The sequence below is a fragment of the Geotrypetes seraphini genome, chromosome 1 (assembly GCF_902459505.1).
Source record: "Geotrypetes seraphini chromosome 1, aGeoSer1.1, whole genome shotgun sequence".
NCBI classification, from domain to species: Eukaryota; Metazoa; Chordata; class Amphibia; order Gymnophiona; family Dermophiidae; genus Geotrypetes; species Geotrypetes seraphini.
This window is the reverse complement of record NC_047084.1, coordinates 122,366,274-122,510,452: the sequence shown is the minus strand read 5'-3', so window position 1 is coordinate 122,510,452 and position 144,179 is coordinate 122,366,274. Positions and strand designations below refer to the sequence as shown.

The 144,179-nt window shown below is 44.3% G+C and overlaps 1 protein-coding gene across 1 annotated transcript; it reads right to left on the bottom strand.

The window, feature by feature from the left end:
- Window positions 1–34,596: 34,596 nt before the first annotated feature.
- LOC117357166 lies at window positions 34,597–138,970 on the bottom strand. Its single transcript, XM_033937538.1, has 6 exons — window positions 138,886–138,970; window positions 109,304–109,544; window positions 93,475–93,713; window positions 82,568–87,978; window positions 43,157–43,376; window positions 34,597–35,104 (listed from the first exon to the last, which is right to left on the bottom strand). Exons 1-6 carry the CDS (start codon window positions 138,958–138,960, stop codon window positions 34,943–34,945), a joined length of 6,348 nt encoding a protein of 2,115 aa, XP_033793429.1. The 5' UTR covers window positions 138,961–138,970; the 3' UTR covers window positions 34,597–34,942.
- Window positions 138,971–144,179: the final 5,209 nt, after the last annotated feature.

Genomic DNA, 144,179 nt, shown 5'->3' with positions numbered 1-144,179 from the left:
AGGAACTTCTTTGATGGCATTGAGAAGAAGGAGGGATTGAACTTCTTGAGCGAGAAGGAGGGACTGAGACTTGTTGGAAGCAGACTCTTTTGGCAGGCCTAACGGCGGAGGAGTCTGAAAATTGAGGGAGTAGCCGTGGGCGATGATAGAAAGCACCCATTGGTTGGTGGTGATTACTTCCCATCGAGTCAGAAAAATGTTTAGTCGACCTCCTATGGGCTGTGGAAGAGGACATGAGAGAGGAAGACTGGCAATGCCCTGGAGAAGCGAGTCAAAAGGGCTGAGTTGGTTTAGGCTGAGTAACGGGTTTAATGGCAGGCGGCTGTTGTTGGAGAGCCTGTTGTTGCTGTTGCCGTTGCCTCCGAGGCTGAGGAGGATGAGGTTGAATTGGCCGAGCAGAAAAACGCCTCTGATACGATGTCTGCTGTCTAAAAGGACGAGGAGGAGGGGGTTTCTTTTTGTTTTTCAATAAAGTATCCCACCTCGTCTCATGGGCAGAAAGCTTCTGAGTGGTGGTATCCAGAGAATCACCAAACAGCTCATCACCCAGGCAGGGAGCATTGGCAAGACGGTCCTGGTGGTTCACATCAAGGTCAGAGACGCGAAGCCATGCCAAACGTCTCATCGCTACAGACATGGCAGTAGCTCAGGAAGTTAGTTCAAAAGTGTCATAGATGGAACGGACCATAAACTTCCTGAGTTGCAAGAGACTGGCAGTGCATTGTTGAAAAGCAGAAAGCTTGCGGTCAGGAATATATTTTTGAAAAGTGGCCATCTGCTGGATAAGATGTTTCAGGTAAAAGGAGAAGTGGAACGCATAGTTACCTGAACGGTTGGCCAACATAGCATTTTGGTAAAGTCGTTTACCAAATTTGTCCATGGCTTTGCCCTCTCTGCCAGGAGGAATAGAGGCATACACACTAGAGCCTGCAGATTTTTTTAGGGTTGACTCCACCAATAAAGATTCATGTGGAAGCTGAGGTTTGTCAAACCCTGGAATAGGAATAACTTTATAAAGTGATTCCAATTTCCTTGGAGCTCCTGGGATGGTGAGAGGAGTTTCCAGATTTTTGTAAAAGGTTTCCCGTAAGATATCATGAAGGGGTAACTTTAAAAATTCTTTGGGAGGTTGGTCAAAGTCTAAGGCCTCCAGGAATGCTTTTGACTTTTTAGAATCAGACTCCAAGGGGAGAGAAAGGGTGTCTGACATCTCCCTCAGAAATTTAGTGAAGGAAGAGTGCTCTGGCTTACTAGCAGGATCCTGCACCAATGGGTCAGCCTCATCTGATGAGAAATCGTCCTCGGTACCGAGGGGATCATCGGAGTCATCCCATAAATCAGGGTCACGTACAGATGGGAGACGGCCCTGAGATAGAGGAGTAGAGGATTCGGTATGCCTGGTTTTGCGTACCGATTTGCCTGAACGCATCGACACCGTACTCGGTGACCTTAAGGCGGTACGGGTGTCAGAGGGCGGTACCGGATCAGAGGCCGAGTGAGCCGTACGTCGAAGAGACTTTGGCTCTGCCGATAAACAGGCATAGACATGGAAGAAAAACACGAGAAAAATACGCGAGCGGGAAGGCAAAAAAAGAGGATCCAACAGCCGTTGGAAACACGCGTCTTCTTAGCTCCGCGGAAACGAAGAAACTGGGGACCGCGCACCTCCGTCGGGCGGGAAGGCACTCGCGCACGCGCTGTGCGGCCTAGCTAGAACTGTCTAAGTTCTTAGAGTGCAATCACTCTAAAATTGTCCGTACTGGGGCTCCGTCGGTGCCGTCACCCATCAGTCAAGAATATCTGCCTGCTTGTCCTGGGATAAATGATATGTACGTGAACTTTTGAGACACAAACAGATTAAATTGTGAGGTAATTATTTTTTAAATAAATCATGAATGTCCTCTTTATGCCTATAATTACTAAAAGACTCAGTCTCTCGGGGGACTCCAGAGTCTCAGCACTCTGAGGTTGTGGGTTCAAAGCCCACACTGCTCCTTGTGACCCTGGGCAAGTCATTTAATCCTCCATTGCCCACCAGGACAGACAGGGAAAAATGCTTGAGTATCTGAATGTAAAACTATTTAAGACAATTAATAGGTGGTATATAAATAACTTACATAAATAAATAAGTATTTAAATATCTGTATCATATCTTCCCTGTCCTGTAGAGTATATATATTCAAGTCTTACAATCTATTCTTGTATGTCTTTTGGTGCGTAGAATGAATTTTTAAAATTAAGACAGAAAATAGGCAGATAATGATTAAAAAAGTATGGAAATCTAAAAATCTTGTAAATGACAATAGAGAAAGACCTACTGGGTCTGTCTAGGAAGGTTGTTGTGTTATGACTTTTGCACTTCTAAGAAATGATGGGGACAGTTTTCTGCACCGGGCAACAACTACAAGAACATAAGAATAGCCATACCGGGTCATGGATCAATGGTCCATCAAGCCCAGTATCCCGTCTTCACAGTGGCCAATCCATAAACTCAAAGTAACTGGCAAAAACTATTGTGCAAATTTTACTGAAAGGGTGGTAGATGCGTGGAACAGTCTCCCAGAAGAAGTGGTGAAGGCAGAGACTGTGGGGCTAATAATCAAAACTTAAACATGTCTAAAAGCCGGCCCAAATCGACACTTGGACGACCTAAAAGACAAGTCATCCAAATGTCAATAATCAAACCAATTTTCTGGATGTGTCGTAAGACTTTTTAGGCCTCTGAATCCCACTGTACGTCCAGAGCTAAAATGGGTGTATCTGAGGAGTGGTTAGGGCAGGATGGCAGCCAACCTAGACTTAGACGTCCTGCAGGGATAATTGAAGGTTTTACTAGACATCCTGGATTAAACTTAAACGTTATGAGTTAGACAATATAAAATCAAGTATAAGTGCTAAAAAGGTATCCAAAGTGATCAAATAACCACTGCAGATACAAAGTAAAGACCCACAAACACTCCCCCAGTGTTCACTGACCTCCTCTCACCACCACAAAAATCAGAATAACGCACGCATCTACCACCCTTTCTGTAAAAAAGTATTTCCTTAGATTACTCCTGAGCCTGTCGCCTCTTAACATCATCCTCTCATTCCAGAGCTTCCTTTCAAATGAAAGAGACTCAGCTCCTGTGCATTTCTATCACGTACGTATTTAAATGTCTTCCAAGAACACTATTGTAGTGACAAATAAATCAAAAATTCAAAAAATGTCACTCACCAGAAGTGGGTTACCACACTAAGATCTAACATTAAGATATAAAACAGGTGGAGAAAAAGCCTCAAAAACTTATATCACGCAGCAATCTTTGATGATTTTCAGCTGCCGTTCTTATTGTCATCAGCAAAAAACTCACACTCGTAAAACAATGTTAAAAGATGTAAAGAGGGAACAACCCACTACTATGCACAGTAATTAAAACATTTTTAAGTTTTCAAAACATTTTATACTTTTTTAACATTTTTATCATTTTAATAAATTGTTTTTATGGTTTTCATAAATAATTTTGTAAAAAGTTAGTAAATTATTAACTTCAAAGTATAACAAACAGTATTGAGGGTTTAGTTTGTTTGAGTGAACCAATGTCATATCCTGCTCTGATTGCATGACACATCTGATGCATAGTTGGTACCCTCAATACTGAGAATATATGACCTAATGATGCTTAAAAGTAAGGGACATGTTGCAGCATGGTGCAAAATGCTTTTGACTCTTAAGTTCAACTCTCAATTAGGGATTTGTGACGTCTGGGCTCATGATACTGGAGTTCAATTATGGACAAAGGTATGGTTGGAATCTTTCTCTACTCTTCATTCATCAACAATCACACAGACCGCATTCTTCCTGCTTCACCGGGTCTATTGGACTCCTTACAAACTGGCCAAATAACCTAATTCAGAAATTAATTGTTGCTGGTCTTGTAAAGCGGATATAGGTACTTTGGACCATATGATATTCAATTGTTCATCTATCCAAACATTTTGGTTACAAATTTGGAAAACCATCTCTGAGATCGTTTGCATAAAGGAGAGATTAACACTGGCCATTGTTATTTATAATAATAATAATAATAATTTTATTCTTATATACCGCCATACCCAGCGAGTTCTAGGCGGTTTACATTAAATTAGATTAGGATCCACATAGACTTGTGGATCCTAATCTAATTTAATGTAAACCGCCTAGAACTGTGGGTCTTTACTTTGTATCTGTATGGCAGATATGGTCTGAAATCTGTCATTAACGGTCCTTCTGCCAAATTACTGAAATGTTTTATTCTGATAGCCTTAAAACTTATCTTAACCAACTGGAAAAATGCTGACAACCTATCTGTTTGATCATGACCTATGAGAGATGTTTTGCTGAAAAACATGGAGGTGTTAATGCTCATGATGATATATGGAAACCACTAACCACATGTTGTGAAGTTCAAGTTCAAGTTTATTAGTATTTGATGAATCGCTTTTTCGGTTTGCTAAGCGATTTACAAAATTATTTAAAAAAGGTAAAATTACAGAAAAGACAAACCAAATGACAAAATTCTTGAAGACCAGACAAACTTGAATTGGGGGGAAAGGAGGGGAAAGTTACAACTCTTTTTAGAAGAAATAGACAAAAAAGGAATAGAACAATGGGGAACAGGAAAGTTAAAAAGCTGAGAATGTTTAACAAATCTAAAATTTAAATGTTAAATGCATCTTTAAAAAGGTAAGATTTTAAGGATTTTTTAAAGGTGGGATCTTTTTCATTTTTAATATATTGTGGCAATGAGTTCCACCATTAGGGGCCTATTACGGAGAACATGTCAGATCTTCTCGTGCCTACTATTTTCAGAGAGGGTATAGATAGGAGGTTTTGGAAGGATGATCTGAGTGGTCATATAGTATTATGGGGAATTAACATTCTAGCTATAAACTGAGGTTCATTAAAGGTTAAGATTTTAAATATTAACAGCATGACCTGGAAGAAAATGCGATGACTGATAGGGAGCCAGTGGGAGTCGATTAATAATGGCGTAACGTGGTCATATTTCTTGGCATTGTGGATTAATTTAATAGCTGTATTTTGGATAATTTGTAGTCTTCTTTTTTCTTTTTGGGAGATGTTAAGTAATAGTGAGTTACAGTAATCCATTTTAGCTATTATCAAAGAATGAACCAGAATATTAATCGAATTGGGCTCAAGAAATTTGGCGATTGATCGTATTAAATGCAATTTATGAAAACATGATTTGACTATATAAGTGATGTGTTCATGAAACAGTAGTTTGTCATCAATTATGACCCCAAGAATTTTTAAAGTGGAGACAGATTTTAGAGGGATGTTATTAAGGACAAATGGGGTCTTCAAGCCTATGTCCTTTTTCCAGGTAAAAATCATGGATTTTGTTTTTTTTTTATGTTTAGTGCTAATTTGTTTGAATTGAGCCAGTTTTGTATTGTTTCTAGTTTTTTATTTATTGACAAACTGATGTCTTGTGCTTAAATGATTTATTTATATCTACAATACTGTGGAATTCTTACATGCCTTTTCATTAGAACTCAGCAAATTATTGATATTGGTTTAGACTGTCATCTGGATGTTTTTGACTGTCATATACTCTGTTATAATGTTTGATTATATAAACAACTAGTATTTTAGCCCGTTACATTAACGAGTGCTAGAATATATGTCTGTCTGTCTTTCTTTCTGTGTCTCTCTCCCTCCCGCTGTCTTTCTTTCTGTCTGTCTCTCTCCCTGGCCCCCTTTGTCTGTCTGTCTTTCTGTGTCTTTCTCTGCCCCTGTGCCTTTCTTCTTTTCTTTCTGTCTCTCTTCCTCTTGCTGTCTGGCTTTCTTTCTATCTGTCTCTCCCCCCCCCCCCCCCACTTCCCTATGCAGCTGCCATAGCAGCATTCCCTCCCGCTCCATGTCCCTGTGCAGCAGCATTCCCTCCCCCTCTACTACTTCCCTGTACAGCAGCATTTAGATCCCCCCCTTCCCTGTGCAGCAGCCACAGCAGCAGCAGTATTCCCTCCCACCCCAAATCACTTCCCTGTGCAGCAGCAGCGTTTCACTTACCCCCCCCTTTCCCTTCCCTCGGTCTTGCCTGCTCCCTTTGTCCCTTGCCGTCCCCACCCTTCCCTTCCCGCGGTCTTACAAATCTGCTGATTCTAGCAGCGTGTGCAGCACTCTACACACGCTGCTACGGGGCCTTTTACTGCCCTGATTTACTCTGGCACGTCCCTGATGACATCATCAGAGATGCGGCAGAGCAAATCAGGGCAGTAAAAGGCCCCGAAGCAGCGTGTGTAGAGTGCTGCACACGCTGCTGGAATCAGCTGGTTTGGAGTCGGGACCGCGGCATCCCTTTGCAGCTGGAGTGTTTTGGGCTTCCCTTCCCGCCCCACAAGGTGTCGCCGCGGCTCCTCTTGATCCCGCCAGCGTCGGAAGCCTTCTCAGATGCTGGTGCAGCTAATGAGAGGAGCTGACACGGAGAGCAGGGAGTCCAGCGCTGGCATCCAGTCCTGCCAGCGAGTGGTAGGTGCTGGGAAGTAAGGCTGGGGACTCGCGCATGCGCACTCCTGCGACCACAGACCTACGGATCATGGAAGCACACAGATAGAAGTGTGCATGCGCGAGGTAGGGTTTTATTATATAAGATAAATATATTGAACTTAAAAAAAAAAAGTATAACAAACAAAGCAGAAAGCAGAAGCAAAACTGCTTAGCTCTGGCGCCAGCGAACTCTGCTAGAGGGCAGCTGCCGCTATTCAATCCTTTTCTTCTTTTCAACAGCAGTAGTCCACAGCCTCACGCAGAAAGCTCAAAAGCTTCATGACAGAGCTAAAAAAACTCCAAGCACCCGTTCCACCAACTTTCATTTGGTTTCTTCAGGGATTCCAAATCAGAGTTTGCTGGCGCCAGAGCTAAGCAGTGTTGCTTCTGCTTTGTTTGTTATACTTTGAAGTTGATAATTTACTAACTTTTCACAAAATTATTTATTAAAACGATAAAAACAATTTATTAAAATGATAAAAACGTTACAAAAGTATTGAAAGTTTTTGGCATTGGAGGAATCAATTTCATCATCTATTGTTATTTGAGACTTGGGAAGTTAGGTGTTCGGCTAGGAAAATTCGTATGTTTATGGAAATTTGGGATCTGTATATTCAGAATCTTTCAACTAAGGCAAGAAGTTTAATTCTTAATGATTTACATTGAAGCTATGATTATTTATCTAAAATTCCAGTTCTTTACTTTTATTATTCTTTATTTTTGTCAACTTTCATTGGGTTTGGGGGTTTTGGGGGGAGGATGGGGGGACAGGTCAATAGGGAAAAGGGAAGGGGTATTTTGGAAATATATTTTGAAGAAATGAAAGATATTTGATGGAAATTAATATGATGAATTTTAATTTAATGACTATTTTATTGTATTATATTATTGTATATTTACTGATTTCTTCAATAAAAAGGTTATAAATAAAAATTATATATAAAATAATGGGGGGAAAAGGGGGGAAGGAAAGGAAAGGTGGAAAGTAAAAGGGGGAATATATTGATAGTTGTAATAGTTAATTTTAAAAAATTTAATTTGAAGAAATGAATGATATGTGATGAAATGTTAATATGGTAAATTTATTATGTAATGATTATTTTATTGTATTATTGTATATTTATTGGATTTCTTCAATAAAATGTTGTAAACTAGAAAACAAAAAAAAAGTATGAAAATATTTTGAAAACTTAAAAATTTTTTAATTACTGTGCATAGTAGTGGGTTGTTCCCTCTTTACATCTTTTAACATTGTTTTACGAGTGTGAGTATTTTACCGATGACAATAAGAATGCCAGCTGAAAATCATCAAAGATTGCTGCGTTGTATAAGTTTTTGAGGCTTTTTCTCCACCTGTTTTATATCTTAATGTTAGATCTTAGTGTGGTAACCCACTTCTGGTGAGTGACATTTTTTTAATTTTTGATTTAAATGTCTCTATCATATTGCCCTCTTCTGCCTTTCCTCTAAATCAGGGGTGCACAACTCCGGTCCTTGAGGGCCAAATCCAGTCGGGTTTTCAGGATTTTCCCAGTAAATTTGCATGAGATCTATTTGCCTGCACTGCTTCCATTGTATGCATATTGATCTCATGCATATTCATTTGGGAAATCTTGATAACCTGGCCTGGCGAGGGTCAAAATTGTGCACCCCTGCTCTAAAGTATACATATTGAGATCATAAAAACATAAGAATAGCCTTACTGGGTCAGACCAATGGTCCGTCAAGCCCAGAAGTCCATTTTCATGGTGGCCAATCCCCAATCCAGGTCACTAGTACCTGGCCATAACCCAGAGTAGCAACATTCCATGCTACCCAGAGGCTTCTCCATGTCTTAATAAAAGACTATGAACTTTTCCTCCGGGAATTTACATTACATTACGTGATTTCTATTCCGCCATTACCTTGCGGTTCAAGGCGGATTATATAAGATTTACCAGGAGGTTACAAGAATTGTAACTTTACATAAGAATTGTCGGGAACTTGAGGTGATACATGTTGGATAATTAGAAACATTTTAGATTTGAAAGGGGTAGAGATTGTGGTAGTGGAGTTTGGGAAGGAACTGGTCGTATTAAATAGGTGTTATATATTTTTTTGAAGAGTAGGGTTTTAGTTTCTTTTTTGAAGGTTTTGTAGTTTGTGATTTGTCTGTCTAGTTTTGCTGCCTTTGTCCAAACTTTTTTAAAACCAGCTATGTCCAAACCTTTCTTACAATCAGCTATGCTATCCGCTTTTACCACAATCTCTGGCAACACGGTCCAGAGCTTAACTATTCTCTGAGTGAAAAAATATTTCCTCCTATTGGCTTTAAAATTATTTCCTTGCAATTTCATCAAGTGTTCCCTAGTCTTGGTAATTTATGACGGAGTGAAAAACCGATCCACTTGTGCCCGTTCTACTTCACTCAGGATTTTGTAGACTTCAATCCTATATCCCCGCCCTCAGCCTTCTCTTTTCCAAGCTGAAGAACCCTAACCTTTTTAGTCCTTCCTCATACGAGAGGAGTTCCATCCCCTTTACCATCTTGGTCGCTCTTCTTTGAACCTTTTCTAGCGCTGCTATATCTTTCTTGAGATAAGACCAGAATTGAACACAATACTCCAGGCGAGGTTGCACCATGGAGAGATACAGAGGTATTATAATATCCTTAGTCTTGTTAATCATCCCTTTTTATAAATAATTCCTAGAATCGTGTTTGCTTTTTTGGCCGCCGCTGCACATTGGGCATCAGATTTAATCATATTGTCTATGATGACACCCAAATCCCTTTCTTGGATGCTAACCCCCAAGGTGGACCCTAGCAACCGGTAACTGTGAATTGGGTTATTCTTCCCAATGTGCATCACTTTGCATTTGTCCACATTAAATTTCATCTGCCACTTGGAGCTCTTTAAGTCTGTCCCCATATGCCTTATGACAAAGACCATGCACCATTTTAGTAGCCTTCCTCTGGATCGACTCCATCCTTTTTTTTTTGAAGGTCTCCAGAATTGTACACAATATTCCAAATGAGGTCTCACCAAAGTCTTATACAGGGGCATTGAAAATGTCAGTCAGCGGAGCCACCAGATCTTTCCTAAGTTCCTTCAGCACCCTCGGATGTACATCATCCAGCCCCCATCGCTTTGCCTACCTTTATTTTAGCTAGCTCCTCACAAACACAACCCTCTGAAAATTGATCAAGGTCTACCACTCCTCCATCCCTAATCAGGTTTGTCTTCTGCAGTTCTGCTCTCGACGCTTCAGCCGTGAACACAAAACAGAAATATTTGTTAAGCAATTCAGCCTTTTTTTATCAGCTTCTACATATTTCTCCCCTTTATCTTTGAGTTTCACAATGCCACTTTTGCACTTCTTCCTATCACTAATATATCTAAAAAATGCCTTGTCTCCCTGTTTTACCGTGTCAGCTATTATTTCTTCCAGTTGCATCTTTGCTTTCCTGACTACTCAACCAGCCTCTTTTAACTTTTCCAGATATTTTTCACTGTCTTCCTCTTTCTGCAATCTTTTGTAATTTATGAAAGCTAACCTCTGATTCCCTTACCTTCTCAGCTACTACTTTTAAGAACCATAGCGGTCTTCTTTTCCTCTTACTTCTACTTACTTGCCTCACAAAAAGGTTTGTCGCCCTTACAATTGCTCCTTTCAGTTTTGCCCACTGCATTTAACATAGTAACATAGTAACATAGTAGATAATGGCAGATAAAGACCTGAATGGTCCATCTAATCTGCCCAACCTGATTCAATCTAAAAATTTGTTGGGGGTTTTTTTTTCTTCTTCTCCTTAGCTATTTCTGGGTAAGAATCTAAAGCTGTGCCCAGTACTGTTCTTAGGTTCCAACTACTGAAGTCTCCATCAAAGCTCACTCCTGTCCATCTACACAGGTGGTCTCAAACCCTTTGTGGGGCCACATTTTGGATTTGTAGGTACTTGGAGAGCTGCAGAAAAAATAGTTAACTGTTAAAGGAAAGATATATAAACTATAAAGAGTTTTACCTTATGCAAAATTGTCATTTCTTTTATAAACAAGAGAAAAATCCAACAGGAACTACAGCAAGGATGTGCTGAGACTGGAGTCGGTGCAAAGAATGGCCACCCGGATGGTCTCGGGACTCAAGGATCTACCATACAAAAAACGGCTTGACAAATTACAGCTATATTCGCTTGAGGAGCGCAGAGAGAGGGGGGACATGATTGAGACGTTCAAGTATCTTACGGGCCGCATCGAGGCGGAGGAAGATATCTTCTTTTTCAAGGGTCCCACGACAACAAGAGGGCATCCGTTGAAAATCAGAGGTGGGAAACTACGAGGTGACACCAGGAAATTCTTTTTCACTGAAAGAGTGGTTGATCGCTGGAATAGTCTTCCACTACAGGTGATTGAGGCCAGCAGCGTGCCTGATTTTAAGGCCAAATGGGATCGGCACATGGGATCTATTCACAGGGCAAAGGTAGGGGAGGGACATTAAGGTGGGCAGACTAGATGGGCCGTGGGCCCTTATCTGCCGTCTATTTCTATGTTTCTATGGTTCTATGTAAACCAAGCGAAAAGCAAAACCCAAAAACAACTGCAGACTATGTACAAGATGCAGGCACTGTTTATTTCAAATTCTAATGGTATATACAACCTTATTACCAACCGAGGGACCCGACACGGTCCGTGTTTCGGACAACAAACCTAAATAAGGTTTTGCAACAAACAGCATTAAAGGAAAAAACAAGTGCCCAAAACGAGTGTAGTGCTGGATTGTAAAAAGCATTGCAATCTCAATGGAAAAAAACTTAATATTAAATTTTTCTGCTTTCTTTTCAAAATCTACCTTCCCTTCCTATCTCTCTCTTCTTCCGTCCTATTTGCATGGTCTGACATCTCTTTCCTTCCTTTCTCTCCCTCCCTCCTTCCTTTCCCCTGGTCTGGCATTTGTCTCCTTCCCTCCCCTCATGCCCTGGCATCTATCCCACCCCCTCCATGGTCTGGTATCTCCTTTCCCTCCCTCCCATGGACTTGGCATCTCATGTTCCTCTCCTTTCCCTTGTCTTCCTTCTCTCACTTTTTCCAAATGGGTGCAGCAGCAACAGCAGCAGCAGCAGCATTTCCCTTCCCCATTTCCTGTGCAGCAGAAGCATTTCTCTTCTCCCTTCCCTCCCCCTCCCTTTCCCTGTGCAGCAGCAGCAGCAGCAGCAGCAGCAGCAGTATTTCACTTCCCCCTTTCCTGTGCAGCAGAAGCATTTCTCTTTCCCCTCCCCTTCCTTTCCCTTCCTTGTGGAGCAGCAGCATGTATGGCCAGATCCCTTGCTCTGTCGATCATTCCGTTCAAAGCCGCAGGTAGTGGCTCCTCGCGTAAACCGCGCCTGCATCAGAAGCCTTCTCTCTGATGTCGTGAAAGCCATAACGCTCTCCACGACACCATCCATGTAGCCAAGCATTCATCTCCAGGATGCGAGCTTCTTTGCCCTGGCCTTTACCCTCGACAGGGAGGATGGACGAGAATATCACCTGCGCACCTGACTGCTTCACACTCTATCCCAGAGCCACAAAGTCACTTTTGACACGTTTGCAGGGGTATCTGGCAGTATCGTTAGTGCCAATGTGGATGAGCAGTATCAGATAATGGTCATCAGGCTTGATGAGTCTCAGCAAGCTCTCAGTAACATCTTGGATTTTGGCAGCAGGCAGGCAGCATACCTCTCGTGACATCATGGCTGGTCTGCAGATGGACACTTCTGTACCCCTCAGAAGGAAATCGCCAACTATCACTACCTTAAGCCTCTTAGTGGTTACGGATCAAATTCAATCTTGCAGTGTTCCGTAAACTGAGTCCAGTTGTCTTCCCTCAGCACAGCCTTTTCTTCCCCATTGCTGGAAATCTTTGATGCTTCATGAACCATTTCATCAATGTACCTCTCATTCTCACAGATGCTTCTCAGTCATAGAAACATAGAAATATGGTGGCAGATAATGCCAAATGGCCCATCTAGTCTGCAAATCCGCAGTAACCATTATCTCTTTCTCTCTCCGAGAGATCCCACATGCCTATCCTCCTCTCTCAGTTCCTTTTCTTCCTTCATGAGAGAGTCAAGCTGAAGACAGCTTGCACATGGAACCACTCCCTCTGCCTGGGTAACATTTTCTGTCTGCACAGAGACAGAAGCTGTAACCTGAGCAGCAGCTTTGGTGATACGATGTTTCTCAGCCATACTGTGGTGCAGAAGTACTTACACCTGGAAGAATAAAGAAAGGACAGAAAAACCCTACTAAAGTAATGCCCTGTTCCTGGTTGGCTGAAGAGCCTATAAATCAAAAAGCTCTGCCTTGGGGTGGACGGGAGGGAATTAAATTAACACTAGAGGCAAACAATAGTTCACAGGTTGTTGGAGATTGTTTTTTGTTAAGATCATCTGGGGAGTTGTGGAGGGTAATTTAAGAGTAGTACTAGAGTAATTTTGAGCCTCGGAATGGGCGGGTGGGCCCTCTCTCTTAGAACCAGGCTTAGAACCTCTCTCTTAGAACCAGGCTTACTGAGGGTTAGGTACTAGGCTAGCAATTCTCCCCTCAAGGGTCATCTGTGCATATGAGAGTGTGTAAATACTGTATACATAGTCAAAAAGACTAAATGCAGCACACTGAAACCAAAAGTGAGTACAGTATTGAAAATCATCACAGAAACACTCTAACTCTGTATTGCAACACCTTTGCAGAAGCTCAAGCATTGGAACACCTTACAAAAGCTCCCCAGTCATTAGTACTCTCTAAGGCAGCCAGTCAGGAAGGGGCAATTCCAGGGTGAGAGTCTTACCGATATGGTGTTTAATGAGCTCTTGTAGGAATAGCAGAACGTGAGATAATAGGGGGTTTCATTTATTATCGTAAGACTATTTCCCATTGTAGAGACAGACGTTCTCTGCTGGCTGACGAATCACAGAGATCTCTCAGCAACCTGTAGCAGATGAAAGAGAGAGAACAGGTCAGAGAGCTCACAGCATGCAGAAGGGTTTATGGTGTCAATATAGGGGCGAGAGTAACCCCAGAAGCACTGGATAAAAGAGAAGGACGTTGGTCTCATGAAATAATGGGGAAAAACAAGAAAACACCTCACTAGGTGCTCAAAGCAATCTGTTGCCTGAGAAGAGGTATGAGCTGGCAACTCCCTCCTGCCCCCAAAGTACCCAAAATGGAGAGGGGAGCATCCTCAGAGCTCCAGGAAGTTCCCTCAGTCAGAATAACAGACATATGATTGGCCCAAGAAAAAGGGAAAGCAACATACAAGCATTCCTAGGCTAAATCATAAACAGTGAAACAAAGTTTATTTTTAATTTCCAGCACAGACTATAGCAGTTTAATTAAGTAGCCTGAGACTCTCTGATATAAAACATACCAAATCCTCACCAAAAGTGGAATAAGTGACCATAAACTAACTGTAGAAATATGCAGACAAAAATTAAACTGAACCCCCAGGAAGTCAATTTGCTTCATTTATTTGCAGGTGTGAATAAACATGTGGCTAAAGATGAGCCAGCTGGTGTAACATAGTAACATACTGTAGTTGATGGCAGATAAAGACCCGAATTGTCCATCCAGTCTGCCCAACCTGATCCAATTTAAATTTTTTACATATTTTCTTCTTAGCTATTTCTAGGCAAGAATCCAAAGCTCTACCTGGTACTGTGCTTGGGTTCCCACTGCTGAAATCTCCGTCAAAACCTACTACAGCCCATCTACACCCTTCCAGCCATTGAAGCCCTCTCCAGCCCATCCTCCACCAAACGGCCATATACAGATACAGACCATGCAAGTCTGCCCAGTACTGGCCTTAGTTCAATATTTAATATTATATTCTAATTCTAGATCCTCTGCGTTCATCCCATGCTTCTTTGAACTCAGTCACCGTTTTCCTCTCCGCCACCTCTCTCGAGAGCCCACCCTCTCCGTAAAGTAGAATTTCCTAACATTGCTCTTGAATCTACCACCCCTCAACCTGACATAGTGTAGTGATCTTCATTGTAAGGCCTGTGAGCCAATGGAAGCCTTCTGAGCCTCTATGGTAGCCCTATGAGCCTCTGAGTCTCTTTGGTAGCCCATGGAACCTGTGCAGAATATCATCTACCCCAACTTTTTGTTTCCAGTGCTGTAGTCCTGCACTCTTTGGACCGCAGGCAGGGTGAATGAAGTAAACATGCTGCCTTTGGAGGCCCTGGAAGCTTTCCCCCTGCTTCCAGGGCCTCCAAAGGCAGCATGTTTACTTCATTCATGCTGTCTGCGGCAAGAAGAGTGCAGGATTGCAGCACTGGAAACAAAAAGTGCCAGATCCTGACGGGGTGGGAGGGAATTGGGAAGAAGATACCAGACCTCTACGGGAAGAAAGATGGGGAGGAAAGGGGAAGGGCAGAGAAGAGAGACAGAAGAGATGCTGTGCCTGAATGGAGAGGAGGAGAAGACTTGGGAAAGTAGAGAGACTGAGAAGGAAGCAGAAAAATGGAAGAAAGTTGAATGTTTAAAGTTAATGCCAAAGATGGAGGTAGGACAGAGAGTGAAGAAGACAAGAAAACCAGACAATGGATAAGAAGGTCCTAGAAACAGACAGAAGGAAGTGAAAGCAAAGACTGGGAAAAGATGAGTAGAAAAATAAAATCACCAGACAATAAAGATAAGAAAAGTGATTTTATTTCAATTTAGTGATTGAAATGTGTCCGTTTTCAGGATTTATATCTGCTGTCTATATTTTCCACTATTCTCTTTCTCTGGCATAGGGTTTATCTGTGCTCTACACATGTGACCAAGGCCAGGTTTTCTGGTAGGAATGGATGTGAAGAAGCGCTATTGACATCATGGCCCCAAGTAGGAAGATACTTGTCAGCCCTTTTGGACCCAACAGAAAGCTTTTGACAAAATTACTCACAAGAACATAAGACTAGCCTTACTGGGTCAGACCAATGGTCCAGCAAGCCCAGTAGCCCATTCTCACAGTAGCCAATCCAGGTCACTAGTTCCTGACCAAAACCCAAGGACTAGTAATATTCCATGCTACAGATCAAGGGCAAGCAGTAGCCCATGTCTTTCTCAATAACAGACTATGGACTTTTCCTCCAGGAACTTGTACGAACCTTTCATAAAAACCAGCTACACTATCTGCTCTTACTACAACTTCTGGCAACACATTCCAGAGCTTAACTATTCTCTGAGTGAAAAAAAAAATTTCCTCCTATTGGTTTTTAACCTTTCATTTTTAGCATTGTAAATTGACCAGGTGCACGTCGATGGTCCGTATTAAAATTAATTAAACCTGAAACTTAAAAGTATTTCCCTGTAAATTCTATTGCATTGCTTTAAGCTGGTTTGGGGATTGGCCCCTACCTATCTTTTGTCTCATTTCGTGCTATACAGCCCTAAGAGGATAACCAGAAATTGTAATTTATTTGCCTATCCAAAAATTACTGGCTATAGATACAGGTCTTTTCTGAATAGGACTTTTATGTTTCAAGCAAGTAAACAGCAGTCCTGGTTGGGTAATTAGTTGGGTAATTAGTTTTAGAACTTAGCTTTATCATATCGTTGGATGGGACGGAACGGGATGTGACGGGAGCGATATGATAAAGCTTTCTAAAACGAATTTATTTCAAAATATTTATAAACTTTGATGAATTATATTTCAATTAATCAAGCAAACTAAGACTTTTTCAACAATAGGATGGGGTTGGGATATGACCAATGAGGAGGCTAGCTACGTTTGAACTCTGTACTTTGACAGATTTTATTCTGTACAGATGTAGCCACTGAGGTCTATCCCATTTCACTAAAGAAGGAAAAAGATGGGTGCTGAGGCAACTGCTCTAACCACCAGGCCACTCCTCCACCTGTAGATAAAGTCACTCCTTACAGTCACAAGCTCTCTTTCTCTTGGCCTGCCCCTAAAGGTCACCCCCTCCACCAGGCAACCCAATCACCTTGGATCTTCCTGGAACTCCCACTCTTTGCTTCAATAGTTTACACTGGGTACCACTTGGCCTTGACTTCCCAAGTCATACTGTCTATTGGGTGATAAGACAAACTTGTCCCACCTGAAATCGCTTATGCAGTAGCCCTCTCTGCGAAAGCTACTCCTCTTCCCCAGGCTTTTTCCAGGCACTGGACTCCTCTGCACTAGGGGCCTTCCTGACCTAGTTAGCCTCACGGCATTTAACTCCAGCCTGGTCTGAGCCCCATCCTTCTGACTCACCCTCAGGAGACTAGCGCCCCTGCTGTAAGGTGGTTGTACTGCACCATCAGTGAGGAAGTCTTCTTCACTATACTATCCACTTCCTCACACTCCCCCTCCCCCTCCCCCCAGTTCAACACTCTTCCTCTAAACTTACTGGGTAATACTATTGTACCTGTGAATTCTTTCCATTATCTCGACACCCATCTCATCTTTTCTCAGCAGATTTTCACTCTCTGCAAATTGTGTTCATTAGAAGACACTTTTGATCACGATACATTCCACTTCCTTATTCTCTCTCTTAGGACTAGATTCACTAAGCAAACCAATCATGTACCGATCGGTTTACGACCCCTTTGCGACCTGATTTTACTCCGGCCCGATTCACTTACCTTTCTGCTGATCCGATTCCGATCCACGCATGCAAATGAAGGGAACGGCATGCAAAGTAGGCAGGGACACAATTCACTAAAGAAGTCTTGCAAACTAACTGGGCTGGCCGTTCAACAAAAGAAGCGACTGCTGGGGACCAGTCGCAAACGTCCTTTCCGACTCTCCAGCTCCATTGCCGCCCTACTGTCTGCTGCCTGACAAAAATATTTATCTCTCTGCCCCATGTTGTTCTGCTCTCGTCTGCCCTGATCTCCTGCTCCTGTCTGCCCCAATCTGCTGCTCTGGCTGCCCTGCTCTTGCCCCAAATCTCTCCTGCCTTCCGCCCTGACTTGCTGCCCTATTCTCTTCCGAATTTCTCCCGCTGCCCCAACTCTCCTGCCCTTCCCTGCACTGCAAGCCCATGGTTAAAACCACGGGCTCGCTGGGCTAGTAAAAGTTTTTTTTTAAAAAAGTTGCAGCTCTTATATGCATGCGCAGACCATCTACAGATGCGTCGGGATCGCGTTTCTCCGATCGCCCTCATTTTAATTTTTTTCTGGTCAGGCCTGCACGGATCGGCACAGAAACGAGGTTAGTGAATCTAGCCCTTAGTCACTAGATCATTACAACATTGTTTACATGACTACACTTGCTCAAATTTTAAGAATTTCCAGTTTCTTCAGAATACAGCAATAAAATTATTATGCCATGCACATCGATCTGACCATGTTACACTTCTGCTCTACAAACACCACTGGTTACCAGTAAATAGATGGATTGTCTTTAAGACACGGACACTCACTTTTAAAGCCTTCAGAATGGATCTTCCTCTTTATCTAAATCACCAGTTAGATTACTTTAGTTCATTAAAGATAACCGTCTACTTCTCCCCAGTCCCAGACAAGCTCAACTAAAATCTACAAGACATTATGCATTTGGTTTCATGGCTCCTTTTCGTCTCTTCAAATTCATGCTGAATTATCCTTCGAGAACTTCAAATCCTCCTTGAAAATCTGGCTCTTTCAAAATGCTTTTGATTCCACTTGAGATCACTCCTTTTTCTGCCTCTCCAACCCCTGTTCTGACCAATTGCTCTCAGAGATCCCACGTGCATATTCCAGGCTCTCTTGAATTCAAACACAGTCTCTGTCTCCACCATCTCTTGCGGGAGACTGTTTCACGCATCTACTACCCTTTCTGTAAAAAAGTATTTCCTCAGATTACTCCGGAGCCTATCACCCCTACTCGACTCATGCGCATTTACATTACGTAGGTATTTAAATGTCTCTATCATATCTCCCCTCTCCCCCCTTTCCTCAAAAGTATTGAGATTGAGATCTTTAAGTCTGTCCCCATACGCCTTATAATGAATACCACACACCATTTTAGTAGCCTTCCTCTGGACTGACTCCATCCTTTTTATATCTTTTTGAAGGTGCGACCTCCAGAATTGTACACAATTTTCAAAATGAAGTCTCACCAAAGTCATATTCAGGGGCATCATTACCTCCTTTTTCTTACTGGCCATGCTTCTCCCTATGCAACCTAGCATCCTGCTAGCTTTCGCCATCACCTTTTCAACCTGTTTGGCCATCTTAAGATCATCCAATTGTGGAGGGTGGGGTAAATTTTCCCAACTTTTATAGGTACCATCAGGCCTATATATTGCATCAGGGCATGTATTGGATCCTCCCCGAGCTCATGGAAAATCTTTCAGATTGGTTATGGTTGGAATGGCAGCTCCTGTCTCCACTGAGATTATGTCACGTTTTAAGTATCAAGCTACCTAGGTTGTATAAGGACAATAGAATTTTATTTGACACGTGGCAAGCTTTACAATATATCAACAATTTGACATCTATTCCAATACATAAATCCACGTGTCAGTCCCTCTGGCTGAACTCCAAGATTCAAATTGGCGGGTTTAAGGTCATTTGGAAGCATTGGATGAAAGCAGGTATACGCACTTTGGATGATGTAATATCAGATGGTAAGCTGCTTGACTTTTAACGATTGCAACATACATTTGGTCTGGCTAAATCGCAAAATTACAGACGGTTGCAATTGAAGCAGGCCATTCAGGAAGGGTTCCCTGAGTGGAAAAATCTTAAAAATCAATATAGCTTGCCGGTCCTGTGTTTTCAAGTGGACTACCTGGGGCACCAGGCTGCTCAGTGGTATATATTACTATCAGGATTTTTGAATAAGAAACCAAAGACTGGTCTTTATGACATTTGGAGCATTGAGATAAAGCATCAGATTACTGCGTCTCAATGGCAACGAATTTGGACTTGGAGGACGAGATGTACGGTGTCTGCATCTATGAGACAAACATGGTTTTTCTTATTACATAGAGCATTTTGGACCCCAGTTCATTTGCATAAATTAGATAGTTAAAAGTCGATTAGATACTGGCATTGTCATCTTGAAGCTGGGACTTTGGATCATTTATTATACTGTTGTCTCTTGGAAATCTATTTGGGATCAAGTAAACAATATATTGGCATTGACGTACGTTCATGAGGGCTAAAAGCCAGATATCTTCTTGTAACAACAAACTTCTCTTTATAATGACAGGGGTTGCCATAGAACTCATTTTGAGGAACTGGAAGAACTGCGATAGGTTAAATGACACATTTTGGTGGGAATCTCTTTGTTATACATTTAAAATGGAACGTATGATGGCTATTCAGCAGGGAAGTTACAAGAAATTTATGGATGTATTGTAAGGATTGATAAATGACTCTTTTAAACATACACATCCGGGATCGGAGGGTGGGGAGGGGAGGTCTGCTTTCGAATTGATTTAGGGATTTTGTTTAGAGAGTACTTGAAGGTATCTAATTTATTGAGTACTAGGTGGGAGGGTGGGGGAAAATACTTTTTAATTAATACATGTAAAGTTTAATGTTGTTTACTTTTCATTTCATATGTACATGTATTTATTGAAGTTTGAAAACTGAATAAAGATTTAAAAAAAAAAAAAAAAGATCACATTCAATCTCACCCAAGTCCCGCTCTTCTGTCGTGCCGATAAGTTCTTCACCCCTAAACTGTACCGTTCCCTCAGGTTTTTGCAGCCCAAATGCATGACCTTGCATTTCTTAGCATTAAATTTGAGCTGCCAAATTTCAGACCATTCTTCAAGCTTCACCAGGTCTTTCTTCATGTTATTCACACCATCCGGCGTGTCTACTCTATTGCAGATTTTGGTATCATCCACAAAGAGGCAAATCTTACCCGACAACCCTTCAGCAATATTGTTTATAAAAATGGTAAACAGAACAGGAAACATGACCAATCACAGAAGCTTACATCAACTCACACTGGCTACCAATCCAAGAAAGAATACTATTTAAATTCTACTGCATGTTATTTAAAAAACTGTAAACGGAGATAGCCCATCCTACCTGAACAACTGCCTCATCCAAGCATCCTCAACCAGACATAGAAAAACGCACTCCCCCCGATCAAAGATGTAAAACGGACAAAATTATACGATGGCCTCCTAGCCACTCAAGCCGCAAAACTAGATAACCAGATCTCCAACCTTCTGATAACCACTCCAAACTATAAGATATTCAGAACAGAAATAAAGACTATACTCTTCAAGAAATTCCTGAAACAACCCTAACTTCACTTACTCCGCCACTCCCCCTCCTACACTGAAACTACCTGACCCTCTCTGTACAACCTGAGAAAAGACAAATGATCTTCCTTTGTTACCCTCCAGTCATATCTATCTACCTACTCTACACCTCTTTTTACCACTTGACAATTGACCTTATTGCTTACAACTCTAGAAATAACAAATGATAGAAACATAGAAAAATGACGGCAGAAAAGGGCTACAGCCCATCAAGTCTGCCCACTCTACTGACCCGCCCCATTAAGTCTGGGTGCTGATGACTTAGTTCCTTAGCTCGACCCTCGTAGTGATCCCACGTGGATGTCCCATTTATTCTTAAAGTCGAGCACGCTGGTGGCCTTGATCACCTGCACCGGAAGTTTGTTCCAGTGATCCACCACCCTTTCTGTGAAGAAGTACTTCCTGGTGTCACCATTAAAGTTCCCTCCTCTGAGTTTGAGCGCGTGCCCCCTTGTGACCGAGGGTCCTTTGGGAAGGAAGATGTCGTCTTCCACCTCGACACGTCCTGTGACATATTTAAATGTCTAAATCATGTCCCCCCTTTCCCTGCGCTCCTCTAGAGTATAGAGCTGCAATTTGCCCAGTCTTTCTTCGTATGAGAGACCCTTGAGTCCGGAGACCATTCTAGTGGCCATCCGCTGGACCGACTCGGCTTGAAGCACATCTTTACGGTAATGTGGCCTCCAGAATTGCACACAGTACTCCAGATGAGGTCTCACCATGGTTCATTATGACTTCAGACTTGCGGCTGACGAAGCTTCTCTTGATACATCCCATCATTTGCCTTGCCTTGGATGAGGCCTTCTCTACTTGTTTGGCAGCCTTCATGTCTGCACTGATGATTACTCCCAAGTCCCGTTCTTCTGAAGTCCTAGCTAGTGCTTCTCCATTCAAGGTGTATGTTCTGCATGGATTTCTGCTGCCGAGATGCATGACCTTACACTTCTTAGCATTGAAGCCCAGCTGCCATGTTGAGGACCAGTTTTCCAACATGATCAGATCCTGCGTCATACTACCCTTGAGACTGCTTTCACTTACTATATTACACAGTTTGGCGTCGTCGGCGAACAGTGCTACTTTACCCTGAAGCCCCCGGGTTAAATCCCTTATGAATATGTTGAAAAGAGATGGTCCCAGGACTGATCCTTGCGGCACTCCGCTAGTCACCTCCGATGTCTCAGAGAGGGTGCCATTGACCACCACCCTCTGAAGTCTTCCACTCAGCCAATCATTGACCCATGCAGTTAGTTTCTCACCTAACCCCATCGATTTCATCTTGTTTAATAGTCTACGGTGCGGGACACTGTCAAAAGCTTTACTGAATTCCAAGTACACCACGTCCAGAGACTCTCCCGAGTCTAGCTTTCCTGTCACCCAGTCAAAGAAGCTGATAAGATTGGATTGGCATGACCTGCCCCTAGTGAATCCATGTTGACAGGGATCCCTCAGATTTCCCTCATCCAATATCGTGTCCAATTTACCGTTAAGTAAAGTTTCCATGAGTTTACACACTATTGATGTGAGACTCACTGGTCTGTAATTCGCAGCCTCTGCTCTGCAACCCTTTTTGTGCAGAGGAACAACGTTGGCTGTTTTCCAGTCCAGGGGGACTCTCCCCGTACTTAGAGAGAGATTGAAGAGCATGGCTAACGGTTTTGCCAGAACATCGCATAGCTCTCTGAGCACTCTTGGGTGCAAATTGTCCGGTCCCATGGCTTTGTTCACCTTGAGTTTTGACAGTTCTCTGTAAACATCAGCTGGTGTGAACTCAAAATTCTGAAATGGGTCTTCCATGCTTTGCTTTGCTTCCAGACGTGGCCCGTGCCCTGGTGCCTCGCATGTAAAGACTGAACAGAAGTAATCATTTAGTAGTTTGGCCTTATCGGAATCTGTTTCCACATAGTTCCCTTCTGCCGTTCTAAGGCGTACTATCCCGTTTGCGTTCTTTTTCCTGTCGCTAATGTATCTGAAGAAGGATTTGTCCCCTTTCTTAATGTTCTTCGCTAGAGTTTCTTCCATTTGAAGTTTGGCCTCCCTGACTGCTGTTTTGACCGCTGCAGACTTTGTCCTGTATTCAATGTTTGCTTCTTTTTCCCCCGTGCGTTTGTATGAGAGAAATGCTCTTTTCTTCTCTTTGACGAGGTACGAGATCTCATCAGTGAACCATTGGGGTTTCTTTTTTCTTTGCTGTTTGGTTACCGATTTAATGTAGCGTTTAGTTGCCTCATGAAGGGTTGATTTCAAGGTTGACCACATAGCTTCCACATTATCAGTTACTTCTTGAACCTGGAGCGTCTGATGGACGAAATTTCCCATGCTTGCGAAGTCGGTGCCCCGGAAATTGAGTACCTTTGTTTTTGTATGTGACCTAGGGAAGCCTTTCTTAAGGTTAAACCATACCATGTTATGGTCACTGGTGGCTAGCGTTTCTCCCACCGAGACCCCTGAGACGCTTTCCCCGTTCGTAAGTACCAGGTCCAGGATGGCCTGGGCCCTAGTGGGTTCTAGTACCATTTGTTTGAGCCGTACTCCCTTCATGGACGTTAATATCCTCCTGCTATCACAAGTTGTCGCTGAGAGTGTGTTCCAGTCTACATCAGGCATGTTGAAGTCTCCTAACAGAACAACGTCCCCCCGTAAGGTGATATTCTCAATGTCTTCAATTAATTCTGCATCCTTGTCCTCCGATTGTCTTGGAGGTCTGTATACCACACCAAGGTACAGGCATTTTTCTCCGCTTCTGGCCAGGTTTACCCAGATGGATTCCCCAGTATACTTGACATCCGTGATCCTGGTTGTCTTGATGTTCTCTTTGATATAGAGTTCTACCCCTCCTCCTAACTTACCCTCTCTGTCTTGTCGAAGCAGGTTGTATCCTGGTATAGTTATATCCCACCCATGAGAGTCTGTGAACCATGTTTCGGATATTGCTACTACGTCTAGGTCTGCATTAACTATTTCTGTTTCTAGTTCTAGAAATTTATTCCCTAGGCTGTGTGCGTTAACATACATAGCTCTCCACTCTTTCTGTTTACTAATCTCCTGTAGTGAGCTACCCATTTGAATTAAAGTGTCACCTAGCGAATCTTTTGCAATAAGGGTACTTACCTCAGACTTAGAAGTGGAGTTTTGATTCGCCCCATCAGGATTGTTACTTACTGCTCTGGTGTAAAAGTGGGTACTCACCCCGACTTACCTAGTTTAAAGCCCTTCGAAGTAGGTGGGCTAGTCTGCGTCCAAAGACATTCTTACCTCTGTTGGTCAGGTGGAGTCCGTCTGGTCCCTGTAGTCCCTGTAGTGCCTCTCCGTGATTCAGGAATCCGAAGTTCATTTCCAGGCACCATCGTTGTAGACACTCATTCGTCTTCAGGATACGTTCGTCCCTGTCCCTTCCTCTGCCCCTAACAGGAAGAATTGTCTGCTTCAGCCTCCTTCCCAGAGCTCCGAAATCTCTAGCTATGTCCTCCAGGTTGTTCTTGGCAGTGTCGTTCGTCCCGACGTGGATGAGCAGCATGGGGAAGTGGTCCTGGGGTCTGAGAAGTCTATCAAGACAGGTGGTCACATCTCGTATCCTGGCTCCAGGTAGACAGCAGACCTCCCTTGACTGCATATCCGGTCTGCATATTGGTCCCTCGGTGCCCCACAACATGGAATCCCCAATGACTATCACTCTACGCTTCTTTTGGGGGTGTCGATCCATCGTCCCCGGAGATGGAGAAGTGTGTTGATCCTGGTCCACGTCGGTAGTCTTTTCCTGCAAGACCTGGAATCTGTTCTTCAGGCTCAGCTGTGGAGTCGATGTGGAGCTGCCCTGGTGAGAGAAAGAGTGAGAAGGTGAGGAGATTGTAAATGGGGGGGGGGGGGGTCTCCTACGTTTACCTGTGGAGGAGGTCACTAACTGCCAGGAGTCAGTGTCTCCATCCATCTCCTGAACTGCAATAGTTGGTTTCTTTGTCAGCGGCCCTGGAGTCATCATGGGTGAACCGTCACGGGCCCGCTCTGTGATTTGGGATAGTTCCTGCACTATCCCATCGATGTAGGCCTCATCCTCTCTAATGCCTCTCAGACGTTTCACCTCCTCCCTAAGGCTTCTAAGTTCCTGCATGATGTTTTCATTCCACTGACCGACCTCCTCCGTCTGTGTAGAGACCGTGATGTACTGCTGTGGGATGGCCTCGGTCTGCGCGGAGACGTCCTTTCCCGGGGCTGTGTTTTCCTCCGTCTGTGTGTAGGCCGAATTCATCACTTCAGTGCAGGGGATGTCAACCTTGCTTGTAGTTTTCACACTCCTCGTCCGCCCTGCCATAACAAAAGGGAGAGAGTAAATGAGAGAGAGTAAATGTATGAGTATAAGAGATAGTAAGAGTATGAGAGAGATTATGAGAGAAGAATAATTTTTATTTTTTTTTTTTTATACAGTTAAAGTTAGAAAATTAGGTATGCTGCTGGGATGCCTGGTCTCCTTCTCAAGGCTCCTTCGCAAAGGCGCTCTCGCTAAGGCGAGCGCCTTTGCCGCGCGCCGAACGGCTGGGCGCCGTTGGCTCCCTTCCTCTTAAATGGGAGCCCGGGCCGATGTGACCTGTGACGCGGTGGGGGGTGGGCGGAGCTATCTCTCGCCGCGACCCCGGTTTGCCTGCCTGCCTCTTCCTCTTCCCTTCTGCGTCCCCGGCTTACCTCTCCTCCGCCTCCCTGCCTGGAAACTAACAAAAAAGAAAAAGAAAGAAAGCTAAAAAGAAGAAGCGCCGCCGCAGATCACAGTTGTGATCTTCTCTTCACAACTCTAGAAATGACAATTGTTCTTCCATTGTAACCCCCGTTAATAAATCTTTTGTAATCCACCTTGAACCGCAAGGTAATGGCGGAATAGAAATCTCTAATGTAATGTAACAGGCCCAAGAACAGAATACCCCTGAGCATTGAACAGAGAGAGCAGAAAAAGACTGACAGCTGAGGTGACGTGTAGACAGATTACAGAGGGGCACCTTCGCCAAGGACAGCTTCAGAAGATTCAGACTTTGTTCCTGGTGTTTCTATGCTGTAAATCGGGGCACACTGATATGAAATTCAAATCTAAGTGCAAAACATAGCCTGGGAATGCCTCTACATGCACATTTTCAGCAGAAGAGAGAGTTAACAGTAATCCTTAAAATCCAGCTACAGCCATATTCCCTCCCCTTTCTCAGAATAAAAGAAAAGAGATCTATTATTTCTATCACACTTCAGCCAGAGATTGCTTTTGTACTGTACCTGCCGTCACGTCCAGATATACAGATGAATGAAGTGTGCAACAGATCTTCTGAGGTGCAGATTAGAGAAGCAAGTGTGCTTATATAATTACATTACATTACATTAGTGATTTATATTCCGCTTGTACCTTGCGGTTCAAAGCGGATTACAGTGGAAGAGAGCTGGACATTTCCAGGAGGATGCATTACATTGGAAAATTGCTGGTACAGGTTACATTACATAGGAAATTATTTCTGGTTACGTTACATAGAGGATTATCTGGTTTCCTTACAATGTTAGGTAGATGGTTTTAGTAGGAGATGTTAGGTATCAGGTTGATTACTTGGGTTTCCGGTTACTTTTTTGGGACGTTGAGGAGATGGTACCAGGGAGTGGGCTATATTTGGGAAAGTTATAGAGGGGATAGGAGGAGGGGGAGATTATTTCTAAGTACCTATTCTTTATTTATTTATTTATCTTATTTTTATTTTATCCTTTAATGTATATTTTTCTGTAAACCTATATTACTTATAATTTTAATGTACCCTATTGTCTATTTTTTTCTGTAAACCACTTAGAATCCTAACGGAGTTTAGCGGTATATAAGAAATAAATTACATTACAATTACATTACATTAAGTAGATTGAATATACTTTTTGAATAGGAGAGTTTTGATTTCTTTACGGAATGCTTTGAGGTCAGATGTTGTGGTTAACAATTTGGAGATGGAGGGTTCGAGTTTTGCTGCTTGCATTGCTAGGAGGTTATCATATAGCTTTTTGCGCTGAGTGCCTTTGAGTGATGGGTAGGAGAATGGGGTCTGTGTTTATGTTTATTGCTCCTGATCTTTGCTCTCCACTTACTTTCAGGACAGCTATGTTTCAGATTACAATAACCACAATGTCACTGTGGTACAGTAAAGCTACTCATATGAAAACCAAAAGCAGCTCTTGTTTCCCTGAATTTGCAGAGAAAAATGAAGAAAGACATGGGGGAAGCCACTGCTTGCCCTGGATCGGTAGCATGGAATGTTGCTACTCTTTGAGATTCTTTGGGGTTCTGGAATCTTTTGTTACTCTTTGGGATTCTGCCTGGAATCTTGATGCTCTTTGGGGTTCTAGAATATTTTGTTACTCTTTGAGATTCTGGAATGTTGCTACTCTTTGAGATTCTAGAATCTTGTTACTCTTTGGGGTTTCGGAATCTTTTGTTACTCTTTGGGATTCTGCCTGGAATCTTGATACTCTTTGGGGTTCTAGAATATTTTGTTACTCTTTGAGATTCTGGAATGTTGCTACTCTTTGAGATTCTAGAATCTTGTTACTGTTTGGGATTCTGCCTAGAATCTTGATACTCTTTGGGGGTTCTAGAATCTTTTGCTACTCTTTGAGATTCTAGAATCATGTTACTCTTTGGGGTTCTTGAATCTTTTGTTACTCTTTGAGATTCTGGTATGTTGCTACTGTAGCAGCCGCGAGGAGAGGAGCAGAAGCAGCGGAGGCAGGGGAGAAACAGCCGGTGAGAGAAGCCGGAAGAGTTTTTCTTTTCTTTTTTTTTTTGTAGGAGGCAGCAGAGAGGAGCGGGTAGCGGCGAGAGGAAGCTCCGCCCACCCCCTACACATCAGCAGCGTCATCGCCCCGACTCCCCCTTAACAGGAAGGGAGCCAGGGCGCGAAGACCACTGTAGCAGCCGCGAGGAGAGGAGCAGAAGCAGCGGAGGCAGGGGAGAAACAGCCGGTGAGAGAAGCCGGAAGAGTTTTTCTTTTCTTTTTTTTTTGTAGGAGGCAGCAGAGAGGAGCGGGTAGCGGCGAGAGGAAGCTCCGCCCACCCCCTACACGTCAGCAGCGTCATCACCCCGACTCCCCCTTAACAGGAAGGGAGCCAGGGCGCGAAGACCACTGTAGCAGCCGCGAGGAGAGGAGCAGAAGCAGCGGAGGCAGGGGAGAAACAGCCGGTGAGAGAAGCCGGAAGAGTTTTTCTTTTCTTTTTTTTTTTGTAGGAGGCAGCAGAGAGGAGCGGGTAGCGGCGAGAGGAAGCTCCGCCCACCCCCTACACGTCAGCAGCGTCATCGCCCCGACTCCCCCTTAACAGGAAGGGAGCCAACGGCGCGCGGCCGTTCGGCGCGCGGCGAAGGCGAGCGGCAAAGGCGCTCGCCTTAGCGAGAGCGCCTTTGCGAAGGGCCTTGAGAAGGGTCGAGAAAAGACAGACAAGGACTTCAGAACACCAGGTAAGGAAGAAGCGAGCACGCAAGTAGGGAGAGCACACGCACAAGAAGAAAACACACAAGACAGCAAAGGATAAAGAAGCAGGCTTCGGGGACAAGAAAGAGGCCCAAGGGAGGCTAACAGACCCACCAATACAAAAAGAGGCAGAAGAAGTAGACAGGAAAGAGCCAAACACAGGAGAGAGCACAGAGCCCGCACACATAAGAACATAAGACAAGGGAGAGGACATCTAGTGGACTCCGAAGAAAGAGAAATGGAAGCAGCAGGAACCCGGAGGAGCTTCCCAGTGTACTGCACAGAGTGTCATATGTATGACTACCTTCCCTCGGGAAGGCAGGCATACATATGCAGTCGGTGTCAGGAACTGGAAAGCCTGAAGAAGGAAGTTGGTAGACTGCAGTGCAGGGTTCAAGAGCTGGAGGGACTCCACATCTCAGAAGCACCTTTCAAGACAACTGAGGACCCCGCAGGAGAAAGCCACATCGAGGAGCAAGTAAGGGAGCTTGAAAGATTCATCGAGGAGGCCTACAGGCAGGCAAAAGAGCAGGATCATCAGCAGCACTGGAGCGAGGAAGCTACAGCTACACAAGATGGAGGACATGGGCCAACAGATGGAAGACAGGGGCCAACAGACGCCGAGGATGAAGGATCGCATGGAAGAGTCGTGCAAGCAGAGACGACGAAGACTGGCGGGTGCCCCGAAAGAGAAGAGCTAAACCACACCGAGGATACAGACTTGAGACCTGTGAGGAAGCTGAAGAAGGGGAAATCTGCAGTCGTCGTGGGAGACTCAATCATGAGAGAAGTGGACAGTCACGTAGCAGGAGGGAGAGAGGATCGGCTAGTGACCTGTCTCCCAGGAGCAAGAACGAAGGACATCACCGACAGAGTCGAGAGGATCCTAGACGGAGCAGAAACAGAAGAGACAGCAGTGATAATCCACGCGGGAACAAATGATGTCAACAGGAGAAATTACAGCAGGACTACGATAATTGAACAGTTCAAGATCCTGGGAAGGAAACTGAAGCTGAGGACACAGAAGATAGCATTCTCAGAGATTTTGCCAGTACCGAGGGCAGACGTGAAGAGGCAGTCCGAGCTACAAGCAATAAACGCATGGTTGAGGAGATGGTGCGAAGAAGAAGGATTCCTTTTTATAAGAAACTGGACAACTTTTTTGGGGAAGAACAAGCTCTTCAGGAGGGACGGACTACACCTGAGCAAGGCAGGAACGAGACTGCTAGCAAACAACGTCAAGAGAGGAATTGAGCAGGCTTTAAACTGAGAAAAAGGGGAAAGCCGATAGTTGACCTGACGTCGACGGTTCGGACAAGAGTATCCAAAGAAGATACTGAGAGGGAAAAATGCTGGGAACAGGCAAGAGACGAACAATAGAAGCTGTTGACCAACAAAAAGGACAATCAGATAAAATTAGAGGAACAGGAGAGATCAGGAAATCAGGATGCAGACGAAAAAGATACACCAAAAAATAAGGAACAAAGGAACAGAAAAGATACACCAAAAAATAAGGAAGAAGGGAACAGAAATGAGGGACCGACAGCCCAAATAGGGGATGGTATGGGGAGCAAAACACATGTAAAACCAGCAGAGAAAAGAAAAGACCAGGACTTAAATTGCTTGTACGCTAATGCAAGGAGCCTAAAGTCCAAAATGGGAGAATTAGAAGCCATAGCCATAAAAGAAAACCTAGACATCATTGGAATCACGGAAACATGTAGTGCTGCCAGGGTACAAACTCTATAGAAGAGACAGGACCAACAAGAAGGGTGGAGGAATAGCACTATACATAAAAGACACCATTCCCTCGTCCGGAGTGGATATAGAACCAAAGGCGGAAGGACTGGAGTCATTATGGGTCAAATTACCAGGAAAAGGTGGCCTTGACATAAGATTGGGTCTATACTATCGTCCACCTGGACAAACGGAAGCAAACGACAAAGATCTGGCGGCAGAATTGAGGCGGGAAGGCAACAACAGGAATGTGACAGTAATGGGAGATTTCAACTACCCCAGGATAAACTGGAGTATTGGAAACTCAAACTGTGCGAGGGAAACAGAATTCTTAGAGGCTGTGAGCGACTGCTTTATGGATCAGCTTGTCAAGGAACCAACAAGAGGAGATGCCACTCTTGACCTAATCCTCAACGGATTAGGGGGACCTGCAAAAGAAGTGGAAGTAGTAGGGCCAATAGGAAACAGTGATCACAACATGATCCAGTACAAATTAGGAGTAAGTACAACAAAAGGGAAAAGAACCACAGTGACAACGCTCAACTTCAAGAAAGGGAACTATGATGCTATGAGAGCAATGGTAAGAAAAAAACTTAGAAACAGCTCAAGGAAAACAGAAACTGTAGAGCAAGCCTGGTCTCTATTCAAGGGCACAGTGCAAGAAGCACAACATATGTACATCCCCATATTTAGAAAAGGGTGCAAAAAAAAAACGAACAAAAGACCCTGCATGGATAAACAATGAGGTGAAGAAAGCGATAGGAGACAAAAAAAAATCATTCCGGAAATGGAAAACGGACCAGACTGGGGAAAACTGGGATGAACACAGGAAAGGCCAAAGAGAATGTCACCAAGTGGTTAGGAGAGCGAAAAGAGAATACGAAGAGAGACTGGCCAGGGAGGCAAAAAACTTCAAATCATTCTTCAGATATGTTAAGGGGAAGAAACCAGCGAGGGAGGAAGTAGGACCGTTGGATGATGGAGATAAAAAGGGAGTGATAAAGGAGCAAAAAGAGGTAGCTGACAGGTTAAACAAATTCTTCTCATCAGTCTTCACAAGCGAGGACACATCCAATATACCGGAACCCGACGTGATCTTCCATGGTGATCAAGAAGAAAAACTGTCAGCAATAGAGGTGAGCCATGAGGATGTCCTCCAACAGATAGATAGATTGAAAAGCGACAAATCACCAGGCCCAGACGGAATCCACCCTAGGGTACTAAAAGAACTAAGAAATGAGATAGCGGAAATACTCCAACGAGTTTGCAACCTATCCTTGAAAACTGGAGAGATACCGGAGGACTGGAAGATAGCAAATGTTACACCTATCTTTAAAAAGGGGTCAAGAGGAGACCCGGGAAACTATAGGCCGGTAAGTTTGACATCGGTTCCAGGCAAGATGGTAGAAGCACTGATAAAGGACAGCATCTGTGAGCACATCGAAAAAAATGGGCTGATGAAAGCGAGCCAACATGGCTTCTGCAAGGGAAGATCGTGCCAAACAAACTTACTGCACTTCTTCGAGGGGGTAAACAGCCATTTGGACAAAGGGGAACCTGTAGACATCATCTACCTTGACTTCCAAAAGGCCTTTGACAAGGTACCCCATGACCGGTTACTTAGGAAGCTGTGGAACCACGGGGTGGAAGGGGACATACACAGATGGGTCAAACACTGGTTGGCAGGCAGGAGACAGAGGGTTGGAGTGAAGGGTCACTACTCGGGCTGGAGAAAAGTCACGAGTGGAGTTCCGCAGGGGTCTGTACTTGGACCACTGCTGTTCAATGTATTTATTAATGACCTGGAAACGGGGACGAAATGTGAAGTTATAAAATTTGCGGATGACACTAAACTCTGTAGAAGGGTCAGAACTACGGAAGAGTGTGAGGCCCTACAAAGAGACCTAAGCAAACTGTAGGAGTGGGCAAATAAATGGCAGATGAAATTCAATGTAGGGAAATGCAAGGTCATGCATATAGGGAGAAAGAACCCGATGTTCAGCTACCAAATGGGGGGATTAGTATTAGAGGGAAGTAACCTTGAAAGAGATTTGGGTGTACTGGTGGATACAACAATGAAGTCAACGGCGCAATGCGCAGCAGCCGCGAAGAAGGCGAACAGAATGTTGGGTATTATTAAAAATGGTATTACGACCAGAACGAAAGAAGTCATCCTGCCGTTGTATCGGGCAATGGTGCGCCCGCACCTGGAGTACTGTGTTCAGTATTGGTCACCGCATCTTAAGAAGGATATGGCAATACTTGAGAGGGTCCAGAGGAGAGCGACACGAATGATAAAGGGCATGGAAAACCTTTCATACACTGAAAGATTGGAGAAGCTGGAGCTCTTCTCCCTGGAAAAGCGGAGACTCAGAGGAGACATGATAGAGACCTACAAGATCATGAAGGGCATAGAGAAAGTGGAGAGAGACAGATTCTTCAAACTTTCAAAACATAAAAGAACAAGAGGGCATTCGGAAAAATTAGAAGGGGATAGATTCAAAACAAATGCTAGGAAGTTTTTCTTTACTCAGCGGGTGGTGGACACCTGGAATGCGCTTCCAGAGGATGTAATAGGGCAGAGTACAGTACTGGGGTTTAAGAAAGGATTGGACAATTTCCTGTTGGAAAAGGGAATAGAGGGGTATAGATAGAGGATTATTACGCAGGTTCTGGACCTGTTGGGCCGCCGCGTGAGCGGACTGCTGGGCACGATGGACCTCAGGTCTGACCCGGCAGAGGCATTGCTTATGTGCTTATGTACTCTTTAGGTTTTGGCCAGATACTAGGGACCTGAATTGTCCACCGTGAGAACGGCTACTGAGCTTGAGGGACCATTGGTCTGACCCAGGAAGTCTATTATGTTCTTATGTAAAACAACTTCTCAGATATTTCCTGTCATCATTGGGCAAAAAAAGATTGGCCTCCGAGGGAAAATATGGTGGTTGGAGGACAGAATGTAATCAATGAACCTTTGGTATCACGAGAAAGAATCACTACATATAAAGCTAGGCCTGATGAATCAATTTGTAAAGACATTGAATGCCGTGAATAACATGGAAAAACTAAAGGCAGGAATTTTCGATGGTCTACAGATCAGACAACTTATAAATGACCCACATTTCATAGCATCAATGAATGAAATCGAATCATGTGCCTGGTTTTCGTTTGTTCCTGTTGTGAAAAACTTTCTTGGCAACAAGGCAGCAGACAACTACACACAATTAGAAGGGGATCATGCTGCTGTATCGGGCCATGGTGCGCCCTTACCTGGAGTACTACATTCAGCACTGTTCATCATACATGAAGAAGGACACGGTACTACTCGAAAGGGTCCAGAGAAGAGCGACTAAAATGGTTAAAGGGCTGGAGGAGTGAGAGATTGGAGAAACTGGGCCTCTTCTCCCTTGAAAAGAGGAGACTGAGAGGGGACACAATCAAAACATTCAAGATACTGAAGGGAATAGACTTAGTAGATAAAGACAGATTGTTCACCCTCTCCAAGATAGGGAGAATGAGAGGGCACTCTCTAAAGTTGAAAGGAGATAGATTCTGTACAAACATAAGGAAGTTCTTCTTCACCCAGTGAGTGGTAGAGAACTAGAATGCTTTTCCAGTGTCTGTTATAGGTGAAAACACCCTCCAGGGCTTGAAGACAAAGTTGGACAAGTTCCTGCTAAACTGGAACTTACGCAGGTGAGTCTGGACTCATTTAGAGCACTGGTCTTTGACCTAAGGGCTGCCGTGTGAGCGGACCACTGGTCTGACCCAGCAGCGGCAATTCTTATGTTATTATCTGCACAGTCGCTTAGATCACTTTCCAGAGAACATTGGTGACTTAAGCGAAGAGCAAGGTGAAAAATTTCACCAAGACATAAAAACAATGGAAGCCAGATACCAAGGAAGTTGGGATGCACACGTGATGGCAGACTATTGTTGGAATCTTTGCAGGATCGTCCTAGCAGATCCCACTCTTGGAAGTCTTACAAAAGGAGCTTCTTGTGCTTTTGGTATGAAATAAGGAAGCTTTCATGTTGTACACTTTTCTTTTAATTTTATGTATGACAATTTTTATTGAAAGAATCAAATAATCAGTACAATGGAATAATACAAAAATAATTCAATACAATAAGAATTACAATAATATTTCATACAAATTTAAATCATTCTTTCAAATTTAATTTCCATATGAATTAATTCAATCTTATCTACACCCCCCTTAATTCCATCTCCTACCCACTATCTTCCCCTAAATGAAATCCCTCACCCTGGATGAAAGTTCACAAAAATAAAGAAAATCTAATTTTCATAATAAATCATTGATAACCAAACTTCATATTTTTGGTGAAAGATTCTGAATATAATCCCAAACCTCCATAAAAAGACGAACCTCGAACCTCCCAACTCTCAAATAAAAATAAGCGATGTAATTGATTCCTCCAATGCCAAAAACTTGGAGATTCTTTCTGCAAGCAAAATTGCATAATACATTTATGCCCAATCATACAGGCTTTCTGAAATAAAAGACATTTTAGTTGGCCAAAAACCCCACAAGCTGATGCTTTACCAAAAATTATTCCCCGAGGACAACCCACTATCGAATTACCCAATAAAGAACCCAAAAATAATAGGATGGCAGACCAAAATGAGTTGATCAAGGGACACAACCAAAAAGCATGAGATTTTTTTTAAATTTTTAATATGTTTCCTTCATGCTTAAAAGATATTAATTTAAACACTACATTAAAATATCCTGATTTTTAATGGGTGAGTAGAGTGAAGAGTGGTTTATGGCACATGTTCTGTATCTCAAAACCTAGAGCCAATAGGAGAAAACTGGTGCCATTTTTGGTGTCAGCAGGTCAAATAGACCCAGAAACAGGCCAAACATTCGAGACACCAAAATGAGTGTTGGCCAATGTAATCAGAGCAGTTTGTGTAATTGATTTGATTTGATGGAGATCATGAGAAGGAGGGTGAGTGCAATTAACTTTCATTTGGGCTGGAGATGTTCCGAAGCATTGCGTCTGCATGGTCCTCTCCTGAACTCTGCTCCTGGATGATGTATTTTGCAGGTGTCTTAAGCATCTTCTCAAAATTCATCTGCCACTTGATGAGCTCTTGGTACTGTCTGGTGTTCTGTGATAACTGCAAAGAGAGGAAAAAGTGCTGACATTTTCTTTTGCAACAACAATTCCCAAATCCACATTAGGTTTTCATTTTAGCCATATATACCAGCATGCTTTGGGTCTAAAAATCTAATTGAATGATAATAAAAGTAAAACCAGGACTGGCTGAGTCTGACTCTGATGATCTAGTCATCCTATTCCACTATTTCAAAACCTTAGCGTAACCAGTCGGGTTTTCATGAATACTTCCATGAATATCAATTAGATGGACTGCGTGCGATAGGACCTCAATACCTTCAACTCTGCCTCATGTATATTCATCATAATTCTGAAAACACAAACCCAACAGGCTAGATATGTCTTCAGGAGAGGGTTGAGAAGCATTATACTATCCCTCATAGACACGGAAAAGAGAGAGGGAGAGGGAGGAGAGCATATGGGCCATGGCCTCACCAAAGTTTTTCAGTGAGCAGCTGCCTTCACCAACCCCTGCAGAGCGACACGAGATGAGCTATTCACACATATCACGGCACTTTCACCCTCCTTCCTGCCCCTATGGTCTGGCATCACTCTCTCTCTCTCTCTCTCTCCCATGGTCCAACTTTTCTCACTCTCTCTTCCTACCTCTATTCCCTCCCCCCCCCCTCCACCTCACACAACCATTTTAATCTGCTGTAGGAGACTGGCAGTGGTGAAGATAGACTTCCTCTCACTGGCCTTGGGGTCTTTTCTTTGCCACATTCCACCTTATATGATTCAACCTTCTGTCTTTAGTGGGCAGAAGGAGGCAGATGGAGGGTCCAAGGCTGGTCAGAGACAGCCTGCCTTCAGCACTGCAACTGATGTCTACTGTGGTACGCAGCCTATGCCTGCTAGGTGTGTCCCTAGTGCAGAGCCCTGTTTAAAGGCCAACCCTTCCCCCAGTGTTACTGATAAACCTTTTCTTGATTCTCCTGATGCTATTTCTCCCTTGCTCTCTAGAGGGAGTCAGAGAGCACGAGTGCAGAGCGCCCATCCCCCTCTCAGGCCCAGGGTTGCTGATAAGAAATACTTCCCACCTGAGGGTTGGGGGCGGGGCTGCAAACTAGTTGCCCAGAGAGGAAAGCTTCTGGGAAGTCAGTTAAAAGGAGGAGATGCACAGGACAAGCAGGAGAGCCCAGGGCTGGGAGATACTGATGGCAGTTCTCCACTGGAATCTATGGAGCTGATGGAAGCTGGAGAAGAATCTTCTTTGAAGGAGAATGAAGAACCTCAGGCCATGGAAATTGACCCGGATTCATCTGCTGCTCCAGTGAGTGAGATTCTGCCAATGGAAGTTTGCTTCATGGAAGGCAAGCCGCTCGGGGAATAAAAGTGAGTAGCTGTGACCTTATTATATGAAGGACTTCCATGGTTATGCATTGCCCTGTGGGAGCTTTAGTAATCAAGAGCTCCAGAAGATTTAAAAGACTCATGTGAAGGTGTTTTTTTTTTGGTTTTCTCTTTCATAAGAGAAGGACTGTTACCAGCCCAGGTAGTGGGGGTTCGCCTCACGTATTTTGTGGTGGGATTGTGGGCCTGTTTGGCAGTATATCACCACGTGAAGCGCACTGCCTGCCCAGTATTCAAGCTGCTGGGATAGTCACAGCAGTAGCTCTGACTAGTGCTGCAATAGTCAAGTTTAAAGACTGTTGGTGTTTGGAATATTTTGTTTTTCATTGCTGAGCAATAAGTATGGGCTGAAGCCAATAGCCTGAGTTTTGGAAAGGCTTGAACTTTTGAACATTTCCATTTTGGGGACAGTTTGCTGTTTTGTGTTTTTTTTTCTTTTTACTGTTTTGGGACTATCCTGACAAGGTTTATGTTTAATGCCAATGAAAGAATAAATCCTGAGTTTAATTTAAGCAACTACCCTTACCTGGTGTGGCTGTATTTTTCTTCCACTAATTTTCCTTGTGCAGCCCACTGCGGTTCACAAGAGCACAACTCCCGTGTCCCAGCCGCTCAGGGCCCATTGTCCTGAGCCGGTTGGTGACACTACAAAGGAAAATTTAAAGAGCCACCTGGGATGGAGAGAAAGAGATGCTGGGATAAGCAGGGGAAAGAAGAAGAGGGAGAGATGCTGGATTCCTGAGGAGGGGCAGGAAGAAAGGAAGAAAGATGGAGAGGTGCTGATCTGAGGAATGGGAGGCAGGGAAGACAGTAAAGAAGAGAGATGAAGGGAAGGCTCAGGAGGATAAACCAAAGATGGAGAAAGGGGGACAGTAGGGAAGGAAGAGAGATAGATGATAAATGAGGGACACAGAAATGAAGACAGAGCTGGAGAGATACTAACTTGGAGGAGGGTATTACAACCAGGACGAAAGAAGTTATCCTGCCGCTGTATCGGGCGATGGTGCGCCTGCATCTGGAATACTGCGTCCAATATTGGTCGCCGTACCTTAAGAAGGATATGGCGTTACTCGAGAGGGTTCAGAGGAGAACGACACGTCTGATAAAAGGGATGGAAAACCTTTCATACGCTGAGAGATTGGAGAAACTGGGTCTCTTTTCCCTGGAGAAGAGGAGACTTAGAGGGGATATGATAGAGACTTATAAGATCATGAGGGGCATAGAGAGAGTAGAGAGGGATAGATTCTTCAAACTTTCAAAAAAATATAAGAACAAGAGGGCATTCGGAAAAACTGAAAGGGGACAGATTCAAAACAAATGCTAGGAAGTTCTTCTTTACCCAGCGTGTGGTGGACACCTGGAATGCGCTTCCAGAGGACGTAATAGGGCAGAGTACGGTATTGGGGTTTAAGAAAGGATTGGACAATTTTCTGCTGGAAAGGGGGATAGAAGGGTATAAATAGAGGATCACTGCACAGGTCCTGGACCTGTTGGGGCCGCCGCGTGAGCGGGCTGCTGGGCACGATGGACCTCAGGTCTGACCCAGAAGAGGCATTGCTTATGTTCTTATGAGGGGGCGAGACATGAAGGAAGGAAGGAAGACAGATGGAGAGACACTGGCCCTAGGAGGGTGGAAGTGTAGGAGGAAAGAAAAATGAGGGGAGAAGCTGGACATGGGGAGGGATAGGGACTTAAAGGGGTGATGCTGGACATGTGGGAGGAATAGGAGCACAGAGGGCCAGTGCTGGACAGGGCAAGAGTAGGGACACAGAGAGAAGAGATATTCCAACATGGCAGAGGATAGGGGCAGTGACACAGAGGGAAGATGGATGGTGGATATGGAGAAAGAAGAAATGCCAAATGGACATGGAGACGCTGGTAAAACCAGAGTCTGAAACCAACACAATTTGTAATATCAAATATTCTAATCAATAAATAGAAAATAACTTTTTTTCCCCACCGTTGTCCTCTGGTCATGTCATTTTTTGGAAAATACATCTACCAGAGCTGCTGTTTGACATGGCTGGGGCTCAGTAGAAAAAATATACTTGCTGGCCTTTGATCTCATTCATTGTGGTGCTCAATGCAGAAGGTAAATGCATGTGTCTCATTTAATACTGTATTCACACATGCTGCGATGTCCACAAGGGTTGTGTTCTCCTGATGTCCTCATGATTGAATCATGTCTAAAGAACTGTGAGTGTACCAGACGCTGCTTCAAATTCTGTTGTTTAGAAAATGTGAATCTAGGTAAGTCTCGGAATTCCTGATGAAACTGCATAATACTCCAGTGTTGTTTGATGACGCGTTTGATCTGAAACGCTAATGTAGAATATGGAAGTACATAAACCAGTGCCTGTTTGTCTTGTTTGGAAGCAGGGTTCAATAATAAAGATCTGTTGGCATATAAGGCTCTTTTATAGGCTTTATGAATCACTGAGAGGGGATAGCCCCTCTCCTGAAATCTGAGTTTCATGTCACTGGCTTTTTCAATATACTCATGAACTGAAGTATACAATCTACGAAAGCGCAAAAACTGGCCAACTGGGATATTATTTCTTAAATGTCTAGGATGAAAGCTACTATATTGTAAAAGATTATTTCTGTCAGTGCTTTTCCGATACAAACTAGTTTTAAACTGTTCGTGATCTAATATGATATTAATATCTAGAAAAGGTACCTAGCACGTGTTGGTATACATTGTGAACTGCAAATTCTAATCACATGAGTTTACCCATTTAAGAAATAGGTCAAGATTTGCTTGGGTGCCTATCCATACTGCAAAAATATCATCTATATAGCGTTTCCAGATCAAAAAATCTTTCCAGAAATCAGAAATATACAAAAAAGTCTGTTCAAATTTAGATACATATAAACAAGCAATGGAGGGCGCCATCTTAGCTTCATTGCTGTGTCCTTGATTTGTTTGTAGTATTTCAAATCAAACTGGAAATAATTCATACTAAGGGCTATGTGTGCCAATTGTGTCAAAAGACAAATTCTGCTTTCTGATAGCTCTTGTGCCCGTAATTCTTCTGCTATGATGTCAACAGCTGCAGATTGAGGTACATTAGTATATAGGGCAGTGATATCCAAGGTAACAAGTATGGCATGAGAAGGTACATTTTGTAATTGAGCTAAGATATTAATCATGTTGGCAGAATCCAACACATACGAAGGGGCCAAGGGAACTCTGTCCTTAAGATGTGTATCTAAAAATGCTTAAAGTGGTTCCAATATAGACCCTATCCCTGAGACAATGGGTCTACCAGAAGGGTTTATTAGTGATTTATGGATTTTAGGGACAAAGTATATGACCGGTGTTCTCGGGTATTTACATGATAAAAATTTGAATTCCCTTTCTGTAATTACTCCTGATTCAAGTGCTTGTACTAAAAGATGAGAAATGACTTCTTGGATATGCTCCATCGGGTCTTCTTGCAATGGAATATAATAACTGTGAGTTAGATAGCTGACAAGTGGCTTCTGCTACATATTGTTGAACATCTTGCAGGACTATCCCTCCCCCTTTATCAGCTGGTCGAATGATTATACTTTTATCTGTGGTTAACGATTGTAATGCTACCTGCTGGCCCCAAGTCAAATTGAAATGTTTTACAGGGGGATTATTCTTCAAGCTGCTAATTGCTTTTAACACTAAATTTTCAAAAGTTTGAATATGTGGGTCTACGGTGCCTGGAGGGCACCAAATGGATTTGATCCGTAATGTGTCTGATTCTGCTGGTCCATCTATGGAATCCCCTTCTTTCTGAAAAAAATGTTTTAATTTGCATTTTCTAATGAATTTGAACATGGCAATCCGGGTATCCAATGGACCCTTGTTCAATAGCGACAATTCTACTGTTGTTAATGCTCTGTGTGAGAGGTTGAACACATTTGATGTTATGGTTGTGTCTTGGTAGATTTTAACCTAGTTGGTCTTTGGACATTTGGTTTGGGTCCCCCCTGAAAATGGACTGTTTGACCCTGATTGGAAGGTTTTGATTGTGTCTTATCATCGTCAGAGGTGTCTGAGGAAGTTTGTGTATATGTGGGGCGTTTAGTCTTCCTGTTACGTGATTTATCCATCCATGTATAAACAAAACCTTTTCTATAGTCCAATTCCTCCCGACGCAGTTTTTTAATTTTTGTTTTTCTTAGATATTCCTTGAAAGCTTCTATTTTAGTGTTAAATTCAAGTAATTTGGTGCTGTACTCATCTTTATTGCTGTTTCTTTCTAAAGTATCTTTTGCTTGTTGTAATTCACTATTATAATTCTGCAATTCCATTTTAGTAGTGTCTATAACTAAGAGCATTAAGTCTAGGGAACATTTGTTGAGTTGCATTCCATTTTTCAAGGAAATTTGCAATATCAAGAAAGAGTTTAGGCTCTGTTCTCATATGCAAGCCGCGTGGGATTCTTTTAAGATGACAGTATTCTGCCAAGGTGGCTGCATGTAAATCTGCTTGTACTATACGTTTTTGTAATGACTCTACATGGTCCCAATCAGTGGGTATGGTGGCAGTATCTTCTGACGTGAATAAGTGAAAAGATGATAGTAAGTCACTAGTCTGTTGATCATTGTAAGAATGCGCTTCCCAGCCCATGGATGCCATACTACTACCCTGAAAAATGGTTCAAATTCGTTTCCTTATGAGTAGATCAGGGCTATTGGTATAACAAAAAAGAAGCCAGAAAGGAGTCTAAATCCAACTTAACAATGAAATAGAATGGATCGCGTTTCTTTGACTGCGCTTTTGTTTCATTCATTAATTGTTTTTTTATTGGATAGAGCCTGAAATTGGCAGGGGGGCCCGCTGAAGGAGGGCAAACAGAAGACACCTATCCAATATTTTTTTTTCAGCAACAGCAATGCCCCTCCCCCCCCACCCCCGGCATTGACAGCAACGCATTCAGAACAAGTGACGTCGGTGGGAGGTGGACCGGCAGACACAGGGAGTTGCTGCAAGGTCCCGTGATGATTGCATCTGCCGGCTCTGCTTAAGAAGAAGTGGCATCGGAGGGGGATGGACCGGCAGATGCAATCATTGTGGGACCTTGCAACAACTCTCTGCATCTGCCGGTCCATCCCCTCAGACATCACTTACTTCCTGATCAGAGCCGGAGGCTGCAGTCATTGCAGGACCTTGCTGCTCCAAACTTTTGGAGGAAGAAAGGAGCATAGAAGAGTGGTGGAGGGAAAGAAAGGGAGCAGGGTGGTATGGAAGGGTGGTGGGGCAGGGTGGTGAAGGGAAAGAAAGGGAGCAGATGCTGATGGAATCGGTGTGCATGGAAAGGGGAGAGAGAGATAAGGGGGAAGGATACTGGATGGAATTGAGTTGGAGGGAAAGAAAGGGGGCAGATGCTGATGGAATTGGTGTGCAGGGAAAGAGGAGAGAGACATAAGGGAAGATACTGGAAGAAATTGGGTTGGAGGGAAAGAAAGGGGCAGATACTGATGGAATTGGTGTGCATGGAAAGGGGAGAGAGACATAAGGGGGAAGGATACTGGATGGAATTGGGTTGGAGGGAAAGAAAGGAGGCAGATGCTGATGGAATTGGTGTGCAGGGAAAGGGGAGAGAGACATAAGGGAAGATACTGGATGGAATTGGGTTGGAGGGAAAGAAAGGGGCAGATGCTGATGGAATTGGTGTGCAGGGAAAGGGGAGAGAAACATAAGGGAGAAGGATACTGGATGGAATTGGGTTGGAGGGAGAAAAAGGTGCAGATGCTGATGGAAGCGGGGGGAAGGGAGAGGAGGGAGATGCCAGACCTTTGGAAGAGGGAAGGGAAGAAGATAAAATGCCAGATCAATGGAGGTGAAAGGAGAGATGGAAGTGGGAGCCATACAGTTTTTGGAAGGGGCATAGGAGAGAAGATGCCATATAGAAGGGGCAGGAAGAGGGCAGACAGTGGATGAAAGGAAGAGAGTGACAAGTTGAGGAAAGCAGAAACCAGAGAAGACAAAGGTAGAAAAATGTTCTATTTATTTATTGCTTTAGGAGACATGTGTCACTGTTTCTGTGGTGTTGCATTGTATGCAGAGTCCAGTTTCTTGCTGGTTCAATTTAACCTTTGTCTATGTATTTCTATTTTATCCCCCCTTTTACAAAACTGTGGAGCGTTTTTTAGTGCCAGCCGGTGTGGTAGCAGCTCTGATGCTCAGAATTCTATGAGCGTCAGAGCTGTTACCACTGTGGCTAAAATCCACACTACAGTTTTGTAAAAGAGGGATAGGTTAGTTTGTGATGACATATTCCATACTAGGCGAAGGTGTTTTCTGTGTTCTGTGTGTTCGAAAGACATGGTTTTCTGTTAGGATTGACGGTGTAGGATTGATCTGTATTAGTCTGGCTTGTTTAGTTTTACAATGGGTGTATTGATATTGTACTTCTCACTGCATATGTAAGATGCTGCCTTTTCCTAGGTACTCATGTGTGATGTGTGGCTTGTTACTAAAAATCATGTTTTTCGTACAGATGGGGGGGGGGTGCCAAAAAATGATGGGCCCCGGGTATCACATATGCTAGATACGCCACTGCCTGGACATCCAGTTTCTGATACAACCTAACATACTACGTTATCCAAAAATGGCAACTCAACCTTCTTGTACACAAACTTTGGTTGCAAACAGTTTAGAGAGTGAAGCTTGTGAGCATGTGGTCTACACGTTCTGTAAAAATTGGAAGCTTGTTACCTCTTGATAAACTTTGCTTCTCAGCTCATCTGCCTGTTGCTGTATGTCTGCCTCCGACGTGGCCCCTCTAGCCACTGCCAGTGTGCTGTAGATGGAGGCTGGATCCTTTGAGTTTATGGAGACGAGGGTCCCATCTGACTTTACCAGACTGAAGTTGCCACTGTAGAGAGTTTTCTCTCCTTTGATATGGGCTTGGACGTTTTTCAAGAAAGACTTCTTTCTGAAAGATAATCGGAAGGTTTCAAAATTAGCTACAGTAGCAGTTTTCTGAGAGACCTTAAACAATCTGGCAGTGGCATACCAAAGGGGGAGAGGAGCAGGAGGGCTGGCCCGCCTCGGATGAAGACCATAACGGGGTGCTCCCAGGGTCAACATCATGGTCCAGGAACTTTACTGCTCTGTTGGCATCGGGCCTTCCTCTCTGCCAGGTCCTGTCTTTGCAAAAGCAGAAGGAAGGTCTGACGCCAACAGAGCAGCGAGTTAAGGCTGTCGACAATGAGAGAATGCTCTTTCATCTAGCCCACTGGGGCCTTCCCTATGCCATGTCACTAATGATGCAACAGAGAGAAGCCCTGGTGGATCAGACTGCAAAAAATCTCACCGGGGGGGGGGGGGGGGGAGTCAGTCGGGTCCGAAGGAGCTGCACAGGGGGAAGGGAGCAGGGCTGAAGTTAGGGCCCCATGGCTCTGGGGGAGGGCCCTGTGGGTTGGCATGCCTCTCCCTCTTTCGGCATCGGCTCACTGTCACCCTGTCTTCTCCGTCCCACTGACAAACTGAACGAACAGCTGCCCGCAGACTCCTCTGTGCTTTCTTTCTGCCACGGTCCAAGACTAAGAGGAAATAGGAAGTTGTGTCATTGGGGGCAGAGCATAGTGGAAGGAATGCTTAGAGGAGGCCGTTGGCAACGCATTGGTCAGTTTGTCAGCAGGATGGGAAAGACAGGGCGACGGCAAACTGTCGCTGAAAGAAGGGGAAAGGCAAGGCATGCCGGCCGAGGAAGTCCTCTGGACCAGCTAGCTTTTTTGTAGCAGAACAGGGGAGGGGGTTTAAAGAAGTTCCAGACCTTGGGGGGGGAGTGACATTAAAGTGGGGCCCAGAAACAGGAGATTTAGAAAGATGGTGGGCAAAGGTCTGGAGGGAGATAAGAAAAAAAGAGAGAAGTTTGACGCGGGGTAGTGTGGAAGGAGGGAGAAAGATCCACTTGAAGGTAGGACAGTTGGGAAGAGAAAGGGAGAGATGATGGACCTGGGGAAGGGAGGGAAAGATATAGGATGGTAGGGTAGGGTAGTTGAGAAGAGAAAGGAGGAGATGATAGACCAGGGAGAGATGGTAGGGTAGTTGGGAAGAGAAAGGGAGAGAAGTTGGGCCTTGGGATGGGATGGGAGGGTGGGTGAAATGTTAGGTCTGGGGGTGGAAGGGAGAGAGAGATGCAGAATCTCTTTTATTCCTCTCATCTTATTTAGCATTAAGGGATTAGGGAAGAAGAACAGAAAAGAGAAGGAAAAATGCTGAACCATGGAGGGGGGGAAAGAGAAGAAAAAGAGACGGATACATGGGAGGGCAGGAAGGAATAGAGGTGGGATAAGAAGATGCTAGGTGATGGGGAGAAAGGGACAGAGAGATATAGCCTGACAAGAGTAGAGAGAGGGAGGATTCTGGAAATGATAGAGCCAGGTGGAAGAGATCAAAATGGGGATGACAAGAAGATGAATGAAACAACAGTGAGAAGAGAAAATGGTAAAACTAGAGGGCATAATTTGAGGTTACAGGAAGGAAGACTTAGGAGCAATGTTAGGAAATACTTTTTCACAGAGAGGGTGGTAGATGCCTGGAATGCCCTCCTGAGTGAAGTGGTGGAGAGGAAAACAGTGATGGAATAAACACAGAGGATCTCTAATTAGAAAATAAAGGATGTAAATTAAAGAATTAAGGCTGGTACTGGACAGACTTGCACGGTCTGTGTCCCATATGTGGTGATTTGGTGTAAGATTGGGCTGGGGAGGGCATCAATGGGAACTCCACTAACTTGGAACATGAGGATGTTACTGACCAGATTTTGCGGTAGATATCCTGCAACAACAGAATGGTCGGATAGGCTGGAGTGAGCTTGGATGGCACCTTCAGCATTTGGAACCCAGGACAATACCAGGTGGACTTTACAGTCTATTTCCCAGAAATATCAAAGAGAGTTAATTTAATCATGAATTTTTAATGGGTATAACTAAAGGGCAGACAAGGATAGAGCATTCAGGTCTTTATCTGCCGTCATTTACTATGTTACTATACTGTATGTTAGCAGTAAGTACAGTGGTAGAAATGTGGTAATGGGGCAAAGATAGAAGGAAACAGGAGGCTGGGAAATGAGTGAGATGGGAAATGGGAGAGCTAGAGTATGAGAAATGGAGATGGAAAGATGGAAGGTAGCTGAAAAGTAAAAACAAGGGTGAAATTTGAGTGGATGGAGAGGCAGAAAAGAAAAAAGGGTGGGAAGAGCTAAAAAGGAAAGATCAATATATCAAAGATAGGTGTAGAGAGGGAATGAAACAAGACAGGAGAGAAGAGAAAAGGCATATGGACTAGGAAGAGATTATCAGAAGACAGAGGAAAGCAGAAGTCACAAAATGGGACCAACATGATGAAAAATAAACAAAGATGGAAAGGGTTTTATTTTAAATGTATTAACTGGAATATGTGAGCTTTGGGATATGCACATCACAGATCTTTGTTTTGTGTTTAGCAGACAGCTGATGGGAGAAGGGGGGGAGAGGGAGGGTGGGCAGTGGCTCTGAACCCAAAATGGATGACCACCAAATTTTCTCCCTGTCCTTCCCCATGTCCATTGTCTAAATGCAAAATATAAATGTAAATAACAAAGCCCTGGCAGCTGAAGACCTCTTCCTTCAGCCCATTAGCCAGAACTCTCCAAGCTCTGCAGCTGGTGGCTGCTTGAGGTCACTGCTGCTAGCTTGGAGATTTCTGGCTGCCAGACCAGAGGAGGTGGTCTTCAACTACCATGTTTCCCTGAAAATAAGACATAGAAACATAGAAGATGACAGCAGAAAAGGGCTACAGCCCATCAAGTCTGCCCACAGTGTCTTATATTAATTTTGAGTCCAAAAAACACGTTAGGGCTTATTTTTAGGGATGTCTTCTTTTTTAATGTACAACAATCATCTCTCCCTTCCCCTCCTACACCCCATTTCTTCCTCTTTCTTTCTTCCCCCCCCCCCCATATGCAGCATCTTTCCTCCCATCTCACCCATCCCCTTGTGCAGCATCTTTCTATCTCTCCCTCTCATCCCCCTATGTATTGACATACCTGCACTCCAAGACCTGCTAAAGCAGCAGGGGTGGGGGGTTGCTGAATAGAATCCAATTTTTCAGCAAATCAGGCAGCACTAGTGTCAGGGATGGAGTCAGGGAGTGTTGTGGACATTCGGAGGGGGGGGGCTTCAGGGTCGATATTAACTAGGGCTTATTTTCGGGATAGGTCTTATTTTCAGGGAAACAAGGTAGTAGCACTTTGGGACCCCCACCAGCAAGGGAGGTGGCTAATTTGACCCCTGTGTGTTCAGTACAAAAAGTACATATCTGTTTTTCTTTCTCTTGTTCAGTGTGGACCCCTTGTTGGAGTGGTATAGCTACCTCCAGATATAAGTTGATGCAAATGTCACGGTACCTAGAAGGGTTTCCAAATAACTCCACACAACCAAGGGAGTCAACAAGAAAAGAAGTATAAAGTTTATTGAGCAAAATTTTGTTAAGAGCACTAGGTAAGCTCTTCAAGGTAGGTACCAATTTAGAAGGCTGGATGGCCTTCAGCGATTGGTAAGCTTACAAAGGTAAACAGAATTTTGTAATTTACCATTTCAAGTTCACAGAAACTTAGGTTAAATGCTACAAGACACAAACTATATCACACATCTACCCCTAAACCTATATGACCCATATGACTACTGGAGACAGAGACTGTGTCTGAATTCAAGAGGGCCTAGGATAGGCACATGAGAGAGAGAAACAGATAAAGGCCAAATGGCCCATCTAGTCTGCCCATCCGCAGTAACCATTATCTGCCACCTGCCATGTTTTTATGAAACCCAGTGTTTCAACTGACCACATTTGGGGTTCTTATCCTCAGATAAGTTAAAGTCTCCCTACTCATGAGGTGGTCACCCCTACACGCTAGGGCAATGATCTACTATTTACAAATACCCCCAATCACCTCCCCCCTTACAAGTGTCCCTTAGGAGAGATAGACTACAATGCATATTATCGTTAACTTAAATACATGGATCTGAAGTGTGTCTTGCTAGGATGAATGTGGCCTAGCACAGAACATGTGTGTGCACACAGTGTTACCGGTCTAATAGAGTCTCTGAAAATGTTGCACAGTTTTGCGTTGGGTACCGTGATCCTTGGCATCTATGTTTCTTTTGGCCGCTAAAGTCAGCTCCTCAACTCAGGAACTGCAGAGCACCTACTACATTGACTATAACCAAATCAATAAAGGAAAACTCTGATCTAAAAAAACAAACAGGGGACTTGGCGGAGAGAGGGATGTCTAACTAAGTGCAATATTAAATTAACAGAAAGGGGGGATTCCTAATGAGATGGATGACAGGAGCCTATGGGAGACTTTTACAGGTTAGAAACATAGAAACATAGAAAAAAGCGGCAGAAAAGGGCTATAGCCCACCAAGTCTGCCCATTCCAAGTATCCCCCCCCCCCCCGAATTTACTCCCTTAAAGATCCCACGTGAGTATCCCATTTTCTCTTGAAATCCGTCACGCTGTTGGCCTTTATCACCTGGAGTGGGAGTCAGTGTTCCCTCTAAGCGGGCGGGTGTTGTGAGCAAACTTTTTTCACTGTGAGCTAAAAATATCGGGCGCCAGCAAGTTATGAGCCAAATAAATATGTTGTCAAAGTTGCTGATACATGAGGACGAGGTATTCAAAGGAATTTTAGGCCTACACGCTAAATTAAATAACGTTGTTCAGGGATGGGTGATACAACACACAGGCCACAGCTAAACCAAAGTAGGCTCCGAAAGCATGAATTGCCATTGATGCACCTATATCACTGACCTGAAAAAAAAAAAAAAAAAAACCCATACACTGCACATAAACATTTGCTTCTATTGCATACATAGAGGACCCTCTTTTCATGAGGATAAAATATCTCAAAAAGGATCACCATGCTTTAATTGAGGCATTAAGGCCCATGGTGCCTTAAGTTAGGCCAGTGTTTTTCAACCTTTTTTGGGCAAAGGCACACTTGTTTCATGAAAAAAATCACGAGGCACACCACCATTAGAAAATGTTAAAAAAATTTAACTCTCTGCCTATATTGACTATATATAAAGTAATTCTCTTGAATAGGAATCAAATAAACACAAAGAAAGTATTTTATAATTACTTTATTACGAAATAAAAATTATAAAATACTTTATTCAGTGCGAAACCTGGGCCTGTTTGGCTGAACACAAAGCTGATATTCTGGCTGGAATCGAAGAAAGACACACACTTAGCTCTTCGTCAACAGCTCTCAGTCTCTCTCTGTATTTGGTTTTTATAGCATACAAAAATAGACAAATATACCCTCCATCCTTTTTATTAAACCACAATAGCAGTTTTTAGCGCAGGGAGCTGCGCTGAATGTCCAGCGCTGCTCTTGACGCTCATAGGCTCCCTGCGCTAAAAACCACTATTGCGGTTTAGTAAAAGGTGACCATATTGTAAAATATAGATAGCAGATATAAATTCAGAACTGTGCATAGTAAGTGAAGGGAAGTTTTCATCTCTGGGAATTTACCCAGTTAACTATTAAGTTATTTGGGCAAATTCCTTTGAAAACTGTGGTAATACTGCCTCCACTTTGCTAAATTTAAAATAAAATCATTTTTCCTACCTTGTCTGGTGATTTCTGGTTGCACTTTCTTCTTCTGACTGTGCATCCAATCTTTCTTCCCTTCTATCAGCCTGTATGCTTTCTCTCCTCCACACCTCATTCCCTCCCCCAACTTTTTCTTCCTCTCTCCCTGACCTTTCTTTCTTTTTTTCTGTTTCTCTTCTTTCCTTCTGTTTCCCTGCCTGCCCCCTTTCTTTCTTTCTCCCTGCTGTTCCCCAAGCCACTGCCACTGCCGCTGCCATCGGGGAACAGGACCCACCAATGGATAACAGGCCCCAAAGCCGACGCCGACGCATGCTCTCCCTGACGTCAATTCTGCAATCGGAGAGGAAGTTCCGCCCAGCCAGGCAGCGATTGGTTGGCCCGAACTTCCTCTCCGACTAAAGAATTGACGTCGGGGAGAATTAGACTTATCTGCTCGATAGATTAGATCGCCAAGACAAAGTGAGTCCTGGGTGATAGACTCACTTTGCCTTGGCGAGCTACTGGCGCCCCTGCCTCGGGCCCCCTGTCAGCTCCGGGCCCGGCGGCCCTGTGGCACACCAGGCAGCATCTCGCGGCACACACGTGTGTGCGCTGTGACGAGAAACTTGTGCGCTGCGATGTAAAATTTTGTGCGCCAGCGCACGCCAGCGCAGCTTAGCGGGAACACTGGTGGGAGTCTGTTCCAATGATCCACCACTCTCTCGGTGAAGAAGTACTTCCTGGAGTCGCCATGAAACTTCCCTCCCCTGATCTTCAGCGGATGCCCTCTGGTGGTCGAGGGTCCCATGAGCCAGAAGATATCATCTTCTGACTCGATGCGTCCCGTGATGTACTTATACGTTTCAATCATATCTCCCCATTCTCTTCTTTCCTCAAGTGAGTACGGGCTTGTGCAAACTGGTTTCAGTTCAGATGCTGAGATGTTAATGTGTGGCATGTGAGTGTGTGGATTTCTTGCTGTGAAATCTCCCAAGAACACTAACCAGTGCTGAAAGGAAAATGCAAGTCAGCAAAAACATTCCATCCGGAAACCTAAGAACTGATAACGTGATGCTGTACCTGTGTGAAGATTGGAAGCTTCAAGAAGAAGAAAGTTCTAGAAGCAATGCCTGTCCAGGGCCCCCCCCCAAGGAAGAATGGAGGTGTGGACTAGGAGAGAGAGTTAGATAAGCATTTGGTTTATCCAATAGGATGGTACATAATAGCCAGGGGAAGAGATACTTTCTGAATAAAATTCCCATGCTCTAGCAGTCTCTTTAGAGAAACTGCGCCATGCTTACAGAAAGATGCTAGCATAGAGAAGGTAGACAGGGACAGATTGTTCAGACTGTGGGGAACCACAAGTACTAGGGGTCACTCAGAGAAACTGAAAGGGGACAAGTTTAAAACAAATGCTAGGAAGTTCTTTTTTACCCAGAGGGTGGTGGACACATGGAACGCGCTTGCGGAGGTTGTGATAGGCCAGAACACAGTAGAGGGGTTCAAGGAAAGTTCAGATAGGTTCCTAAAGGTTAAGGGGATAGAGGGGTACAGATAGAAGTAGTGGTAGATTATAAAAATGGTCAGGAACTACTTCACAGGTCATAGATCTGATGGGCCGCCGCGGGAGCGGACCACTGGGCGTGATGGACCTCTGGTCTGACCCACTGGAGGCAACTTCTTATGTTCTTATGATTTATTTCCGATTTGACAAATGCTGCTATAATACTAAATACTAGAATAAAAAGTTATTTGCTTTGGAATATACAATGTAATATTTTTGGGTTTTATTTTTATATTTGGGGGGGGGGGGGGTTCTCCATCACATCGGACACTCCCAGTGAAGAAAGGTTAGCAGCCTTTTACTTCACTAACTAACCTACCCAACAGCAGAATATGCTATGTCCCCCTCAGTTGGCTGTTCCCACCCATCCTGCACTGACTAAAACCACTGGCTAACTAGCACTAGCCCCAAAGGCAGACTCTAAAACAAGCTTTAAGCACAGATTTTGGGGTGGGGAGCAGGCTTAAGAAAAAGTGTCTCTCTGTCTGTTGTAGCCCCTGCTTCCAGCTGGGCTCTCTCTCTCTCCCCCCCCTGCAGGCCCTGTCATTTCAACTTCTCCAAAGGCTCACCTCCTCCACTAGCAGCTCCCTTTTTTAACCTGCAGATTTTCATCATTTCAGCCGGCTCTTCTTCTGTTTCCAGTTTAACTGCTTCTCTCCCACTTGCCTGGACTGGTCCTTCTCATTCCACGCTGCTTGCTGCCCTTTACTCTCTCTCTCTCTCTCGTCATATGGCTCTTCACTGCCCTGCTTCCTTCATCTTCCCAGTGTTCCTAGGGGTTCTTCTCCTCCCATTGGCCCCCTCTTCTGGCAGGCCCACCTTGTCCCCTGATTGTCCATCTCCCTCCTCAGCACTGCCTTTTTCTTTTGTTGGGTCCCTGATTGGCCCAGCACTCTCAGCCCTCCCCTGGGCTCCTGTGTTTCCTTATTTACACTCAGTTTAATTTCTTGGAGTTCCCAATTCTATATTTGGTAAAGTAACATAGTAATGCAGAGTAATGCATTTGGGGATTAATAATAGGAAGGAACCGTATATGCTGGGAGGAGAGAAGCTGATATGCACAGACGGGGAGAGGGACCTTGGGGTGATAGTGTCCGAAGATCTAAAGGCGAAAAAACAGTGTGACAAGGCAGTGGCTGCTGCCAGAAGGATGCTGGGCTGTATAAAGAGAGGCGTAGTCAGTAGAAGGAAGAAGGTGTTGATGCCCCTGTACAGGTCATTGGTAAGGCCCCACTTGGAGTATTGTGTTCAGTTTTGGAGACCGTATCTGGCAAAGGACGTAAGAAGACTTGAGGCGGTCCAGAGGAGGGCAACGAAAATGATAGGAGGCTTGCGCCAGAAGACGTATGAGGAGAGATTGGAAGCCCTGAATATGTATACCCTAGAGGAAAGGAGAGACAGGGGAGATATGATTCAGACGTTCAAATACTTAAAGGGTATTAACGTAGAACAAAATCTTTTCCAGAGAAAGGAAAATGGTAAAACCAGAGGACATAATTTGAGGTTGAGGGGTGGTAGATTCAGGGGCAATGTTAGGAAATTCTACTTTACGGAGAGGGTGGTGGATGCCTGGAATGCGCTCCCGAGAGAGGTGGTGGAGAGTAAAACTGTGACTGAGTTCAAAGAAGCGTGGGATGAACACAGAAGATTTAGAATCAGAAAATAATATTAAAGATTGAACTAGGCCAGTTACTGGACAGACTTGTACGGTCTGTGTCTGTGTATGGCCGTTTGGAGGAGGATGGGCAGGGGAGGGCTTCAATGGCTGGGAGGGTGTAGATGGGCTGGAGTAAGTCTTAACAGAGATTTCGGCAGTTGGAACCCAAGCACAGTACCGGGTAAAGCTTTGGATTCTCGCCCAGAAATAGCTAAGAAGGAAAAAAAAAATAATAATAATTTAAATTGAATCAGGTTGGGCAGACTGGATGGACCATTCGGGTCTTTATCTGCCGTCATCTACTATGTTACTATGTTTTTAATTTCTTGGAGTTCCCAATTCTATATTTGGTAAAGGTCTATGTTTTCTATGTGAAGTCATTTAAAGTTGTTTTATATGTGGTAATAATGGCAGAAGAAGAGATTAGAGGGAGGAGGCAAGGAGGAGAGAGAACATAAGAACTTAAGAATTGCTGCTGCTGGGTCAGACCAGCAGTCCACTCACACGGCGGCCCCCAGGCAAAGGCCAGTGCTCTAAATGAGTCCAGCCTCACCTGCTTACATTCCAGTTTAGCAGGAACTTGTCCAACTTTGTCTTGAATCCCTGGAGGGTGTTTTCCCCTATAACAGACTCCGGAAGAGCGTTCCAGTTTTCTACCACTCTCTGGGTGAAGAACTTCCTTACATTTGTACGGAATCTATCCCATTTCAACTTTAGAGAGTGCCCTTTCGTTCTCCCTACCTTGGAGAGGGTGAACAATCTGTCTTTATCTGCTAAGTCAGTATTTTGAATGTTTCGATCATGTCCCCTCTCAGTCTCCTCTTTTCAAGGAAGAAGAGGCCCAGTTTCTCCAATCTCTCACTGTACGGCAACTCCTCCAGCCCCTTAACCATTTTAGTCGCTCTTCTCTGGATCCTTTCAAGTAGTACCGTGTCCTTCTTCATGTATGGTGACCAGTGCTGGATGCAGTACTCCAGGTGAGGGCGCACCATGGCTTGGTACAGAAGCATGATAACCTTCTCCGATCTGTTCGTGATCCCCTTCTTTATCATTCCTAGCATTCTGTTTGTCCTTTTCGCTGCCGCCACGCATTGCACAGACGGCTTCATCGACTTGTCGATCAAAACTCCCAAGTCTCTTTCCTGAGAGGTCTCTCCAAGTACCGCCCTGGACATCCTGTATTTGTGCATGAGATTTTTGTTACCGACATACATCACTTTACACTTATAATAATAATAATAATAATTTTATTTTTATATACCGCCAAAGCCATAGTAGTTCGAAGCGGTTTACAACAAGAAGAGCTGGACAGTCAGCGAAGGAAAATAACAATGGAGATTTTGGATACAGCGAAGAAGAAAAATATAACAGTGAGGATTTTGGTTACATAAAGTCACAATGTGGGGGAAATAAGAAGATGTGAAAAGGAGTGCAGTAGAGGGTTTAAGGGTTCTTGGTTACAAATCGGTTGAACAGGTTTGTTTTAATTAGTTTTCTGAAGTTAAGGTAGGATGAGGAGAGTTTGATGAAGTTGCCTAGCCAGTTGTTTTGTTGACTTGCTTGGAAGACTAGTGTTCTGTTTAGGAATCTTTTGTATTGGCAGGTTTTTATTGAAGGGTGGCTGAACAAACATATTCTACGTGGAACAATTGAATTTAAAGTGGGAGACCAGGTATAGCGGGGCCATGCCAAGGACAGATTTGAAACAAAGGCAGGCAAATTTGAATAGCACTCTTGCTTCTAGTGGTAGCCAGTGGAGTTTTTGGTAGTAGGGGGTTATGCGGTCCCATTTTTTAATGCCGAAGATCAGTCGCACTGCAGAATTTTGTATGATTCGGAGTCTATGTAAGGTTTTCTTGAGGGACCCCAGATAGATGATATTACAGTAGTCGAGTAGGCTCAAGATGGAGGGTTGTACCAGTAGGCGAAAGGATGTTGCATCGAAATACTTTCTGATGGTTCTGAGTTTCCATAGTGTCGAGAAGCCTTTTTGATCAGTGACTCTGTGTGAATATCTAGAGTGAGGTAGCGATCTAGCGTCACACCCAGGATTTTTATGGAATCGACAATGGGTAAGGTTTGACCGTTCAGGGAAATTGAAGTGTCTTTAATTTTGTCATTTGGGCTCGCAAGGAAGAATTTGTTTTTTTCAGAGTTGAGTTTCAGTCTGAACTCAGTCATCCATGACTCAATATGATTCAATGTTGATGATAGTTGGTTCTTCAATTCTGGAGTCAGGTTTGTTAGAGGATGGATTATAGTGATGTCATCAGCATAGATGTAAAATTTGATTTTTAATTTTTGTAGTAGGGCCGCCAATGAGGCAAGGTAAATGTTGAAAAGGGTGGGGGATAGGAGGGAGCCCTGAAGGACTCCGCATGGGTTTGCTCAGCAGGGGGATATGGACTTGGTAGGACCGTTTAGTCAGGAAACCTTGGAACCATTTCAGTACATTGCCGGAGAGTCCAATTGATTCTAAGCAGTCAGTTAGGATGGCATGATCGACTAAGTCGAAGGCACTACTCAAGTCTAGCTGAAGGATCAGTGCACGTTGAACCTCATTTGCCATGTCGATGCCCATTTCTCGAGCTTGATTATGTCACGTTGCAGATCTTCACAATCCTCCTGTGTCTTCACTACTCTGAATAACTTAGTATCATCCGCAAATGTAATCACCTCACTCGTCTAACCAATATCCAGATCATTTATAAAGATGTTGAAGAGCACAGGTCCAAGCACCGAGCCCTGCGGCACCCCACTGATCCGAGTATTGTCCATTTACCCCCACTCTCTGTTTCCTATGCTCCAGTCAGTTTTTAATCCATGTGAGTATTTCACCCTCAATTTCATGGCTCGCAATTTTCCGAAGTAGTTATTGATGCGGAACCTTGTCGAACGCCTTCTAAAAATCCAGATATACAATGTCGACCGGGTCGCCCTTGTCTATCTGCCTGTTTACTCCCTCAAAGAAGTGCAGCAAGTTCGTCAAACAAGACCTGCCTTTGCTGAAATCGTGCTAGCAGGTTCTCATCAGACCGTGTCCATCAAGGTGATCAATGATGCGGTCCTTTATCAGCGCCTCTACCATCTTTCCCAGTACCAAGGTCAGACTATAGTTTACCAGATCTCCCCTTGAACCTTTTTTGAAGATCGGTGTAACATTCGCCACCTTCCAGTCTTCTGGAATCTTTCCCGATTTGATTGAGAGATTGACTATTAGTTGAAGCAATTCAGCTATAGCCCCTTTCAGTTCCTTGATGACCCTCAGATGGATGCCATCTGGTCCCAGGGATTTAACGCTCTTAAGCCTATCAATCTGCTTGCATACCTAGACTGACTGTCAACCCTGTCAGTTTCCCGTCTTCATTTCCAGCATATAGCTTGATGGGTTCCGGTATGCTGTTTATATCCTTTTCGGTACATACAGATGCAAAAAATGTGTTCAGTTTGTTGGCGATTGCTTTGTCCTCCTTTAGCACTCCCTTTATTCCATGGTCATCCAACGGTCCCACTGCTTCCTTCGTGGGTCATTTCCCCTTAATATATCGAAAGAACGGCTTGAAGTTTTTCGCCTCCTTGCCTATTTTTTCCTCGTAGTCTCTTTTGGCCCCTTTTACCGCCTTATGGCACCTGCGTTGATGTTTGTGCTTTTTCCAGTTTTCGCCTGTTCTTGACCTTTTCCATTCGAAGTTTTTTTGTCTCTGATCGCTTCCTTCACCTCTACAGTGAACCACGCCGGTTCCTTGTTCTTTTTCCTCTTGGATCCCTTGTCGATACGTGGTATATATAGATTTTGTGCCTCGGTGACTGTGCCCTTAAAAAGGGACCAAGCTTGCTCTAGCGTTTTTACAGGATCAAGAGTCCCTCCTTAATTTCTACCCTGGGCCCCAGCATGATGGGAGGGAGAAATAAAAACATGATGGCAGCCCATCTGCAGTAACCATTATCCCTTCCTCTCTCTTAAGAGATCCCACGTAACTATCCCAGGCTTTCTTGAATTCAGACACAGGCTCAGGAGTAATCTACGGAAATATTTTTTTACAGAAAGGGTGGTACATGTGTGGAACAGTCTTCTGGTAGAGGTGGTAGAGACAGAGCCTATCACCTGTTAATTCATCCTATGCCCTCTTTTTCCAGAGCTTTCTTTCAAATGAAAGAGACTCACCTCATGCACATTTACATCACGTATGTATTTAAACGTCTCTATCATATCTTCCCTCTCCTGCCTCTCCTCCAAACTATACAGATTGAGATCTTTGTCCCCCATACGCTTATAAGAACAAAAGAATAGCCTTACTGGGTCAGACCAATGGTCCATCAAACCCAGTAGCCCGTTCTCACGGTGGCCAATTCAGGTACCTGATACCTGGCCAAAATCCAACGAGTAGCAACATCCCATGCTACTGATCCAGGGCAAGCAGTGGCTTCCCCCATGTCTTTCTCAATAACAGACTATGGACTTTTCCTCCAGGAAATTGTCCAAACCTTTCTTAAAACCAGCTATGCTATCCAATCTTACCACATCTTTTGGCAACGCGTTCCAGAGCTTAACTATTGGCGTAACAATGGCCATCCTCCAATCTTCAAGTACTACAGACAATTATAGCGACAAGTTACAGATCACTAACAGCAGGTCAGCAATTCCATGTTTGAGTTCTTTTAGTACCCTGGGATATACAGTATACCATCCGGTCCTGGCGATTTATCACTTTTTAACTTATTGAATTGTTTCAGTACATCTTCCAGATTCACCGAGATTTCTTTCAGTTACTCTGCATCATCACCTTTGAAAACCATTTCCAGTTGAGGTAGATCTTACATTCATTCAATCTTTCCACTATGACCTTATTCTCCCTGAGTGCCCCTTTTGCTACTTGATCATCCAACGGTCCCACAGATTCCCTCACAGGTTTCCTGCTTCTGATGTACCTAAAAAAATTGCTATGAGTTTTTGCCTCTTGCAAGTTTCTCTTCATATTCTTTCTTAGTTGTCTTTATCAATGCTTTGCATCTAACTTATTAGTGCTTGTGTTTCTTGTTATTTTCTTCATTCAGATCCTTTTTCCCTTCTTTTTTTCTTTCTTTATTTAGCCCGTCCTCCCAAAGGAGTCCAGAACGGGTTACAAGAGTACATTCACAGTATAAGCAGGACAAACTTTGGTGCGAAAAACAAACTTGGTGTACATAGAGGTAAAAATTTCAGCTTTTACAGTATAGTGGTAACATACAGATTTGAAAATATAGACTTACTGGACATAAGGTGTTTTAAAATTGCAGCATTTTCTGAAAAGACATAGGCTATGGTGGTTTAAATTACATTATTTTTCATATGGACATAGCCTAACATAAGGTAAAATAGCTTTGTAGGTTTGTGCGTCATTGAAATATGGTGGGTTTTTGGTCCGGTGGACCGTCGTAAGGGTCAGTCAGGGATGCAGATATAAGCTAAGGAGCTGGGTTAAAGGATGTTTTTTGGCTCTAATAGCTTCTTTCACTTCACCTTTTAACCACGCCGGCTCTCATTTCCTCTTCTTTCCACCTTTGCTGATATGTGGAATACATCTGGTCTGGGCTTCCACGACGGTATTTTTAAATAACATTTACACCTGGTTTACAGGACCTTTGCAACTGATTCTCTTAGCTTCTTTTTAACTATTTTCCTCATTTTATCATAGTTGCCCTTTCGAAAATTAAATGCCCCTACAGTAGATTTCTTTTGTGACGTTACTCCCAGTATCAGCTCAAATTTGATCACGTTATGCTCACTGTTTCCCAGCGAACCCAACACAGTTAACTCCTGTACTATGTCTTGCATTCCACTAAGGACCAAATCTAAAATAGCACCCCCTCTTGTCAGTTCCCAGACCAGTTGCTCCAAGAAGCAGTCATTTATGAAATCAGTGGCATACCATGGGGAGGGGATGGGCCGCCCCGGGTGCATGCCCGAAGGGGGTGCACAGCCGACCACCCTCCCTATTCTGCCGCTGCTGCTTTCCTTAACCAGCAGCAGTGGCAGTAAACTGTTAACAGGGGTGTCCGGCGGTTGTTCAGCTTCTGGCCAGCTCCCCTGCTCACAGCCGCGGGCGTCGACTCCTCGTGCGATCCGCGGCTGCATCGGAAGCATTCCCTCATACATCATGACGTCAGAGAGAAGGCTTCCGACACAGCTGCAGATCACGTGAGGTGTAGACGCTCGCGGCTTTGAGCAGGGGAACCGACCAGAAATGCTGGGCAGGGAATAGAAATGTTTTTGCTGCACAGGGAAGGGGGAGGGTAGAAATGCTGCACAGGCAAGGGGGGAGGAGAAATGCTGCACAGGGAAGGGGGTAGAAATGCTGCACATGCAAGGGGGGGAAATGCTGCACATGCAAGGGGGGAGAAATGCTGCACAGGCAAGGGGGGTAGAAATGCTGCACAGGCAAGGGGAGAGAAATGCTGCACAGGCAAGAGGGAGAGAAATGCTGCTGTTGCAGCACCCAATTGGGGAGAGAGAGGGAAGGAGGGAGAAGGAAGACAAGGGAGAGGAACCAGAGATGCCAAGTCCATGGGAGGGAGGGAAAGGAAAAAAGGAAAGGAGATACCAGACCATGGAGGGGGAGGAAGAAATGCCATGGCATGGGGGGAGAGAAGGGAAGGATATAGAAATACCAGACCATGATGTGGAGTGGGAAGGAAGGAAAGAAAGGAGAAGAGAAGAGAAAGAGAGAGATGCCAAAGCATAGAGGAGGGGGGGTGGAGACAGAAAAATGGAGAGGGGGTGAAGCTGAAATGAACCATGTGCAAAGGAGAGAAGGGACTCAGGATATACAGTTTTTTGAAGGGACATAGAAATAGGGAAGATACCATATGAAAGAGAGAGACAGTGGATAGTAGATGGAAGGGGCAGAGAGAAAGGGCAGTAAATGGAAGGGGTAGAGAGAAAGGGCAGAAGCTGGGTAGAAGAGGCAAAGAGAGGGCAGATGTTGCATGGAAGGGAGAGAGGACAAACGCTGTATAGAAAAAAGAGAGCAAAGAGAAGATGATTAAAGCAGAAATGACAAAAGGTAGAAAGATTTTTTTGTTGCTTTACTTAGAATCAAGTAGTATTGTAACTGTATTGATACAAGTTTATAAATAGGAAATGGAAATAAGGCAATTTTTTGGACTAAACTCTTTTCCTCAGGTCAAGACAGGATATCATAACAATAGAGTGGGCAGACTTGATGGGCCATGGTCCTTTTCTGCCGTCATCTTCTATGTTTCTATTCTAGGGAGGTAATGTCAAGGGGGATGGGTCATTAGAGTGGGCAGACTTGATGGGCCATGGCCCTTTTCTGCCATCATCTTCTATGTTTTTATGTTACTGTTCTGAAGAAAGCTAATTGAAAAATGGATTATCCAATAAAATGGTATTTTCTTATTTCTCATTATTTGTTTTATTTTTATTTATTAATTTGTAAAGTGGTAATTGTTATGTATCAGTTTTTTCAAATTTACATCTACTGTATTAGGGGACATGTGTCACTGTTTTTGTGGTGTTGTGGTGTTGCATTGTATGCAGAGTCTGGTTTCTTGGCGGTTCATTTTAACTTTTGTCTACATATTTCTATTTTTAGTTTGTGATTATTCCATATTGGGCGAGGGTGTATCTCTGTTCTGTGTGTATGAAAAGGACATAGTTTTCAGTTGGCATTGACTGTGCGGGATCTGGCTTGTTTCGTTTTACAATTTATGTGTTGATGGTCTAGTGCTCATGTGGATTGTTACTAAAAATCATATTTTTCATATAGATGAGGGGGGGGTGTCAAAAAATGATGGGCCCCGGGTGTCACATATGCTAGGTACGCCACTGTATGGCATCTAGGAATTTTACCTCCCTAGCACTCCCTGATGTAACATTTAAGCAGTCAATGTTGGGGTATTGGTGTGTGTGAAGAAACGAGCAGGAGTGGGGTGCCTGAATGAAAATACAGATAAGTTTTTTCTGCTTAGTTTCAACAGTGCTTGGTGTTAATGCACTGGAACGTTTGCTCTTTGATCCTGTGGAGGAAACAATGTGATAGAATTGCAGAAAAGATTGCTGTGGAGTTTTTGTGAGCACATGAAGCATTAACTGAGGCTTTTTTTGGCTACATATTTCTGTCCTATGCTTAGCTGAATGCAATATACTGCGATTTTCTCTCACCCCTGTATTGTATTACATGGTGTTCAGTGGAGTGATCATTACTGGGTCAAGCATTATTTTTGCTTTTTCTTGGGTAATTGAAATCACCCATTATTATAGTGTTGCCCATTTCTCCAGCTTTCCTGATCTCTGAAAACATTTCTTCATCTGTCTGCTCATTTTGTCCCAGGGGATGGTAGTATAACCCTATCTCTATATTCCTTCCCTTCACAGATGGAATTTCTATCCACAAGGATTCCACACTGCTATCTATGTCATGCAGAATGTTTATTTGATTTGATTCAGTTCTCTCTTTAACATTTAGCGTACCCCCCGCCCCCCTCCAATTTGATCCACTCTATCCTTACGATATAATTTGTACCCAGGTAACATAGCGTCCCATTGATTGTCCACCTTCCGCCAGGTCTCCGAGATACCTATTATATCTATCTCATCATTCAGTGCTATATTCTCTAACTCTCCTAGTTTATTTTTTAGGCTTCTAGCATTTCTATACAGACACTTCAAATTGTGTTTTTTTCTTGTAATTACAGACTGCTGAGAAGACAGGGAAAATTTGAGTATTTTACTCTGCCTTCCTCTTAAACCCTCCTGGCTTTCTTTCACCATTATTGGAACCTCTCTACCGGGACTCTCTAAATATCCTGTTTCAACGGTATCCTCCAAGGATACCTCACACCGAACCATCTGCTCCCAGGTGACTGTCGGCTTTCCCACCACATTTCAGATTAAAAGCTTCTCTATCTCCTTTTTAAACGTTAGTGTCAGCAGCATGGTCCATCCCGGTTAAGGTGGAGTCTGTCCTTTTGGAACAAGCTTCTCTTTTCCGAGAAGGTTGCCCAGTTCCTAACAAATCTAAACCCCTCATCCCTGCACTATCGTCTCAACCATGCATTGAGACTTCGGAGCTTTACCTGCCTTTTGTGTCCTGTGCGTGGAACTGGGAGCATTTCTGAAAATGCAAGCCTGGAGGATCTGGATTTCAGCTTTCTACTTAAGAGCCTAAATTTGGCTTCCAGAACCTCCCTATCACATTTTCCTATGTCATTGGTACCTACATGCATTAGGTCAGCAGTCTCCTCCCCAGCACTATCAAAAATCTCTTCTATGTGACGCGTGAGGTCCGCCATCTTCGCACCAGGCAGGCAAGTGACCAGGTGATCCTCAAGCCCACCAGCCACCCAGCTATCTACTTTCCTAATAATCACATCACCAACTACAACCGCTGTCCTAACTTTTCCCTCCTGGACAGAAGCCCCTGGAGACACATCCTCGGTGCGAGAGGATATTGTATCCCCTGGTGGAAGGGTTCTAGCTACAGGATTATTTCCTACTTCACCAGGGTGATGCTCTCCTTCTAGGAGACCTCTCTCCTCCAAGGCAGCACAGGGGCTACCAGACTGGACGTGGGACTTCTCTACAACATCGTGTAAGTCTCCTCTATGTACTTCTCTGTCTCCCTCAGCTCCTCCAAGTCTGCTATTCTAGCCTCAAGGGAACACACTCGTTCTCTGAGAGCTAGGAGCTTTTTGCAGTGAGCACACGCATATAACTTCTCGCCAACCGGGAGAAAGTCATACATATGACACTCAATGCAAAAGACTGGATAGCAACCCTCTTACTGCTGGACTTCTGTCTGCATCTTGTTATTGAGCTAATTAACCTTTTTAAGCTACTAGGAATATATTAGACTAGTATAGAGAGCCTTAGGATTTTATTAAAAGTTTGTTCTTTTAAGATCTAAACTGTCTTTAAAAGGGATCTTATAATTGAGTTTTTCTCCCCAAACCTATCAAAGCTCAGAGCAAAATAATGTCTACTTACCCAAAGATATGTCTTCTACTTTTCTCCTCTCAGAAGGAGAATGTCCTTGTCCCTCCTTCTGTAACAGACTCTAAAGGCTACACAACTGCCTGACTTATTTTGCTGAGCTAAAAAGAGAACTACAAAAATATAACCCACCAAAACCCAAGCTTACCTTTCCCAAGTTTGAATACCACCAGACAAAATGTTCCAATGGATGTATTTTTTATTTTCTCAGCAGAGCAGATCCTCTCAGTACCTCTTCAGGTATGGGGAAAAGGATGAGTTTCCAGATCTGGTGAGAGGGCTTGAGGGTTAGGTGCTTCAGGTTGTGCAGATTGTTCTTGTTAAGATCATCAGGATAAATGTGAAGGGTAATTTAGAAGTAGTATAAGAAATACTCAATATAAATACTCCACTCTTTAAATTAGAGGGCCCACTCTCAACGGAAGAAAAAGCCTTAGGTTTTCTTTAGATGGGGCATAAATGTTCAAACCTCCTCCACCAACATCATCGGCAAAAAACTACCACATTCAACTCTTAATGCAGGACTAAATTAGCTATTGCTTCTAATTGTGAGGGAACAATTGATGTTTGAATGATAGCCAACGTTTCACAGTCAGAAACTGTTTCTTCAGGGCTTATTTACTTTCACTTTTCGAGCTGCTTGCTCTTTCTCGCCAGCGTCATTCTCTTCGGAAGTTTTTTGCTGATGATGTTGGTGGAGGAGGTTTGAGCTTTTATGCCCTACCTAAAGAAAACCTGAGGCTTTTTTTTCCGTTGAGAGTGGGCTCTCTAATTTAAAGAGTGGAGTATTTATTATTTATTACCCACTTTCACCAAATTTGGAAGTAGTATAAGAGTAATTTGAGCCTAGGGGTAGGTGGGCAGATAGTAATTCACAGGTTGCTATGAAAACTATTTTTAATGCAGATCCTCTACAACCTCCCTCCTAGAACCAGGTTTCCTAGGCCAGCATTCCTCCCCTCAAGGATCACCTGTGGAATCTGATTTCTTAAGAAAGTCCTCAGTACTCAGCAGAGATAAATTGATGGGAAGCTCAAGCTGGCAGCTTCTCTGCAAAAGCACGTGCCTCCTCTGCTGTGGTAAGTGTCACCGATTTGCCAGCATGTACAGTTTGGCAGGAAAGACCAAGGCAAACTGGACACCCCTGTTGTGGAGATCAGTGCAGAATAGTGTCATTAGCTTTCTGTGGGCCACCACCTGCACAGAGTAGTCGTCAAATACTAGCACTTTAGACCCCTCATACTCCAGAGCTCCCGACTTCTTAAAAGCTTTAAGGAAGGTATCTTTTTCTCTCCAGCTGGTATATCGGGCTATAGTTGTACGCACCCTTCTCTCATTTGAAGCTCTGGAGCCAATACGGTAGGCCCTCTCACATTCAAAGCATATACCTGAGCTGGACTGGCCTGGTTTTTCTGGTAGCTATTTGTTGAATATCTGATACAAATCACTGTCCTTAACCATCTCTGGGTTATTGCGCCTGCTTCTATTTTTGTACTCCTCCAGCTTATCTTGTAGCTCCTCGCATTATTTCCGCAGCGCTGATACTTGCGTCTCCAAGGTGTCTTCCTGGGCTGATTCAACTCGCTGCTCCACCTCTGTAAGCCACCGATTATGTGAATCAAACTTTTCATGCATTTCATTGACCGCCGATTAAAGCATATTGAGGTGTTCTACACCGATCATGTAATTTCTCAGATCCAGTCACCCGCTGGTATGGTAAACGCCGGCGGGCTCATTCGCCATCTTGGCTGGTGGCAACTGGTGCTTATCTCTTGACGGCTTCACTGCTTTTTTAGGTATGCCAAAAACTTCTCCGCGCCCCAAACTGCGCTTATTAGGTCCAGGGTTCATTCTGCTTCATGCAGAGATAAATACTGGGTAGAATACAGAGGAAAGCAAAGTTATTTCACTGATGTTACCGGGATGAGAGCAGAGCTCTCCTGACCCACGTCTATTCAGGCAGGCTGTATCATTTAACCCCCCTGTACACAATATTCTAAATGAGGTCTCACTAGAGTTTTGTAAAGGTGACGGTCAAAACTAAAAGGATGCTAGGGTGCATAGGGAAGGGTATGGCTAATGTGACCATTTATTTTTTTTCCTCAAAACAGGACATCTACTAATTTTCAGCCCCGCCCCCAATTTATTCCATTAATTTTTCATGTGCACACAATATCTTAATTCATAATGGTAACCATAAATTTTTTTTAAAAAACCCACAAAGCACACTGTAAGAAGAGAAAATGTTAATTATCATTTATATTTGGGGGGGTTTCAAAGATGTCAAGGCAGATGACTTTAAAATATGCAATGTCACCTCAGTAACAACTAAAGAGAAATCAACAAATATAGTGCAAAATATAAACAACAGATATAAATTCTCAAAACCAACACATTTTGATCACCTAAATTGAAAATAAAATCATTTTTCCTACCTTTGTTGTCTGGTGAGTCTCTGGTTGCACTTCCTTCTAACTATGCATCCTTTCTTTCTTTCTTTCATTCATTTTTTTTCTTTCTTTCTCTCTCGCTGCCCCCCTCCCCCACTCTTTCTTTCTTTCTGTCTGTCTTTCTTTCATTTGTGATTGATGCTGTCATCATTCGATATCCAGTGGAAGTTATTTCATACCAGCCAGGTTTCTGGGAAATGATTAAGTTTGTCTGGATTCAGCTCAGCATTCAACTTGTTTTCCTCTGTGTGTTTGAAAGAATAAAAATCTTTGTGTTTCAAAATCAGGTATTAACAACAATGCCAGTATCACCAGTTCCACTAGTGCCTTTGTACAAACAGCACCAGTGTTAAAGAAGCTTACAAAGATTTAGTAGTGACCCATACCAAAAAGAAGATGCCTTTTTGACTGTGTGTTTAGATTTTAATAAGGGGTTCTGACATTGTGGTTTTAGAGAAAATGCAGTGGGTTCTTATTTTCTTCTCTTATTGTCATTCTCTAGCTTGCTTGCTTTCTTTCTTCCTTTCTCCCTGCCTCCCCCCCCCCCCCCCCCCCATGCCACGCCGCAGATTTCATCCTGTTTCCCTGCTACTGTCACAGACACAGGAACAGGGCCAGGCCACCTTAAGATCATCACATTCAATCACACCCAAGTCCTACTCTTCTGTCATGCGCACTTTTCCTTCGAGTTTTGCAGCCCAAATGCATGACCTTGCATTTCATAGCATTAAATTTTAGCTGCCTTACTGGGTCATCTAGCCCAGAATCCCATCTTCACAGAGGCCAATCCAAGTCACATTTACCTGGCAAAAACCCAAATAATAGCAGCAGTCCATGCTACCGACTTATGTCTGTCTCAACAGCAAACTATGGACTTTTCCTCCAGAACCTTATCCAAACCTTTTTTAAAACCAGCTATATTAATCACTCGTACCACATCCTCTGGGAATGCATTCCAGAGCTTAACTATTCTGAGTGAAAAAATATTTCCTCCTTTTGGTTTTAAAAGTATTACTGTGTAACTTCATCGAGTGTCCCCTAGTCTTTGTAAGACTTGATGCAGTTAAAAAAAACAATCCACTTGAACCTGTTCTGCACCACTCAGGATTTTGTAGACTCCAATCGCATCTCTCCTCACTTGTCTCTTTTGCAAGCTGAAGATCCCTAACCTCTTTAGTCTATCCTCTTACGAGAGGAGTTCCATCCCCTTTATCATCTTGGTCACTTTTTGAACTTTTTCTAGTGCTGCTATATCATTTTTGAGATATGGAGACCACAACTGAACACTATACTCAAGGTGAAGTCCCACCATTGAATGATACAGAGGCATTATAACATTCTGTCTTGTTAATCATCCCTTTTCAAATAAACTAAACTAAACCTTAAATTTATAGACTGTGTCATCTTTATGAGAGTAAAGCTCAACTCGGTTTACAAAAATTAATGTAAAAGATAAAAAGGAAAAGCAGATTTACAATTTGGTGAATAACCAGGTTTTTAAATGTTTACGAAAGATTTGAAGAGTATCCGAATCTCTCAGCCACATAGGAATATTATTCCATAATTCAGTTAATTTGAATGAGAAGGACTTACCCAATTTGCTAGAAGAAACAATACCTTTCATAGACGGGAATGATAATTTAAGTTTATGCATAGATCTGACCAGTCCTTGTTTTCTGGTAATCCAAGATAAAGGAATCAGTAGAGGGCAAATGCCAAATAGGATTTTGAAAGTAAGACAAAGCACATTTAAAGTGTATTCTGATGCATACTGGAAGCCAGTGTAGTTTAGCAAACAGCGGGGATACATGTTCAAATCTGCCTTTGTCGAAGATCAGCTTGGCTGTACAGTGTTTTGAATTAGCTGGAGCCTATGTAGGCTGTTTTTGGTTAGGCTAAGATAGATAGAGTTACAATAATCCAATCGTGAAAGAATGATAGACTGACCAAGAACAGAAAAGTACTTCTGTTGGAAGCAAGGCCTGACTTTTCTAAGCATGTGAAGGTTGAAAAAGCATTTTTTATTAGAGAATTAATGTGCTCGCTGAATGAGAGTGAAGAGTCTAAAATAATACCTAAGATTCTGGAAGATAACTCGATTTGTAAAGACACCCCTGAAGGCAATAAAATAGAAGATGGAAGGCCATCTAGCCTAGGACCAAGCCAAAGCAATTTGGTTTTGCTTTCATTTAATTTCATTTGCACTGAAAAGGCACATGCTTGAAGTCTTTGTATGCACTGAATTATGTTAGACGATAAATTTGAGAGATTAGAGTCAACCTCAAGAAGAATGAAATTATCGTCAGTGTACTGTAGGTGTATAAAGATTCAAGAGAATATTAATCGAGAAATTTCAGAGTTGTCATGAAAATATTAAAAATAATAGGGGAGAGAGGAGACCCCTGAGGGACTCCACATGACGGATTCCAAGGAGAAGATTTTGTATCATTCATAATAACAGTATAAGATCGAGAACACAAAAATTTGGAGAACCAATTTAGGACTGTGAGATCAAGACCAATTTCAGAAAGCAAAAAAATCATAATATCATGGTAACAACATTGAAAGTGGCGGATAACCTCTTGTTTGCTTTCTTGGCCGCCGCCACACATTGAGTGGAAGGCTTCAGTATATTGTCTATGATGAAACCGAGATCTTCTTTTTGAGTGCTGACCCCCAAGATGGACCTTTTTTAAAACCAGTTACATTAACCGTTTAGCAGGTTGTGCACAGCCTGCTAAAACGTGTGGCTTCAGAAATATACTGCATGAAAGATAAATCACCGACAAGGGTATGGAAACGCTTGTCCTGAGGTCTAATAGGAGAATTCATATGTATATGAAAATTAAAATCACCACAAATTAGTTTAGAATAAAGAATGGGATGGGAAAGAAAATAATAAGTAGTAAATTAATGTTAGGATTTGCAGTGGCTCCTTCACGTGTCCTGCGCCTGAACCGGAAACCTTCTCTCTGATGTTGCTTCCAGATGAGGCACAGGACACACGAGGAGCCGCTGTCCGCACCTTTGTGCACTGCGTCAGTGAGGAAGAGGGAGCCAGCCCGAAGATTGTAACACCAGGGGCAGCATGAAAAGGCCAGGTGGGAGGAGGCCAGAAGGTAAGGCACACCATGGAGAGAGACATCAAAAGTAGGGGAAATGATTTTATTTTTGAATTTAGTGACTGAATTGTGTCAATTTTGAGAATTTACATCTACTGTCTGTATTTTGCACTGTTCAGGAAAAAATGCATTTGCTTCTTTTTCTCTGGGGTTGTACTGCAGGCAGAGCCTTGCATCTTAGGGTTTGTTTGTATATATTAGTATTTTCAGTTTGTGGTCCCATATTTGCATAGGGGTTATCTGTGTTCTGGTAGGACTGAATGTTTAGAAGCATACAGTGTGCTTTTAATTTTGTGGTTAACCATTATGTGTTGTTAATACAATTATATTTGTGTGTATATATGGAAAAAATAGTGTTACAATTAGTACTATTATGGGAGCGGGGTCTGTGGCGGAGATTGGACAAATATGGGCGGGATCTGGCCTATGACTTAGCCCAGTGTTCTTCAACCGCCGGTCCGCAGACCGGTGCCGGTCCACAAAAGAATGCTTTTATTTCTGCCGGTCCATAGGTGTAAAAAGGTTGAAGAACACTGGTCCAGAGCAGTGTTCTTCAACCAGCGGTCCATGGACCAGTGCCGGTCCACAGAAATTTCCTGCCGGTCCACAGGGCCAGCACGTGCATCAGGCCCAAAACAATGTTCTTCAACCGCCGGTCCATGGTGCGATCAATGCAGCGTTATCTTCAAGCCAGCTCCCTCTTCCTAACTGATTCAGTGCACAAAGCTACGGGCATCCTGCGCCTGAACCGGAAGCCTTCTCTCTGATGTTGCAACATCAGAGGGAAGGCTTCCAGATCAGGTTTTCAGGGTACCAATAAGGAATAGATATACCTGCGTGCTTTAACATAAGGACAGAGGAGTCACCATACTAGGCCAGACCAAGGGCCCTTCTAGCTCAGTATCGTGTTTCTAAAAAGTACCTGATGCCATCTCAGAAACTACTTAACTTGAGAGATAAGCAATGGGGTTAACATTTACCTTGATTTTTCCTCCAAAACATTTTCAAACCCAGCTATATTGCTTTTAACTCTTGCTCCAGAGCTTAACTACACATGAAGTGAAGAAATATTTCCACCTGTTTGTTTCAAATGTGCTCCTATTTAAGACTGTCTTCTAGACTAGTGTTCTTCAACCTTTTTACACCTATGGACCGGCAGAAATAAAAGAATTATTCTGTGGACCGGCAGTTGAAGAATACTGGGCTAAGTTGTAGGCCAGACCCCGCCCATCTCTACCCAATCTCTACCGCAGACCCGCCCCCATAATAGTACTAATTGCACTTTGCACGTCCCATATCTCAGTAACAACCATACAAAAATAGACAAATATACCCCCCTCCCTTTTTACTAAACCACGATAGCAGTTTTTAGCGCAGTGAGCTGCGCTGAATGCCCAGCTCTACTCTCGACGCTCATAGGCTCCCTGCGCTAAAAACCTCTATTGCGGTTTAGTAAAAGGGAACCTTAGTGTAAAATATAGACAGCAGATATAAATTCAGACACATTTTGATCACTAAATTTAAAATAAAATCATTTTTCCTACCTTGTCTGGTGATTTCATGAGTCTCTGGTTGCACTTTCTTCTTCTGACTGTGCATCCAATCTTTCTTCCCTTCTTTTAGCCTGTATGCTTCTTCTCCTCCAGACCTCATTCCCTCCCCCAACTTTTCCTTCCTCTCTCCCTGCCCTTTCTTTCTCTCTGCCTCCCTTTCTTTTTTTTCTGTTTCTCTTCTTTCCTTCTGTCTCCCTGCCTGCCCTTTTTCTTTCTTTCTCCCTGCCCTCCCCCAAGCCACTGCCACTGCCATTGGGGACCAGGACCCAAACTGCCATTGGGAACCAGGACCCAAACCACCACCAATAACAGGCCCGAAAACCGATGCCGCCCCAAGCTTTCCCTGCTTCAGCCAACCAACATCACGATCAACCTATTGGGGGGAAATGCTGCCGGGTCCTGCCTTCGCGGAAACAGAAAGTAGGCAGGACCCGGCAGCAAGAAGAGGAAATGCTTCACTAACCTGTCTCCCGCCTTAGCCCGTAGCGAACGCTTGCTTCAGGGCTCTCAACATGTGCGTGCCGGCTTCCCTTCTCCCCCCCCTGGACATAACTTCCGGTTTCGGAGAGAAGAAAAGAGAAGCCGGCACGCACACACGTTAGAACCCGGAGCATAAGTTCGCTACGGGCTGAAATCTCCAAGCCGGGTTTTTTTTTTAATGTTTAGCAGCGGCGGCAGCAGCAGATGACAGCTGGGTGGACCACCCAGCTAAAAGGCCCTCGGGAGAACACAGAGGAAGGCTGATCGGCCCGGTAGATCAGGACGGCAACACGAGTCTATCACGGAGCCCGGGATGGGCTCCGCGATCGACTCACGTTGCCTTCCTGAGCTACCAGTCGATCACGATCGACGTATTGGGCACCCCTGCTCTAGGGTATACATATTCAGGGCTTCCAGTCTTTCCTCATACGTCTTCTGGCGCAAGTCTCCTATCATTTTCGTCACCCTCCTCTGGACCGCCTCAAGTCTTCTTACGTCCTTCACCAGATATGGTCTCCAAAACTGACACAATACTCCAAGTGGGGCCTTATCAATGACCTGTACAGGGGCATCAACACCTTCTTCTTTCTACTGACTACACCTCTCTTTATACAGCCCAGCATCCTTCTGGCAGCAGCCACTGCCTTGTCACACTGTTTTTTCGCCTTTAGATCTTCGGACACTATCACCCCAAGGTCCCACTCCCCGTCCATGCATATCAGCTTCTCTTGGTCTTACCTTTCTGATTGATCTCTCTCTTTGGTTAGTTACAATGTGATGTTCACTGCTGAGCTGTCTCTTGATCTTACCTTCCTATTTGCTCTTTCTGCCTCTCTCTTTGGTTATCTAGAGTATGCTGAGCTGTCTCTTAGCATTTACTTACCATCTTCTCTCTCTCTCTCTCTCTGGTGAGCTGTAGTGTGATGGTCTGTTGAGCTGTCTCTTGGTCTTACATTCCTATTTGCTCTTTCTGCCTCTCTCTTTGGTTATCTAGAGCAGTGGTTCCCAACCCTGTCCTGGAGGACCACCAGGCCAATCGGGTTTTCAGGCTAGCCCTAATGAATATGCATGAAGCAGATTTGCATGCCTGTCACTTCCATTATATGCAAATCTCTCTCATGCATATTCATTAGGGCTAGCCTGAAAACCCGATTGGCCTGGTGGTCCTCCAGGACAGGGTTGGGAACCATTGATCTAGAGTATGCTGAGCTGTCTCAGATTTACTTACCATCTTCTCTCTTTCTCTCTTTCTGGTGAGCTGTAGTGTGATGGTCTTTTGAGCTGTCTCTTGGTCTTACTTTTTTGATTGATCTCTCTCTTTGGTTAGCTGCAATGTGACATTCACAGCTGAGCTGTCTCTTGATCTTACCTTAGAACATAAGAACATAAGAAATGCCGCTGCTGGGTCAGACCAGTGGTCCATCATGCCTAGCAGTCTGCTCACGTGGCAGCCATTTGGACAAAGACCAGCACCCTAACTGAGACTAGCCCTACCAGCATACGTCCTTGTTCAGTAGGAACTTGTCTAACTTTGTCTTGAATCCCTGGAGGGTGTTTTCCCAATAACAGCCTCCGGAAGAGCGTTCCAGTTTTTCATCACTCTCTGGGTGAAGAAGAACTTTCTTACATTCGTACGGAATCTATCCCCTTTCAATTTTAGAGAGTGCCCTCTCGTTCTCCCTACCTTGAAGAGGGTGAACAACCTGTTCTTATCTACTAAGTCTATCCCCTTCAGTACCTTGAATGTTTCGATCATGTCCTTTCTCAATCTCCTCTGTTCGAGGGAGAAGAGGTCCAGTTTCTCTAATCTTTCGCTGTACGGCAGCTCCTCCAACCCCTTAACCATCTTAATCACTCTTCTCTGGATCCTTTCAAGTAGTACTGTGTCCTTCTTCCTGTACGGCAACCAGTGCTGTACGCAGTACTCCAGGTGAGGACGCACCATGGCCCGATACAGCAGCATGATAACCTTCTCTGATCTGTTCGTGATCCCCTTCTTTATCATTCCTAGCATTCTGTTTGCCCTTTTCGCCGCCGCCACACATTGCGTAGACGGCTTCATCGACTTGTCGATCAGAACTCCCAAGTCCCTTTCCTGGGAAATCTCTCCAAGTACCACCCTAGACATCCTGTACTCGTGCATGAGATTTGTGTTACTGACATGCATCACTTTACACTAGAGAATGACATGGTGGCGGTTTACCCGCGGCCACCGCATTTTAGCCGCGGGTCACCCGCCGAAAACGGGGAAGAAAACTAGCAGTCGCTGCGGCGACGGGGACAAGGCCATTCACCGCCCGCGGGGCGGTGAATGGTCTTGTCCCCCGCAGTGAGGCATGAAGGATCGCGCGGTCCCCGCAGCTCACACCCGCCCGCCCAATCGATTCCAGTGTCCAGCCAGCTCTCTCCCCTCTCCTCACCCCAGTCCGCAGATCCTCCTCCTCGGCGACCCGCACGCTACCAGAGAGCCGCGCACACCCGCCGCTGCTCAGCCTCGATCTTCTGCTCTGACGCAACCGGAAACAGGAAGTTGCAGCAGAGCAGAAGATCGAACACTGAGCAGCCGCGCGTGTGCGGCTCCCTGGGAAAGCGCGCAGGTTGCCGAAAAAGAAAACCCACAAACCAAGGTGAGGAGAAGGGAGAGAGCCGGCCAAACACCAGGATCGACCGGGCAGGCAGGTAGTGGCCGCGGGGACCGTGCGATCGCTAGTGTTCCCGGCTCAAATTGGAAGGAGGGCGTGAAAGGAAAAAGGATTCTGGGCCAAGGGGATGAAGTCGGAAAGAAAAACCCACAGTAGGAAAGAAAGGGAAGGACTGGCAGGTGAGCCAGATGCTAGAAGCAGGGGGAGGGGGGGAAGAAAGAGGGAAAAAAGCTAGATGGGGTTGAAAAGAAGAGACACACTGGTATGGAAGAGGAAGATAGGGGAAATCTGGACACAGGAAGGTAACAGAAAGAGGGGAAATTATGTGCATGGGGCATAGGGACAGAGACATAAAGGGGACATGCCATGGGGATGGTATATGGACACAGGGGGGGCAATGACAGATACATAGGGGAGATATTAGAAATGGAGAAAATAGGAGCACAGAAGCGAGATGGTTTGTGGGGATGGGACAGGGACCGAGCTTGCAGGCTCCAGTGGCTTGCACAAATTACATTGTAACGTGCCATGAAAATAAGAGGAAGGAAGGTAGATAGGCCACGCGAGAGGAGCTGAAGGGTAGTAGAAAGGAACAGATGGTAAAGGAGGGAGGGAAGGGTGGTGGTGGAAAGGAATAGAACAGACATTGAAGGAGGGTGGAGAGGAACAGACCCCCAAGGGAAATGTGGAAGACAGAGTGGGAAGAAGACAGATGCCAGACTATGCGGGAGCGGAGGGAAGAAGATGGGTGCTAGACCAATTGGGGGGTGGTGAAGGGAGAGGCACAGTAACTGCAAATGGAAGACGTAGAGAGAAGACACACAGTGGATGGAAGGAATTGAATGAGGAGATGTGGAAAGCAGAAACCAGACAACAAAGGTAGAAAAAAAAAATTATATTTATTTATTTATTTTTTGCTTTAGGATAAAGTAATATATTAGTTGTGTTGATAAAAATTTATAAACAAAGCCCTGCCAGCTGAACATCTCTTTCTCTAGTTCAGCAGCAGGAACTTTGATTTATAAGAAAGGAATAAGCTAAATATTACAGTACTAAGGCTTATATGGATGCAGCGGGGACGGTGACGGGGCGGTGAATGGGATGGCAGTGGCGGTGACGGGGCGGTGAAAGGGATGGCGGTGACGGTGACGGGGCGGTGAAGGGATCGGCGGTGACGGGGCGGTGCAGAGGGTGGTGGGCCGGTGACGGGGCGGTGACGGGGACAGATTTTTTCCCCGTGTCATTCTCTACTTTACACTTATCCACGTTGAACCTCATCTGCCATGTCGATGCCCATTCCTCGAGCCTGATTATGTCACGTTGTAGATCTTCGCAATCCCCCTGCGTCTTCACTACTCTGAATAACTTTGTGTCGTCCGCAAATTTCATCACCTCGCTCATCGTACCTATGTCCAGATTGTTTATAAAGATGTTGAAGAGCACGGGACCAAGCACCGAGCCCTGTAACACCCCACTGGTGACGTTCTTCCAGTCCGAGTATTGCCCGTTTACCCCCACTATCTGTTTCCTACGCTTCAGCCAATTTTTGATCCACATGAGCAGGGCCGGATTTAGATGAAAAGAGGCCCTAGGCTATTCCCTTTCACCTCCCATTTTTAAGTTTGTAAATTACATGAGAGATAATAAAATACGTCATTACTGTGACGTTTTGCCTCTCTCCCCGCAGGGCTGGGCTTTGCCCAGCTGTTTTCGGACTGACGTCTTTCCCTCCCCGATCCTCCTCCCAGGGCGAGGAAAAGAAAGGGAGAAGCCAAGTCGGCGCCCCGTTGCGGCCTGAGCCGGTTCCGATCCTGAAGCGGAACCAAGGTAACCAGGGAGTGGCTAAAACCTGAACCGGAGGCAGGATCGGACCAGGGACCGGCGCACGCCCCCCACCCGGGGCTGAGACCAATTCCCCTCCGGAGCCGGGAAAGGGGTGGGGGGGAGAGAGGAGCAGCGGGATCCGATCCGGAGCTGGAGCACATGTGCAATTCAGATTCGTCACCCCCGGCTGAATTTTGATGAGTCGCTGGCGCAGGTGCCGTGAGGAGTGACACAGAAGCACACCTCATGCCACCAGGACTCACGATATTTCAACAGCGCATGCACGCTCTAGGATTTTATTATTTATGATATAATCATGAAAACATAAAATAAAGCACGGAATATACATTTTAAAATATGCAAATTAAGACATAAGTTAAGAATTACTTAGAATTCCGCGAAATGAAGATATTGTCACAAAAAATGTTTTCAATAGTCTATAAACACTTCACTAAAGTATTGAACCTACTGAACTCAAAAGGCGAGAATCAAATGATCGTGTGCGCAATCCTAAAATAAGAATCTTTTCTAATAACATTAACACGTGTTTCATATTATCGAAGTAACACGAATACAACCGAACGTGGGGATATCAATAGGTCTGTTCGTTTGTCTGTTCCAATCTACACCAATCTGCACTTTATTGATGCAAGAACAAACCAGAGCTTAGTAGCAAAAGGCACGTCAATATTTGCCATAGCAATCAGTGAACGTATGAACTATACTTTGGTGCAATCTGGAATATACAAACGAACAGACCCAATGAGTCGAACGCCTTGATCTTAACCAATACATTTTTATGTTTGTGTATTAGTCATATGCATAGAATTTCTCCTTATTTTCGGTTCAGTGTTTTAGTGTTCACTGTTTTTAGAATAGTGTAATTTTAATTTTGCTAACAATTTGAATGTAGGCCCCTCTTGATCTTGAGGCCCTAGGTTGAAGCCTAGTTAGCCTATAGGAAAATCCGGCCCTGCACATGAGAATTTCTCCCTCGATTCCATGGCTCGCAATTTTCCGAAATAGTCGTTCATGTGGATCTTTGTCGAATACCTTCTGAAAGTCCACCGGGTTGCCCTGGTCTATCTGCCTGTTTACTCCCTCGAAGAAGTGCAACAAGTTTGTCAAACAAGATCTGCCTTTGCTGAAACCGTGCTGGCTGATCCTCATCAGACTGTGTCCGTCAAGGTGATCAATGATGTGGTCCTTTATCAGCGCCTCTACCATCTTTCCTGCTACTTCCCCACCATACGTCTCATCCCTTCATAATTTCCTTTTCGGAAGTTTAGGGCCATGGCCGTCGTTCTGGACCGACGTTTCGCCCCTATTTCCAGGTTGAAGTGTATCATATTGTGATCGCTGTTTCCCAGCGTCCCTTCTACTTCTACATCCTGTGCCGGTCCTTGCAGCCCATTTAGAACTAAGTCCAGAATTGTGTTTCCTCTTGTGTTTTCCTTGACAAGTTGTTCTAGGAAGCAATTGCCTACAGCTTCCAGGAACTTGGTCTCTCTAGCGCAGCCGGAGGTGCCTAGGTTCCTTTCTATCCCTGGATAGTTAAAGTCGCCCATGATAACTGCTTGCTTTCCTTGCAACAATTACACTCTCGCAATAAGTTTGCAGTCCTATTACAATTCGATCTCTCTGCAGCTTTCGATGTCGTCCACCACGATATTCTAATTTATCAACTTTCTGAGATAGGCATCGACTCCACAGTCTTAGAATGGTTCTCGAACTTCTTACGTTCTCGCTCCTACACTGTCAACATAAATGGCATCATGTCCGCTCCTTGGAAACTGACCTGTGGAGTCCCACAGGGATCACCCCTATCCCCTATTCTCTTCAACATCTACATGTCTTCCCTGAAAATCTTCCATCAATCTTCCCTTAAAACAATCTACACTTATACTGATGACATCCTTGTCCTTCTCGAGACAGACTCAAACCTTACCAACCTCTCTGAGAACATAACAGCCTGTATAACTAAACTCCAATCCTGATCCCTCTCTGTTCAAATGAAACTGAACGAGTCCAAAATGAAACTTCTCTGAACGAGTCCAAAATTAGAACAGTTGCCCACCATCTTTGCACTGCCCTCTGGTGCCACGCTGCAGCTTGAGTTCTCAAGCAAAGTTCTAGGCATCATCATCGACTCTTCTCTTTCCTTCAACGAACACCTCAACTCCCTGGTAAAATCATGCTTTTTCAGCCTCCACATGCTGAGGAAAGTGAGATCCTGCTTCCGCCAACAACATTTTGCCGTCCTTGTTCAATCCATCATCCTTTCCAAACTAGATTACTGCAATTCCATCTACCTTAGTCTAACCAAAAAGAGTCTTCATAGACTTCAACTAATTCAGAACACTGCGGCCAAGTTGATCTTCGCAAAACGTAAATTTGACCATGTCTCTCCACTTTTGTCCAAACTCCACTGGCTCCCAATAATCGCCAGGGTTCATTTTAAATGTTCCTGCCTAGCTTTTAAAATCCTACACGGCATCCTCCCTCCTCTAATCCCTCTATCTTGGAACTCCCCGAGTCCTGACAATACCAGGCCCACCCAAAAACTTAAACTTTCCTTCCCCTCACTAAAAAGTATCCTCTATGCAGGAAAATTGGGAAAATCTCTCTTTTTCAAAATTACAGGGCTTTGTAATAACCTTACTACCTCACTGCGGACTCAGATCTCCTTCCAAGTATTCCGTAAGCATCTGAAAACCAGTCTTTTCACAAAAACGTAACGATCTCCCCCCCCCCCCCATATTCTCAATCCACCAAACTCAATGTGCTATTCTCTTCCTTTATTAAGTGCCGAGCTCTATATTCATTGAGAGAATGCGCTATATAATCTTAAGGTTTAATTTAGTTTAGTTTGAAGTTGCATTTAATCTCATCCGTCATTTCTCCATCAATTTCTTCGGACTGCCCTGGGGGTCGGTAATAGATGCCTATCCTTGTTTCTGGTCCATTTGTTCCTGGAATTTTGACCCATAGAGACTCTAACTTATCCGTCTGTTGTGGCATGTTCTCTCCAGTAGATTCAATTCCCTCTTTGACACATATGGCAATGCCTCCTCCTTTTTGAGCCACTCTGTCTTTGAAGTATAGTTTGTATCCTGGTATCACAGTAACATAGTAACATAGTAGATGACGGCAGATAAAGACCCGAATGGTCCATCCAGTCTGCCCAACCTGATTCAATTTAAATTTTTTTTTTTTTTTTTTTTTCTTCTTAGCTATTTCTGGGCAAGAATCCAAAGATTTACCCGGTACTATGCTTGGGTTCCAACTGCCGAAATCTCAGTTAAGACTTACTCCAGCCCATCTACACCCTCCCAGCCATTGAAGCCCTCCCCTGCTCATCCTCCACCAAACGGCCATACACAGACACAGACCGTGCAAGTCTGCCCAGTAACTGGCCTAGTTCAATATTTAATATTATTTTCTGATTCTAAATCTTCTGTGTTCATCCCATGCTTCTTTAAACTCAGTCACAGTTTTACTCTCCACCACCTCTCTCGGGAGCGCATTCCAGGCATCTACTACCCTCTCCGTAAAGTAGAATTTCCTAACATTGCCCCTGAATCTACCACCCCTCAACCTCAAATTATGTCCTCTCGTTTTACCATTTTCCTTTCTCTGGAAAAGATTTTGTTCTACATTAATACCCTTTAAGTATTTGAACGTCTGAATCATATCTCCACTGTCTCTCCTTTCCTCTAGGGTATACATATTCAGGGCTTCCAGTCTCTCCTCATACGTCTTCTGGCGCAAGCCTCCTATCATTTTCGTCGCCCTCCTCTGGACCGCCTCAAGTCTTCTTACGTCTTTCGCCAGATACGGTCTCCAAAACTGAACACAATACTCCAAGTGGGGCCTCACCAATGACCTGTACAGGGGCATCAACACCTTCTTCCTTCTACTGACTACGCCTCTCTTTATACAGCCCAGCATCCTTCTGGCAGCAGCCACTGCCTTGTCACACTGTTTTTTCGCCTTTAGATCTTCGGACACTATCACCCCAAGGTCCCTCTCCCCGTCCGTGCATATCAGCTTCTCTCCTCCCAGCATATACGGTTCCTTCCTATTATTAATCCCCAAATGCATTACTCTGCATTTCTTTGCATTGAATTTTAGTTGCCAGGCATTAGACCATTCCTCTAACTTTTGCAGATCCTTTTTCATATTTTCCACTCCCTCTTCGGTGTCTACTCTGTTACAAATCTTGGTATCATCTGCAAAAAGGCACACTTTTCCTTCTAACCCTTCAGCAATGTCACTTACATACATATTGAACAGGATTGGCCTCAGCACCGAACCCTGAGGGACTCCACTAGTCACCTTTCCTTCCTTCGAGCGACTTCCATTAACCACCACCCTCTGGCGTCTGTCCGACAGCCAGTTTCTGACCCAGTTGACCACTTTGGGTCCTAACTTCAGCCCTTCAAGTTTGTTCAACAGCCTCCTATGAGGAACTGTATCAAAGGCTTTGCTGAAATCCAAGTAAATTACATCTAGCATATGTCCTCGATCCAGCTCTCTGGTCACCCAATCAAAAAATTCAATCAGGTTCGTTTGGCACGATTTACCTTTTGTAAAGCCATGTTGCCTCGGATCCTGTAACCCATTAGATTCAAGGAAGTACACTATCCTTTCTTTTAGCAACACTTCCATTATTTTTCCAACAACTGAAGTGAGGCTCACCAGCCTGTAGTTTCCTGCTTCATCCCTGTGACCACTTTTATGAATAGGGACCACATCCGCTCTCCTCCAATCCGCAGGAATCACTCCTGTCTCCAGAGATTTGTTGAACAAGTCTTTAATAGGACTCGCCAGAACCTCTCTGAGCTCCCTTAGTATCCTGGGATGGATCCCGTCTGGTCCCATCGCTTTGTCCACCTTCAGTTTTTCAAGTTGCTCATAAACACCCTCCTCCGTGAATGGCGCAGAATCTACTCCATTTTCTTGTGTAACTTTGCCAGACAATCTCGGTCCTTCTCCAGGATTTTCTTCTGTGAACACAGAACAGAAGTATTTGTTTAGCACATTTGCTTTCTCCTCATCACTCTCCACATATTTGTTCCCAGCATCTTTTAGCCTAGCAATTCCATTTTTTATCTTCCTCCTTTCACTAATATATCTGAAAAAATTTTTATCTCCCTTTTTTACATTTTTAGCCATTTGTTCTTCCGCCTGTGCCTTCGCCAAACGTATCTCTCTCTTGGCTTCTTTCAGTTTCACCCTGTAGTCCTTTCTGCTCTCCTCTTCTTGGGTTTTTTTTATATTTCATAAACGCCAACTCTTTCGCCTTTATTTTCTCAGCCACTAGGTTGGAGAACCATATTGGCTTCCTTTTTCTCTTGTTTTTATTGATTTTCTTCACATAAAAGTCCGTAGCCATTTTTATCGCTCCTTTCAGCTTAGACCACTGTCTTTCCACTTCTCTTATGTCCTCCCATCCTAACAGCTCTTTCTTCAGGTACTTTCCCATTGCATTAAAGTCCATACGTTTGAAATCTAGGACTTTAAGTATCGTGCGGCCGCTCTCCACTTTAGCCGTTATATCAAACCAAACCGTTTGATGATCGCTACTACCCAGGTGAGCACCCACTCGAACATTAGAGATACTCTCTCCATTTGTGAGGACCAGATCCAATATCGCTTTTTCCCTTGTGGGTTCCGTTACCATTTGTCTGAGCAGAGCCTCTTGAAAGGCATCCACAATCTCCCTACTTCTTTCCGATTCCGCAGACGGAACATTCCAGTCCGCATCCGGCAGGTTGAAATCTCCCAACAGCAGAACCTCCTCTTTCCTTCCAAACTTTTGGATATCCACAATCAGATCCTTATCAATTTGCTGCGATTGAGTCGGAGGTCTGTAGACTACACCCACGTAGATAGAAGTTCCATCTTCTCTTTTCAGAGCAATCCATATCGCTTCTTCCTCTCCCCAGGTCCCTTGCATTTCGGTCGCTTGGATATTGATCTTTACATAGAGAGCTACTCCTCCACCTTTATGACCATCTCTGTCCTTCCTAAAAAGATTATATCCCGGTATGTTTGCATCCCATCCATGTGATTCACTGAACCATGTCTCTGTGATAGCAACAATATCTAGATCTGCCTCTAATATCAGGGCTTGCAGATCATGAACTTTGTTGCTTAGACTGCGAGCATTTGTGGTCATCGCTTTCCAGCTATTTTTCAGCGATAATCTCCTTTTTCGTATGAATTTTTGTGTCGTTTCACTTTCCGTTGCAATACTAAGAAATGAGTTGCTGATATTGCTTATGTTGCAGCCTTTACTACTATCACATCTTTTCTTTTGCCGGGGGTGGTCTCTATAATTGTCCTTCGTACATACACCACCCCCACCTTCTAGTTTAAATGCCTAGAAAAATATTGTCTAAATTTCTCTGCAAGGTTTCTTTTTCCTGCTGTAGTAATATGTAGCCCATCAGTGCAATATAGCTTCTTGTCCTTCCATGTATTTCCCCATCCTCCTATGTACCTGAAGCCTTCTTGATGACACCAGGCTCTGAGCCATCTATTAAAGTCCTCTGTGTTTTTCACTCTTTGCTCTCCTTTTCCATATGCAGGCAGTATTTCAGAAAAAGCTAAAGTCTTTACAAAAGGTTTCACGCCCTCACCAAGCTCCCGAAAAGCTTTCTGTGCTGCAAGTGTGGAGTTGTTGGCCAGGTCAATTGTTCCCAGATGGATAACAACATCAGTGTTAAAATCCTTAGTTTCTTCCTTAATTATAGTCAGTATTTGCCTGGAACTCCTGGTAGCTGAGGATCCTGGAAGACATTTCACTATTTTGGTCTCCTCGCCCTGTGTTCCAAGGTTAATGCCTCTGATGATAGAATCCCCCAACAGTAATAGTTTTCTGTTTTTGGCTTTTTTATTTGTACTTAGGGTGCGCTTGTTCTCTTGAGTTACCTTCATTGGTTCCAGTCCCACCTCCCTTCTGTTTTCCTGAGTATCGCAGTGCACTAGTGGAGCGAAGGAATTCTGTAGAGGTAATATTAGTGAAGGTGGATGTTTTTGTGTTACATGTCGCAGTCTTCCTGAGCCTACTGTGACCCATTTATTCCTGGGCTGTTTTATTCTTTGAGTGTCCCAGACCTTTTCCTCAGTCCACCATTTTTCCGTGATGCCGATGATGTGGACATCATCCTTTTGTGCCACAGCTTCTAATACACCCAGCTTATTTCTAAGGCTTCTTGCATTCCTGTATGCTCTTTCTGCCTCTCTCTTTGGTTATCTGGAGTATGCTGCACTGTCTCTTATGGTTTCCTTACCATCCTCTCTCTCTTTCTCTATCTCGGGTGAGCTGTGGTGTGATGGTCTGTTGAGCTGTCTCTTGGTCCTACCTTCCTGATTGATCTCTCTCTTTGGTTAGCTGCAATGTGACGTTCACTGCTGAGCGGTCTCTTGATCTTACCTTCCTGTATGCTCTTTCTGCCTCTCTCTTTGGTTATCTGGAGTATGCTGATCTGTCTTTTAGCCTTTCCTTACTCTCCTTTCTCTTTCTGTCTCTGTCTCAGGTGAGCTGTGGTGTGATGGTCTGTTGAGCTGTTTCTTGGTTTTACCTTTCTGGTTGATTTCTCTCTTTGGTTAGCTGCAATGTGATGTTCATTGCTAAGCTGTCTCTTGATCTTACCTTCCTATTTGCTCTTTCTGCCTCTCTCTTAGGTTATCTGGAGTATGCTGATCTGTCTTTTAGCCTTTCCTTACTCTCCTTTCTCTTTCTGTCTCTGTCTCAGGTGAGCTGTGGTGTGATGGTCTGTTGAGCTGTTTCTTGGTTTTACCTTTCTGGTTGATTTCTCTCTTTGGTTAGCTGCAATGTGATGTTCATTGCTAAGCTGTCTCTTGATCTTACCTTCCTATTTGCTCTTTCTGCCTCTCTCTTAGGTTATCTGGAGTATGCTGAGCTGTCTCTTAGCATTTCCTTACCATCTTCTCTCTCTCTGTTTATCTCAGATGAGCTGTAGTGTGTTTGTCTGTTGAGCTGTCTCTTGGTCTTACCTTTATGGTTGATCTCTCTCTTTGGTTAACTGCAATGTGACGTTCACTGCTGAGCTTTGTCTTGATCTTACCTTCCTATTTGCTCTTTCTGCCTCTCAGGTTATCTGGAGTATGCTGAACTGTCTCTAAGCCTTTCTTTACCATCTTTTCTCTCTCGCTCTCTCTCTCTCGCTCTCTGGTGGGCTGTAATGTGATGGTTCGTGCTGCGCTGTCTCTTGGTCTTACCTTCCTGGTTGCTCTTTCTCTTTGGTGAGCTGCAGTGTGATGGTCCCTGCTGAGCTGTCTTTTCCAGGATATGTCTCAGTGGTGAGTCTTTTCCCCTTTTCATCCACCATGATGACCCGGATTCCCTTCCCCTGTAGGTGGTCGCTCTTGGTGAGAATATTCAGATCCATTTCTGTGGCCGGACGCTTCTCATCCTGCAGCTTCTTCACGTATTCATCAAATTTCTTCTGCTGAGGTTCTGTTAATGGCCGCTTAACTCCCCCTAGCTGTATCTTTTTCATTTCTTGTCCATGGCTTTGATCAGCAAAGAATTGTGCTGTTTTTTTGCTTCCCACAATATTTCCCACAGTGTTTGTGATGTGCTCTCCAAATTGTTTTTTTGCAAATTTACTGATAATTTGTGTTAAACGTCTTGAGAAGAGTTCTATGAATTTCTCAGATAATTCCTCACATGCCATGTCCAACAACTCATCTCGTACTGCTTGCACATCAGGAATGTCACACCGGGCATCTTCCTTAAACTCAGCTGAAGATGGGCTTGAATCAATTTGACTAACTATGTATGGGACCACTCTCCCATCAATGATGGTTTTGGTAGGAATGGCGTTCACGATCTTGAGAACGTCAGCTGCATATTTTTCAACTTCGGCAATTAACTTAACACCTTTTACGATAGATCCTTTCATCTTGTTTAGTACTTTGGATTGTATGGTTTGCAGATGAGACATCACAGTATTGAATGTGTCATAATCATTCGTGACATCATAAACTGCTGATCTGCAAACACTCTGTACCATAAATGTCAGGTTTCTTTTCTGAGAAGATATAATTGTAAATTTACTCCCAGTCTTTAGGACATGCTCAGGTACTGAATTAATAACAATAAACTTTATTAGATTTTTCTTCACAGTGGTATTCTTTCTCAGTGCAGAACATATCATCTGCTTCAAGCTGCTTCTAATCATGGTCTGAAAGGTGGCTTGCAGGGCCTCCTCTACCCCAGCCTCTAAGGCCGTCATCACTCCTTCTTTGACAATTTCCTGCTCAGCATACTTTGCAGCCTGTATGAAGTTGTTCCTTACAGCCGAGCTTGTTGCGAGAGACTTTATTGATTGTTGCAGGGACTGTTTGCTGACAGAAGAAACTGCTGACGTTACAGTGCTTTTAAAGGACGTGAATATGTCTTTTCCTGATTTAATGATATCATCTGCCACAGATGCAAAGCTTATAGTTCCTGTTACCAAACCTTTTATTCTACATGTTCCTCTTACTGTTTTCTTAATTACACTAAAGCCGGCAGTCAGTAAGAACAAGCCAATGTTGATGCCTTTGGAGATGGCCCATTCAGCACAACTAAAGGAACCTTTAACCATACCAACTACCCCTTGTATTATATTTGAAACACCCTCAGAAATCAGTTCCATTCCAAACTGGGTGGCTGTTCCAAAGGAGAGAGCACATACCAGGATCCCAGCCAGAATCTGCAGAGCTCCAAGGATAGTACAGATAAGAGCGTCAATGCAGAACTTCGGCTTCTGCTCTACCTCAAAGACAAAAGACAGGCCCATGTCATACAGTGAGTTCAGCTCCGTTGTGGTTATACAGTCTTGACCATCAGTCAGTGTGAAAACGGCTGCATCTTTAGTGATTGCATCTTCCTTTTTCTTCTGAAGTTCTGATAACTTTGCTGTGGATTTGTCAATATAATCAAGCCAGGACTTGAACAAGCTCATTCGACATTGCATTTGCTTTGTGAAGTTTGATTCTTCCTTATAGTGAGGCTCAAACTGTGCAATACAGGACAACTGGCTGGCAACTGTGATGTTTGCCTGTTCAGATATATAGATATCAATTGCTATTTTTGTGTCATTCAATAAATCAATTGCTTTCTGTATGTAGCCATCTCCTCTCAGGTTAATTGTAATATATGCACGATTGTAGAATGAGACGGCACTGTACACTGGATCAGTCCTCTCTGCTTCTTCCCAGTATTCTAATGCTCCATAATCTCTCTTTTTATCTTCAGTGTGTAAGTACATACGATCCATAGCCAGCTTAATGAAGTCATAGAAGTTATTAGATTTTCCTTCCAGGACTTCTTGCATTCTGTTCTGAATTACTTGGCTGAGGTCATTCTTTAGTTGATCTAAATTTTCATGGTTATCAATGTCTTTCTCATGGAGAGTGAGCCATAGAGCCCAAGTCTCCTTTAATGCATTCAAAGCTGGCTTGAAATCCATTTTGCTTTTGAAAGACTCAAAAACAGTGCATCTAACATTTCGATCAGAGCATGTGAAAATATCCAACTTTTCAAGCTTGGTATAATTTGCATCAAACTCATTAAGAAGGTTGCAGAAAATGTTAAATAATTCCTGCCGCATACTGACCTCTAGTAGCTCATCACCCTCCATGTCAGCTATGCGTGTCTTCTCGTAATTTGCCCTCAGCTGTCTCATGATCTCTACTGGTTGGTCTTGGTAGGATGAAGCCAAGGTTTCATAATTTAATACTATCTGTGTCATACCTGGGTTTCCTTTCCTAGATGTTCGGCCAAATATCTGTTTCTCAATCCTCATGTTTTTGGGAAAATGAGTAAGAATCACACATAGACCTCCACTTTCATTAACATCTTTGTTAATTTTTAAGTCTGTGCCTCTTCCACCAAGATTAGTTGCAATAATTACATCTCCAGGTTTAAATGTTTTCCCTTCCACATTGTGCTTATCACTTCTTGTGTACATTGTTATTTTTTCTGAACTGGGGACAGCCTGATATTCTAATAATTTCTTCTGTAGTTCATCAGCTGTTCTGACATCCTCACAGACCACTAATACAGCTTGGCCTGTAAGCCAGTCCTTTTTACTTGATCTGTCCCCAACATGTTTGCAAATTTCTTTTATCCAGGAATCCTTTCCTCCTTCTACCTGAAGAGCTGGCAACTCAACTCTTTTTGTGTATTGATGTGTTGGGATTGGAAAACAAGAGGCTTTAAAATGTTTGCTAAGAAATTCAATCTCTGCCTCATCTCCTAAGGTCCCTGAGACTCCAAATATGCCTGAGCCTCCAGTGTAGCGCTGAAAAAAATGGAAATTGGACATAAAATTAGTTACATTTGTTAAAGGAGATATTGCCAACTGATGCTTCATCTCCAGAAATTGTTGGAGGCCATCTCCCCAGCGTTTGTTCTTCTCAAGTATGCCTGTTGCTGTGAAGTCAACTGGAATGATCGCATCATACTCATGTGTCTCTGAAACAGTTGTATCTTTCCCACAATTTAGAGTTGACCCTATCATGTATTCTCGATTTTTCACCATTAAAATAGCTTTCAAAGCATTTTCTACAAAGATTCTTATTCTGTTATTTGTATATTCCTTCAGATATCCAGGTAACACAAGGAAATTTTCTTCAGTTTTCTGTTCCCTCTCTGGGGGTTTGTAATCATTGGAGAATTTAAGCCTGGATTTTATTTGGTCAACTGTTGCTGCTATCAAGTCTTCTTCACTTATCATTGTACAGGCCAGGCCATGTTCCAGAAGAAGCATCCGGATCTTGTTATCATGTGAGGTTGTGGACTTTGTATCACATCTAGCAGCTCTACCATTCTCTACCTTATAACATTCAAACAGTACAGTATCTTCCAAAACTGCTTGGAATATAGCTAAAAGATCTCGTTGCTTTGAGGGTTCCAATTTATCCATGAATTCTTTAATTTCAGAATCTTGTGATTCCTTTTCTTTTGATTCATTTAACTTAGATTCAAGTTTATGAATATCCTCCTCAGTGAAAAACCCAAGCTCCAGCCCAGGCATCAGAATGTCCTGTGGGTTGAAATGTTCAGACGTTGTAGGTCCCATTACAGCTGTCACTGCAGCTTTGTGAAAATATTGAGCTCCTGTTGTCCAGAAACATTCCCCAGTCTGAGCATCTTCAATCTGCTGGCATGTGCAGACCTTGGCCCAAATAGCAGCAAGCACTGGTTCTAAATGTCTCATCCCAGTGGCTGCATGTGAGAGGTATGTAACTTGTACACCACTGTCTAAGGTCATGTAGTCAACCTCATCTACAATGGCCATATCAAAAGGTCGGTCTCCTCGGGTCTTCTTTTTCTCAAACTCTTGTCTAAGGATATCAGCTGCAAAGTTACTAACTGTCCCATAAAGAATATCAGATTTATATGCATCTCTTATGGCCTTTTCTCTAAGATGCAAATCAGTATATTCATGTAATTTTGATGGAGGTATTACATTGCAAGACACATCAAACATCTTAAATAGTTTCTCCCAGTCTTCTTTGTCACGACGAGCAAGTACTGGGTTACTTGTTATGACATCAACTTTCTTTCCACGGATAGCATGAATAAGGGCCAGCATAGCCACAATACTAGACTTTCCTTCACCAGTTGCAATCTCCAGAAGGCAGCCGCTGTTTTCTGACGTCTTGGAAAGAAGAAGAACCACGAGAGAAGCCAGCTGAGACAGTCTGGGGAAATAGCCTTCTATTTTCTCACCAGTATCTTTTACAATAGTGGTAGCATCCTGAACAGCAATTGATAAGCCATAAAGAACTTGAGTCAATATTTCTTGATCTGGATTTGTGAAATCCAAGGATCTTGTTAAAGCTATGCCTTCCCTTTTCAGATCATCAGAAAGCTCCATCTGTTTAATATTAGACCAGTATTGAGGAATCTTCATTTCCATCCTCTGAAGGACAGAGCCCAAAACAGCCAGTATTTTTTCTGGATATTTATTTGCTCTCATCTCATCCAGAATTGTCTGTGAATTTTTGTCAGTTTCCTTATTCACACAAATTTGAAGATAATTCAAGGGATCTTTTTCTGTAAGAGCAGTAATGCTAGAGTTGGCATCTATCTGATAAGTCTGAGCCTTCTGGAGAATTCTCTCTACTTTTCCTGGTGACTCGATGACTTGAGAAGCCTGAAGACTAAAGGCGACTGCCTGTGTGGGGGTCCATATTCCATTAAATAATATTTGGCCAAGGTATTCCTGGCTTATGCTGGAGAGTTCAGAGAATATAGTTCTTGAGAGTTTCCATGCTAAGGTCTTGTTTGTTTTGTACAGAATATGTATAATATGAATGATGCAGCTGGATTTATCATCAATTTCTGTTCCTGATGGCAATGATTGAATGATATCCAACTGTTCACGTCCCAAGTGGTTGACTGCTTGAAGGAGACTGAAGGCTTCTCTCAGGGACAGATTCAGGTTAGCCAAAGTTCTATTCAGACTGCTAAAACTCCAAAAGAACAAATTCTTCTCTGTAAAATACTGTAGGATACATTGATATTGAAGAGCTTCTATGCGTTCTCTGATATCACACAATGTCATACTTGAGTCTTCCTGGATCTGATTCTCATTTAGAAGAACTCTAAATTTCTCTTCAACTTCTTTAGCCTTAAATAGAAAAAAAAACAAGCAAAAGAAAGATAGCATTTTATTTATTTATTTAATAAAATTCTGTAAACCCTAATTAAGATAGTATACTTCACTAAAACAACAATAGTACAAGAATCCAGCAAAAAATTAGAAACAGCATCTTTCAATCAGTTGGAAAAAGAACACTTCAAGCCTTTCCAACAATTGAAGTAAAGTTTCTGCTCCTCCAAGATCTACCAATACCTTATTCCAGAGTTCAGCTGCAGCCACCCTGGATGCTTTTTTGCAGCAAATGATTAATCGGATGTCTTTAACAGTGGGAACTAGGAACAAGGTGACCTGAGTGAATCACAGCAATTTGACAGACATTTCCATTTGCAAGCATAGGCGCCAACCCTATGGATGTTGTGGGTACCTGAGCACCCCTAATATTTTTGGAACTTCACATGACCCTGTGTGATCCGGGCATCTCTTCCCCTTCTTCCAAAGTTACTCTATTCCTCTCACCTTCCCGCAATACTGTACCAAGGGCAGTCCACCGTGGGTGCAGCCCATAAGGGGGGTGCTCTGAGGGCCGGTGTCAGGAAATTCTTTCAGCAGCGGCAGCAGGGTTCACAATTCACTGCTCTTGTCTACTTCAGGCCTTCCTCTCTGCTGGATCCTGCCTACTTCCTGTTTCCATGAATCCAGGACCCAGCAGAGAACAAGGCCCGAAGCCAACAAGAGCAGTGAGTTGTGAACATTGCACTTCCAAATGAGTAGGAGGTGCCAAAGAGAAGGAGCAGAAGGGGAGAGAATTGCTGCACCTGACTGGGGAGAGGGAGAGAGAAGGAAGACCAGGAAAAGAAGAGAGGGAAAGAAAGGAAGGAAATGAGATGCCAGATCATGGAGGGGGAGGGAAAGATACCAAGGCATGGAGGGAAGGGAAAGAGACAGAGATATCAGACCAAAGGAAAAGGAAGGAAGGAGGGAAGGAGAGAAAGGAAGGATAGGAGATACCAGAGCATGGGGGGAGAAATGAAAGGAAAGGAGAGAGATGCCAGGGCATCAAGAGAGGGAAGGGAAGGAGACAGATGCCTGACCAAGGGGAAAGGAAGGAGAGGAGATGCCAGGCCATAGAGGGAAAGGGATAGATGGAAGGGAAGGAGAGGAGAAAGATGCCGGGGCATGGGGGGAGAGAAGGGAAGTAAATAAAGATGCCACACCAAGGGGTGAGGTGGGAAGAAAGGAAGGAAGGAAAAGAGAAGAGAGAGATGCCAGAGCATAGGGGAGGAGGTGGAGGCAGAGAGAGAAAAATGGAGAGGGAGTGAAACTGAAATGATATATCATGTATAAAACAGAGAAGGGGCACAGGACAGACAGTTTGATTCTCATGTGGAGAACATGAATCAGAGGAAAGGCTAGTATCTGATCGGAGGTAGAACTTAGCACCGGTTGGATCCCTGTGTAAGGACTTAAATCAGATGTGAGATCTTAGCATGTAATTGTTTCTTGTAGGGCTTAGAATAGAGGTGAATCTTGGCATCTGTTCAAGGGTAGAGTCATGTGACAACTCAATGAGAGGGAAGACTTAGCACCAAATTGTTTCTAGTAAGACGTAGCATATATTGTGTTGAGCAATGGTGCGTCCGCATCTGGAGTGCTACATCCAGTGTTGGTTGCCGTGCCTTAGGAGGGATGTGGCTATACTCGAGAGGGTTCAGAAGAGAGTGGCACGTTTGATGGAGGGTGTGGAGGGCCTTTCATGCGCTGGGAGAATGGAGAGGCTGGGGCTCTTTTCCCTGGAGAAGGGGAGAGTTAGGGGGGATATGATGGAGACTTGCATGATCGGGGGGGCGTAGAGAAAGTGAAGAGGGACAGATTCTTCAGGCTTTCGAAAGCTACAGGAACGAGAGGGAATTCGGAGGAGTTGAAAGGAGACAGATTCAGGAGCAGTGCTGGGAGATTTTTCTTCGCCTAACGGGTGGTGGACACCTGGAGTTCACTTCGGGGGGGGGGGGGCATGGTGGGACAGAGTGCGGTGTTGGGGATTGGCAGGGGATTGGATGATTTTCTGAGGGAGGGAAGGATGGAGGGGTATAGATGGAGGACTGCTGCACGGGTCCTGGACCTGTTGGGCCGCCATGCAGGCGGACTGCTGGGCACGATAGACCTCTGGTCTGACCAAGCAGAGGCACTTCTCATGTTCTTATGTTCTTATGGAAGGGACATAGAAAGAGGAAGATGCCATATGGAAGGGGGAAAGGGCAGACAGTGGGTGGAAGAGAGGGAGAGAAAGGGTGGACAGTGAATGGAAGAGGCAGAGAAAGAGGGCAGACAGTGGTTGGAAAAGGCAAAGAAAGAGGGCAGAGGCTGGATGAAAGGGACAGATGGTGCATGAAAGGGAGAGAGAGGACATACACTGGATAGAAAGAAGAGAGTGAAGAGGATATGATTAAAGGAGAAATGACTAAAGGTAGAAAAAAATATTAATTTTTTTTGCTTTAGAATAAAATAGTATTGTAGTTGGATTGATTAACGTTTATAAACAAAAAATGGAAATAAGATACTCTTTTTATTGGACTTATTTTAATATAGTTTTTACTAACTTTAGGAGTCCAAATCTCCTTCCTCAGGTCAAGACAGGATACCATAACAGAGGTATACTTTACTGACCTGAGGGCTCGGTGCTTGGGCCGCTGCTATTTAATATATTCATAAATGATCTAGAAACAGGGACGAAGTGTGTGCCTGATGGGCCGCCGCGGGAGCGGACCGCTGGGCAGGATGGACCTCTGGTCTGACTCAGCGGAGGCAACTTCTTATGTTCTTATAATAAATTTGCGGACGACACCAAACTATTTAGTGGAGCTCGGACTAAAGAGGACTGCGAAGAATTGCAAAGGGACTTGAACAAACTAGGGGAATGGGCGACAAGATGGCAGATGAAGTTCAATGTTGAAAAATGTAAAGTATTACATGTGGGAAGCAGAAACCCGAGGTACAACTATACGATGGGTGGGATGTTATTAAATGAGAGTACCCAAGAAAGGGACTTAGCAGTCTACTTTACTAACCTAAGGAAAGAGGGTTTGACCTCTGAAAGCTAATTTAAAAATGTATTAGTCTAATAAAATGGTATCTTATTTTCCATTTTTTTTTATTTTTAGTTGTTAATTTGTAAAGTGATTTGTTATTTCTCTTTTTTCAAATTTACATCTGCTATCTTTATATTTTGTACAGTATTAGGGAATATGTACCACTTTTTCTATGGTGTTGCATTGTATGCAGAGCCTGTCTTCTTTATGGTTCAGTTTTTGTATACTTATTTCTATGCTCCCCCTTTACAAAAGAACATAAAAAATATAGAAACATATTTATTTATTATTATTTATTCAAAAAAATATATACCGCATTAAAACTATGCGGTTTACAAAATTGTATGCCCATCCATTCTGCTCATCCACAGTAAACATGTTCTCTTCCTCTCATACGCTGAGAGATTGGAGAAACTGGGTCTCTTTTCCCTGGAGAAGAGGAGACTTAGAGGGGATATGATTGAGACTTATAAGATCATGAAGGGCATAGAGAGAGTAGAGAAGGACAGATTCTTCAAACTTTCGAAAAATAAAAGAACAAGAGGACACTTGGAAAAGTTGAAAGGGGACAGATTTAAAACGAATGCTAGGAAGTTCTTCTTTACCCAACGAGTGGTGGACACCTGGAATGCGCTTCCAGAGGGCGTAATAGGGCAGAGTACAGTACAGGGGTTTAAGAAAGGATTGGACAATTTCCTGCTGGAAAAGGGGATAGAAGGGTATAGATAGAGGATTACTCCACAGGTCCTGGACCTGTTGGGCCACCGCGTGTGTGGACTGCTGGGCACGATGGACCTCTGGTCTGACCCAGCAGAGGCATTGCTTATGTTCTTATGTTCTTATGTTCTCTATCCCACACTTTCTTGAATTCAGACATAGTCTCTGTCTCCACCACCTCTTTTGGGAGATGGTTCCATGCATCTACCACCCTTTCTGTAAAAAAGTAGCTGAGGGGGGGACAAGACCAGGACAAATGCCAGGAAGTTCTGCTTCACGCAGCGAGTAGTGGACACCTGGAATGCTCTCCCGGTGGAGGTTGCTGCGGAACTCACCATTGGTTTTAAGGGCAAGTTAGATGCACATCTCCTCGAAAGATGCATAGAAGGATACGGGTGACTAAATTTTTTCACCAGGTTACAGCTGGCTGGGCCTCCGCGTGAGCGGATCACCGGACTTGATGGACCTAAGGTCTGATCCAGAGATGGCAGTTCTTATGTTCTTAGATTACTCCGGAGCCTATCACCTCGTAACTTCATCCTATGCCCTCTCATTGCAGAGTTTCCTTTCAAATGAGATTTGACTCATGTGCATTTACATTACGTAGGTATTTAAATGTCTCTATCATATCTCCCCTCTCCTGCCTTTTCTCCAGAGTATACAGATTGAGATCTTTAAGTCTGTCCCCATACGCCTTATGACGAAGACCACACACCATTTTAGTAGCCTTCCTCTGGACCGACTCCATCCTTTTTATATCTTTTTGAAGGTGCGGCCTCCAGAATTGTACACGATATTCTAAATGACGTCTCATCAGAGTCTTATACAGGGGCATGAATACCTCCTTCTTCCTGGCCATTCCTCTCCTTATGCAACCTAGCATCCTTCTAGCTTTCGCCGTCACCTTTTCAACCTATTTGGCCACCTTAAGATCACATACAATCCCACCCAAGTCCCACTCTTCTGTCGTGCACATAAGTTCTTCACCCCCTATACTGTACCGTCCCATGGGTTTGTAGCACCAGCTGGCATGCTGAATGCTCTGCGCTGCTCCGATGGTCAGAGGTCCTATGAGCATCAAGAGCAGCATGGAGTATTTAGTGTGTTAGCCTTCGCTAAAAACTGCCACAAATTCCAATTTTCTAAAGTGAACTAATTAACATACTGGTATGCAAATGGGTGTGGGTGTATAAAATATTATTGTATTGGTTTCTCATTGTATGGTATTGTATATTTAACTTACCTCTGTTTAGTAGGAAGTGTGAAATCAAATGGAAATCCCACCTGATGATGAATGAAGGTTGCTGTACACTTTATATATGTATTGAAAGGGTTCAGAGTTTAAGTCCTGGGCAAGTGATTGGGAAGGGAATTAAGGGGGGATTTGTTCAGAAATGTTTGGGGGTTGCATAGAAGAAAAACTGTCCACTGGCACTGGTTGTTTTGAATTTTAAAATAAATCAAGTGGAAATAAAAAAATAAATAAGAAAATGGGGGTGGGGTGGGGAAGGGGCTGGGGCTGGGGCCCAGTGTATTTGGTGCCTAGGGACCCTCGAAGAATTAATCCTGCCCTGCTTGGAAACCCAACACATGCCCAATTGAACATGTCTATTTCTCATTTTCACTGCACTAGGCTCCTTCAAATGTCATCATCCATCACTAAGGACTTGCTATCTTGAATGTCCTCAGAAAATGGCTGATCATTATGAAGATACAGTACCTCATTTGACTCTATGTCAGCAGCAGCAATATCCTCTGAAGAATACAGAAACATTTCCAAGCGCTTCATCTGATTTTGCTCCAGAGCTTTACTCTCTCTTTCCAAGTTTTCCCGAATCCTTAATTCTTTCTCTAGCTGCTCTTGCATCCGCTTAGCTTCTTCCTGCTGTCTCCTTTCTTCTTCTGCCTCTCGTTGTCTCTGTTCCTCTTTTTCTCTTTCCCGCTCTTCATCAAGTTTTCCTTTTAAAAGATAAGATAAAAAGAGTGACAAACCATGAACCTTTTGCCCCCCTCTCAAACCAATTACAAGTACATCTTAACAGAAAATCTCTTTCCATATTAAATTAAAAGCCTCAGTGATAATATTCAGCTGGCCAGTTGGTGCTTAAAGATGTGGATGACTTGTCCACTTATCTTTATCCCAGATATTCAGAAGTCTTCTCCATCTAGGTAGATGTCAAACATGGTGCTTTAAAGTTAAACAGACAATTCCGTGCTCCTACTGAAACTGAACTTGACAGTCAGAAAATCTCTGTTAACCAGCTATGTGGAAGCCTCGTCCATTTTTCCTTTCCCAGATGGCTAACCTTTGGCTAGACATCAAGTTCTGGGTAACATTTATCATTTAGGTGAACCCAAATTTGAAAAAAATAAATAAAGCTAGCTACTGTATGTTGTTAATTAATATAGGAACATAGTAAATGACGACAGATAAAGACCCGAATGGTCCATCCAGTCTGCCCTGTAATCACATGCATTACAATTTCAAGATTAAATTAAACTTTTTTCTTAGTTATTTCTGGGCCACAACCTTAGAAGTCCGCCCAGAACCGTCCTTAGGTTCCTATTACTGGAGTTGCCTTTGAAGCTCACTCCAGCCTATCCAAACCGGCTCCTTTGCAGGATTCAAACTGTGGAAGTTTGCTCATTCATATTCTAGTTAAGAGACCCTCTGTGTTCATCCCACGCTTTTTTAGTTCAATCACAGTTAATCACATGAATCATATTGCATTGTAAGCCCTGGGCTTTTAGGGTCACTCTAGATCGTTACCTAGTATGTGCTCTGGAGCATGAGAGCTGACCAGGTATATAAGATTTTGTTTTAGGATTACAACAACAACAATTTATTATTTCTGTAGCGTTACCGGGCGCACGCAGGATTAGAAACATTTCCAGGAGGCTGAAAAAGGATGCTGTAGTTCACGTAGTCTGCTTCTCAAATAACTATGGTGGAATTTTATATATGGGCACCAGATGTTAGGTGTTACATCCATGCTGAATTTTTGATGCAGAAAAGCATTCTAACAGAAGCAAGGCACCAAAACTGGTCAGAAATGGCAGACCGCATGAAAACACCCTTACAAGCCCAGTTATACACTGATGCCTTAGGGCTAGATTCACTAAGCAAACCAATCATGTACCGATCACTTTGTGATCCCTTTGCGACCCAATTTCCCTCTGACCCGATTCACTAACCTCTCCTCCGATCCAGTTCCGATCCGTGCATGCAAATGAGGGGAAACAGCATGCACAGTAGGCAGGGACACGATTCACTAAACAAATCTGGGACAGCAACTGGGCTGGTCGATCAACAGAAGAAGTGACTGCTGGGGATCAGTCGCACATGTCCCTGCTGACTCTCCTGCTCCATTGCCGCCCTGAAATCTCCTGCGTTTGTTGGGGGGAGCATATTTTGACAGGTCTGCCAGTCTTTTCATATTTAATTCCATGGCACAGATATTTTACGTGTGTTACACATGCAAAATATCTGCCCCATAAAAAAAAAAAAAGACAGGCAGACCAGTCAAAAAACGGCTGAGGCATCCCCCTGACAAACATGATCCCCCCCCCGGTGACCCACAAATGACAGAAGGGATGCCCACCCAACGCTGCCCTCCCCGCCCATGCGACTATGGCAGGAGGGATGCCAATTCCCTCCTGCCACCAACCAACTCATCCCCTACCCGGCCCAACACCCCCGTACCTAAAAGTTGGGAGCAAGAGGGGTGCTCAGTCCCTCCTGCTCCTTAGGCCTCCAGTGCTGTCTTTGGGAGCAGGAGGAACCACAAAGTCCTCCTGCTCCTGCTCCTGCTCCTCCTCCCGACGCAATGCGATTGTGGATCTTAGGCCCTGCCCCAATGTATCACTGCCTTCTAGCCTTTGTCCCACCCCCTCCCCCGAAGCCAGCCTGCCTACCTGCCTTCCACAGCCTGTTGCTCTAACTACAAGACCACTCCTAATCCCTGTGCAATTTTCATAATTCATATTTACCTAAGTTATTAAGTATACAATTAGAGAATAACACGGTGACGGTTACCCACGGCTAGCCGCATTTAGCTGCGGGTAACCCGCCGAAATGGGGAAAGAAAAATAGCAGTCGCTGCGGGGACGGGGATAAGGCCATTCACCGCCCCGTGGAGCGGTGAATGATCTTGTCTCCGCAGTGAGGCATCAAGAATCGCGCGGTCCCCGCAGCCCCCACCCGCCCGCCTGATCGATCGTAGCGTTTAGCCAGCTCCCTCCCTCCACTTCACCTTAGTTTGCAGGCTTTCTTTTTTGGCGACCCACACGCTTTCAAAGAGCCGCACACGCGCGGCTGCTCAGTGTTCAATCTTCTGCTCTGATGCAACCGGAAACAGGAAGTTGCAGCAGAGCAGAAGATTGAACACTGAAAAGCCGCGCGGGTCACCGAAAAAGAAGCCTGCAAACTAAGGTGAGATGGAGGGAGGGAGCTGGCTAAACGCTGCTATCGGGTGGGTGGGGGCTGCTGGACCCAGCTCACACTGGAAGGAGGGAGTGAAAGGGAAAAGGATTCTGGGCCAAGGGGATGAAGAGGGAAAGAAAAACCCACAGCAGGAAAGAAAGGGGAGGACAAGCAGGTGAGCCAGATGCTGGAAGCAGGGGGTGGAAGAAAGAGGGAAAAAAGTTAGATGGGGTTGAAAAGAAGAGACACACTGGTATGGAAGAGGAAGATAGGGGAAATCTGGACATAGGAAGGTAACAGAAAGAGGGGAAATTATGTGCATGGGGCATAGGGCCAGAGACATAAAGGGGACATGCCATGGGGATGGTATATGGACCCGGGGGGGGTGGGGCAATGCCAGATACATAGAGGAGATATTAGAAATGGGGAAAATAGGAACACAGAAGCGAGATGGTTTGTGGGGATGGGACAGGGACCGAGCTCGCAGGCTCCAGCGGCTTGCACAAATTATATTGTAACATGCCATGAAAATAAGAGAGAGAGGTAGATAGATAGGCCACGTGAGAGGAGCTGAAGGGTGGAAGAAAGGAACAGATGGTAAAGGAGGGAAGGAAGGGTGGTGGTGGAAAGGAATAGAACAGACATTGAAAGAGGGTAGAGAGGAACAGACCCTGAAGGGAAATGTGGAAGACAGAGTGGGAAGAAGACAGATGCCAGACTATGCGGGAGCGGAGGGAAGAAGATGGGTGCTAGACCAATTGGGGGTGTGTGTGAAGGAAGAGGCACAGTAACAGCAAATGGAAGATGCAGAGAGTAGACATACAGTGGATGGAAGGAATTGAATGAGAAGATGTGGAAAGCAGAAACCAGACAACAAAGGTAGAAAAAAAAATTATATTTATTTATTTATTTTTTGCTTTAGGATAAAGTAGTATATTAGTTGTGTTGATAAAAATTTTTAAACAAAGCCTTGCCAGCTGGGCTGTTTATGGCGTCCAAACCGATCCGCAGGGAGCGGGAGCGTGGTAAGCTCCTGGAGCCTAAGATGGCATCTGTCGCTAGTCCTTCGGGGCCCTGCTGCTCACCCCGTGTGGACGGCTGACCTCGTGGCGGAAATAACAGCGGTGGTGGAGACTGCTATTGACAAAAAACTGCAGCAGTTCTTTGACTGGATTGATACAGCTCATGAGCGGTTAGACAACATGGGATTGGAGCTTAATGAGACACGGGCCCGGGTGAGTGCCATGGAAAATCAGCTTTCTCCCCTAGACTCCAGTGCCGCCCGTATGAAGAAGCAACTCGTCCAGCTGACTCAAAAGGTGGATGACCTGGAGAACAGAGCCCACCGTAATAATTTGAGGCTGGTGGGGCTGCCTGAATGTATTGCTGATGCGGAGCTGATTGGATTTCTGGAAGCATGGCTCCCCCAGTCTATTTCCCTGGATCCCTGTTTGGGGAAGCTGCGAGTTGTGACATTTCCGCTCCCAGAGACTATCATGTCAGGGTGAAACCCAATAGTAAATCCTTTGACCGAGACCAGAGACTGACTAAGAATGATCAGGCAGGAGATCCTGAAAGCAGAGCTGCCTATCCTGAGACATCTGAGCCTGAACAGGAGCTAGAATTCAGATTTGCTCCACATCCTAGTAAAAGACTCAGCTCCCTTAAGAGAGTTAATCAGGTTCCCAGTTGCATTCTGCCCAGCAACCTGGGGGGGGAGCCAGAGAGCACAAAAGTTAGGAACACAGACACCTAGAACAGGGAGTGGCACAAACACTCTTAAACATCTTTCACAGGCACTAAGAAAGGCAGCACATGAGGACCTAGCTGATAGGACTCTCCTGGCAAAGTAAAGGCAAGGACCTGCCCAGGAAATCATGGAGTGGGAAGGTTCTGCGGTCCAGGATTCTACAGAGCAAGCAGTCCCTGAGGAAAGCATGGACATTGTTGAATGTGGAATGCCTGAAGATGGAAGTATGGAACCTATGGACATGAGTCTGGCAGTTGCTTGCCAATAATTTGAATTTTCCTTTTTGGAATTTTTGTTGGGACACTCTTTGCAAAGAACTGTTTTGTTTGAGGAAGTTATTTTTGTGTTAAACAGCAGTGGGGGCTGGGATGAAGAGCAGTGCTGGGGCTGGGATGAAGAGCAGTGCTGGAGCTGTGCTCAGCACTGATTAAGCTGCTCTACCCCAGCTGTGATTAAGCCAGGAGAAAGATGGTGTAAGTAGCTGTTTGTGCCTTGCTGCTGCTACATGGAAACCCAGTGACTTTCAGAATTGGGGAGGGTTCCCCGAAGAGCTAGGGTTGGGTCTTTGTGGGTGCTTGCAAAAGCCATTATAAAAGGGGACCCAGCAATTCTGTGCACAGTCTTACAAGGCTGGAGAGTTGCTGCTACTGACGTAAGCAAGGTCTACAACATTGCATTTTTTCTAAAGTTTGATTGTGTGAACTGTTTTGCAAAGAGCCTGGTGAAGAACAGGACTATATTGGTAAAAGCCCAGGTCTGCAGGAAGACGTGGGAAAGTGGTTTTCTTTGTTTGTGTTTTTTCTTTCTGGTTTGAAGCTGTGTGAAGCTGCCAGAATAGTGACTGAGACTTATATTACTTACCTGGGACAAAACCTTAGTTTATTTACTAAACTGCAACTGGTTACTATAACTGCTTTTGAAAGGAGGAAAGCCAGTGCAGTAGTTTTTTGTTGTTGTTTTTTAATTTGATAAATTAAACCATTGATAAATGTCTGAGCAGGTGTTGGCTGTTTATTGTTTGTTGTGAAGCCAAGGTATCTGATCACCGTTTGGGCTCTCCCCCATTGGGAGCCGCGCCAGGGACATGCGCCAGGGTCGGCAGTCCTCCGCAGCGTTCTTGCGGAACCGTCAGGTGACAGAGTGGAACACGCTCTTCGGTTGGGGCCCAAGGGTCCCGAAGGATCCCAACCCCTCGTGGTAATCTTTAAAATATTGAACTTCGTTCACAAAACCGCGATTCTACAGGCGATCCGGGCAGGCACAGGACTCCGCCATGAAAATTGAAAAATTCTTTGCTTCCAAGATTATTCACCCTTGGTGGCGATGCGGAGGACTCACAAGTCCCTTTCCTGGGAGGTCTCTCTAAGTACTGCCATCTGTTCTTCGCTTTTTGATAACAAAGTGAAGTTTGCTCTCCTCTATCCCGCTCGCCTTCAGATCCAGCGGGAAGGCAAGGTGCAAACCTTTGATTCTCCCAGTGAGGCCCTCACTTTTGTATCCATGCTGGGTATTGCAGTGGCCTCCCAGGTGGACTATCATAGGCAGCCAGAGACAGTGTCTTCCTCTACAGGGGACTCTTGACTTATGGTTGGCTCACATTGTGGGTGATGGTTGGTATAATATGGTATGGCATGGTGAGCCACTGATGTTGCTGCTTGTCTGCTTGTTGGAGAGTAGGGTGGCTGGCTGCTGGTATGTGGATTTGCCTGCTTTGAGCGTGTGCTGGTTTGGGATGATAGAGTACAGGTTGATTATGGGGTGCTCTTGTAGTTTTGGGCAATTTGTTCAGTTTTTAAAGTGTGGGGGCTAGGTTGGGACGTTTGCTGTGAAGTTAGGTTTTCCAGGGTAACTTTTGGGATCGGAGTGGGTTGAGGGACCCCTTGTGGTGGGGCCTTGGGGGAGGGAGGGTTTGCACTCCAGTGTCAAGGTTTGGCTGCTTTGGGTGGACCTGCAGGGGTTTACTGTGGGTTTGTTGGTCAGGGGGTTCTCATGAGGGCTGGGCATTGGACCCCTTTGTATCTATTTTGGTATCTGCTTTCTGTTTTGTGGTGGTTTGATACTGGCTGATTCTGCACTGCGAGCCTGCTCGTGGAATGTGGCAGGTATCAACTCACCGGTGAAACGCTCCAAAATATTACAACTTTTAAACAAACAACACATGCACATTGCCTGTCTTCAGGAAACTCACTTATCTGATGGGAACATGAAAAATTGGATCAGTGTTAGGTTAAGGAGGTTTTTTATTCCAGGGGTACTACCCATAGTGCGGGAGTGGCAATCCTATTAAGCAAATATCTTCCTTATAATGTCCATAAGATTGTTACAGATTCAGGGGGAGGTACTTGTTTCTTTACATGGAAGTCCTGGGGCAATAATTGGTGATTGCTAATTTTTATGCCCCGAATGTCTTCAATATGGATTTTTTTCAACAGCTTATAGGTTTATGTGCTACCTTTCAAAATCTCCCTCTTCTGATGTTTGGTGATTTTAATGTGGTTTTGGACCCTGATATGGATCGTTTGGGGGGGGGGGAGGGGGGCATCTCCCTCTGATTTTCGGCCGCCGCAGGGTTTTGCCCCAGTTTTGTCAGGTGTTGGACTTGGTTGATGTTTGGCGGCTTTACCATCCAGTGGATAAAGATTTTACTCTTGGCTCGGGCTCATCCTACCATGTCTCGCATAGACTATGTTTTGGTATCTTCTTCCTTTCTTCCTCGGGTGACCCAAGCGGAGATTGGGACCCCTACTGTATCTGATCATGTTCCTGTGTGAGTGGAGGTTCAGGGTGTTCAATTTGGGACCTCGCCAGGTCATTGGAGATTTCCTCATTATCTCTATTGGGATACTGGTTACAGGGAGCATATTCTTAAATGTTGGGATCAATATCTGTTGGATAATGCTCCTTCAACATCGGATACCTTGCTTTTATGGGAAGCCGCCAAGGCAGTTCTCCAGGGGAAACGAGTACGATATTGGGGTTCAAGAAGGGATTAGACAATTTCCTGAAGGAAAAGGGGATAAAAGGGTATAGATAGAGGAGTACTATACAGGTCCTGGACCTGATGGGCCGCCGCGTGAGTGGACTGCTGGACATGATGGACCTCTGGTCTGACCCAGCAGAGGCACTGCTTATGTTCTTATGTTATGTGAACAAAGGAAACTTCAAGAAGAAGAAAGTTCCAGAAGCTATGCCTGTCCAGGGCCCCCCAGGGAAGAATGGAGGCGTGAACTAGGAGAGGGTTAGATAGGGTCTGCTCCAACAGGGCAATACATATTCACAGCCAGGGGAATGGTCTAAGACACAGACACTTTCTGTAAAAACCCTCATGCTTTGGTAGAGTTTCTTTAGAGAAGCTGCGCCATACTTACAGAAATATGCTGGCACTATTTGTATGAGGGATTTTTTTCTCTCCATTGTATATGTCCAAACTGATTTATTTCTTTTTTTTTAATTTTTATTTCTATTATTCAACAAAATTTTGCAAGAATACATCTTGTTACATTAAATACAGGAAAGAAAAAACAATACAGAAGTATTACAGATTCATACTTATAAAAATAATTTTTCCTTTCTTAGACCACCATAATAGGGGGATGGTCAATCGGAACTTTTTGAGAGAAATTTAACGAGGAACTTAATTAAACGATTAGGCTTTATGTTCTAAACACCAGCTATTAATTTCTATTTTCCCTCAGTCCTTGATGATTTTCTTTACATCCAAGAATTCCTTCAGATGATTAGGAGAAAAAAATGTGTATTTAACTCCCAAATACCTAACTAAGCATTTACAGGGGTATGCTAACAAGAAAGTTGCTCCCAATTTTATAGTATCTTGACGCATAGAGAGAAATTCTTTCCTCCGTTCTTGTGTAGTCTTTGCGACATCAGGATATATCCAAACTTTTTGCTCCCCAAATAATTTCTGTGAATTTTTAAAGAATAGTTTCATAATCATGTTCACGTCTTGCTCGAAAACAAATGATACTAAGAGCGTAGCTCTAACAGTATCAGTAGTAACTGTTTGTTCAAGAAGAGCAGTCACATTGGCAAATTCTATTTCATTATTTTCCCTCCTTATCTCTTTCTCAATCTCGTTTTCTCCTTCTTGTCTTCCGGGTATCTTCTTATTTGGTAAATAGTAGATTTTATTTATAGGGGGAATACAATTTGACGAAACCTTTAAATTTTCAATCAGGTATCTTTTTAATAAGTCCAAAGGCAATATACCCGGAATTTGAGGAAAATTTAAAATACGGAGGTTGAAACGCCTGTTGAAATTTTCAAATTGCTCCAATTTCTTATTTATAAGGAAACTATCTTTAATTGAAGCCACCTTGAATTGTTGTAAATGCAATATATCCTCCTGCATCTGCTTAGTTTGAGCACTAGAATCCCTTTTCATTATTTCCACAGTTTCAGTCAGCGAGTCCAATTTTTCCACTCTTTTTGTTACCTTTTCAGATGATTTTTCCATTTTTGACTCCATCCGCTGAAGCAAAGACCAGATGCTTTGAAGAGAGACCTCCGTCGGAGAGGACAAATCCCCCTCTCTCTTGTTGGCTTCCATCAGCAAACTGTCTCCAGACGCTGTGCCCTCGTCGGGAGACTCCGCACTTCCACTTCCGGGATCGGGTGTCTCTCGCCACATCGTTCCGGCAGTTGCTGAACACGGAGGAGTGTGGGAAACCGGAGGAGACAGCGATGTTTCTATGCCCGAAAGGGCAAGCGACTCCCTCTCTTCGCCGCCCAGCGCTGGGCTCTCCACTCCGGATATTACTGGTGCCGGAGGAGCCGAAAAGAAGCTTTCCATCTTTAGCTGCCGGGGGGTAGACGCCAGGGCCGGCGAGGAAGGTCCTCTGACCACCCCTTTTCTCTTCGGAGGCATAAAGAAAATGAGGTAAATAATTCAGGCAAAAGCTAAAGCTAAACGTGGAGAGATCTTAACGCGTCTCTCACAGCTCCTCACATCGCCGCCATCTTGACCTCCCCTGAACGACCCAAACTGATTTATTTCTGATTTGACAAATGCTGCTATAATACTTATTACTAGAATAAAAAGTTATTTGCTTTGGAATATACAATGTAATCTTGTGGGTTTTATTTTAATTTTTGGGGGTTTTTTCCCCTTCACGACGGATCCCCAGTAAGGTAAAGTAAGCAGCCTTTTACTTCAGTGAGAAAGGGGGTCATGGTGGTGGAGGGAGAGAAAGGGCATCAGGGTGTTATGGAAGGGTGGTGAAGGGTAAGAAAAGGGGTCATGGTGGTATGGAAAGGTGGTGAAGGGTGAGAAAGGGGGTCAGGGTGGTGGAGGGAGAGAAAGGATGTAGGGTGGTATGGAAGGATGGTGAAGGGTGGGAAAGGGGGGTCAGGGTGGTATGGAAGGGTGGTGGAGGGAGAGAAAGGGGGCAGATGCTGATGGAATTGGTATGCAGGAAAAGGGGAAAGAGACATAAGGGGAAGGATACTAGATGGAATTGGGTTGGAGGGAAAGAAAGGGGGCAGATGCTGATGGAAGTGGGGGGAAGGGAGAGGAGAGAGTGATATGCCAGACCATAAGGGTGTGGGAGAGGGAAGAAGAGGGAGGAGAGAGATGCCAGACCATTGAAGGAGGGAAGGGAAGAAGATGGATGCCAGACCAATCGGGGGTGAAGGGAGAGATGGAAGGGGGAGACATAAAGTTTCTGGAAGGGGAATAGAAGGAGAGAAGATGCCATATAGATATTCTAATTTACCAACTTTCTGAGATAGGCATTGATTCCACAATCTTAGACTGGTTCTCATAATTTTTACGATCCCGCTCTTACACTGTTAACATGAATAAAACCATGTCTTCTCCTTGGAGACCGCTATGTGGTGTTCCCTAGGGATCACCCCTGTCCCCTATTCTTTTCAACATTTATATGTCTTCTTTGAAATTCTTCCATCTATCTCCCTTTGAAACTATTTACATATGCAGATGACATCCTTGTCCTTCTCGAGATAGATTCGAACCTCACTAACCTCATTGAAAATATAACAGCTTGCATAACGAAACTCCAATCCTGGGCCCTCTCTGTACATATGAAGCTGAATGAGTCCAAAACAAAACTACTCTGGCTTGGCCCAAAATTAGATCAGTTACCCATGCTCATTCCACTACCTTCTGGTCCCCCACTGCAGATCGAATTCAAGCAAAGTTTTGGGCTACAAAGTTTTTGGGCTATAAAAAGCACACTGGTTACCAATTTCACACAGAATAATCTATAAAATTGCACTGATAACCTTCAAAATCCAACAAACCAACGCACCAATATTTCTAGATCGTTTTTAGATACCATATTCTCCAGCCAGGACATTTAGATCAACGGAACAGCATTTGCTGACTATCCCTTCTCTAAAAATAATAGGTACCAGAAGAGCTACAATTTTTTCAGTCATAGCACCCCAGGTTTGGAACAATTTACCAATCTATCTATGTGGAGAAACCTCATTAGAAAAATGTAAAAGCACATTAAAATGCTACCTGTACAAAGACGCATTTGAGTCATAGATAGGATAATTCATCTATCATTAATCCCAGGCTCAAATACCTAATTTTAACCAGATCCTATGGGGTTCATAATAAAAAAAAAACACGTCTAAAAAGTATCCTAAATGGCTACTTGGACGATCAAAAAGCCTGATCAGCCAAGTAGCCATAATCAAAGCTGGTTTTAGACATATCTAAAACCAGCTTAGGCCTTTCCCCTGCCACTAAACGCACAGAGAGAAAAGAGGAGAGGAAAGGGCGGGCGGTGGGCGGGAGGTGGGCCAACCTACACCTAGGCGTGCAGCAGGTATAACCAAAATCTTAGGCAGGTTGCCTAGTCGGCACTTATACGTTTTGACTTAGACAAAGTCAAAACAGGTCTAAGTGCCGAAAAAGGGGCCGCTGAGCTCATCGTGGCTGCTGCGATCAGCTCAGCAGCTCCAGCAACCTGCCTACCCCCTACTGCAATGATCGCGGCAGGAGAGATGCCTCATCTCCCCTACCGCAATGCCATCACTCCTCTACCCGAACTGCTGCGACCCGCGGCAAGAGAGATGCCCTATCTCTCCTGCTGCAGGTCGCGGCAGTTCGGGTAGAGGACTGATGTCATTGTGGTAGGGGAGATGAGGCATCTCTCCTGCTGCGATGCAACACCCCCTCCTGCTGCGATGCAACATCGGGGCAAGAGGGAGCCCAAGCCCTCATGCCCCGCGATCCCTAACCCCCCGATTATGTTCGGGCAGGAGGGAACCCAAGCCCTCCTGCCCCAGGCACCCGCGGCATCCCCGACAACATCGGGGCAGGAAGGAACCCAAGCCCTCCTGCCCCGGGCACCCACGGCACCCCCCGACAACATTCTGATTGGCCCAAGTGCCTTAGGCCCCACCTGTGGGTGGGGTTTCAGCCGCCTGGGCCAATCTGGCCTCATTCTGCAGCCAGCTGACCTGCCGGACGGGCGGGTTTGGCACCCATCCATCCGGCCAACATTTCAAAGGTATGGGGGTGGGGTCGTGGGGTCGGCAGGGGGTCATGGGTTGGCGGGGGGGCTGATCGTGGGTTCGGGGGGGGCAGTCATTGGGGGTGGGGGTTGTGTCGAGGGCAGGAGGGCCTGGGATCCCTCCTGCCCGTATTGTAGTGGGGGGTGGGGGGTAGGGGGTCTGCCTGGGCAGGAGGGGTTGGGCTCCCTCCTGCCCAATCGTGTACGGGGTGGGAGCGAGAGGCCAGGAGGGCTTGGGCTCCCTCCTGGCCTGAGCGTAATCGGGGGGTGCCCGGGGCAGGAGGGTTTGGTTTCCCTCCTGCTCCGATGTTGTCAGGGGGTGCCGCGGGTGCCCGGGGCAAGAGGGCTTGGGTTCCCTCCTGCCCAAACATAATCAGGGGGGGGTTAGGGATCGCGGGGCAGGAGGGCTTGGGTTCCCTCCTGCCCCGAATGTAATCGGGGGGGTTAGGGATCGCGGGACAGGAGGGCATGAGTTCCCTCCTGCCCGACCGTAATCAGGGGGAGGGGGTTGGGGATCGCGGGGCAGGAGGGCTTGGATTCCCTCCTGCCCCAATGTCATGGGGGGGGGGGTTGGTGTGGATTCTGTAACTGGTGTTGTTTTTGAAAGACACCAGTTACAGAATCCAGCTTTTAGGCAAAGGACTGGCTCCCCCTTCGCCTAAAAGCCCTTGTGTTGGATGTTTGGGGCTTAGGTGTTTTTTTGGTTCATTATGGGGTATAAGTGTAGACGTAGTGGTGGTCTGGGCGTTTAAACAACTGAATGTAGAGGCAGGCCATTATAAAAAAAAAACTCCATTTGGACGTTTTTTTTGATTATGGACATTTTCCCTGTTTCTACTTTCAACGTTTAAGGCCTTAGGCCAAAAGGGGACTTCGATGTTTTTTTTGATTATGCCTCTCCACCTATAGGTCACAACCTACCCTATCCCCTTTTTAGGCTTAGCCATATTTTTAAAACATTCATCATTACCCTCCTGATGTTGTTTTTTCCTTAAATGTATTTTTACTTTCCTTAAAAATTATAGTTCACCCCTCTTCCCTTCTGTATCACTAATTATTTGTGTACATACATTGTATGTTTATTTGTACAAATTGTTCTATTTTGTCTCCCAGTTTTAAATTGTCATACGCATTTAAGTATTTGATATTGCGTGTACAACAAACTTTTAATAAACTTGAAACTTGACTCGACACTTTCCTTTAATGATCATCTGGTAAAAAAATGTTTTTTTAGTCGTCACTTGTAGAGGAAAGTGAGATCCTGCTTCCGCCAACAACATTTTGCTGTCCTTGTTCAATCAATCATTCTTTCCAGACTGGACTATTGTAATTCCATCTATCTAACTCTAACCAAGAAAAATCTTCAAAGACTTCAGCAGATCCAGAACATTGCGGCTAGGTTGATCTTCGCAAAAAGCAAATTCGATCATGTTTCCCCGCTTCTGTCAAAACTTCACTGGCTTCCAGTGATTTCTAGGATTCACTTTAAATGTTCCTGCCTAACATTCAAGATCATACATGGCATTCTTCTCCCCTAATTCCACTATCCTGGAATTCTTCGAGACCTGACACTACCAGATCCACCCACATACTGAGCATAGGAATTTGACGCATAAGCTCAAAGGTGTGAAAAATAATAAAAAATGCAAAATTTCACTAATGTAAAGTTACCAGTAATTTTATTATGGTTATCTTCAATCATGACACCAAAAGAAATAAAGCATAATTGCATTAGCCGTTACATTAGTGGGAGATCGTTATAGTTGCCAAAATGCTGGCCTTCTGATGAGCTCAGCTTAATATCGCAAGTCACTCTTTTATATACTTTTGGCTCATTATGACATCATCAGTTTCTCAACCAATAAAAATCAACAAAGGAGGTGTTTAAAATTAGACAAAGAAAAAAGTTTCAGAAAAGTACATTTGTTTGCTTATATTCATTTCTGAATATAAATCATAATTTTCACAAAAGTATATTAAGAACATCATTCGTTAAAAAGGTGCTGAAATGTTCTAAGCCCTTCCATGCTGAAAGGTTGTCAGCCTTAGAGGAAAAAAAACTCTCCCTAAACTGACAGGTTCAAATTTCATGGCTTTAGCCCACAGAAGCCTTCCTAGAAAAGGAGGAGGAGGGGCTGTTCCCCCTGAACTGACAGCTTCACACACAGTGTCTGACTCTAATTTTTTCCAGATGTTGCTTTAGGATTTCTTTAGGTTGCAAATATAAATATTATGTTTTTTTCAAAACCCATTCTTCTACCAATTCTTTCACATTCACACATTCATATTTGCTTACTTGGGCCCAAGCATTCATAATTATCATTCATACCTCGGCCATTCATAACTCATATTTCATAAATGTTATATCTCAGTTTGGAATACTTTCTTCTAGCCAGCCTAAGGCACATGTGGTATCAATTAACACCACATGGCCTAGCAGCGGGAAAACTAAACAAAGAAAAAGCAGAGAGACAGAAGGTCACTGACTCAAAATGGATTCCAAAGCACAAAAGATATAGCAAAACAAAGAACCAAAATGGAGTCCATTTATCCTTTATGATTTCCTCCATGATCTAGCCCAACAGCAAAGTACATAAAAAGAATATTATTATACTTTCCCTTATATTAATCTGTAGTGTGTTTTTTCTGGCTTTAGCTTTATTCATTTTCAGATTTTTATTCACCAGTTTGTCGTACGCTTCTATTGGGCATGGCCTTAACTAACATATATGCTTGTATCTAACTAGAATTACCCAGAATCATACAAAAAATAGGCACTTAATACTGCACTATCATGTTCTGATATCCATTCCATTACCGTCCCATAAACATCACCCCCTACTGGCCACGAGCCACTATTCCTCAATACTCAAACTATCTTTCCTCTCGTTAAAAGGCATCATGTATGCAGGTAAATTAGGGAAATCCCACCGCTCTAAGGCCTTCCCGTTTGGTGCACTAGAGAGGGGAAGACCCAATATTTTCCACAGACCATGGTTCACTCCAGCTCCCAACATCTACCGGAGATACAGAGGAGGGGGTTTGGAGAGTGGGGGTGGTGTTCAGGGGAGCATTCAGTGGCAGGAGGGAGTGGGTATCCCTCCTGCCTTTTTTTTGGGGAAGAAGGAGGGAGGGAAGGGGATAGTTTGGGAGGGCCTCCGTTGGGAGGAGGGAATGGGTATCTCTCCTGCCAATTTTCTCTCGGGGGGGAGGGGGCGATTACTGGTGCGGTGTTCATTGGGGAGGGTGGGGACTTTTATTCAATTTTTTTTATGGGACAGATATATTGCATGTGTAACACACACAAAATATCTGTGTCATTGAAAAAACCCAGGCAGATCTCTCATTTGTTTCTGATCGCTAAAACCCCTTTTTAAAAAAAAAAAAATAGCCAAGCAATATTAGTGCATCAATTGCTTGGCTAATTTGCATGGCGTTTTAGCTAATTTGCATAGCTGGATCGTAAAATGGGCAACTGAGGTGAAAAACACGCAGTGGGCTGTTTTGTGAATCAGGTCAGTAATAGCGATCATCGCTAAAGCTGTGAAAACAGGTTTAGTGATGATCGCTGACTGTAGTGCATCAGCCCATTGTTCCTTGATGATAAATTGTTAGCCTTTGATAGTGTACCTAGGTCCCCCTATTATTCTGTTACCCTCCTGGGTTTTCTGTTAGCTCGTTCTCAGAATCTGTGTTTGTTCTTCTGTTACCACCCCCTCCCCCCCCCAAGGGGGGGTCCTTGAGCTTTCTGGAAGGGTGGGAAATAAATCAAAATAAATAAATATTAATTATTTGAAGGCTAGTATTGGTAAAGATGGAAAAATGCAGATGCACTCTTTCTATTAAGAAGAACCATAAAAGTGCAGCTTACCATAGTTGGGGCAGGTTTTGAACTCGCCTCCTCTGTCCGATCCCAATTGCAGGTGGGATCTATCTGCTCCAATCACACGAATGAAAAAGGTTGGGTTGTTTATCCCATTGTACCACTCATTCATATCAGATTTATAACAGCAGTCTGTGTTGTTATGCTGTCCATACTTCACATACACTGTAGTCGGAAGAGCTAATTGAGTATTTTGTATCATCCTCACTGGTTCAAGTACACCACCACCCTACAAGAGAAACAATTAATACACTTTAAAGGAAAAAGTCCATATATCCATAAAAACTATGCAAAAATGATGCTGTACATGAATTTTAAAGGACACAGAGACCCCATCCTTAGATGACTTTCACTATGTAAGAGTTTCAGTGCCAGTAAACTTGATTAGTTGAAGACACTATCTTGTTGGTCTATATGACACTAAGCCTCCTCTGTCTCTCTGTCATCCTAATATTCCTGTGAGCAGCAACTATCAGCAGTGTCACCCATTCAAGGGGCCACTGTCCCAAAGAAACAATTATGATGAGAAGTAGTATTGTTGTTTGAGACTTTGAGACATTGTGTGGAGTTCTTAAAATAGTCTTGGGGAAAGCCATTACTTAAGAACATAAGCAGTGCCTCTGCTGGGTCAGACCAGGGGTCCATCATGCCCAGCAGTCCGCTCACGTGGCGGCCCATCAGGTCCTGTATAGTAACCCTCTATCTATACCCTTCTATCCCCTTTTCCTGGAATTGGTAGCATGGAATCTTGCTGTTTGGGAGGATCTTATCAGGTACTGGCCATTGCTGGAAACAGGATACTGGGCTTGATGGATCTTGGTTTGACCCAATATGGCAACTCATTTGTTCTGTGCCAGGAAGAAAAACGTAATGTGGTTGCGATGTTAGTCTGCATCTAAGGAAGGAAGAAAGTATGCACTGGAGCCAGTGAAGAAGCACCAGGAAGTGGAGGGTAGAACTGGTGAGAATGGGAAAAGTCCTCAGGTCTCTGCTGCTCCATCGTCTGTTATTGAGAAAGACATGGGGGAAGTTACTGCTTGCCCTGGATCGGTAGCATGGAATGTTGCTACTATTTTGGGTTCCGGAATCGTGATACTCTTTTGGATTCTAGAATCTTTTGTTACTCTTTGGAATTGTTGAATGTTGCTACTCCTTGGGTTTTGGCAGGCACTAGGGACCTGGATTTGCCACCGTGAGAACGGGCTACTGGGCTTGATGGACCATTGGTCTGACCCAGTGGGGCTATTCTTATGGATAACTGATCAGATTGCCACAATTTCACCTGCCAGTGGCGAAGTTGTTGCTGTTCTGTGCAGATTCATTTGATTTCAGAGAAACAGATATTCTCTCTTCGATACTGAACTACCTCATGTTTGCATTCCCCTCCCCCACTGCATTCCCATTATTTCACTTTATTCATCTTTTTTCATCTTTGAGTTAGCATTGAGAATGCCTGATGCAGCCAAGGAATGATGAAGCAACACCCAGTGCCGCTCTCTTTAATCCATTCTCTAATAAGGATCTTATTACAAGGTGCTTTTTCCAGACAGCAGGAGACAGTCAACAATGGAACGCCGCAAGAACATTTGAATTATATTGAAAACTCTCTTTGTGCACAGCAGTGAGGCTGTGCTGAGGAAAGTCAGCTGGACTCAGATTACGGAGGTACTGTGACTCCCCCACCCTTGAACTGAAGAACCAGTATGCTTTGCTGGAAGTGGAGGAAATGAGAGCATCCCAAGGAGAGGAAGAGCCAAAGGTTGAAATCCCAAAAATTATTGGAACCATGACCACTAGGAGACGTAAGGTAGTGGTAGTTGGTGATTCCCTTCTGAGGAGTACAGTAAACTAACTAAACTAAACTAAACCTTAGGTTTGTATACCGCACCATCTCCATAGTCGTGGAGCTCGGAAACGGTTTACAGGAATTGGGATGAGAAAGAAACTCCAAGGAAAGGATGAAGATCGGAGGAAAGAAGAATGTTTAGAGGACTAGGAAACAGGAGGAGAGAGTGTTACATTTTTGAGAAAAGCCAGGTTTTCAGATGTTTACGGAAAAGTTGGAGAGAGCTCAGGTTCCAAAGAGGGGAGGTAAGATTGTTCCAGAGCTCTGTGAATCTGAAGGGGAGAGAAGTCCCCAGCTTTCCTGGATGGGAAATGCCTTTTAGTGAGGGGAAGGATAGTTTCAATTTTTGGATAGGTCTGGTGGTATTAAGATTTGAGGAGTTCCAAGAAAGTGGAATAAGATCCAAGATGGCCGCGGATGCAAGCTGCTGAATCAGTCGCCGAACTGACGCTAAAGTTTGGAAGCTTTTTGAGCTCCTTTGAGCTGAATTTTGCCTCAAACATGCCAAAAAGAAGGGGAAAGAGCACCGGTGGGGCCTCCCTGCGCTCCGGAACACCTACCTCCGGCAACATTGAAGCGCTGTTTCGGCGTTTTCAGGACACCATGGCGACGTCGGGATTTCAGTTAGAGACACCTCTTGGGAACGGAGCAGAGGTGTCTCACCGAAGTTTGGAGACCACCTTGAGCCCCGACGTAAGACCTCCTCCTCTGCACCCCCGTGCAACCAGCTCCCCAGGGGTAGAGAGCCAACCGGAAGTCGGCATGAGCTCTCCCCTAGAGGCTGCGCGGAGCTGTGTTGAAGAAGCCGTGTCAGGTTCACAGGCTATGCAGGAGAGCCTGAATACGGACGGGAGTGCTGTAACAACTAAAACTGGACCCACTCAAGCGGAGGGAACTGGAGGAGAGCTGTCGAATGGTGAGCATAAACTTTTGAATACACACTTACAAATTCCTATTATAGTTAAGCCCCAGGAAGTTACATTAGATGCCTTGTGGGACCTGGTTGCTAATATGGCGAAGACAATTAATGTTCAACAAGTGCAAGTGGAGGGGAAAATGAAAGACCAAGAAAAAGAAATTACTTTAATAAAGCAAGATATTGCTGACTCAAATAAATCATTGGACAGTATTAAAAATGAATTAAAATCTTCCAAACAACTTCAAGAGACCTTAATTAAGGACAATGTTAATTTAAGAAGGAAGATTGAAACATTTGAAAACTTTTCAAGAGGCAACAATATCAGAGTGATTAATTTTCCACGAATTACAACAATTACCCCGCGAGAAATGTTAAAACGATACCTGACGGAAATACTAGAAGTTCCTGAGGGTTCATTACCTCCATTTACACAGGTGTACTACCTTCCCAAGAAAAATCAAATTCAGCAACAGGAAGACAGCCAAGGTCCAATAGATGTATCGGCATTATTGGAATTATCAGACAAAGAGTTGGCTACTCCTGCAACATTAGTAGTAACTTTAGCTCTAACAATGGATAAGAACTGGATTTTGAGACTTTTCTTTAAAAATAGAGCAAAGGAATTTATGGGATTCAAAATACAAATGTTCCCAGATTTAGCCAGGGACACACAAAGGCGAAGAAAAGAGTTTCTTATGATAAAACCGGGAATTATAGCTCTTGGAGCAACTTTTTTCCTACGATATCCTTGTAAATGTGTTATACAATATAACTCTCAAAAATATGTTTTCTTTGAGCCTTACCAGCTGACAACTTTAGTATCTCTTTCTCGGCTTGAGAAGGGAAAGAATGGAGGAGTATAGGAAATTTAAGATGTCCTCATCAGCTGACTTGCATTATTTTCCTTAATATTATCTCTTTGTATTTTCCGTTTATAATTACATTTTGGATCATTTGCGGACTTGAGCCGATTTAAGTTAATTTGTATCCTTGAAATTTATAATATTGTTATGATTTTCTTTTCTTGACTTAAAAAGCTTTCTGTACAAGTAAATCTTGAATTGTATTTTGAAAATTGAATAAATAAATAATTAAAAAAAAAAAAAAAGTGGAATAAATGGAGGAAGGATGCCATGGAGGATCTTGAAAGTTAGGCAGATGCATTTGAAGTGGACTCTGGAAATTATCAGAAGCCAATGAAGCTTGGATAGGAGCGGTGAGACGTGATGAAATTTACTTTTTGCAAAGATAAGCTTGGCCGCGGCATTCTGAATCTGTTGGAGTCTGTGAAGATTTTTTTTTTCGTTAGGCTTATAAAGATAGAATTGCAATAATCCAGTCTGGAGAGGATGATGGATTGGACGAGAACAGCAAAATGTTTTTGATGGAAACAGGATCTTACTTTCCTCAGCATGTGTAGGCTGAAAAAGCATTTTTTTACCAGGGAGTTGAGGTGGTCATTGAAGGACAATGTAGAATCAATAATGATGCCCAGGACCTTGCTGGAGAATTCGAGCTGCAGAGTGGAGCCGGAGGACAGTGGGATTGAGGTGGGTAGCTGAACTAATTTTGGGCCAAGCCAAAGTAGTTTTGTCTTGGATTCATTCAATTTCATTTGGACGGTGTGGGCCCAAGATTGGAGGTTCGAGATACAAGCGGATATGTTCTCTGAGAGATTGGTGAGGTTCGAGTCGGTCATCAGCATAAGTGTAAATTGTTTCAAGGGGGGATAGATGGAGGAGTTTTAGAGAGGACATATAGATGTTGAAAAGGATAGGAGATAAAGGTGAACCTTGCGGGACTCCACAGATTGGTTTCCAGGGGGAGGATGAGGTGCCATTCATGTTGACAGTATAGGATCGGGAGCGAAGGAATTTTGAGAACCATTCAAGGGCTGTGGAGGAGATGCCAGTAGTGTGTCACAATCCGTCCCCTGTGGCTCCGCTCATCCCAGAGCTGCCGGTGACTAAACCCTATCCAGTCATACAGCGAGCTAACCACGGGGATAGGATTGTGACTAGTCCCAGGGAAAAATGTGTATGTCCCTTTAACTTAAAGCAGGCTGAACTGCAGGGAGTAGAGGAAGGGGAGCAGAACAGCTCAGAAGAGCTTCAGAGGAACCTCCCTCCTCCTGTTCACTCTCAGCTGAGACCCATAATGAAAAACCCAAGACAAGCTAAGAAAACAGTGCAGGTAACTCCTCCCCCTCAGAGAGCAGGGTGTGTCCGGTTGAACAATATAGAGGCTGCTCTGAGGAGAGGAAAGTTAGTTGGCCCTGAGCCAGCTCAGGGAAGGGTCTCTCCTGATTATGTTCCGGACTGTGAGGATGTGATAATGCAGGAAGCTGACACTGACCCTATTGCCAACCAGCCAGCTCTGCCTGAACCCATGGATTGGGGAGAAAACCTTGGACTGCCTGAAGACATGCTCCTGGAGTGAGGATAAGTGGCAGGTCTGGAGGTTTGTGCAGGCAGGAGCTTTCTCTGTGTGATAGAGTATCGTTGTGCAGTAGTGCTGCGTGTGGGAAACTGCATAGACTTGTGCTAAGAAAAAAAAAACGTTTTTTTTTTTTTAATTCAATTGGCCTGAATTGGGGACTCATGTATGTGAATGTGAGGGAAGTAAATGTTGTGATTTTGGGGAGAATTCACTTAAGATCCAGGTTGGGATAGTGGGGCCATTATTGGCATTCTGAAGTATCAGAAAAGTGATAAGTGAATTCCTTTACTCCCCTCCCCCACCAACAGCTTCTCTGTTGGTTGCAGCCCAGCTTTAAGACTTGCTGAGCTTGTAGGCCCAGAACTTGTGTGAGGGAAAAAAGGTTCCTTTGCCTTCTTAAAGGTAAAGACAACCCCTCTAAAGTTCTGTTAGTGATTGCAATACTGAACTGTTACTTACCTGAATTGCCTGATTGAAGGTAGCAGTGGTAAACCCATTCCGGTGGGTCCACTCCATACTTTATTTTGATATTTGGATAAAGCATTCTACTTGGACTTTGATTTTTCTTTGAATGCTTAAGGGAGACGGTGCTCCCATCATCGTTTCACTGAATAAAGTGACCTTGAACAAGTAAAGCTGATTTGTTTTATTTTTGATATTGGATTCCTGACAAGTAAAGATATACCAACAGGACTTCCTTCCTTCATCGGAAGCACGCCGGAGTTGCGCTCGGGTGAGCAGGGTCCGGGTTCCGGAGAATACAGGTACCGGCCCTGTCACAAGTGTCCATCTGCAGGCCAGACATGATGTCACGAGAGGTATGCTGTCTGCTTGCTGCCAAACTCCAAGATGTTATGGAGAGCTTGCCGAGACTCATCAAGCCTGATGACTATTATCCGATGCTGCTCATCCACATTGGCACTAAAGATACTGCCAGGTACCCCTGCAAACATATCAAAAGTGACTTTGTGGCTCTGGGAGAGAAGGTAAAGCAGTCAGATGTGCAAGAGGTATTCTCATCCATCTTACCTATCGAGGTTACAGGCCAGGTCAGAGAAGCTCACATTCTAGAGATGAATGCGTGGCTACATGGATGGTGTCGTCGAGAGCGTTTTGGCTTCCTGGACCATGGGATGATCTTCCAAGGGATGCTGAGCTGGGATGGTGTGCATCTATCAAAGAAGGGAAGAACTGTCTTTGCCAGCAGGCTGGCTAACCTACTAAAGAGGGCTTTAAACTAGAAGTGATGGGGCAGGGTGATCAAAGCTCCTAGGTGAGTATAGGCTCTCAGCTGAGTAAATCACTTATTACCTCTACACGGATGGGAAAAGGGGGCAATGTCTGGAAAGCAGTATATACTAATGCTCGAAGTATGGGAAACCAGATTCTGGATCTAAAAGCTGTGACGGAAGAAGAGGAGTTGGATATAGTGGCGATCAAAGAGAACCATGGAAACACTAATTAAAAGCAAATTGGACACGATCTTGAATGAAGGAAATCTTCGGGATCCCAGTCAGCATGGATTCACCAAGGGTAGGTCCTGCCAATCCAATCTCATCAGCTTCTTTGACTGGGTAACAAGAAAGTTGGACTTGGGAGAGTCTTTGGACGTCGTGTACCTGGACTTCAGTAAAGCTTTTGACAGTGTCCCACACCGCAGGCTGCTAAGCAAGATGGAATCGATGGGGTTAGGAGAGACACTAACTGCATAGGTCAATGATTGGCTGAGTGGCAGACTTCAGAGGGTGGTGGTTAATGGTACCCTCTCTAAAACATCGGAGGTAACCAGTGGAGTGCCGCAGGGCTTGGTCCTGGGTCCACTCCTTTTCAACATATTCATAGGGGATCTGACTCAAGGGCTTCAAGGTAAAATAACACTATTCGCCGATGACGCCAAACTATGTAATATAATAAGTGAATGCAGTTTACAGAATTATATGGTGCAGGACCTACTTACATTGGAAAGTTGGTCCTCAACATGGCAGCTAGGCTTCAATGCTAAGAAATGTAAGGTCATGCACCTCGGAAGCGGAAATCCAGGCAGGACGTACTTCTTGAACGGAGAAACTTTAACTAGGACTTCAGCAGAACAAGATTTAGGAGTAATCATCAGTGCAGACATGAAAACTGCCAATCAAGTGGAGAAGGCTTCATCTAAGGCAAGGCAGATATTGGATTGTATCAATAGAAGTTTCATCAGCCGAAAGCCTGAAGTCATAATGCCGTTGTACAGGGCCATGGTGAGACCTCATCTGGAGTACTGTGTGCAATTCTGGAGGCCACATTACAGTAAAGATGTGCGCAGAATTGAATCGGTTCAGCGGACGACCACCAGGATGATCTCGGGGCTCAAGGGTCTCTCGTACAAAGAGAGACTGAACAAATTGCAGCTCTACACTCTCGAGGAATGTAGGGAGAGGGGAGACATGATCGAAACATTTAAGTACCTCATGGGACGTGTCGAAGTGGAAGATGATATTTTCTTTCTCAAGAGACCCTCGGCCACAAGAGGGCACCCGCTCAAACTCAAGGGCGGAAAATTTCATGGCGACACCAGAAAGTACTTCTTCACAGAGAGAGTGGTTGATCATTGGAACAAGCTTCCAGTGCAGGTGATCAAGGCAGACAGCGTGCCAGACTTTAAGAATAAATGGGATACCCATGTGGGATCCCTACGAGGGTCAAGATAAGGAAATTGGGTCATTAGGGCATAGACAAGGGTTGGGTAAGCAGAGTGGGCAGACTTGATAGGCTGTAGCCCTTTTCTGCCGTCATCTTCTATGTTTCTATGGATGTGGTTTTACCGGGTTATAATCTTTTCAGGAAAGACAGGGTAGGAAGAAAAGGAGGAAGAGTACCGTTATATGTTAAAGATCATATTAAAGCCACAGAATTGCAGGATCTGGAGGGCAAGGAAGAGGCACTGTGGATCAATTAGGAAAGAGGGAATGGTGAATATATTTACATTGGTGTGATATACAGGCCTCCTTTACAGACGGAAGTAGATTGAGATTTAATAGCAGACATTCAGAATATATCTAAAAAAGGGGAAGTCTTGCTAATAGGTGATTTTAACATGCCGGATGTTGATTGGGGTATCCCTAAGGCGGGGTTTTCTAGAAGTAGGGAGATCCTGGATTCTCTACAAGGAGAACTGTTCTAGCAGTTGCTAATGGAACCCACATGGGAAGGGGTCATACTGGACTTAGTGCTTACAAATGGGGAAAGTGTTTCTGATGTTAAATTGGGTGAATCATCTGGCATCCAGTGATCAGTGCATGGTACGGTTTAATATTAAGATGGATATAGAGAAGGCTCATGCATAAGCAAAGGTTCTAGACTTTTTAAAAAACTAACTTTGTTTGGATGGGGGATTAGATCAAGGAATTGTCTGAATGAGAACATCTGGAAGGAATGGAAATGCAGTGGGCAAAACTGAAACGAGTGATTGTACAAGCAACAAACCTTTTTGTGAGGCAAGTAAAAGTAAGAGGAAAAGAATGCCGCTTTGGTTCTCAAAAATAGTAGCTGAGTGCAAGGTCTGAGCTGGTTCTGCCTGCCTCCGTGCGTATTCATTTGTAAATAATGTAAATGTGCAAGAGTTGAGTCTCTTTCATTTGAAAGGAAACTCTACAATGAGAGGGCATAGGATGACGTTAAGAGGTGAAAGGCTCCGGAGTAATCTAAGGCAATACTTTTCTACAGAAAGGGTGGTAGATGCATGGAATAGTCTCCCGGAAGAGGTGGTGGAGACAGAGACTGTGTCTAAATTCAAAAAGGGCCTGGGATAGGCACATGGGATCTCTCGGAGAGAGAAAGATATAATGGTTACTTTGGACGGGCAGAATAGATGGGCCATTTGCCTTTATCTGCCATCATGTTTCTATGTTTTTATGTTCTATGTTTCTATCATGTGATGCACGGGGAGGGGCCTAAGGCCCTGATTGGCTCAGATGCCTTGGGCTCCTCCCTTGGGAAGGTCCTGAGGCATCTGAGCTAATCAGAGACTTCCTTAGGGAGAAGCCTAAGGAAATCCCTGATTGGCCAATCAGGCCCCAATCAGGGACTTCCTTAGGCTCCTTCCTAAGGAAGTCCCTGAGGCTTCAAGCATCTGGGCCAGGAGGAGGGGGCCTCCAGTGGCAGGAGAGAGTGGGCATCCTTCCTGCTATTTTGTATCAGGGCGGGTTGGGGAGTCAATCGTGATGGCAGGAGAGATGATGGCTCCCTCCTGCCACCTTTTTGGGGTTCGAGGGGGAGGGCGGTGGCTCAGGGGTACTACACAGGGGTGGGGCTAACGCTTCCCCCCACATGAATATGGCAGGAAGGATGCCCACATGAATATGGCAGGAAGGATGCAGTTTACAGAATTATATGGCGCAGGACCTGCTTACATTGGAAAGTTGGTCCTCAACATGGCAGCTAGGCTTCAATGCTAAGAAATGTAAGGGGAGCATTGAGGGGAGCTCTAGTGTCACAGCAATTGTTGGGGAGGGTGGGCGCAATTGTGTGTGGGTCATGGGGGAGGGCCTGTGGCGGTGGTGGTTTTTTTTTTATGAGACAGATATTTTGCATTTGTAATACATACAAAATATCTGTGCCATTAAAAAAACAAAACAAAAAACAACAGAGCTGTTGGTAACACATTTACTGAGAGGTCTACAGCAGTTGGGTTTTAGGATCATAAAACCCAAAGCACAATAGCCAAGCAAATGTAAGTGAATCAATCGCTTGGCTATTTTGTATGGGGTTTTACTGATTTGCATGGCCGTATCGGAAAATGGGCGATTGAGAGGAAAAACATGCGGTGGGCCATTTTGTGAATAGGGTCTGTTAGCAGCGATTGTCGCTAAACCTGTGAAAACTGTACTGTTTCCGGTCTGCATTTTTAAAATTTAGCTCTCCGGTTCTTCTCTCTAAGTGCCGTTTTTACCATCAGGCATTTAGGACAGACTCTTACCTTACATTGGGGGTCCTAACACTTGGAGTGAAGAAAGCCAACACTCCAATGGTGCACGGCCATAAGCTGCGGCCAAAAGGGCATGCCCTAAGGGGAACATTAGGCCCCTTGGGAACCATAGCCACGGGAGTGTAAGATAAGCTTGGTTTTTCTTTGGTAAATGGACTTTGTAACATGGATAAACGAAAAGGTAAGGTAAAGATGTCTACACCTATAGCTCCTGGACCGATGGATAGACATTTGGTTTCTAATGATCCCATGAAACCTTCACTAGACAGAGCTGAATTGATATCAGGAGCTTCTCTTAGCTCTCTTGATCGCACCCCCTCCTCTCCCTCCTGTTACTTCTGAGGGATTAGGATCGGGAAGCGGTCCTAAAATAGCTTTGTTGGAAGCTCCCAATTCTCAGTTAACTGAGGGAGTTACATATTTAATTTAATTTATTTTTTTTTATATACTGCCAAAGCCATAATAGTTTGAGGCGGTTTACAATAAGAGATACTGGACAATCAGTGAATTGGTTACATTACAAAGTCATCAAATATAAGGTACAGGATGGGAGTACTGAAACATTATTAGATTCTTAGGTTACAATTGATTAAACAAATTCATTTTAATTGATTTTCTAAACTTCCTCAAATGTTTCCAGGTATAGAGCTAATTGAGTTTTTAAAAGAAACACCTCAGGAAGTTACTTTAAAAGATATTTGGAAATTGAATTCCAGGATAGAGAATATGTTAAAGTCAGTAACCAATCAAGTTCAGACCTTTTCTAAAGAGGTGGTTGAAAAGTTGGGGAATGTGGATTCTAACATACAAAAATTAGATAAACGAATGTTACTTTGCTGAAAAACAGGTTTCTAATCTTCAATTATTCTCTGCTTCATCAACAAAAGATTGTTTGACTATTCATCTTAAACTTGAAATGATGGAGAATACTAGAACATAAGACTTGCTGCTGCTGGGTGAGACCAGAGGTCCACTCAGGTGGCGGACCCCAGGTGAAAGACCAGTGCTCTAAATGAGTCTAGCCTCACCTGAGTATGTTCTGGTTCAGCAGGAACTTGTCTAACCTGGAGGGTGTTTTCTCCCAGGTATTTTCCACATACACACCTGATCTCTCCAGAAATCCTCCTTCAGAGGTATCTCAAGGAGATTTTAGGTTTGGAGAATGCAGACACAATGCAGTTCTCTAATTATCATTATTTGATTCAAAAAAAAAAGAAAATGGTTGGTGAACAAAGTGTAGAATTTCATCTTACTGAATTTCTAGAAGATTCACAAGACTTGATACAATATAGGTCCCCCTTTCTGATTTCATGTATAAACGAATCAGATAAACTTTTGGTTATGAAAATGTATTTCAGAAATAAAGACGCTAAGGGCTCCTTTTACTAAGGTGCGCTAGCGTTTTTAGCGTTTGCTACAATGCCGCGTGCGCTAACCCCGCGCTACACAGAAAATACTCTATAGCTCTATAGAGGGATTAGTGTGTAGCGTATGCGGCAATGTAGCGCGCGCGCGCAAAAACCACTAGCACACCTTCGTAAAAGAAGCCCTAAGTTTTGTGGAGATAAAATAATGGTTTTCCCAAATGTGGCTAGAGGAAAGCCTTTTTGGCATTGAAACCTAGAGTGGTAGGTCTAGGTGCCACTTTTTTTCCTTAAATTTCCATGCAAGTGTCTGCTAATTTTTCAAAATAAAGAATGTCTTTTGGGATCCTACCCAACTAGAAAATTTTCTTTCAGTTAACGAGAAATAAGATCTGAATTTTTTCATTTGGTCAGGACTTTACATTAGGGTTATTTAATTTAAGTGCCTGAGATATTTAGGAGGTAAAATCCTATATAATTTCCTTTAAAAATTGCTTTGTATTGTAGTAACACCCTTCTCTCGTATTTATGGGCTTGAAAGAATATGATATATGATTATTTGTTGTTTTTCCTTTATTTTTTTTCTTTAAAGTTCTTTATCTTTAATCTTTTTTTTTTAACATTTGACAATTTTAAACTTTCAAATGAAAAGAAAAAATACAATGTAACCACCATCAAACATAAGATCAAAACATAGGAATTTAAACAAAATATTACAAAGTATAGTTAGTCCACCATTTAAATGGAAGCGGAGCTGATGATAGGCTGAAATTTTTAAAACATATAAGCAAATAGTAGAAAGGAAAATGAAGGTGCAGTCTGATTGCTCTTAAACTATTCTTTCTGAGCTATCAATTCATAATTAATCTTAGTAGATAGAAATTTAGGTAACTGCTGTGGATCATAGAAGACATATCTGCAGGGCCGGATTTTCCTATAGGCTAACTAGGCTTCAGCCTAGGGCCTCAAGATCAAGAGGGGCCTACATTCAAATTATTAGCAAAATTAAAATTACACTATTCTAAAAACAGTGAACACTAAAACACTGAACCGAAAATAAGGAGAAATTCTACGCATATGACGTATTGGTTAAGATCAAGGCGTTCGACTCATTGGGTCTGTTCGTTTGTATATTCCAGATTGCACCAAAGTATAGTTCATACGTTCACTGATTGACGTGCCTTATGCTACGAAGCTCTGGTTTGTTCTTGCATCAATAAAGATTGGAACAGACAAACGAACAGACCTATTGATATCCCCACGTTCGGTTATATTCGTGTTACTTCGATAATATGAAACACGTGTTAATGTTATTAGAAAAGATTCTTATTTTAGGATTGCGCACACGATCATTTGATTCTCGCCTTTTGAGTTCAGTAGGTTCAATACTTTAGTGAAGTGTTTATAGACTATTGAAAATTTTTTTTGTGACAATATCTTCATTTCGCGGAATTCTAAGCAAGTTCTTAACATGTCTTAATTTGCATATTTTAAAATGTATATTCCGTGCTTTATTTTATATTTTCATGATTATATCATAAATAATAAAATCCTAGAGCGCGCATGCGCTGTTGAAATATCGTGAGTCCTGGTGGCATGAGGTGTGCTTCTGTGTCACTCCTCACGGCGCCTGCGCCAGCGACTCATCAAAATTCAGCCGGGGGTGACGAATCTGAATTGCACACGTGATCCAGCTCCGGATCGGATCCCGCTGCTCCTCTCTCCCCCCCCCCCCCACCCCTTTCCCGGCTCCGGAGGGGAATCGGTCTCAGCCCCGGGTGGGGGACGCGCGCAGAGGTGAAAGGGCCTCATAAGTGGAATAGCCTAGGGCCTCTTTTCATCTAAATCCGGCCCTGCATACCTGTCTTCCTTATAAACCAATACACATTTACAGGGGAATCGTAGGACAAAAGTTGCCCCCAACTGAATGACCTGTGATCTCAAAATAAGAAACTGTTTTTGTCTTTTCTGGGTGTACTGAGATACATCTGGAAACATTCTGATAGTGTTAGTCAAAAATGGAACATCTTTATATTTAAAAAACAACTTTAACATCCATTCTCTATCAGAATCAATAGCAAACTGTACCATCAATGGAGCAGAAGCCTGAACCTCAGTCTCCGACTTCTCAAGGAAATTAGTTTAAGCTCTTTTTGCATCCTTTTCTAAATCTGGGGATATACAGATTTTGCGCCTCGCTCACCATATCCTTGAATAAAGACCAGGCTTGCTCTCCAGTCTGCGATTTCTTTGAGCTGTTCCTAAGTTTCTTCCTTGCTATTACTCTCATCTCTTCATAGTTTCCTTTCTTGAAGTTAAAAGTTGTCGCTGTGGTTCTTTTCCCCTTCGATATTCCTACTTCAACTTTGAACTTGATCATATTGTGATCGCTGTTTCCCAATGGCCCCACTACTTTCACTTCTTTTGCAGGTCCCATTAGCCCATTGAGGATTAGATCCAAAGTGGCATTCCCTCTCGTCGGTTCTCTGACAAGCAGCTCCATGAAGCAGTCCTGTATAGCTTTCAGGAATCTGGTGTCTCTAGTGCAGTTTGAGTTTCCAAGACTCCAGTCTATCCCTGGATAGTTGAAGTCTCCCATAACAATTATGTTACCGCTTTTGCATTCTCGCTCCATCTCAGCTTTCATTTCTTCATCGTTTGCTTCGGTTTGCCCAGGTGGACAATAGTACAGGCTCATCTTTATCTCAGGCCCATTCCTTCCCGGTATTTTAACCCATAGTGATTCCAATTTTTGGGTCATCGCTGCTGTGTTCACTCTGGTCAAGTGTATGTTATCCTTTATGTATAGGGCTATTCCTCCTCCTTTCTGACCTGACCTGGCTTCACGATAGTTTGTACCCCGGCAGTGCTATATCCCATTTGTTTTCTTCATGCCACCATGTTTCAGAGACCCCAATGATGTCTAGGTTCTCTTTTTTGACCATGACTTCTAATTCCCCCATTTTGTTCCTTAGGCTCCTTGCATTAGTATACATGCAATTTAAGTCCTGGTATTTTTATGTTTTCATTTTCTTTTCCTGTGCTACGCTCTTCTTATCATCCTCTTCTTGATCTGTCAACTCTTGTTTTATGCCCGTTGTGTCTTCCCACCAACTCTCCAATTTACTCATAATGACCCCAGACTACAAATTGTTTAGAAAGAAGTAAAAACCATGCTATTAAAGAAATCCTTGAAGACAAACTAACACTGCAAGACTCTTCCCAATTCTCTGAAACAACTCACTCTTCTCTTCAATTCCTCTAGAAATGGCCAGATAACTTCTTTTGTAATCCGTCTTGAACCGCAAGGTATTGGCGGAATAGAAATCACTAATGTAATGTAATTTTTCCCACTCAGTATCCTCTCGGGATACCTTCTTCCGAATCGTTGACACTTGGTCGACTGTCAGCTACTTTTAAAAAAAGGTGCCCTAAATGTAGGCCAGGGTTTTAAAGGCCTATCTTGCGGCTACAGAGTTGCCTACGGATACCTGAGGCTACTTCTGGTGTAAATCTAATCTAATCTAATCTAAACCTTAAGTTTATATACCGCATCATCTCCATGAGTATGGAGCTCGACACGGTTTACAAGAACTTAAAATAGTAGGTAGAGAAGAAGAAAAAGGATTACATGAACTTATGTAAAGAAGGGGGGAGAAAAAAAGGGGGAGAAGGATAGAGTTACAATTTGCTGAAAAGCCAGGTTTTCAGTTGTTTGCGGAATAACTGAAGGGAGCTCAGGTTCCGCAACGGGGAAGTGAGGTCGTTCCAAAGACCTGTGATTTTGAAGAGAAGGGATTTTCCCAGTTTGCCTGCAAAGTGGATGCCGCGTAGGGAGGGGAAGGCTAGTTTATACCTTTGGGCAGTTCTGGAGGAGTCGGGACTGGAGGAGTTGAAAGACTGTGGGTTAAGAGGAGGGAGGATGCCTTGAATGATCTTAAAAGCCAGGCAGGAACATTTGAAATGGATTCTGGAGATTATTGGGAGCCAGTGAAGTTTGGCAAGGAGTGGGGAGGCATGGTCAGATTTGCGTTTTGAGAAGATCAGTTTGGCTGCAGTATTCTGGATTAGCTGGAGTCTTAGAAGACTTTTTTTTGATATATTTAAGTAGATGGCGTTGCAGTAATCTAGTTTGGAGAGGATGATGGTTTGGACAAGGATGGCAAAGTGTTGTTGGCTGAAGTAGGATCTAGCTTTCCTCAGCATGTGGAGGCTGAAAAAGCATGATTTTGCCAAGGAGTTGAGGTTGTCATTGAGGGAGAGAGAGGAATCGATAATGATACCAAGGACCTTGCATGAGAATTCGAGCTGGAGTGTATCGCCTGTGGGTAGTGTGAAAAGGGTGGGCAGGTGTTCGAATTTTGGGCCGAGCCAAAGTAGTTTTGTTTTTGAATCGTTTAGTTTCATCTGTACTGAGAGGGACCAGACACAGAGTCTCATTATGCAAGCTGTAATGTTTTCGTGGAGGTTGGTGAGGTTCTGGTCAGTCTCAAGGAGGACAAGGATGTCATCTGCGTAAGTGTAGATTGTTTCCAGGGGGGATAGTTGAAAGAGTTTCAGGGAGGACATGTAGATGTTAAAGAGAATAGGGGAAAGGGGTGATCCTTGAGGGACACCGCAAGATGGAGTCCAAGGAGTGGACATGGTGCCATTTGTGTTGACGGTGTAGGAGCGAGAGCGTAAGAAGTTTGAGAACCACATTAGGACGGTGGAGTCGATTCCAATCTCGGAAAGTTGGTAAAGTAGTATGTCGTGATGGACGACATCAAAAGCAGCAGAAAGATCAAATTGTAATAGGACAGCGAATTTGTTACGTGAGTGTAGTTGTTGTACCTTTGAAATTAGGGAAACTAGGAGGGATTCAGTGCTAAAGCTGGGTCTGAAGCCATGTTGGTAGGGGTGAAGAATGGAGAATCTCTTGAGATAGGAAGAGAGCTGGGTAGCGACTATGGTTTCTAGAAGTTTGGTAAGTAGAGGGATATTTGCTATGGGACGGTAGTTTGATGGTAAGGAGGGGGTCGAGATCGGCTTTTTTCAGAATAGGTGACAAGGCAATGTGGCCCATTTTTGTGGAGAACAAGCCTGATAGTAGAGCAGAGTTAATAAGTCTCGTAAGGGAGGAGATGGCCTGTGCAGGAATGTTTTCATAAAGGTGGGATGGGAAGGGATCTAAGATGCATTTGCAGGATTTCAGTCTGAGACAGAGTTTAGAGATCTGGGGTTCAGATATGGGTTCAAATGTCGTCCAGGATCTATCCGCTGGGATAGGGTTTGAGTCATTGGGAGGAAGAGAATTGTAAGAGACTGCTGAGGGGAAAGAGCTCCTTATGGTGGAAATCTTTTCATTGAAAAATTTGGCTAAGTCGTTTGTGGATGGAGGGGAGAGGGGAGAGGTGGAGTCGTTTTTTGAGGTTAAGTTTCGCCAGATGTAGAACAGAGTACTATTTTGATTTTTTGAGCTGGTGATTTTATCTCCATAGAAATTCTTTCTTGCTTTTTTTAGTATTGTGTTATAGTACTTGATGTCTCGCCAGGATTGTTTGTCTGAGGGGGATTTCGATTTTTTCCATTTCCGTTCCAGGGCTCAACATTTCTGTTTTAGTTCCCTGTGATATGGAAGGTACCAGGGGGCTTTGTGGGAGTGGGATATAGATTTTGTAGATAAAGGGGCCAGAGCGAGGTAGGTAGTCCCGGAAAGGGTAACCCAATTATGCCAGTTGGACTCTGGGTCTGCGTGTTTAGGAGAAGGGGGAAGTTGGTTAAGAAACTGGGTCCAGAACAATTCGCTCGTGATTTTTTTGCGGTAGGTGATGGATTTTGTGGGCCGGGGTGGAGTACCTAGATGAGACATGAAGATGGGGAGGCAGAAAGAACATAAGAACATAAGCATAAGAACATAAGCAGTGCCTCCGCCGGGTCAGACCATAGGTCCATCCTGCCCGGCAGTCTGCTCCCGCGGCGGCCCAGACTGGTCATGACCTGTCTGTATCACCAGAAGAGGCTCCCTTGCCACCTTGGTTTCTCATTTAAGTCCTGTCTTCCTATCGAAGTCCTAACCTTCCGGTCTTGCACATGCACGACCTGGTTTGGTTTCTATACTCATTACTTGGTTAGCTTTTTATACTTGTGTTACATCCCAGCTCCTCCCTCAGTATCCCGCGATCCCTTTATCCCTCAGGAATCCGTCCAATCCCTGTTTGAATCCCTGTACCGTACTCTGCCTGATCACTTCCTCCGGTAGCGCATTCCAAGTGTCCACGACCCTTTGGGTGAAAAAAAACTTCCTTGCATTTGTTTTGAACCTATCTCCCTTCAGTTTCTCCGAATGCCCCCTCGTATTCGCTGTCCCTTTCAGTCTGAAGAATCTGTCCCTATCCACCCTCTCTATGCCCCTCATGATCTTGAAGGTCTCTATCATATCTCCCCTGAGCCTCCTCTTCTCCAGAGAGAAGAGCCCCAGCCTATCCAACCTCTCGGCGTATGGGCAGTGTTCCAGCCTAGAAGGTGGTCCGACCATGGGACAAGGTCCCAGCGGGCCTCTTCGGCAGAAGTTTTGTGCTCAGTCAGGTCGAGGAAGCTGATGATGTCTAGTGTATGTCCTTTATCATGGGTAGGTGTGGGTGGAGGAGTGGTGAAGCCTAGGGAGGTAAGGAAGTCTTTGAATTCAGTTGTGTCCTTGCTGGTGTTATCGTCAAGGTGGAGGTTAATATCTCCTATGATCAGTAGTCTCTGGAATTTTAGGAAGGCTCTTGTTATAGTCTCTAGGACAAGTTCTGAGGATTTATTCCAGGGGATAGGAGGGCGGTAAAGAAGCAAGATACCTAGTGGGTGGGGGTGGAGTTCGTCGTTAACTGAAGCTAGTAAGAATTCTAGAGAGGTATGGCTGCCCTTTTCAAGGAGCTGACCATTGAAGAATGATTTGTAAAGCAGAAGTAGCCAGGGGGGCAGAGGTAGTTTTGTGTGAAAGTATCATCTTTTCCGATCCATGATTCTGTGATGCACACGAAACCCGGATTGGAGTCACCGAGTAGGTCTTTTATTATTTGGGTCTTGTTGCGGACTGATCTGGCGTTACAGTAGAGTGTGGGGACAGGGGTGAGAGAGACAGAGGTGAGGTTGGGTAGGTTGGCTGGAGGGACAGGCTTTAAGGAGAAGTGGTTTCTTCCTCTGTGTTTTTTGTAGTGATGAGTTCTGGTGTGTGCTATTGTGGGGATTCTGAGGCCTGGGCAGGTGTTGTTTGAGATTGTGGAGGCGGGGAGGTTGGGGGGGGAGGGATTTTTGGCAGTGGGAAGTATTGTTGAAAGAGCAGAGAAGCAGAAGGAGGAGCCAGGAGGGTGGCTTCATGGTGGGAGTGAGGAGAGATAGAGAGAGAGGGTTTGGGCAGAGCTTGTCAGGCAGGAGGTGGGAGAGATTAGTGCTGCTAGTAAGATACAGGATGAGGAGGGGCTAGGCTGTATAAGAGGTAGTAGTGATGGGCAGAGCAGGCTAAGAAAGTGGTGGTAGAGCTAGACATGTGATGACAAGCGATAACAGTAGAGGAGTAGCACAGGCTATATATGCAGTGTCAGGCTAAAATATGCAGTAGCTGGTTTTACATGCGGTTATACTTATAACAAGTGGTGACAGGTTGTGGTAATAAGTAACATGCGGTGGTAGGTTAAAAATAAGTAGTAGCAGGTAGTAAAATGCAGCTATACAGGTAACATGTAGTAGCAGGTTGTACATGCGGTGGATGGCATAGAAGCAATCCGTGTTTGTTTTAGCAGGAAATAGGTGCAGAAATATATCAGATGCAGATTGTAACAGAAAAAAAGGTCTGTGCTGGAGCTTTGAAAAAAAAAAAGCTCCGTGGGAGAGCTGGATGTCAGGACTCTGAGCACTGCCGAACTGCAGTCTCACCCGGAGGAGTCCTTCTCTTGAATCAGTCCTGGGGGGGGGGGGGTTTCGGTGGGGCTCCGTGGAGGAGCTGGCCCCGAAATTGAAGAAAAACGCTGCCGATTGCAGCTGAAGGAAGCTTGAACAGCTTCTGTGCTGGAGCTTTGAAAAAAAAAGCTCCGTGGGAGAGCTGGATGTCAGGACTCTGAGCACTGCCGAACTGCAGTAAACTACAGTAAACCATATCTACAGTACGGCATCTCAATGGGCAGCTACCAGCACCTACTTTTTTTTTTTTTAAAAGGCATTTTGATTGGGTGACTTAAGGTACCGTTTATAGAATCAGGTCCAATGTGGCCCTCCCCTAATAGTGAGTGAAGCTTTTTTCTCGTAAATTTTACTAACAGAGTGAAGAAAGCTTCTATGTAGATTAGATGATGGTCACTCGGGAGAATCCACAGAATTGTCTCCTATAAATTCAGTCCCCCCTCCTCCTGATATTATAAAAGCTAAAGAGAAGAATACACTACATGTAAAATATTCACAGCATTACATTATCTGATATTTCTAATACCAATTAAAGTTCAGGGCAGATTACAGAAAAGAAGCCAGAATTAAACCATCTGGGATTTATAACCAGTCAAAAAGTTAAGAACAATTTAAAAAATTTATCCTCTGTAGCTCAAAGATGCAATGATTATTTAGACAATACATATTTCTTATACAATGTGGAGGGGCATTTTTGATAGGACATCCAAGTCCGACTTTGGACGTTCCTACAAGAACGTCTAAAAGTTGGGTTGGGAAAACAACCATTTTTGAAACTGCAAGACGTCTATCTTTTTTTCAAAAATGACTCATCAAGACATTCTGGCCCTTAGGATATCTATGTTTTTTGGCCATTTTTGAAAAGGAAAATGTCCAAATTCAAACAGTCCAACACCAGCCCATTTGGACATGGGAGGGGGGTCAGCATTTTAATGAACTGGCCACACAGACATGCCAACAGAGAAGAGGGACACCTTAGGGGGCAAGGCTGTGAATTTCACATAAAGATGCCAAGTACACATTTCACATTTCACCACTCCAAAACCTACTATAACCTGTCTACCACCCCAATAGTACTTATGGTTGCAGGTGGCACATATATAGCAGTACAGTAGGATTTGGATGAGCTCATACTTTCCACTCTAAATGTTGTGGGTAGTGTGGGATATGGACCTGGATCCCCCTCTCTATGGTTCACTACACCACCCACCAGGCCACTCAAGACACCTGGGAGGTGAGAGGCTGATATGCATGGATGGGGAGAGGGACCTTGAGTGATAGTGTCTGAATATCTAAAGGTGAAGAAACAATGTGACAAGGTGGTGGCTGCTGCCAGAAGGATGCTGGGCTGTATAAAGAGGGGCGTGACCAGTAGAAGAAAGAAGGTGTTGATGCCCCTGTACAGGTCATTAGTGAGGCCCCACTTGGAATATTGTGTTCAGTTTTGGAGACCGTATCTGGCGAAGGACACAAAGAGGCTTGAAGCGGTCCAGAGGAGGGCAACGACAATGATAGGAGGTTTGTGCCAAAAGTCGTATGAGGAGAGACTGGAAGCCCTGAATATGTATACCCTAGAGGAAAGGAGAGACAGGGGAGATTTGATTCAGACGTTCAAATATTTGAAGGGTATTAACGTAGAACAAAATCTTTTCCAGAGAAAGGAAAATGGTAAAACCAGAGGACATAATTTGAAGTTGAGGGGTGGTAGATTCAAAAGGCAATGTTAGGAAATTCTACTTTACGGAGAGGGTGGTGGATGCCTGGAATGCGCTCCCGAGAGAGATGGTGGAGAGTAAAACTGTGACTGAGTTCAAAGAAGCGTGGGATGAACATAGAGGATCTAGAATCAGAAAATAATATTAAATACTAGTGTTTAAGCCCGTTAGATTAACGGGTGCTAGATGACTGCCTCTCCTGCTTTTGAACCTGGGCAGAGGCAGAGCCGAGGCGGGAGGGAGTGACGGTGGGAGAGCAATTTCAAAGCCTCGGAAGTGGCGGCTCCTTGACCAATCCGTGCTTACAACGTCCCCACACTCGTGGTCTGGCTGGCTCCCCCACCAAAGCCCTTCGCAGTGGCAGACCCTCCCGCATCCGTCCCCATGTCCCAAGCCTCTCCGAAGGCCGGCTCCCACGAAAATGGTACCCCTCTGTCCAAAGCCGCGGCGGCAGCCTCCCTCAAAACACATTTCAAATCTGACATATTGTAATCACAAAACAGAAAATAAAATTATTTTTCTTACCTTTTGTTGTCTGGTCATTATTCATATCATGTAGGGGTCCCAGGCTATGGTTGGCTTTTGATAACTCGCTTGCCAGGGCCCCTTCTTTCTTCTTCCCTCCCTCCATCCCTGCAGCTAAAGACAGGCACCTCCCCCCAGTGGTCTGAGACAGGAGGGAGCAGTTAGGAGAGGGTCTGAGGGCTAAGAGGGGCTCAACAGCGCCCAACCACCGTTCCTTCCCTCCCTCCATCAGGTGCAGTGAATCCACCAATGTTAAAAGGAGCCGCGTCGAAATCGGAGGCCTGCCACTGCCGTAGCATGTTCCCCTCTGCCTTGGTCCTGCCCCTTCTCTGACATATGGGACCGTGGCAGAGGGAACGTGTTACAGTGGCGGCAGGGCTCCAATTTCAAAGCAGCTGCTTTTAACATAGACGGATCTGAACTGACCTGATGGAGGAAGGGAAGGAACGGTGGGGCAAATTTTGGCAACGGCAGGAATTGTTTGGCGGGCCAAGCACCAGTTTCTTTAGGCAGCCCCGGTTGTTTACTTGGATTCAATGTGAGCCGGGTGAGGAAGGCCGCCGCAGCCTCGCGGCTAGGTAGGGGGGGACAACAATGGCGCTTATGCTCAAGCCCCCGCTGTAGCTCCTCTCTCGATCCTGGTGCGTTTCGAGAGAGGAGTCGTGGCGGCGGCTTGAGCATAAGCGCGACTGTTGTCCCCCTACCTAGCCGCAAGGCTGTGGCGGCCTTCCTCACCTGGCTCTCACGGCTGGCGGCCGGCGAACCCTAATGCTGACATTGAATCAAAGTAAACAACCGGGGCTGCCTAAAGAAACATGGTAATCATATTCTGTTCTGAAAGCCCCCGCCGCAGCTCCTAGGCGGTTGAGGGGGGAAGGTTGTGGTCGGAGTTGCTAGGCTGCAGCGGATGTGTGAGTTGCGAGTGTGGGGCCTGTAGCGGCGCGAGGTGGAGAGCAGGCTGTGGTGACGTAGTAGGCGCGCATGCGCAGTCGTGTTTCCGCGACGGGATCAGGGAACACGATTTTTGTAGTGCGCATGCGCGTCCTACCATTTTGTTATATTAGATTGAACAAAGACCAGTACTGGGCAGACTTGCACGGTCTGTGTCTGTATATGGCCTTTTGGTTGAGGATGGGCTGGGGAGGGCTTCAATGGCTGGGAGGGTGTAGATGGGATGGAGTGAGCACACTACTGGGCAGGGCTCTGGGTTTCTGGCCCAGACATATCTAAGAAAAAGGACCATTTCAATTAGCCCCCTCTTCTATTCAACTGCGCGAGCAGTTTTTAGTGGAGAGAGCTGCGCTTAATGGCCCGCACTGCTCCCGACGCTCATAGGGACTATATGAGTGTCAGGTACAGCGTGGGCCATTCAGCGCAGCTCCCCATGCTAGAAACTGCTAGCGCAGTTGAATAGAAGAGGCCACAAATTAATGTATGGAGCATGTGTGGTTGGGCAGACTAGATGGACCATTCGGGTCTTTCTCTGCCGTCATTTGCTCTGTTACTATGTTGCTGCTCTACTAGGATTTCCCAAAATATCTGCAACTGTCCGAAGCTGGTATGGGGGTGAGAGGAGGTCAGTAATCATTGGGGGAGTGTGCAGGGCCATACCTTCATGCATCCCAGAGTCATCCGGGCAGTTATATGCTTTTAAAACAGGTCTATCTCTGTCTAAATGACACCCTGGACATCGTTAAAAAGGTTTCATTATACCAAGTCCAGTTTCATTATGTCCAAGTCCGGAAGTGGAATTAATCCTGCACATCTAACATGCCTCCTTAAGATTTATACTAGGGTGCCCACACTTTCTTGGCTTATGAGCTACTTTTAAAGTGACCAAGTCGAAATGATCTACCAACACAAAGCAAACTGTAAGCAGAGAAAATGTTAATTATCATTTATATTCAGGATTTTTTCAAAGAGGTCAAGGCAGATGACTTTAAAATATACAATGGGGTCCTTTTATCAAGACGCGGTAGGGGTTTAAAGCGCGGAATACCGCACATTAAACTGCCTGCCGCACTAGTCGCTAATGCCTCCATTGACGAGGCATTAGGTTTTTTGCTTGCTGAGGGAGTTTGCACGTGATTAATAAAAGGACCCCAATGTCACCTCAGTAACAACTATACAAAAATAGACAAAGATACCCCCTTCCCTTTTACTAAACTGCAATAGCAATTTTTAGCGCAGGGAGCTGCGCTGCTCCTGACGCTCATAGGCTCCCTGCGCTAAAAACTGCTATCGAGGTTTAGTAAAAGGGGGCCATAGTGCAAAATATAGACAGCAGATATAAATTCAGACACATTTTGATCACTAAATTTAAAATAAAATCATTTTTCCTATTTTTGCTGTCTGGTGATTTCATGAGTCTCTGGTTGCACTTCCTTCTGACTATGCATCCAATATTTCTTTCTTTTTTTAGAAACATAGAAACATAGAAGATGACGGCAGATAAGGGCCATAGCCCATCAGGTCTGCCCACTCTACTGACCCACCCCCAAGTCTACTATCCTAGGGATCTCACTCCTGGTGACAGGTTCCCTTGGCTTAACCCTCTAAGGGATCCCACATCGGCATCCATTTGCTCTTAAATTCTTGCACGCTGTTTGCCTCGATCACCTGCACCGGGAGCTCGTTCCAAGGATCAACCACTCTCTCGGTGAAGAAATATTTCCTGGTGTCGCCATGAAATTTCCCGCCCCTGAGTTTGAGCGGATGACCTCTTGTGGCTGAGGGTCCTTTGAGAAAGAGAATCTCTTCTTCCATCTCGATACAGCCAGTAATATACTTAAACGTCTTGATCATGTCTCCTCTCTCCCTACGTTCCTCGAGTGAGTACAGCCGCAAATTTTTCAGCCTTTCCTCGTACGATAGATCCTTGAGCCCCGAGACCATCCTGGTGGCCATCCGTTGCACCGACTCTACTCTCAGCACATCTTTTCGGTAGTGTGGCCTCCAGAATTGCACACAGTATTCCAAATGAGGCCTCACCATGGTTCTGTATAATGGCATTATGACTTCAGGCTTCCGGCTGACAAAACTCCTGCGGATGCAATCTAACAACTGTCTTGCCTTAGATGAAGCCTTCTCCACATGATCAGCAGTTTTCATGTCTGCGCTGATGATCACTCCCAAGTCTCGTTCTGTTGAAGTTCTAGCTAAGGTCTCACCAATCAAGGTGTAAGTTCTGCACGGATTTCTGCTGCCGAGGTGCATGATCTTGCATTTCTTAGTGTTGAAGCCCAGCTGCCAGGTCGAGGACCAAAGCTCCAACAAATGTAGGTCCTGTGTCATACTATCGGGTGAATTGCCGTCTCCCACTATATTGCATAGTTTGGTGTCGTCAGCGAATAACGTTATCTTACCTTGAAGCCCCTGAGTTAGGTCCCCTATGAATATGTTGAAAAGGAGCGGGCCCAAGACTGAGCCCTGCAGTACTCCACTGGTCACCTCTGATGTTTTAGAGAGGGTACCGTTAACTACCACCCTCTGAAGTCTGCCACTCAGCCAGACATTGACCCATGTAGTTAGTGTTTCTCCCAGCCCCATTGATTTCATCTTGCTCAACAGCCTGCGATGCGGGACACTATCGAAAGCTTTGCTGAAGTCTAGGTATATGACGTCCACGGATTCTCCCAAGTCTAGCTGTTTTGTTACCTAGTCAAAGAAGCTGATGAGATTGGATTGGCAGGACCTACCCTTGGTGAATCCGTGTTGACTGGGATCCCGTAGATTCTCTTCATCCAAGATTACATCTAATTTACGTTTGATTAGTGTTTCCATGAGCTTGCATACTATTGATGTGAGACTCACCGGTCTGTAGTTTGAAGCCTCTGCCCTGCAACCCTTTTTGTGCAGTGGAACGACGTTAGCTGTTTTCCAATCTATGGGGACTCTCCCCAAAATTAGGGAGAGATTGAGTCCTGATAGCGGTTCTGCCAGGACATCACGCAGCTCACTGAGCACCCTGGGGTGTAGATTGTCCGGTCCCATGGCTTTGGTCACCTTGAGTCTAGCCAGTTTGTAGTAGATGTCGCCAGGTGTGAACTCGAAATTCTGAAACGGGTCTTCCATGCTGGGCCTTGCCTGCAACTGTGGACCGTGCCCCAGTGCCTCGCAGGTGAAGACCGAGCAGAAGTATTCATTCAGTAGTTCTGCTTTATCGGAATCTGATTCTGCACAGTTCCCATCTGGTTTTCTAAGGCGTACTATCCCATCTGTGTTCTTTTTCCTATCACTAATGTACCTGAAGAAGGATTTGTCCCCTTTCTTCATGTTCTTTGCCAGAGTCTCTTCCACTCGAAGTTTGGCCTCCCTGACTGCCGTTTTGACCGCTGCAGACCTCGCCCTATGTTCTAGTTTAGCTTCCCTAGTCTCCGTTCATTTGTAGGAAATAAATGCTTTTTTCTTCTCCTTGATGAGGTGCGAGATTTCTGCGGAGTACCATTGGGGATTGTTGTTTCTCCGCCGTTTGTGTACTGATTTAATGTAGAGGCTTGTCGCTTCATGTATGGTAGATTTCAGGGATGACCACATAGCTTCCACATCATCGGTCGTAGCTTGGTTCTGCAGTGTCCGGTGGACGAAATCTCCCATGCGTTCGAAGTCAGTGCCTCGGAAGTTGAGTACTTTTGTTTTCATGTTTGATCTAGGGAAACCTTTCCTGAGGTAGAACCACACCATGTTTTGGTCGCTGGAAGCTAGCGTATCTCCTACCGAGACCTTCGAGACGCTATCCCCATTAGTGAGTACCAGGTCCAGGATCGCCTGGGCCCTAGTGGGTTCCAATACCATTTGTTTGAGTCATGCTCCCTTTATGGATGTTAACAGTTTCCTGCTACCACTGGTTGTTACTGAGTATGAGTTCCAATCTGCGTCAGGCATCTTGAAGTCCACTAGCAGAACAGCGTCTCCCCGTAGAGTGATATTCTCTATGTCTTCAATTAATTTGGAGTCTTTGTCTTCCAGTTGTCTTGGAGGTCTATATACTACACCAAGATACAGGCATTTTTCCCTGCCTCTGGCCAGGTTCACCCAGAGGGATTCCCCGGTGTACTTGACATCTGTGATTCTGGTAGTTTTGATGTCTTCTTTAATGTATAGTGCCACCCCTCCCCCTGACTTTCCCTCTCTGTCCTGACGAAATAAGTTGTATCCCGGTATAGCCATATCCCACCCATGAGAGTCTGTGAACCAAGTTTCGGATAGTGCCTCCACGTCAAGGTCGGCATTCATTATTTCGGTCTCTAATTCTAGAATTTTATTGCCTAAACTGTGTGCATTAACATACATAGCCCTCCATACCCCGTGATTGCTAAGTCCCTGTGGGGAGTTTATCACCTGGGGTAGTGTGACTCCTAGAGAATTGTTTGCAATGGGGGCACTTACTTTGGACTTAGAATCGGAGTTTCGACTCACCTCGTCAGGATCGTTCCTTACTGCACTTGTATCTGAGTGGGTACCCTCCCCAGACTTACCTAGTTTAAAGCCCTACGAAGCAGGCGGGCTAGTCGGTGTCCAAAGACATGCTTACCCCTGCTGGTCAGATGGAATCTAAGCCCACAAATAGCATGCCTCCCAACATGTCCCTTTGAACTCTGGATGCACAGTGGGACAAATGTCCTACTAGACATCCAGAAAAATGGATTAAAAAATCGGCACTGGGATGTCCTGGCAATTAGGATGCCCAAGTACCAACTTAGGCAGGTTTTTGGATTATTTTCTGTTTTTGAAAATGCACCTAATTGTGTATTATCTATAAGCAACATATGCCTCCTGCATGCTTCCTCTCCTCCAGACCTCATTCATTCCCAAACCAACATCTCTGTCTGTCCCTCCATGAGTACAACTTTTTCTTACTCTCTCCCTGCCCCCCCTCCCCTTTCTTTCTTTTTCTTTTTCTCTCTCTATCTCCTTTCTTTCTTTCTGTCTTTCTCTCTCCCTACCTTTCTTTCTTTCTCTCTCTCCCTGCCCCCTCCCCTTTCTATTTTTTTTTTTTTATTTTAACACGTTTTATTGAATTTTCACAATAGCAAATACATCAGATAGCCAAATCCCTACCCCAAAACATAAATAGTCACTCTTCACTATAATGCAATACTGTCCAACTGAAAATTTCCCCCTCCCTCTCTATATTTCATTCTTTTTCTTTCTTTCTTTCTGCATCTGTTCCTGCCCCCTTTCTTTTTTTCTGTTTTTGTCTTTCTTTTCCTCTCCCTGCCCCCCTTTTTTCTTTCTGTCTGTATGTCTTTCTCTCTCCCTGCACCCCCCAAGCCACCGCCACTGATTTCTCCCTGCTTCCCTAACACCAGGCCAGTTGCCTACAAGCGCTGGGCCCACAGCCTTCCCCCTGATGTCAATTCTGACATTGGAGAGGAAGTTCTGGGCAAGCCAGGCAGGATTGGCTGGCCTGGAACTTCCTTCCAACGTCAGAATTGGCGTCAGGCGGAAAGCTGTGGGTCCAGTGCTTGTACGTGTCTGGCCTGGCATCGGGGAAGCAGGGAGAACAGAATGCAAAGGCAACGCAAGTTTATTGCGGAGCCCGGGATGGACTCCGTGATCGACTCGCGTTGCCTTTGCGATCTACTGGTCGATCACAATTGACCTTTTGGGTACCCCTGATTTATTTATTCAATTTTCTATACCGTACTGGAGGGGAAAAGACCTGCAAGATGTCTACAATGTCTGTTTTGAAAATCATCACTTGCATGTCTTGATGATGAAAATGTCTAAGTGCCATTTTGTTTTTAAAAGGAGCTCCATTGTCTTAATAAGAGATGAAAAGCAGTGTAAGTCATCATTAGAGCAATACATATTGGTAACGCATTCCATAATTTGGATGCCTGATAAGAAAAATTTAAATTTTAAAGCCTTGCAAGAGGGATCTAACATTTTGACCAGTCCTAAAATATAACGTGGAACTAAACCATGGATAATCTTAAAAACAAAACCAATTTAAAATTAATTGTGGCATCCAATGTATCCTAATGAAACAAGGTGTCACCCTATCAAACTTGCCAAGTGAGCAAATCAGTTGAGTCTCCGTAACAAATATTTAGAACAGCCTAGATAATGTTGCAATAGCGTAACTTGGTTAGCAATAATATCCGAACAACAATTTGAAATACTCTTAGCTGAAGAAATTTTCTAATGTGTTGGAGATTGCACATCATTTTTTTAAAAAGAAGCTTTTGCTAGGGCTATTCGGCAGCACTCGGACCAGCGTATCCTCTATAATAAAACCCTATGCGCACATGTGCACTTACATGTTCCCTGACAGTGTGGTGTGTGCCTTCATGCCAAATTCGATTTCAGGCGCATGGGACAGCTTGCGACGGCTTGCGGTACATGCAGTGATTTGAGCGGTGGTGGCAGCTTGGCTCCTGCGTTGCCACTGCTGGAACGCCTCGTCTCACCCCCGGCCCAGCAAACGCAGCAGCCGCAGGGCATTTGCTAGGCCGGCCTACTTCAATAATGTGAGGTGGGCCGGCCTAGCAAAAGCCCCGAGACTGCCTGGGCTAGCGGATGCTGGACAGGGGAGCAGGGAAGAGGTGCTGCTGGACAGGGGGAAGGTAAAAGGAAGGGAGAAGGCCTACTGCTGGACAGGGGGAGCAGTGAAGGGGTGGTGGTGGATAGGCGAGGAAAGAGAGAGACAGAAAGAAAGAAAGACAGACAGCAGCCAAGGAGAGAGACAGAAAGAAGAAAGACAGACAGCAGCCAAGGAGAAAGAGAGACAGAAAGACAGAAGCACCTGTTGATGTAATGGGCTTAAAGACTAGTCACATTATAATATAGTGCCTGGTAACTCCAAGCTGCCAATTGCAGTGGTACTAACTATCTCATTAAGACCCTTCCTCTTTTTTGAAGTCCTCACCTGTATGGTGTTTGGAGATGAGTTGTAGCAATAACAGTAGGTGAAGGTGTAGGGGGTCTCATTTCTTATACTCATAGAGTTGCCCATTGTTGTAAGAGAATTTCACAAGGATTTTAGAGTAACCTAGAAGAGAAAAGAGAGAACAAATTTCAGAGAGTGCACAGTGAGAGTACCTGGGGAATTCTTCCTATAAGTGGCGTAGTAATGGGGGGGGAGGTGTGCGAGGGGAGCACTCTCCCCCAAGCGCCAACACTCCTCCTCTCCGCCCCCCCATCTCTTCCCACTCCTCCCCTTGCCATGCACCTGCCCCCTTCCCTTCCCCTATATCTCTACTTGAAGTTGTTGTTTGCAGTGCTCAACAACATGCTCCTCGTAACCCCATCAGCTCTCCCACTAATGTCACTTCCAGATGCCCTGCCACCACCACCTCGCTATGCCACTGCTTCCTCTGCAGGTAAGAACCTAAGAATAGCCTTACTGTGTCAGACCAATTGTCCATCAAGCCCAGTATTCCGTCTTCACAGAGACCAGTCCAAGTCACAAGTACCGGGCAAAACCCCAAATAGTAGCAGCAGTCCATGCCACCGATCCAGAGCAAGCAGTGGCTTCCCCCATATCTGTGGACTTTTCCTCCAGGAACTTGTTCAAACTTTTGGGTTTTAACCAGGTACGTTAATCGCTACATTAACCACTCTTACTACATCCTCTGGCATTTCAGAGCTTAACTATTCTCAGAGTGAAAAAATACTTCCTCCTATTGGTTTTAAAAGTATTTTCCCCTAGCCTTTGTAATTTTTGATGGAATTAAAAAAAAAAATCGATCCACTTATATGAGAAGAGTTCCATCCCCTTTATCATCTTGGTCGCTCTTCTTTGAACCTTTTCTAGTTCTATATCTTTTTTGAGATAAGGCGACGAGAATTGAACAAAATACTCCAGGTGAGGTCACACTAAAGAACAATACAGAGGCATTATAATATTTTTAATCTTGTTTACCATCCCTTTTCTTTTCTTTTTTTCTTTATTTATCACATTTCTTATTTACAATCAAGTATAATAATTACAACTTGAATCAGATCCATAATTTCCAAGGTAATAACAAAAAAGAAGAAAAAGAAATATCTATTGAGTTATATAGACCAGCGTTCTTCAATCATCGGTCCGCAGAAATTTTCTGCCGGTCCACAGGGCCGGCACCTCCATTGGGCCCAAGAGATTGTTCTGTAGCCGCCAGTCCTCAGTACGTTCAATGCAGCGTCTTTGGGCTGGCTCCCTGAGTGCTGCAGTGCACAAAACCATGGGAAAAGGCTCCTACCCACGGCCTGCGCCTGACCTGGAAGTCTTCTCTCTGACGTCGCAACGTCAGAGGGAAGGCTTCCAAATGAGGCACAGGATGCGCGCAAGTTGCCGCTTCCCACAGCTTTGTGCAATGCAGCACCCAGGGAACCGGCCCAAAGACTGCATTGATCGCACCGTGGACCGGCCTGAAGCTAACACAGGGGGGCAGGCCAGAAGGTAAGGCAAATGGAGGGAGAGAGACAACAACGGTAGGGGAAATGCTTTTATTTTTTTTATTTAGTGATTTTACATCTGCCCTAATTGGCTGTCCTAACTGTTTGTTCAGGAAGAAATGCATTTCTTTCTTTTCCTCTGGGCTTGTTCTGCTTGCAGAGTCTGTTTGTGAATATTAGTACTTTGAGTTTTTGGTACTGCATTTGCAAGGGGTTATCGGTTTTCTGGTAGGAATGAATGTTGAAAAGCATACAGTGTGCTCTGTGTATTTTAATTTTGTGGTTAACCATTATGTGTTGTTAATACGATTATATTGTATGTGTGTATATATGAAAAATGGATGGAAAAAATGGTTGTTACAATTAGTACTATTATGGGGGCGGGGTCTGGGGCGGAGATTGGGTGGAGATGGCCATGACTTAGCCCAGTCCGTGGACAGGTGCTGGTCCACAAAATAATTATTTTATTTCCGCCAGTCCATAGGTGTCAAAAGGTTGAAGAACACTGATATAGACCAGAATATTTGAGAGAGGTCAACAGGAACTTTTTTTTTTTTAAAGGAAATACAAACAATAAGGGGAGAAAACAGCAATACCCTGTTAATCCTACAGCCGGTATTATAAGTTACATATCTTAAGTTACAGATGCTACTCCCTCTCTAGATTCAACAAATTGTAACTGCTGTTTAGGCTCTAAAAACAAAAAATTCTTTGTCTGGTATGTAATAAAACATTTTACGGGAAACTTCAAGAAAAAATCCCTCCCAGGGCGAGGACGCTTGGTCTTAATGCCAGGAATATCTTTCTCCACCTCTGGGATCTCTGAGACAATATTCGCACATTAGAGCCCCAAAACTGATCATTTATATGTCGGAAATAAAGAGGAAATACATATTGTCTATCACTTTCCAAAGCAAGAGTTATGAGCAAGGGTTTTCCAAGAACGTTGTCAAGTTCACGTCCACCACTTGATCAGCTTGAGTCTCATTAGGGGCATAAGCTCCTGCCACTTTCTTTATTTGAAGATAATCGGAGGCAAATTTTCCATTGGAATAGCAAGAATTTCTCTAAAATATTTTCTCACCATCTCCAAAGGAGAAATCAAAGGACACTTAGGAAAGTTCAAGAGTCTCAATTGATTTTCAAAACTTTCCATTTTCTTGGCCATGAAAGATCTTTCCTTCACTTTCAACTGCTTTCAATTCACAAATCGGTTCTTGCTGCTCCTCTAACTTTTCATTTACCTTAGTAAGAGCTAAACCTTGTTGCTCAACTTTGGAAAAAGTAGTTCTATAGTCAGTACTTAGGGCGCCTTTTACTAAGCTGCATTAGCGTTTTTAGCGCACGCAGTAGATTAGCGCATGCTAACCCCGCGCTATGTAACTAGAACTAACGCCAGCTCAATGCTGGCATTAGTGTCTAGCACGCGTGGCAATTTAGAGCGCGCTATTCCGCGCTGAGGAGGCAGAAGGGAAGGAACAGGAGAGGAGGCAGAGGGTGAGGTGCTGGAGAGGAACAGGAGAGGTAGCTGGAACAGGAGAGGTAGCTCCGCCCACTCCCTGACATCACCCACAGCGGACCCGGAGCTCCCCCTTAAAAGGCGAGCGTTAAAGGTGCTCGCTTTAGCGAGAGCGCATTTGCGCAGGACCTTGAGAAGGGATGAGCCACCACTAAAGAAGAGCAGAGGGAGATAACAGCAGACATAGAGGACATTCAACCAGGTGGACCAAGCAGGTACAGAGACACACAACTAGGCAGACCCAGCAGATACAGAGGACACAGAGCCAGGCAGGCACAAAGGACACACAACCAGGCGGATACTGAGGACATAACCAGGCGAACAAAGAAGACAGAGCAGGCACAGTAGACATCCATAGCAGACACAGAAGACATCCACAGGAGACCGGCAAGCGGGCATTAATGGAAGCAGCAGTCAGAAGCAGGATGTTGAGCTACCCAGTTTTCTTCACCATCTGCCATATGTATGACTACCTCCCTTCTGAGAGGCGGTCTTACGTATGTGCTCGATGCGGAGAACTGGAAAGCCTGAAGAAGCAAGTCAGACTCCTGGAGGGCAGAATACTGGAACTGGAGGTACTTCAAGCAGTGGAGGAAGAAGACAGAGATGCAGAGATCATCAAGACAGAGGACACTATCAAGGAAGAAGTCCGGGAGCTGGAGAACTTCATAGAAGAGGCCTACAGGGAGCCCGTGGAAAAACACCAGCTTCAGTGGAACTGCCAGGATACGCCTACAGAGAGTGTAAACCACCAGACGGACAGCCACCAGGAGGAAATGGGGGACACAGCAGCAAGATCTGGAAACAGCAGAGGGAACCCACAAGAAGACTAACGCCAGGATGAGAGGAAATGGATAGGAATGAAGGACACAAACCTACGGCTGGAGAGATGAGCATACACCAGGGACACAGACCTGCGACTGGAGAATCAGGAGAAGATAGAGAGGACAGCAATCGTTGTGGGGGACTCTATCATCAGACAAGTTGACAGCCACATAGCAGGAGGAAGACTGGATCGGCTGGTGACCTGCCTACCGTGAGCCAAGGTAGAAGACACAATGAGCCGCATCGACAGGATTGTCAACAGTGTGGAAAAAGAAGATACGGCAGTGGTGATCCATGTGGGGACGAACAACATGAGCAACAGGAACTACAACAGAGAAGTACTGAAGGACCAGTTCCGGTTGCTAGGAAGGAAGTTGAAGACCAGAACGCAGAAGATAGCATTCTCGGAGATCCTGCCGGTACCCAGGGCAAATGAGAAGAGACAGATGGAGCTGCAAGCAGTCAACAAGTGGATGCAGCGCAGGTGTGAGGAAGAAGGATTCCACTTCATGCGCAACTGGACAAGGTTCTTGGGGAAGAACAAGCTATTCAGAAGGACCGACTCCACCTCAGCAGAGACAGAACGAGGCTACTTGCATGCAACATCAAGAGAGAAGTTGAGAAGTTTTTAAACTAGGAAGAAGGGGAAAGCCGACAGTCGACCGAGAGAGAGAGTCGATGATTTGGGAACCTGTATACCCGGAGGATACCTTGCAGGAAGATGGAGGGGAAGACTCACCAGCTTGCAGACAGACAGACCAAAAGGGACACAAGAGGGAAGGACATGCAAGAAGGGACAGGCTGCAAACTCAAGTGTATGTACGCGAATGCAAGGAGCCTTAGAAATAAGATGGGTGAATTAGAAGCTGTGGCACAAAAGAATGACGTCGACATCATCGGCATCACGGAAACATGGTGGACTGAGGAAAATGTCTGGGACATGGTGCTACCAGGATACAAACTATACCGCAGAGATAGAGTGGGTCAAAAACAAGGAAGCATTTCCATATACGTCAGAGAGAGAATTGAATCTATTGGACATGCCACAACGGACGGATAAGTTAGAGTCTCTATGGGCCAAAATTCCAGGAATAAATGGACCAGAAACGAGGATAGGCATCTTCTACCGACCCCCAGGGCAGTCTGAAGAAATTACGGATGAGATTAAGCGCAACTGCAAGGAACGCAATGCAGTTATCATGGGCGACTTCAACATATCCAGGGATATGGAACCTAGGCACCTCCGGCTGTGCTAGAGAGACCAAGTTCCTGGAAACTGTAGGCGATTGCTTCCTGGAACATCTTGTCAAGGAATACACGAGAAGAAATGCAATTCTGGACTTAGTTCTAAATGGGCTGCGAGGACCGGCACAGGATGTAGAAGTAGAAGGGACACTGGAAATAGGGGCGAAACATTGGTCTAGAACAACGGCCAGGGC

Excerpts from the sequence above, each read along its gene's own strand:
- LOC117357166 (XM_033937538.1), bottom strand. The coding sequence starts at position 138,960 with ATGAGTATAAGAAATGAGACCCCCTACACCTTCACCTACTGTTATTGC. Across the intron at positions 43,377-82,567 it reads GAGAAAGAGCAACCAGGAAG|AAAGAAGTCTTTCTTGAAAA; the intron begins GTAAGACCAAGA and ends ATTATCTTTCAG. Across the intron at positions 35,105-43,156 it reads GAAGCAAAGTTTATCAAGAG|TTATCACAGAACACCAGACA; the intron begins GTAACAAGCTTC and ends CTCTCTTTGCAG.